The 144,179-nt window shown below is 46.6% G+C and overlaps 2 protein-coding genes and 3 long non-coding RNA genes across 7 annotated transcripts; 3 read left to right on the forward strand and 2 right to left on the reverse strand.

Annotated features, from left to right (window-relative positions):
* Window positions 1–337: 337 nt before the first annotated feature.
* On the forward strand, window positions 338–61,687 carry WNT10A (Wnt family member 10A). Of its 2 annotated transcripts, XM_053275233.1 has the most exons (4): window positions 338–1,156; window positions 15,293–15,555; window positions 43,470–43,846; window positions 60,513–61,687. In XM_053275233.1, exons 1-4 carry the CDS (start codon window positions 1,095–1,097, stop codon window positions 60,978–60,980), a joined length of 1,170 nt encoding a protein of 389 aa, XP_053131208.1. In that variant the 5' UTR covers window positions 338–1,094; the 3' UTR covers window positions 60,981–61,687. The 2 variants fall into 2 exon arrangements, with proteins under 2 accessions (XP_053131208.1, XP_053131218.1); XM_053275243.1 differs by lacking the exons at window positions 338–1,156; window positions 15,293–15,555 and adding an exon at window positions 33,064–33,182.
* Window positions 61,688–81,622: 19,935 nt separating this feature from the next.
* On the forward strand, window positions 81,623–83,866 carry LOC128336108 (uncharacterized). The gene is made up of 3 exons (XR_008311835.1): window positions 81,623–81,745; window positions 82,925–83,014; window positions 83,448–83,866. It is a non-coding gene; the product is annotated as an uncharacterized LOC128336108 (long non-coding RNA).
* Window positions 83,867–100,678: 16,812 nt separating this feature from the next.
* On the reverse strand, window positions 100,679–117,734 carry LOC128336101 (uncharacterized). The gene is made up of 2 exons (XR_008311834.1): window positions 117,317–117,734; window positions 100,679–100,942 (listed from the first exon to the last, which is right to left on the reverse strand). It is a non-coding gene; the product is annotated as an uncharacterized LOC128336101 (long non-coding RNA).
* On the reverse strand, window positions 108,617–110,889 carry LOC128336074 (A-kinase anchor protein 4-like). The gene has a single exon (XM_053275219.1). The coding sequence runs from the start codon at window positions 110,516–110,518 to the stop codon at window positions 108,902–108,904; it is 1,617 nt and encodes a 538-aa protein (XP_053131194.1). The 5' UTR covers window positions 110,519–110,889; the 3' UTR covers window positions 108,617–108,901.
* Window positions 117,735–118,366: 632 nt separating the features above from the next.
* On the forward strand, window positions 118,367–137,922 carry LOC128336092 (uncharacterized). Of its 2 annotated transcripts, none has more exons than XR_008311833.1 (4): window positions 118,367–119,695; window positions 120,055–120,134; window positions 123,615–123,688; window positions 133,485–137,922. It is a non-coding gene; the product is annotated as an uncharacterized LOC128336092 (long non-coding RNA). The 2 variants fall into 2 exon arrangements; XR_008311832.1 differs by lacking the exon at window positions 133,485–137,922 and adding an exon at window positions 124,227–124,457.
* Window positions 137,923–144,179: the final 6,257 nt, after the last annotated feature.

Here is a 144,179-nt window from a genome sequence, read left to right on the forward strand (position 1 = left end):
GTGGTTCTTCAACGGAGTGGGCGTGCATGGCCCCTCGTGGGACTAGAGTTGAGGGCGCAAAGTTGGATTGCACGAGGTGGGACAACAACCGTGCGTGGCTAGCTAGGTGTGCGTATGTGTGAGTGTGCATGTCTCTGGGTGTGCGGTTGGCACACGCTTCCCGGCCCGTCCTTTCCCCGCCTGCCTGCCTGCCTGCCCGAGGGCGCCTGCACGGGCGTGTCAGGACTCGGGCTTGGGGCGCTGGCTCGGCGGTTGTTCGCTGCGCGTGGAGAGCTTTTGCTAGGCTCCCGTCCCGTCTCAGCCTAGAAGCCGCCGCTGTAGTCGCCAGCAGCCGCTACAAGCAGCCTCGTGCAGCTCTGCTCTGCTCTGCGCGGCTCGATCGCCAGCTCTTCCGTTGGTAGGGCGGCCGCCGCCCCAAGAGCAGCCGCGACGCGTGGTGGGGCGGGCTGCGGGGCCCCCGCACGTGCCTGCTGGCTGCAGCTTGACCCCACTCTTGCCCCCTGAAGAAAGATTGCCCGGCTCGGAGAAGAGCCGCTGCCGCCGCGACTCCAGCCAGCCCGGCGGGTGGGATTCAAAAGTTGCACAGCCGGGAAAGAGGGTGTGTGCAGAGGGAGGGGGGACCTCTGCCAGCCAGCCAGCCAGCCAGCCTCCCTCTCTGACTTCCCTCCGCCCCGCGCCCTCAAATGGGGGGCGGGGGAGGAGAAGGACCTGTCCGCATGGAGCTCCGACGAGATTCCTGGAACCCATCGCTGCCTTCGCTAAATACACCTCGAAGCCTCTTCGCAAACCAGCTGCCCTGGTGAAGGGAGAGGGTGGGGAGGAGGGAGGGCAGGGCAGGCCCGAGGTGCTCGCTTCAGTTTGGGCTTGCAAATCTTTGGAGAGAGCTGTCCCCCTCCCCCCCGCCCCCAAGGCACCGCATAAAGCCCTCTCCAATCCAAGGCGATCAATGAGGTCCTAAAGGAGCAGAGGAAAGTGACAGGAGTAGAGAGCAAACCAACGACAGGAGCAGCAGAGAGGAGGCGACCCACCCTATCGCTCTCGAGCTTGCACTGAAGAGGAACCAACTGGTGGAGTCTAACCTGCCAACCACCACGATGGGGCAATCCCTGCTTCTCTGGCTCTGTCCCCTGCTTCTCCTCAGTCTCTGGGGCCAAAGGTAAGACCCTTTCCTTCCTCCTCTCGCCCACCCCGCACAGCTTCCCCCATTGCAAATCTCCTCTCTTGATTGTCCCCATTAGTGAGGCCTTTACCTCGCAGCCTAATTTGATCAACCTCGCTGCTCCATACCCCAGCATATGCCCCATACTAAAGGGAGCTGAATTACACACACACACCATGCAGCCCCTCAAAAAACCCCAAGGGCGTGGAGGGGATGTCACTTGGGAGCCGTTTCTATAATTATGACTCTCCCAGGAATGCAGCGTCAAGCAGATTTGTCTCTTTTATGAGTGGTTCTAGCCATCAAGATTATTTCTTCTCCTCCTCCCCCTTCCCCCAGCACATTGTAATCTGGGTTGTCATCTCTCTCTAAAGACCTATTCTTGCCCCATCCTTAATATATATTGAAATGCTCATCATTTCAATATATTTGAATTGCTACTCAGTGATATTTGCTTTAACGTGAAAGTATTTGGAGAAGAACCTCCAATAACCAGTGTGGTTCTCTGAGAATTCCCAGGGTTGAGGGTCTGGTTCCGAGGTGGTTTTGCTCTGATGGGCTACTAGCCATCTTTCCTGTCTCAGAACCTAAGAATTGTAGCTCCCAGATCCACATACAGAGCAGCTTCCTCACCTGATCTTGTCCTTTGCATTAGGGTGGCAGTAATCATGAGAACAACAACAGCCACAAAAGTGACTTCGAAGTAGTCACTCCTTTTGCTTCAGTCACTGCAGTCATTCATTGGAGAGACTTGCTGCTGTTTTCTCAGAGAAAACCTTATTCTCTTTCCAGCACGAGGTCTTTCTGGGGTCTAGGAGTTGATTTGAATGTTGGCATTCCCCAAAGCTGGTTGTACTTAACATAGTTTTTATCCCAAATAGAAGTCTCTGCTATGGCTCATTTAGGCTGCATTGTTCTGGATCATGGCAGGCTGTATTCTGTTGTATGGGCTAGTATGTTAGGAACTTTGCTCATTTTGATAAAGTAATCCATTATAGCGTAGAGGATCTTTCTCTAGCCCCAGGAGTTTGACTGGTTGATACGGAGTGTCATGCTTCATCCAACAGTTCTGTGTGAAAGTGCCAAAGAGCAAACACGCCTGATCTGATCATAGTTCAGACCATGGCCCCGCCACTAACAGAGATCTGGATCATGGCCCCACCACTTACAGAGATCCGATTGGCGGGGACTAGAGACAGGGCCTTCTTGGCTGTGGCCCCTCGGCTTTGGAATGCCCTCCCTGTAGAGCTTCGCCATGCTCCCTCCCTCAGTGTTTTTAAAAACTAACTAAAAACACATCTTTTAAAAGAGGCTTTTTGATGCTCCATCTTTGGTTATATCTGGTAGATTCTTTACTTCTTTAGTTTTTATAATTCTCAATTTTTAGCTTTTAAAATAACTTTTAATTTGAAACTTAATACTGTTTGTGGTTTTTAACCTGACTGTTAACTTGTTTACTTAATTTGGTTAATTTTATTACTTTTATCGTGGTGTAGTGGCTAGAGTGCTGGACTAGGACCAGGGAGACCCGAGTTCAAATCCCTATTCAGCCATGAAACTAGCTGGGTGACTCTGGGCCAGTCACTTCTCTCTCAGCCTAACCTACTTCACAGGGTTGTTGTGAAAGAGAAACTCAAGTATGTAGTACACCGCTCTGGGCTCCTTGGAGGAAGAGCGGGATAAAAAATGTATAATAATAATAATATTGTATCCATTTTATTGTTGTGAGCCGCCCCGAAAAGTAGTGTACTGGAGATGTGGGGTATAAATATTTTAAATAAATAATAAAACAATAGTTTATGGCAGATGATTGGAGTGCTGATTTTTCTGCATGGGAGAATTATGTTTAAAATCCCCTGCTCAGCCATGAAACTCTCTGTGTGGCTTTAAGACACTGTCCCAAATCATGTTCTCTCTCAGCATAATCTTTCTTATCGCCTTGTAGTGACAGTACAATGAGAGGAGATTGATTTGGGATTGGAAAGGAGTAAGTAAACCCAGGGCTTGTGGCATTAGAATTGAAAATGTGTCAGTCCCAAATGGGTATAATGTTATAAACATTGTCTGTTATAAACAGACAATAAACACCAGTACACAGAAAAGGAGGGAACTTTGAATGAGGATGTAGTCAGAGGTGCACCTAGGTAATTTTGGAGCCTGCATCTAAAAGCCTTTGGAGCGCCTCCCTCCACAAGTTAAGCATCATCCCCCCCCCACACAGTATTTTTTAACATGTGGGTTCTTGAGGGCACAAACAGCAACTGAACTCACAAGAATGTAATATACAACAGGTATATTTATGCAAAACATTTCAACACGTAACATATTTACACCCCACATATTTCTTTCTCCACTCCCCCCTCTGTCTCTAAAGCACCCGGCACAGTCACAAGTCACACTCGGCTGCCTGGCACAGTGCAGGCCAGTGGTGACCACACCACCCAAGACAGACTGAAGAGGATTTGGGGGCCCCCAGGGGGTTTGAAGGCCCTGGACTTTGGCCCCAAAGTCCCAGGGGTCAGGGTGCTACTGAATGTAGTCATGAGCTTCTATAACCGGCAGTAAGGAGAAGGTGATATTCCAAGCTTCAGGGCTAGATAATTATTGTTACAGTTTAGAAAGACAATATGGGGGTCCAGGGGAGAAATTGGATTGCTGTGATTGCTTTTGTATTATTCTGAGATTTGCAATCACTTCCTTCCCTCTCTGTGGGGTCTTACTGAAATGAATGACAGCAAATGCCTGTTGAAATCAATGCTTCCTTGCAAGGTCTATTGGAATGCATTGCATTTCAGAATGACCATTAAGTGCATGAAGCTTAGGGTGAGTGGCTAGTTTTTAGGGGCTGTCCACAAACGGCCAAAGGGGGGGGGAATAGCTTCAGAATAAAAAGCAATTATTAGGAACCAAACAATGCATTCTGAAAAGGCTTGTCATCAAAAATGACTATTCCAGTATATTGGGATGGGTTGGAAACTGCATCCTGGTTCAGGATAAAGCTGTAAAAATAATAAAGTTGTTTTGTTGGTAGCATTTAGTTGCCTGCTCCTGAGGTTTGTTTGTACATTTTAAAATACACGCATCTCTTTTCAGTTTGAAAAGGATCAGACCCTCTAAGTGGCACATAGGAAGGAAATAACACCTAAAAATCAATATAATTAAAAGTCAGTGAAACTTGAGTTAATAAGCTATTCAGAGAGCCAGCGTTGTGTAGTGGTTAGAGTGCTGGACTAGGACCGGGGAGACCTGAGTTCAAATCCCCATTCAGCCATAAAGCTAACTGGGTGACTCTGGGCCAGTCACTTTTCTCTCAGCCTAACCTACTTCACAGGGTTGTTGTGAAAGAGAAACTCAGGTATGTAGTACACCGCTCTGGGCTCCTTGGAGGAAGAGCAGGATATAAATGTAATAATAATAATAATAATAATAATTCAGTCTTAAGCAGCAGAGAAAAAAGAGCCTCTTTTATTTGTAAGTTTTAATGATTTCTTACGGCCTATGACTAGGACAGTAAAACTGGAACAGAACTGAATTGAAAACAGAACCATAAGGTTCAGAGAGTGGTGCTTTCCGTCAAACCATCAAGTGAGTTTCATGTAAAATGCATTAAAAAGGCCAGAGGATGATCTGTCTACAAAAGGTCTATAGGAATGCACGGAGAGAGATCTGAGCCCAAATACCTATTCAGTTCCAATGAAATGAGATTCATACAAAAAGCTAAAGCTGCAGTCTTCTGTACATTTACCTGGGAGTAAGCCCCACTGAATACATGGCCCAAGTGATACAGGCTCCAAAGACCCAGATATGCTAGCCCACACCAGTGTTCTCTCTAATTTTTTTCATCTGTGTGCACAATGAGTTTTGTTCTTGGTGGCAGTATCAAGGTGGTGTGCACGCACGTATATTCAGAGTGAGGCCTTCCTGATTCAACCTGAGCGGGTTCTAAAATTAACTGAGCGGACATTAAAAAATGTGTGAGCACACACACGCCTTAGAGGGAACACTGGCCCCCACCTACCCACACCTGTCTGTTATGTTGCCATGAATGCACCCTTTCACATTTATAAAGTGCTTTTTGCGGGTGTTCGGTTACATAAACTCCATAATCCTGACAACAGCCTTGTGAGGAAGGCTGCCAATGGCATTTTCTTGATCTCACAGACAGGTGACTGAGGATTGTTTATTTCTAAATGTACATGTTGCTTCGAGGACTCAGTCTTTTTTGAGGTTGAAAGGCAACATGCACATTTAGAAATACACTGGCATGGTCATTCTGAATGACAAGCCCTTTCAGAAGATGTTGGTTGATTCCTAATTAAATGCTTTTTATGCTGAGACTATTTTTTTGTTTGGCCAACCAGGCACCCTAGGTTTCATGTATCTGAATGGCCATTCTGCAATTCAGTGTTTTCCAAGGGAGAAGTAATGAATTTCCAAAGGAAGTAATGAATTTCTGTGACTCATTAATTTTAAAAAGAGGAGGGTGCTTAGTTTATGTTGCTCAAGGACCCAGTAGATTGGAAGTGTTTCATTTGGTTAATTTAAGAAAAGGCAGAGGATAAATTCATTAATGACTCAATCAGCATCATGTTTGGAAAAAGCATGGGGATGCTTGGATGAAAGGCATGCGCCATGGCATGCCAAGTGCTCTCATGAGGAAGAAACGCTGCGCTGTTCTGAGCTGCCTTGTTATGAAAGACGTACAACAACATCTTAATCGTTTTCTTCAGAGGGCAGGTCCTTCCTTGAGGGCTAGAGCCTGAGCAGTGCCAAGGAGCAGGCATGCCTCCCTTTGGAGTAGGGCCTTTGGGGCTCAGGGTGAGCTGGGCGTTTGACATGGATTCTGGCACTGCCTCCTGGGAGCCTTTGGGCCTGTCCCTTCCCTTTTGGGAAACATACAAAGTCACTGTCGCTCTGTCTTCTGTATGTGGATGCAAGAAATGATTCATCTCCTGGCATGAGTTGGGATGGGGAGTGGGAGCTTCCTGCTCCACACATCACCTGGCTGCACTTTAAGTATTGCAAACTCTGCTGCCTACAGAGAGTCAGGGAGTAGATCCCATATCTCTAGAACACTTGCGGTGATGGCAAATTTGAGGCGTTGCTAGAGGAAAGACTCCTGCTTTCTCTGGGAACTCTGAGTCCTCACCAAGAGACTATGGTTAAGATCACAGACTTGGATTAGAAATGGGATGTACTTAGCCGTGCAAACAACTGAAATTCTCAGAGTTTGTCTCCAAGCCCAGTTGGTATTGGTGAGAATACAATTGCCTCTCTCTTGTGGAGTGGATTGGTAGGAATAAATATATTGCTCCTTTTCTTTTAGCTTGAGTTCCCCCACATCTCTGCCACTGGGTGGTCACTCACATTGAGAAGGTGGGCGGGAAGCACTTTAGAGGCATAATCAAATAGGAGGGGATAATGGGTGGTACAAAACATACCTGGTCTGGGCCTCTGAAGTAGTTTGCAGGTATTCTATATGGTAAGTCTCCCCTAACCAGATCACAAGTGGATATTCTTTTAGACTTGCCAGATTGCCAGCATTTGGTCTGAGGTGTTTCTGGTCAGTGACAGAAATAAAAGATGATGGTGATGATGAGGATGATCTAAGGTGTTGGAAACTGTGTTGCCAATTTTTTCTTCTTCTGTTAGAAAACCTCCACCTTTACAGCTTTGTAAGGACAAGCAGACATTCCGGAGGGGAATCTTTGACATGGAGATGCTGTGATGGGAAAAGCTTCACCTGCTGAATTCCTGCTTGCCACATAGCTGTTAAAGATAGGCAGTGGCTGGCATCCAACCCTGCTAGCCATTACAGTCTGCAGGCCAGAGACAAGGATCAGGCAAGGAGTCAACAAGTGATGCAAATCTAGCTGCATTTCTAAAGATAAGAGTGGGAGCGGGGGCTGGAAGAGGACCTTTCTTGAAGGCCCTGGAGCTGTAGTATCCAAATGAAAGTCAATAGAGCTTGTGTGCATACAGTCAGGCAAGATGGTCTCAAACAAACTTTTGATCGTATATGATTTTCCAGTACATTTTCCAGTCATCCTAAATCTGGGGAGAGCAGTTTGCATAGAGGTCATCATCTATTCTAGGACATGAAGACTCCTCTTTTGTATCTTATCATTGTGGGCTCCCATCTGTCTCCTGATTGAAATCTCCCCCCACTACAAAATGCCCGTGCTGAGCCCAAGGAAGAGTTAATATCTTTTTCTTTTCCTCCCCTTCCCACCATTTTGCCTTGTGTTGTTTTCTAATAGTTCTGTTTCTGGGTTAGTTCTCTATCCACCACCCGCCTGCCCCCCACATAATTTACCACCGTTGGAACTTGTGTTAATTAAAGCAGCAACAACCACAGCCCGTGACCTGCGGGCCTTTCACCATGAAATCTCGTGTTTCAACTCATTTCGTAGTATGGAGTGGCGTAGTAGCACAGGACAGTTTTGGATCTGAAGAGTAAACATGGTAAGCTATCTCTCCAAGCAAATCTGTATCTTTCTTTTCCCAAAGTTTGTGGGTCTTTTTTCCTGGAGTATCCACTTACCTGTGCTTTTAGATTCAGATTGGAGCATAGACATGTGGCATGGAATGTGTGTGGGGAAAATGGAAGGTGGGTGATCAAGAGAGTCTTGCTTCTGCCCCAGGGGAGAATGATCTCCCTAGGGGAATGGTAGGGATGTTATTGTATGCGGGTTCTTCAGATGGTAGGATATGAGAGGAAAAGAAGGACACAAATTCTGATATTATTGGAATGTCATAGAAGACATGTCTGCAAAATGGGGTATGTGAAAAAAGGCCAGAGGTCCTTTCACAGGCTGACAGAGGTTTGCTTCTCCACAAACAAAAAGAGATGCTAAGGCAGTGCAGGGAAGGGAGTGATATTCGACCGGATTTCCAAATTGATCGAATCTTCACTTGGTTGCAATTAAGGGCTGTCAGGGCTTGGTTACAATTAAGAGCTGTAGAATAGTGTTCTCGCTATCCTAATTAGGTTGGGACAAACGTCCTACCCTAGTTCAGGAGCTGTCTCTATGCTTCTGTTTTCTGATCATCTGTGAGTAAAAAGCAAGGTTCGTCTGCTAAGCAACAGCTGGGTCAGAGGGCTCCATCCTACACAACATCTGTATCCCGGTCTTTAAAAAGGTAGGATGGAAAGCCTCTGACCCAGCCGCTGCCTAGCAAACGATCACTTCCTCCCCTTCCTACCTTGCTTTTTACTCACAGAGATTGGGAAACAGGAGCACATGGAGCTCCTGCACTAGAGTAGGATGTTGGTCCTACTCTAGTGATAAGCATGTGAGTCTTCCAGCTGACTGGGACAGGTTCCGTTCCGTGAGTATGACTGGAACAGTGTATCTGATAAGCTTCTCCATGTTCTAGTTGGGAAGGAAGAAGACCTGAAGCATTCTATCTGTGATTAATTTGCAAGTGTCTTGGGATATTATCCAGAATGTATGGTATCCAGGTTCAGAGCCATGCATGGGAAACCATAGTGTGTGCAAATGCATTGTATAAATTCTATCTATCTATGAATACAAATACGATGGATATTTATATACCGCTTTTTCAACAGAAGTCCCCAAAGCGGTTTACACAGATACAAGTAAATAAATAAAAGTGGCTCCCTGTCCCCAAAGGGCTATCTATCTATCTATCTATCTATCTATCTATCTATCTATCTATCTATCTATCTAATATGTTTATATACCACCTAAAACTTATGTCTGTGGGTGGTTTACAATAAAACAAATACTAATTAAAACATAACTAAAATGTTAAAACATTAAAATAATTTAAAATTTAACACAAAGTTAAAAAATGTAAGTCTAATTAATTAATTAAATGCATACGCACAACTTTGTGTATGCACTGTGTGTGCTACTGCTTACTGTTGGTTTTTGCAATTGTACAGATAGGGCAGATGGCATAATGGAGGTGCATGGAAAGAGCCTGCACCCTGTATGTTCATGAGTATGTGAGAGGAGTACGTGTGTAAGCAGTGCTGGACTGTGTCATGTTGTGAGTGTGAAAGGTAGCATGGAGAATTGAGCTCTTACTTTACCACTTTCATAGAAATATAAAACGGCAGTACCTATTTTTTCTACTTTATGGAGGGTTATGGGACAGAGAGTTTAGTGATGCCCAAGAGCATACACTGGATTCTTGGCAGGGTTGAACCTAAGTCCTCTAGATCCGAGTTCAGATTTCCATCCACTAAGACTCATTGCGTGAGCATTTTGCCACAGGGACATCCCTGGAGCAAAATGCTTAATTTCATTGAGTAACCTCCTCTGGGTTACGTGCTGCTCCAGTCCTTACAGTCTAATAAGTTTACCAATTTTTGAATTGACTTCTGCAGCTGTTCCTTTAACAGCAACTTGATTTACATACATTAGTAGGTTGCAGTGAGCAGGTATATTTCAGATTGCAGCCATAATGTGGATCAGTTACTGATTCATATATTAATCTCCCTAGTAATCTCTCTTGCTGTGCAAATTTCCACCATTTGCATGGCAAGAGAGTAGGGTTTCCTTCGCTTTAAATCCATTTTCATGGGTGAGGCAGGAATTCTAATCCGTGTTAGTGATTGTGTGAGTAGAGAATGAGAAGATGCTAGCTTTTCCCAGTTAGTTAAACAAGGGTGTGATCTTGTGTACATGGCGTCTGATGCCTGGTAATCAGATTTCAACACTTTATCTGGGTGTGTTTGGGTGACATATTGCAGTTTGCATTTCAACCATGAAAGTGGGACTTATTTTGTGTGTGGTCCCTGGAGAAGTATGAAACCAACCTTGTGTTTGTGTGTGTGTGTGTGTGTGTGGCAACTTGGCCTTGGGTCTCCTTAAACTGCAGTGCACTGGCTTGATTTATGTTGACTCTTGACTGTGGCAACGGACTGGATCTATGCCTGAAGAAACATCTTATAGGGCGCAGAAACTTGCATAGCTGTTAACTAAGACTTGCATACCAAAATGCATCATCTCTTCTGTGGGATCAACATATTTATGATCTGGAGCTTCATCCACATATTCAAAATAATGTTGAAAAATCAGTGAAGTCATGGGAAAGTGTGATCCTGTGCATGCTCAGTCCAAAGTCAGTCTGTTGAGTTAGGTGGTGCTTGCTCTCAAATTAGCATTGGTAGGATTTCAGCCTAAGTAGGCTAGTATAGTATAAGTATAGCATAAGGGGTGGGAGTATAGCTTCTGATAAATAAGCCCCTTCCCAGGAAGGGAGCATAGATTCGTTATATACAGGCAAATGTCTATCAACTTAAAGCCAAGCACTTGACAGTACTTCTCACAAACCCTAGAATTTCCAATGCTCCTCAGGGAAATTGTGAGATTTAGAATTATTTTAAAGTTAGTATCAAATGTTTACTGTAGTTGTGTTTGGCACCCCCCTCCCTCATATTTGCAATCTATATCTAACCAAGAGGGAGTTTCTTGGCCTGGGAAGCAGACCAGTTTACATCAGTCCCTGTGACCCAGCTGGAGAAGAGGGCCCAGTACTTCTCTCCTCCACCTTTGATCAAGCACTGTCATTAGTGAGTTACAACTACCTTTGCATCTCCCCTCAAATTGAGTCATTAGAGGCTCGGGAGTCCCTGTTTCTTAAAACCGCCAAAGGGAGCACTTTGCTGTGTAATTAAAGCCTTCTTGTCTATTAACCTGCGTGTCTCTCTCTTTCTCTCTCTCTCTCACTCTGTTCACCTGGACTGGTTATTTTCTAGGCTCTTTATGGATAGGGCTGGTTGTGGGAGTGCTGTGGGTATTTAGACACAGCAGCATGGTGAGCCTCTCCCTTTTATAACTTGTCAACAGAGCTCAGAATCAAGCTGCAAAACTTATAGAAGAGGAGAGAATGTTATTTATAATAAAGGGAGAGTATGGGCACGTGCAAATACCTATGCTACAGTCAATTTACAGTCCAGTATGCAGAGACTGTGGTCAACTGTAATGGGAAGTTGACAATTTATCACACATCTTGTGAACACCCAGGTTTATGACATTTTGTGAATGCCTGAAAATTCAAGGACAGACTGTAGAACATGGACAACTGCTCATTGGCCATTTCTTGCCAACAATACTCAGCGCTGGTGAATGCTGGCAATTATCATTAGGTGATTAATAATCTGAATAATTCAGGAACAGACTATTCAAGGTGGATAATCACTGATTATCCACATTGAAAAGTCTGTTCCTGAATTTTCAGACATTTACCAAATGTGTTTGTCAACATACCGTTATGATTTCCAATAGTCTCTGCCTTTTGTATGTTTGCTATAAGTTATATTAATTAACTTATAATTAACTTAATTAATTAAGTATTATGTATGTAAGCTGTCCATGTGCAGTTCACATAAGCTGAAGATCAAGAACAGAAGAGTTATAGGCTTTAGGGAAGTGCATTTTGGAATAACGTCTTCCTCAAACAGTCAGGGCAACATGTGTCTAAATAGAGCTATGTAAATTTCGAAGGGCATGGGATGGCAAGTTTTAGTCAGATACTGAGTAGAGGTCAGGGAAAGTTTTTTCTCTCTAATGGCCAAACTAGACAAGACTAAAATATGTTGTAAGCCTTTCTATTTTTTGTTAATGTGTATAAATGTTATGCTACAAGTGGGTCAGAAGTCCCTCCCCCAGCTTGTCACACACCCTCTCAGCCCCTCTCTTCATGCTTACTGTGGCATTTGAAGAGGTGAATGCTGTAAGCATGTCTGTGTCTGTTTCCTTGATCAGTAGACTTGGGTGCCCCAGTCTCCTGATGACAGAAACGGACACAATGATGCTTAGTCGCTTCAAACAAATGCCATGGTATGCAGCAGGGCTGGGACGGTGAATGATGGGGCAGGACTTCTGATTTGCTTGTAGCCCTGCCAGCGTGTTCAGCAGTGTTCTACTGAAAACCTGAATAGGGCTTTGGTGATCACCATATTTGGGACTTGGACCATAGCTGGGACTGGGACCTGACTGGATGTAAATAAAATGAAGAACTTATACTTCTCATGTTCTTCTCTCTCATGCTATACATTTTGTAAAGGTGACTGATGTGATATCCATCGTCATATTGGTAGTAGCAAGTAGTATTGTTAATATGTACAGAGATGAATTTAGAGTTATCACATCACATCAGTGACCATGATATCACATCATCAACTACATATATGCCCCCCACCCGGATTCAGCTGCCGCCCCCCCCACCGGCTGGATGTAAATAAAATGAGGTATCCAAATAAAATGTGATATCTAAATATATAAAGTGAGGTACCTATCTTGATTGTCTGTGTAGTCTTCTTTAGCCTGCGTTCCTCATGGAAAGTAGTCTTATGAGATCACCTTGCTGTCTGTGTATGTGTCTGTCGATGTGTGTCTCTACAACTTCGCTGGACTGATTTGGATTAAATTTGGTACAGTTGTAGTGCCACATAGGCATACCTTATTGGCATATTTTGTGCTGACATCATCCACCCCAGTTCAAGATGGCAGATGCTTGAACTTTTGAGCTGGAAGTCTACTAACCTGTGAACCGCTTAACTGATTTGCACCAAACTTGGTATACATGTTAAGATTATAGAGGACATTAAGGCTTCATATCCCGTAAATGAAGTCCAGAACCCATTTCAAGATGGTGGATGTGCATGTCTTCCTTCCCTAACAACTTTGCAATGCCTGGACAAATTTGGATCAAATTTAGTACAGTTGTAGTGCCCCATAGGGATATTTCAATGGCGTGTTTTATAATAACATCCTCTCATTGCCGTGCTCCATCTATGCATGGCACACTGGTGACTGCTGTTTTACTGTGCCCTGCGTATTGCTTTTTATTTAACAAAAAGTGTATGAATTTGAAAATGGTAATTATCAATTTAAATTATAGTGAAAGGAAAGTAGATGCGTTAGTTCTTACCAGAACTTCTTGTTTTCCCCCCAAGAGGCTGTTGAAAATTGTATGATGCTTGAATGGAAAATGGCAGAATAAAATTAACTGGGTGACTTGATGAGGGAAATTACCCGGAGTAGTCCTGTTGAAATTAAAAGGACACATTAGGCATGTCTAATGTGACATGCCTAACTGCTGTGCACAGGAGTAGGTGGCTTTCCATACAGTTGCCCTGAAACAAGGAAGAGGCTTCTTCAGTTGCTGTAGTCTCCTGATTTCCCCTTCGCTCTGCACCTTCCTTACCTGCACCCTCCTTCTTTTGAAGGGCTGGGCCACTGCACAGTCACATCTTGTTGCCAGTACACAGTACTTTGGCCATCTCCACTTCTGACAGGCAGAGCAATGCTATGTGGTCATCATAGCAGTGGGGCCAGTTGCCACTTGCCATATAGTGATGTGCCACTGGTATGCATTCATTGGTTGAAAAGCACCGGTCCAAGGTATGCCCTGTTGGGTGTATCATGGCATACTATGATCTCAATGTTATGAATAGTCTGGGTATTTAGGTACACTAGTATAGGATGTTGGCCTCTGTAGCCTCCGTATCCATTCCAGATTAGGTATCCTAAAGGTTGTATGGCCTTTTAGGATTAGGAGTTCATGAATTGGCTTTAGCCTTATCCAGCAAGGGCAATCTGTGTGTAGAAATGGTTTGTTTTGGGGTTTTTTTTGCAAATGGCTTGTTCTTCTACTGGACTCCTGTCTTGATAGGTTGTGCCAACTTTTAGGAGTGAGGAATGGGACAGGACAGTCTTATGCAACAACTCTCTGCTGTTCAAAAGCAGCTCCAGATTGGGGCTAGCTGCAATTCAAAGATTATGGAGTTAAGTGAATCCTTAGAAGAATAGGGCCCAATTCGCTGAAGCTTCTGGCTAGTGTGCGCTCCTTCTCCTCCAATATTTAGGTATATTACTAGAAGTACCATATGGTATATGAGGCAGGACATAACAGTCGCTGTCTGATCCATGCTGACCAAGCATTAGCTAGAGGATGCAGGCTAAGATGGGCCCCTTCTAAAACCTATGCCTCCAGATGACAGTGGTAAAGGTGGTGTTCTGACCCAGCATGATATGTTGAAAGCACTGGGAGTACTCTACTGGACCAAAGGGACAGAAGAACAGTCTTAAAAGAACTGAAGAGTCTTAAAAGCAGACTGTTTGTTAGGATGAATCAAAGCTGAATGCTTCTTGAAGGTCTTCAAGGGAAACAAAGAGGGTAACAATGTGATGTTAGAAGAAGGACAGGTTAAATTTTAGAAATCACCCAAGCTGCCATAAGCCTGTACATAGAACAAGCTATACTAAATCTGGAATTCTAATCAAGTCATCTCTTTCTCTCTCTCCCTCTCCCCGCCCCGCCCCCCGTACTGCATATGTTGATATCATAATGGCAAAAGGTCAAAATGAGGGGCAGTGTTTACAAAAGGACCACTGGTAGTTGGTAGTAGCGTCTGAAGGTAGTGGAATCAGTCGAAGGAGGTCTATGCAAGGCTTGTGGTGGTGTTCGTAAATGTGTTCACTTTACCTGTCCTCCACAAATACAGAAGTAATGTTCAAATGTATATTTAAACTCCCAGGGATGTGAAGGCCTAGATAGGACCTGAAACTGATGGGAAAGTGTATGCATCCCTTTCTGTTTTAATGAAGGGTACACCTGTGAACCATTGTCCCCCCTAATGAATATTATCTCAGAAGCACAGGAATGTGTGTGCAGATTGGCCAGGGTTTCTAAACACTGTTCTCAGTATTTAAACCTTTAAAAAGAGAAAGGCTTGTTCAGGGAAAGCAAACTCAGTATAACATTTCTCATTTCTTAACCTAAAGAACTATAGTAGGCAGTGTGGCAACTTTACAGCAAATATGGAATCAGTTTGACTTGCAAAATACAAATCAAGCACATATCTGTATCTTCACCACAATCTGGAATATTATTCCAGTTTGAACAGTCAAGAAATGGAAGCAGTTATCAAGAGAGTCTGCAAAGCTTCTATTGATGGAAACTTTTCTTTTTGCTCAGCAGGTTACAGATTGAGTTTGAACAATAGTCATAGCAGCAGATATCATACTTGATCTTGGCATTTGCCTCTAAGTCTGTTGGCTTTCTTTTATTTTGGAATGTGGGATGTGTTTAGAATTAGGTTAGCCTTGAGGATATGGCAATAATGGTGCTGTCTGTCTGTCTCCTTCTCAGCTCCTTCTCTAATGAGATCCTGGGTCTGAAGTTGCCACTGGAACCTGTGCTTAATGCCAACACAGTTTGCCGGAACTTGCCTGATCTGACACGGCGACAGCTGGAGGTGTGTGAGCGGAATCCTGATGTGGCGGCTTCTGCCATTCAAGGCATCCAGATTGCCATCCATGAATGCCAGCACCAGTTCCGTGATCAGCGCTGGAACTGCTCTAGCTTGGAGACCAAGAACAAGATGCCCTATGAAAGTATCATCTTTAGAAGAGGTGAGAGGCCCACCTATCTCACTGTCATGGTATCTGCAAAGTCTTTGGGGAAGGAAATGATGGCATTTTAGGAAGTGCTAGGCTTGCTAAAATAAATGAAGGGATGATTTTGAGGACGTTTGAATTGGTTAAGTATGATGCAATTTCTCAGGGTTTTGAGGCAAGCTCATAGTTATTGGAGGTCCCAGCCCTCCACAGATTGGTTAAGCTGGAAGGTGACCACTTAGATAAGGGGTAGGATGACATCAGTCTTAGGTGGTTCTATTCTGTTATTGTCAGAATCCCAGTGGCTCACTTTAAACATATTGGTAAATTTAAAACAATGTACAAAACAAGAGTGAAGTCTCAGGATCTCTTCACAGATGAAGTAAAACTAACCTGTATTGGTCTGCAGTATATTCTTCTCCTCAAGAATATAAATAGTGCCTTTGCTGGATTAGATTATTATCCACCTAGTCATTACACTTTGCAAGAATCCCAGCAAGCAGTAAGTGCTCAGTGATCCATTGGAAATGGGCTGAGGGTCCTTCAGTAGACCAGAGTCCTCTTACCCCAGAGACAGCAAGTAGGAGGACTCTGCTTGTGCCAGTTTCGAAGAGCAGCTGTCTGGCTCCAGCCGTTGAGTAGAGTCATGTAGATAGGAGCAGGCACATTGCAAGAGCCTTGAGGGGTGCCGTTCTGTATCTCTTTCCCAGATCCCTTGGCCTCAAGACATATCATGCAACATTTCCCAGTTGCACAGCAGAATGAGAGTTGTGTTGGGGAATATTGCTTAGCAGAAGACAGATGTAGACAGATCGTTATCAAATGGAAAACCCTAAGGAAATATTTTACTACTAATTGAAATAAGCAATTTCCACACAAACACTTTCATTAATGAGTAGAACTTGCCGCCACGGGGTATGGTCCAAAGCCTGAGAACTTAAAATTAAAAGGGATTGGATATCTCTGTGGATGACAAACCTATCAAATGTTCACACCCTGTTGCACTGCTTCCCCAATTCTGCTGACTGTTGTCTTTATTCTTTTGCTTGTAGGTTTAGTCTTAGGAGTGTTCATTGAACCTACAGCAAGCAGTTTTGTCACACAGATCTCAATGGGGAGCGCTAGTTGTTTTCCAAAGCCTTTTGACAATTGTCTCACGTTTCCTCTTTTCTCTGTGTGTACAGGGTAGTGTTGATAGTACTGTAGCTACAGCAAATCCCTTGTAGCTGCCAGCTGTTTCCAAGAGGCAAAGACATAGAGGCTGTTCTCATGGGCAGCCTAACCCAGGCTAGGCAGCCTAGCCTGGGCTAGGCTGCTCGTGTGGAGCGCCAGGATCTGCATGGATCCCAGCACTCCTGCTAGCCTGACCCCACTTCTAAACCTGGCACCTAGTCAAGCCTAAGCGAGTGCACCCTTAACCTGGCTGCTGGGATCATGTGTCTCCTTGGGCTACATGCAGCCCAAGGCGACACAGAGATGGGCACCTAGAGCACCTCTTTGGCGGGGGAATCCCCCAAGATGCCGCGCTTGTTGCACCGTGCTTGTGGGATACCCAGAGGCCGGGGAAACGAGTCCCAGCCTCTGTTGAGCCATGGTGTCAGGAGCAGCGTGGATTGTGTGAGCGCACGGATCGTGCACTGAAGATTATTGTCTGGGGAAAGGAAGGTTCAGCCCTGCCTCCCCCCTGCCCCTCCTCCCTACTTTGGTATTGGTTGTGTGAGCAACCTCATGCATTTGTTATTCAGTATCATTATTGCCTCTGAAGAAACTGGTTTTTGCTTTCCAGTTTCAAACTGCTTCATTGGGAGCCACATTGGGTGAGATCATGATGATCTCTGTTGGAATTGTATGTCTTCAAATTTTAGCAAATTTTAGCAATGGAAAAGGGACCTTTTCCCCTAAGGAGGCAAATAGCATCTTCAGAAGAGAAGCAATTTTCACTGGGAGAATGCATGGGAGAAAGGATTAAACCCCATCTCCTGAGCCAGTCCCAATCCAGATAGCACACTTTTCTCCCATAGGGCCAACATGGGAGAATTAAAATCCACTTTTAATTGTGGACCTTTATTGTCTTTTTTGGCCCTTCGTGTCTTTCCTCCATCTCTTGGCACAGGTGCTTTCCTGTGTTCGGTATAAAAGCAATTCAGACATTGGCTAGCAATGCTGACTGTAGTATCCAGTGTTCACATACTGGCTTTGAAATACACTATGGGTCACATTTTTTTTAAAAACCTGCATTGATTGATCGGTTAGACTTGTGTTGCACAACCAGTTGTCCCTGTTTATCACTGTTTGTGAAGAACAGTCCCTACTTTCTGGTATTTGTCCCTATTTTTGCCTCTTGAGGATGCCTTCAGGGGTTTTTTTTTGGTGGGGGTGGGTTTCATGTGAGTTGCTAGAGTTGCCTTTCTTCAGGACTCCGCTCCCTCCCCAGAGTCTCTAGAAATGAAATCTCCGAGTGGATGGGTGGATGCATCATATCTCTAGTGCACCTGCATGCCAATGGGGGCACAGCACTAAGGCACGGTGCAGTGCACAGCATGTAGCAGGTGGAATTCAGTCCTCAGCAATGTGTACTAGTGGGTGCAGGGCTTGGGCAGTAATCCTTGGTATGAGACTGGGTTGTTACAAATATATCCCTGTTCTCATCTCCAAAATGTTGTAGGGTATACGAGCTTGGTTTATCTGGTTTGGTAAACTGGAACAATGTGTTTGGCATGCACTTTATTACTAGGGGTACACACTGCCACCAAACCAGGTGGTTCGGTTCAAATTCATTAGAACCAGCTGGCGATTCAGTTACTGCACTTGAACTGGTTTGAACTGGTTTGGCCCGGTTTGACCCAGTTCGGGATGCTTGTAATGGGGAATCCAAACCGGGCCCCAGTTGGCCTGCATTGATGGGTTGGAGCGCCAGCAGGGCCTAAGGGAGCTGCCGCTGGCCCACCACTGCCGCCACTGAGGAGACCCACCATGGGTAAGGGACCCCCAATCTGCACCCCTATTCATATTCTTTTCAACCCTTGTTCATTTCCTAGGGATCTCCAATGCTTGCCGGGGGGGGGGGCAGTACAGTTCAAGGTTGAACCGGGTTCAATTCAAACTAGTTCCGCACATCCATATTTATTAACTCATTTCCATTTTTGATGTGCTTAAAGTCAGAACTCCAGGCCACACATCTCAGATTGTTTGCTCATGCCCCTAGACATTCACAGATATGTCTCTGTTTTCATTTGTGAAATGTTGGAGGAATACAGAATTCATTTTTGTAATGATGGCCAAGAGACCATCTGAGAAGCAGTTCAATATTTAGTGAGCCTGTTCTCACAACCACATGGTGGTGGTCTGGAGGGGAGGCACTTTCCTACCCTGTGCCTCCTAGTTGACTCAGGCGCCTGGCTGGGTTTGCTTACTCAACTCACTCATGCACTCCAGGAGGAAAGAAAAACCTGATCTAGGTCTGCCGGTAACTCACAATGCATTGCAGCCATGGAGCCAGCCAAACGGTGACCTGGGTCCATCCCGCTCAGTGGCCCCTTCCAGTTACGTGTGATGTCACGCGCATGGGGGCATGGTTTGGTCTCCAGAGGAGCCCAGAGCGAACACCCCCCTCCCGCCCTGGCTGCCAAGAGCCTGAGCGAACTCTCTGTTTGTTATTTTAGGCAGCGCCTAAAGGAGAAAACATCCTATCGGGCACCTGGCGCTGCCTGAAATGACAAGCTGAGAGCTTGCTCAGGCTCTCGGCAGCCCGGGTCATGCCCCTTTTATGCGTGACATCACATGCAAAGAGGGCGTGGCCTGGGCTGCTGAGAACCCACGTGAGCTCTCAGCTTGTCATTTCAGGCAGCGCCGTCTGCTCAATAGGATGTTTTCCTCTTTCTCTCCTTCTCTGGAGGGAGAGAAAGGGGAAAACATCCTATCGGACAGCCGGCACTGCCTGAAATAACAAACAGGGAGTTCGCTCAGGCTCTTGGCAGCCTGAGCGGGTGTGGGGAGTTGGTTCTGGATTTCTCTGGAGCCCGAGCCATGCCCCCCTGTGGGCTTCGGTGGGCCTTTTCATTGGTGGCCCGGGTTCTTTGAACTCGTTCGCACAGTGGTGGCTATGCCCCTGATGCATTGTTTGAGCAGTAGAGAGGCAGCCCAGTACAGCAATAGTTCTCCTCTGCCTGGCCCCACTTTCCACCTTACTCTATGATTAATATGGCCACCAGCAGCCCAGAAACAGTTTAAAATGTGCTGGTGCTGCAGACCACCAAAACAAAAGGTAGGACTGGCTTCGTTTTCATCCTATCTCACTTTTAACCTGAGCAGCAGATCTGGGTTACCCAAGTTTGGAACTGCTGAGTTTAGAGGACTCTTGCTGCCCCAGATGACCACAATCTCCTGGGTTAATCCTCTCCTACCCAGGAATCTGTGGTTGTGAGAACAGGCTCAGTGTGTTTCATTCCACAATCGCAAGCCTATACGAAAATAAATTCTAAAAGGTCATGAGGGATCTGTGCACTTATAACACTATCGTTCTTATGTTTCAGGGGGAAGACAGCTGGTCAAAAATCCAGTTTGCATTTTCTTTTATTAGCTATTAGTTACTATTCACACATCCATGATTCTTCCAAAGTGAATGTTTTGCCACACACCCCTCCCCCCATCCCTTGACCGAGGGCCTCAGGTATCAAGGGTGTCGAATGTGTTTCGGCCTTAGACTTTAAATTCTGCACTCCAAAGACAGCCCCAGCAATACCAGCCAAGGTCTGACAACTCAAAAGGGATAAATTTTGGCTGTGATTCTACACACAGTTGGAAGTAAGTGCTATTAAAATTACTGGCATATACTTCCATGTAAATAAGTTTTGATGGACATATTAAGCTCTTCACCTATATATCCCATAAAACATGTTGAAATCAGAAAACCTAGATGTTATATATATTGATTCTATACTGGCTTGACCGTCATGACTTCCCTCCCCCAAAAAATCCAGGAATTCAGATAATTCTTTCTTAGAGCTCCCTCAGTTTCCAGGTTTCCTTGGGGAGACTGAATGACTGTTAAACCCATTTTAAATCTATAATATATAATGGTAATTGGTACAAGAGCATCTGCAGGACTTTTGGGAGGGGGCGGCAAATACCCCCCTCCTTGGGAGTATGCCCCATTGAATTCAATGGGGACTGGCTCAATTTGGGGGGTGGAGGGGACTTCTCACTCTTGCCCCCGCTCCAGACGCCCATGCTTAGGCTGGCCTGCCCCACTATTCTTAAACCAAGCAACATCATCCATCCTGCCTCTCGCCCAGCATCTGACACCACAGCCCTCTAGAAAGATTCAGAGGCCATTCTTGCCTCTGAATCCTCGATCAGGACCAGACAGAGCATTCTGTGATGCCTGTGTTTCCCTTGAATGATGGATCAAGAGTATACCTATTTACAACTGTTAGAAAAACAAAACAATTCAAAGAGTGTCCATTAGAGCTTCCATAGCAGTGCCTAGACCTTGAGAGGTGTGTGTGTGTGCAGAAGTGATGGTGAGGGGAGGATAAACGAGTCCCTTGTAACAAAAGTTAATGTTGTTTCTGGGTGTGTGGAGGTGAATTGCATCTTGCTGTGTCTCACTTGGGAATTCACTGTGCTTACAAGGATGGTTCTTGGTAATCTAAAGTGACAGATCACTTAAATTTTTCATGCCTTTTCCCACTGCTGCCACCATCAGTTCAGCCGTGCGTGCTTCTCACTTTAAATAATTTGTAGATCACTCCTTTCTTCCCCTTACTAGCCCCTGATCTCTTTCACCTCATCATCTCTTCTTTAACCAAGTGAGAAAAAAACAGTCTCTCAAGACTTAGGAGCTGGAAAATCTCTTTCCATCTGGCTCAGCTAAGCAGGCTGAATAAATTAGATGGGCATCAAACTTCTGTTAGTAAGATCTAATTCAACACTTCTGTTAAAACCTGGAGAAGGTAGATGTGAAACAATTTTGTAGCGTGGTAATAATGAGGAAAGTGCGTGGTTGATATAAACTTTTGTTTCGTGTTGCGTCCAAGAAAAAAAGGGTGCAGCTAGACTGGCATTTTTTCTAGGCAATCCATTATAGAAAACCATGCCAAAAGCTGGTGCACTGCATGTTTTGGAAGGAATGAGCACACAATTTCTGTCATGGTTCATGCTTTGCTTTCTGCCCCACCCCCATTCTTTTTGTGCAAAATGCATTATTCTTAACAGAAGTCTCGTGCTGTCCCATTTCTTGGCATTCTCCCACCCCCTTGATTGTAAAATCAAGCACAAATCACCCACCCATTTGGAATCCTACGGTTGAGAGGAAGAGCCATTCTGCCTGTGTGATTTGGAGTGGAAGTGAGCTAACCTGTGGACTGTCTAACTGATTTGAATGAAATTAGGTACAGTTGTAGTGAGTGACACAAAGGGACACCTCAGTGGCATAGTTTGTGATGATGTCATCCACCCCAGTACAAGATGGTGGATGTGTAAACTTTTGAGGTGTAAGTGGGTTAACTTGTGAACCGCCTAACCTATTTGAACTAAATTTGTTACAGCTGTAGGAACACATAGGGATGCCCCAATAGCATAGTTTCTACCCCAATCTAAGATGGTGGCCGTGTGAATGTTTGAGGCACAAGAGGGCTAACTTGTGAACCAAATTTGCTACAGCTATAGGGATACCTCAATGGTGTATTCTGTGAGGATGTCATCCACCTTGATTCAAGATGGCAGACACATAAACGTTTGAGGGGCAAGGGGGTTAACTTGTGGACTGCCTAACTGATTTGAAATTTAGTCCAGTTGTAGGGATAGTGACCCCCCCGCCCAAGTCCTGCTATGTGGCCTCATTGTGGATGGGGGTGGGTGTTCCTGGGAAGGTTGAGCAAAGTACACCGGGAGGTATACTCCTAGTAGGGTCACCCAAGCGCGAAGGTCATCCCAGATGCCCAGGTAAAGCAAGCAGGCACCTATATTGGGCATCAGCGATATAGGAAGGTGCTGGAGGTGGATGATCACTTCAGTGACAATGACAAAGACATCATTTCATACTGCGCAGGAGAAGGCAATGGTAAACCACTCCTGTATTTTACCAAGAAAACCACATGGATAGACAAAATAGAAAATTGTCGATGTAGTGCCGGATGATGGGCCCTCAGGTTGGATGGTACTCAACATGCTGCTGAGGAAGACCTGAGGATCTCTCAGAGTACCGATGGTGTTTATGATGCAGTTAGACTAAAGCCTTTTGGATGTCTAGCAGCTGATGTTGCCATGCAGGAAAAGAAAATCTAAAGCTGCAAAGACAGAATTACAATGGGAGTGTGGAACGTAAGAAGCATGAATATGGGAAAGCTCAACACTGTGGAAGATGAAATAAATCGACTACAGATTGACATCTTGGACATCAGTGTATTAAAATGGAATGGAACTGGACACTTTCAGTCATACTCAGGACATGAAAACTAAAGAAGGAACGGTGTTGCTTTCATAGTCAGAAAGGATATAGCAATGACAGTACCTGGATACAATGTGGTCCGTGACTAACTAATATCAATTAGATTTCATGGACAACCCTTTAACATGACAGTTTTTTCAAGTCTATGCACCAAAGACTGATGCAGAAGAAGAGGAAGTTGATGAGTTTTATGCTCCAGTTAAGTCTGAAACTGACAGAACATGCATGCAAGATGTGATGCTGGTGGTTAGAGACTGGAATGCCAAAGCTGGGAAAGGTAAAGAGGAAAACACAGTTGGCCTATATGGCCTAGGAAACAGAAATGAAGCAGGAGAACTACTTATTAGTTTCTGCCAAGCCAATGATCTCTTCTTTGCTAACATATTCTTCAAACAACCAAAGTGGTGCCTATTCACATGGACATCGCCAGATAGAGTACACAGAAATCAAATTGATCACAGTATTGGTGCAAGGAGGTGGAAGAGCTCAGTTATAACAGCAAAAACGTGGCTGCGGGCCGATTGTGGAACAGATCACGAATTGCTCATGTACAAGTTCCAAGTCAAGCTAAAGTGGAAAAACAAAGCTATCCAGCTGCCATGATATCATCTTGAGAATGTACCCACCATTTTTAAGGAGAACATCAGGAACTGCTTTGAAGTTCTGAACCTCATTGATAGGGAACCAGAGGAACTGTGGAATGAAATCAAAGAAGTTGTTAAGGATGAATGTGAAAAGAGACTGACAAAGACCTAGAAACAGAAGAAAGCAAAATGGATTTCAGAACAGAAGGTGGAAATTGCCCAGAAGAGGAGAGAAGCCAAAGTCAAGCAAGATAAAGACATCAGGGAAGAACTTAATAGGGAATTTCAGAAAGCTGTTAGAAGAGACAAGGAGCAGTACTACAATGACATCTGTAAAGACTTTGAGGATAGAAATAGACATGGAAAAACAAGGAACGTTTTCCAAAAGACCTCTGAACTCAGAGGGGGGTTCCAACCTCGAATTGGTGTTGTTAAGGGATGCCAAAGGACAGAGAGTAACTAATTCAGAGAAGCTCAAACAGAGATGGAAGGAGTTTACTGAAAATTTGTACAGCAAGGACATCAATATCCAAGATACTCTAGAAGATATTCCCTACTTGCAAGAACCTTTAGTATGGGAAGATGAAGTTAGATCAGCACTCTGGTCATTACCAAGTCTGAAGACTACAGGAATTGATGAAATAGCTACAGAAATACGGCAGTCAACAGAAGAAGAATCAGTCCAATCATAGTCCAACCAGACTATGCCAGCAAATTTGGAGAATGACACAGTGGCCAACAGATTGGAAGAGGTCAGTCTACATACCCATACCAAATAAAGGAGACTTAACATATTGTGCAAACCATCACACAATATCCTTAATTTCACATGCCAGCAAAAAAAAATGCTCAGGATCATCCAATGCAGATTAGAGCCATACGTGGAAAGGGAACTGTCGGATGTTCAAGCTAGTTTCAGAAAAGGCCGAGGAACAAGAGACATCATTGCCAATGCATGCTGGATAATTAAGAAAGCCAAAGAATACCAAAAAGAAGTCAATATGTGCTTTATTGACTACAGAAAGGCCTTTGATTGCGTCGACCATGTCAAGTTGTGGAATATCCTTCGGAAAATGGGCATCCCAGAACATCTCATTGTTCTCAAGAGAAACCTATACACAGGGCAGGAAGCCATAGTCCAGACGGAACATGGTGAAACAGACTGGTTCCAGATCAGCAAAGGAGTAAGATAAGGCTGTATACTTTCTCCTTCTTTATTCAATTTATATGCTGAATATATACTGAGAGAAGCTGGACTGGAAGAAGATGAATGTGGTTTTAAAGTTGGAAGAAGAAACATCAATAACCTGTGCTACACTGATGACACTACTCTGATAGCTGATAATGCGGATGATCTACAAGCTCTAGTAATGAAAGTCAAGGAGCACAGTGAAATATGGGACTACAACTAAATGTAAAGAAGACTAAACTAATGAAAGCAGGTACAGCAACCAGCCTCAGAATTGACAATGAAGATATTGAAGTGGTGGATAGCTTCTGCCTTTTAGGATTGACCATCCATAGTAAAAGATCCAACAGTCAAGGAATGTGCCACAGACTAGCACAAAGTTAGTAGGGTTATAATTAAGGCCTTGGAAAGGACATTTAGATGCCGTGACGTGTCTACACCTACAAAGATTAGAATTGTTCAGACAATGGTTTTCCCCTTGACACTCTATGGATGTGACAGCGGGACTTTGAAGAAGCAAGATAGAAAAAGCATTGACACTTTTGAATTTTGGTGCTGGAGAAGACTTTTGGGGATACCATGGACAGCCAGGAAAACAAACAAATGGATTATAGAACAAATCAATCCAGAATTTTCACTCAAGGCACAAATGACCAGTCTCAAACTATCATACTTCAGACATATTATGCGAAGACTCAGATCCCTTGAGAAGTCCATAATGCTGGGGAAAGTTGAAGGAAAGAGAAGAACAGGACGACCAGCAGCAAGGTGGTTGGACTGGATTATGACAGCAATGAATGCACCACTGAGAGACCTAAGTTGAAGACAGATCATCCTGGAGAGAATCTACCTAAGTGGTTGCTAAGAGTCGAAACTGACTTGACAGCACTTAATCAATCAGTCAATCAATCAAGGGATAGTGAAAAGAAAGTAGGCAGATTAGTCCTTACTAGAACAACTTGTTTTTTTAAAAAAGTGGCATTGAGGCTCTGTTACATGCATTTGAACATGACTTGCCTCTTAGGCTCCAATTTATATTGCAGGCATGGGAGAGCAAAGTAAAGTTGCACCCTGACCTTGGATGCTGTGATCAGGAGGGGGACTGTGTGGTCCCAAAGAGATAAGGCTGAATTTCCCCAGCTGCAAGTGGGGCAGCTCAGAAGAAACTCTCTACAGATGTATACGAATGCTGCCTCTTTTAATGCACATCTCTGGCATGTGCTGCAAGGGGATGCTGAGAGGCCTTAACAAAGAGGTGGGGAACCTTGGCCCTCCAGCTGTTTTTGAACTACAACTCCCATCATCCCCAGCGACAACTTGTGGCTGGGGATGATGGGAGTTGTAGTTCAAAAACAGCTGGAGGGCCAAGGTTCCCCACCCCTGCCTTCGCAGGACAGGTTTAGCTGAGCCAGTGAAACCATGTGTTTCTAAATAGGTAGGTATAGAGGTTAGGCAGATCAGTTTATGTAGTACTTTATTTTCCTTCCTCCTATTCATGATAGGGATTTATCTCCAGTTATTCAACTGTGTGCGCATCCTGTGCATTTTTAGAAAGGATTTAGGGAGTGGACGACCTACATGTTCCTTTCTTGTTCTTCCTCAGCCTGCGGGAGCTTATCTCTATGATCAGTTCTCCTTCCCCCAACATTTCACCCCCACCCCCCCGGCCAATATAATTAACTAACCGCTTTCAGCTTTCAGTGTCTGTTTTTGCATCAAAAAGGCTTAATGCTTATATGTGGCTGAGGTGCTGTAAAATCATGATTATTAAATTCTGACTGAAGAGTGTGTTCAGTAACTGGTTCTTTGGGCCCTGGCCAGGGCCAGTTGAACCACTGCATCAGTTGTGCTACAGAGTAGGATACCAATCAACTAGAAGCCTTATGTGTGTAGTTGAGAATCTCTCCCAAATGCTGATGTGGTGTTTGCACTGGGCTGAACATATGAAGGCACCTCCGAACAGGCTACTCAGTCTGGGACTGTCACATCTTTTTCACTTGCTCTTTACAGGGATTCCCATGACATAGTCATCCATCTACTGTCCATTTGTATTTTCCCTGCGTTTACATTTGTCACATTTCTTAATGCAGAAAGTCTTTTTTTAAAAGAACAGTGGTATAGCACAGTGACTACATGTGCATACAGTTAGTGCTGCTTTCCATCTTTTTTCTTTCTTTATTTTTTGAGTGGCATAGTAAAAAGTGGTTGGTCAGACAACTGTGTTCCAGTAATGTTCCACTGTGCACTTCCAGTAATGTGGCTGGGAGAAAGCACAAAGCAAGTGTCCCCAAACAGCTGTATCTTCCATAGTTTGGAAGGAATTTTGTAATTCTGACGTTGACTGAAAAACATAGAAGGATGACAAATGGCTGGTGCTACAAGGAGCACATCTATGACTTCAGATCATTGGTCCATCTAGTTGTAAAGTGTTGTTGTTTTTTAAAAGTAGCTTAATTGGTTTTAAATGGTTTTAATTGTTTTTAATTATTTTTATATTGTTTTTAGCACCGTGTTTTGAATTGTGTGTTTTTATGTCTTTTAAAAAGTTGTTGCACACCTCCCAGAGCCTCGGGATGGGGCGGTTTATAAATTTAATAAATAATAATAAATAATAATAGTTCACTATTGTCAACAGCTGCTCAGTGTTTTAAGCAGGGGTCTTTCCCAGCCCTACCTAGAAATGCCAGGGATTGAAACTGGGACCTTCTGCAGGCAGAGCAGGTGCTCTACCCTTGATCTTACAACACTTGCACAAACTTTTTGGACTATCACATTAGTAATACTTGTGTTCATCTTTGTCAATGCTGTTAGGAGGGAGAGAGAGGGGGGGCCTTATTATGCTGAGATGTAGAGCTCTAGAATAGGGGTTCTCAACTTTGGGTCCCTAGATGTTGATGGACTTCAACTCTCATAACCCCAACCAAAGGCCATTGGGGCTGAGGATTATGGGAGCTGAAGTCTAATAACATCTGGGGACCAAGGTTGAGAATCCCTGATGGACTTCAACTCCCATAATCCTCAACCAAAAGCCATTGGTTTTTGCCTCCCTCCAGGAGGATGCCATCATGGCTAACAGGTAAAGTCAAGGAAGCCATAAAAGGGAAGAAGAGTTCCTTCCAAAATTAGAAGGCCTGTCCAAATGAAGAGAACAAAAAGGAACACAAACTATGGCAAAAGAAATGCAAGGTGACAATAACGGAGGCACAAAGAGAGTTTGAGGAACATTTAGCTAAAAGCATCAAGGGGAATAACAAAAACTTCTTTAAATATATCAGAAGCAGGAAACCTGCCAGGGAGGCGGTTGGACCATTAGACAATGAGGGAGTGAAAGGGATTATTAAGGAGGATATGGAGATTGCAGAGAAGTTAAATGAATTCTTTGCATCCATCTTCACAGCAGAGGATACAGAGCATATACCTGTTCCTGAACCAGGCTTTTCGGGGATGGAGGCTAAAGAACTGAGTCAGATAGAAGTGACAAGAGATGATGTTCTAAACTGTCTGGAAACACTGAAAACTAACAAATCACCGGGGCCAGATGGCATCCATCCAAGAGTCCTCAAAGAAATCAAATGTGAAATTGCCAACCTCCTTGCCAAAATATATCACTTAAAAAACAACAACATTTATATCCCGCTCTTCCTCCAAGGAGCCCAGAGCGGTGTACTACATACTTGAGTTTCTCTTTCACAACAACCCTGTGAAGTAGGTTAGGCTGAGAGAAGTGACTGGCCCAGAGTCACCCAGCTAGTTTCATGGCTGAATGGGGATTTGAACTCGGGTCTCCCTGGTCCTAGTCCAGCACTCTAACCACTACACCACGCTGGCTCTCTGTATCCCTACCATCTTATCTCTTATCCCTACAATCAGTCTCTGTGCTAGAGGACGGGAAAGTAGTAAATGTAACACCGATTTTCAAAAAGGGATCCAGGGGCGATCCAGGAAATTACAGGCCAGTTAGCTTAATGTCCGTTCCAGGCAAATTGATGGAAAACATCCTCAAGGATAAAATTGTAAAGCACACAGAAGAACAGGCCCTGCTGGGAGAGAACCAGCATGGCTTCTGCAAAGGTAAATCTTGCCTCACAAACTTTTTGGAGTTCTTTGAGAGTGTCAGCAAGTGTGTGGATAAAGGTGATCTAGTTGACATAGTGTACCTGAACTTCCAAAAAGCTTTAGACAAAGTTCCTCATTAATGTCTCCTGAAGAAACTTAGCGGTCATGGGATAAGGGGACAAGTAGATGTGTGGATTGCTAACTGGTTGAAAGACAGGAAACAGAGGGTAGGTATAAATTGAGAGTTTTCACAATGGAGGGAAGTAAGAAGTGGAGTCCCCCAGGGATCTGTACTGGGACCGGTGTTTTTTAATTTATTCATAAATGATCTAGAAGCAGGAGTAAGCAACCAGATTTGCAGATGATACCAAACTCTTTCAGGTAGTGAAATCCAAAATGGACTGTGAGGAGCTCCAAAATGATCTTTCCAAACTGGGTGAGTGGGCAACAAAATGGCAAATGTGGTTCAGTGTTGGCAAGTGTAAAGTGATGCACTTTGGGATGAAAAACCCCAACTTCAAGTTTATGTGGATGGGATCTGAGCTGTCAGTGACTGACCAGGAGAGGGATCTTTGGGTCGTGGTGGACAGCTCATTGAAAGTATCGATTCAATGTGCGGCAGCTGTGAAAAAGGCCAATTCCATGCTAGGGATCATTAGGAAGGGGATTGAAAATAAAACGGCTAATTGTATAATGCCCTTATACAAAACTATGGTGTGGCCACACTTTGAGTATTGTGTACAATTCTGGTCACCACATCTAAAAAAGGACATTGTAGAACTGGAAAAGGTGCAAAAGAGGGCAATCAAGATGATCAGGGGCCTAGAGCACCTTTCTTATGAGGCAAGGCTGCAACAGCTGGAGCTATTTAGTTTAGAAAAAAGATGAGTTTGGGGAGACGTGATAAGAGGTCTATAAAATCATACATGGTATGGAGAAAGTGGATAGAGAGAATTTCTTCTCCCTCTCACATAATACTAGAACCGGGGGTCATCCCATGAAGTTGATTGCCAGAAAATTTAGAACCAACAAATGGATGTACTTTTTCACACAACGCATAATCACCTTGTGGAATTCTCTGCCACAAGATGTGGTGACAGCCAACAACCTGGATGGCTTTAAGAGGGGTTTGGATAACTTCATGTAGGAGAGGTCTATCAATGGCTACAAGTTGGAGATCGATAGGCCACCTCCAGCCTCAAAGGCAGGATGCCTCTGAGTACCAGTTGCAGGGGAGTAACAGTAGGATAGAGGGCATGCGCTCAACTCCTGCCTGCTTGCTTCCAGTGGCATCTGTTGGGCCACTGTGTGAAACAGGATGCTGGACTAGATGGGCCTTGGGCCTGATCCAGCATGAACACCCTGTCTTGACAGTGAGGACAGTGGCTTTATTCAAGGATGGGCCCTACACGGAACCATATTCTAGAGCAGGGATTCTCAGCCTTGGGTCCCCAGATGTTATTGGGCTTCAGCTCATCCCAATAACATCTGAGGACCCAAGGCTGAGGATCCCTGCTCTAGAATATGGTTCCGTGTAGGGCCCATCCTTGAATAAAGCCACTGTCCTCACTGTCAAGACTATTCTAAGTCCTTTGCGGACCTGGAGGGTTCCAGTTTTTGCCCTTTCGAATTTAGATCCATTACGTGTCATTTTGCAAATGCCTATTTCTCTGCCTCACTTCCTCCTCTGTAAAATGGGACTCTTGGGATCCATATCTTGGGCTTGCTGTGATGAGAACCAAAGCAAAACTGCCTATTGGCTAATAACAGTGTTAAGTAAAAAGATTAGGATGGTATGGTTAACTGTGTCCTCTGGGAAATCCTGCAAAGAGCAGGCTGTCTTTGTCTCCGTAGTACAGCCCCCTGCAGTCAGAGTGAGCAAGGTCTTGGGGGCTGCTTTGGAAGATGGAAGGAGGCAAGTTACGATCCGTAGCAAAGAGCTGAAGATCTGGCACGTTGCCAGTCCCTGGCGGGTTCACCTGCAGTTTAATTAGGGAAAGAGGGAGGCGGGACAGAGGAGAGGGAATGGGAGACGTGTTGGAACTCGCTGGCTGTATAGCCCACAGAAGAATAGGGAAGGGGAAGCGTAGGCAACCACATATGGGGCAAGTCAGGCTCTCCCTTTGTCCTAGGAGGGGAATTACCCTGTCTCTTTTGACCCTACTAGATAAAGCCTCATGCTTATCAGTGATCACTCTAAAAGGACGCACCGCACTGTGGTGAGTTCTGGTAGCTGAAGGAATGCGTATTAGAGGCACGTGAAAGAATGGAATTAGCTGTGGAAAAACAGAAGATGCTGCTAACTCCCAACTGGCATGCTTGAAATGTTTTTATTGTATAATCAATGTTGGGTGTGTGGTTTTGTGTTTGTGAGTTTGTTTTTGTTTTGGTTGCAAGATTTCTGATAACATCGCTATGTATTCTTCTGTCTCTATTTCTGTGGGTCTGTGCAACCCTCCAGCAGTATCACTTTCTTTGGTATTTGTTAGAGGGAAGTAGGTGCGTGCCTCACACTAGCAAGGGATTCCTAGAGTGAATTTCCCTCGCTGACATGGTTTCCCTCATACCTCAGACTTGCAGAGCCCTCTGCTGCTCACCCTCTTCCAGCAGGCGACTCCCGTCCATGTTGCTGTTGAGCAAATGGCACCGCTCCTGGCTGGAGCAACTCCTTGGGACCAAGGATCTGTGCGAGATGAGATGAGAGATGCATTGCCATACCCTGTAGGATCTTTACGGGGTGTTCCTATACTTGAGTTAGGTCTGCTGGGTAGGGATAGGATCTCTACTAAGCCCCACTGCCTTGGCAGACTATGATGTTATGCCGGCATATTGGGTTCGTGCCGGTGTAGTGTTACCATGCAAGCAGCAGTACAAAACGTGGGTGTGACTGCCTTATTTTCAAGACACCACTTGGGCAGGGGCAAAAATGGGTGGAGCTCAGCTCACACGGCAAGGGAAGAGCAGAGCCTGTTCAAAATCTTATGTGCACATGGAGGTCAGTGCTAGACGTAATGTTTCTCCAGCACAACAGGTGGCATACAGGAATCTTGCCCACTGGAGTCAGGGTTGAGGCCAAGATGATCACCATGTGTGACTTCATCATCACCTCACAGGATAGGATTCTGACTAATCTGGGAACAGAGCAAGCATATCTCCAGCAGTTTATATGCCCCAGCATGGGAATGCAGCTTGTATATAAATAAGATATTATTATTAAGAATATGTATACCGCTTTTCAGTGAAAACAGTTCTCAAAGCGGTTTGCATGAGGGGTTGGGGGATTGTTTCCTGTTGCAGAAGGGCCCACTATCTAAAAAGAAACACAAGGTAGACACCAGCAACAGCCGCTGGGAAAATGCTGTGCTACGATTGAGTAGAGACAGTTGTTCCCCCCTCCTAAATAAGAGTCCCTACTCTAAAAGGTGCCTCTTTGCTCAGTTAGCAGGGGACATGGACACCAGAAGTCAAGCAGTTATGTGACTATATGTCTTTGACTTGGGAGAGAGAGAGAGTACATGCATTGCATGTTTTGCATGTACTCTGGTCCAATCCCATCTCCAGGAAGGGCTGGGAAAGACAGCTGTATGGAATCTTGTATGATTTTCTACCAGTCAGGGAAGACCACACTGTGTTAGATAGACGAAGGAAATATGCAGGATAAAGCCACGTCATATGTCCTAGAGCAGGGTTGTACAATGCTGCAACCATCCAGCTGTTGTTGAACTACAACTCTCCAGCTGTAGTGGCCAGTAGGAACATAGGCAGCTGCCATATACTGAGTCAGACCATTGGTCCATTTAGCTCAGTATTGTCTACACAGACTGGCAGTGGCTTCTCCAAGGTTGCAGGCAGGCATCTCCCTCAGTAGTCAGAGCTGATGGGAGTTATAGTCCAACATCTGCAGGAGGGCCAAAGTTGTGCAGTCCTGATCTAGAGGGACTCTGGGCACCCAAATAGGAGCAGTTTCTGGGGTGTGGGCACCATTTCCCCGGACTTGACATGGGTCCCTGAGGAGAGCAGTGGCAGGAACAGCAGCAAGCTTGTGAGAAACTTTAACACTGTGTCTCTCTTAGTTGTCCCACCACCACTTCTTGGTACTTAACAGTATAATCCATAGTAAACTGCCTTGGGGACTTTTTAGATGGAAAAGTTGGGGAATAAATCTTAAATCAGGTGATGAGGAACTTTAGTGGAAAGAGGGAGCACTTGGTTCCTTGTGCAAACAGCCAAGTGGCGGTCAGAGTTGGAAGGGAAGAGGAAGAACACTTGTCTTCTCTCAGAACCTTTGCAGGAACTCTGCTGCAGCAGGAATCCAGGCACAAACATTCAACTGGAGCTGCAAGAACAAGGGCACCCCACATGGGTAAGCAAAGGGCAAGTCTCACCTGAGAGGGAAGGAGCATCCCTCTGAATATGACTCCGGAATATCCCCCGTCCCTCCTCCTTGAGCACCCATGGCCACCCAAATGCCTTCCACTTCTACCCCTCCTGCTATGCAATATGGAGAAGCCATATACTGGCTTAACAACCCTCTCCCCACACTCAACAGGTTTTAGCAGTATCTTCTACATAGGATATACGGGGCAAGTAGGCACTGTTCAGATTGAAGAGCTATGTTTGCTATAAGCTGGTCTTGTGGTAGCAAGCATGACTTGTCCCCCGGTCTGCCCTGCCTGGTTGCGTATGAATGGGAGACGAGAAGTGTGGGCACTGTAAGATATTCCCCTTAGGGGGATGGAGCCACTCTGGGAAGAGCAGAAGGTTCCAAGTTCCCTCCCTGGCATCTCCAAGATAGGGCTGAGAGAGATTCCTGCCTGTAACACTGCCAGTCTGTGTAGACAATACTGAACTTGATGGACCAATGGTCTGACTCAGTATATGGCAGCTTCCTATGTTCCTAATGCAGGAGAGTTCCCACTGTGCACTGGGGAAGACCGTAAAGGGCACAACCACCATGGCTGGTGAATATTGAACACTCCACTCATTGGTACTGCTGGCCAAGTACTCAGGAATCCTTCTTCCTTGCAGGATCAGATTTGGGTATATGAGGCAGAGCAAGCAGAGGCTCTAATCAGAGGTAGTATTCTGTTGCAACGCCCTACGTTGGACGAGTGAGATTTCTCTCAGTGATAGCACCATCTTTCCCCAACAGAGGAATGAAATGTTAACATCTGAGGAACTACCTATGGGAAAAGATGGCAGTACCCTTTCTTAAGCACAAATTTGCCATTCCCACATGAGTATCGATTTGTATGACTAGTTTGTTGTGGCAACTGTTCCATTGTTAATTACTGTCCCCATGTCTCCCAACAGTTCATTCAGTAGTCAGTAAGGTAAGGATGTCCCCGCTCCCCACCAGTGCCACACAGACCAGGAGCAAAACCTGTAGCAGCAGCAAAAGCAGTAGTGTGACCAGAGGGAAATCAGCTGTTCCTGGGTGGGGTTGCCCCATTTTTCCTCCTTGGGCTCCTGTGTCTCTCAGAAGTGCCTGACAGAAGGGAATGTAACATGTGCAGGAAGACTTAGTGCCTGGGGAGGCTGGCCCTGTTGCTGTGCTGTCTGTTGTGTAGCTTTCAGAGGCACAGGGGTCTTACTAAAAGTAAATGTTTGGCTAAATCCATATTTCTGTGGTGCTGTCAGAATCCCACGAATAAAAGCAGTGACTGTTTCAGCTGTGTCTTTGTTCTCTGCATGGTTAGGTGATAGGGAACCCCTCCCCTCGACCCTCCATTATATACCTCATATATCTTCAGGATGGGCTCCACAATTGGAGAAGGTAGTGCATTCTCCCGCACAACACCCCACCAAGGCTTGTCTATGGCCTTGCCTCTGGAGCACCAGGAAGGATGGGATGAGGTGTCCAAGCAGCTCAGTGTCCACCTGACTTTTTCTCTCCTGGGCGCTTTCCATATCGACCCTGCAACGGGGTCACTTCGGATCTCGGAAGTGTGCTTCCACACTTCCTGTGTTGTGACACCACAGTCCCTACTGAGACAGCAGGGTGCCGTTCACATTAGCAATGCCTTGTCTCGAATTTAATCGCTGTGATATAGAGCTAGGACGTCGTATATCTGGCATAAGGAAGTTGCTGTTTTGGGGGGTTGTTAGTTGCTGTCAGACTTCTACCCCTGCTGTTTTCATTTTCAGTGCAATTTGGCTGAATGGAGGCATTTTGCTGCTCTTGAGCAGCTAGTCTGGAAAGCTCCCCAGTTGCTGCTGGTGTGATACTGATCCAAAAAGTGTTGCTGCTTTGTAGTGGAGGGGGGTGGTTAATGACAAGGCATGCTTAGGAAACCAGCAGACGCTGGCAATCTATCAAATGAACATGGGAGAAAGACATGGCTAGATGAGATGAAGAGAGCTGTGCAAAGTCAAATACATCATAGAGTTGCTTAAATGAGGCTACTGGTCTGTGTTCCAGCCACTCTGGATCTCTCACAAGTGTGTGTGTGTGTGTGTGTGTGTGTGTGTGTTTCCTCAGCCCTCTCTCCTAGAAGCACATGGGGAGGAGAAACCAGTAAGCTCTTTTGTGCTGAGCTTGTGCTTTCCCACTGAATTACAATTCCACGTCAGGCCCGTTCAGTACTGGGCTATGTGGCTGGGATCTCTGGGTGTGATGCAGGATGTTGGCAGGAGGGAAGAGGCTTTTGATGAACTTGGATCTGGGTCCCTCGGGCTGTTTTGAAGTTTTTGTTAGTGGGGTGTTGCTTTCTGGAGAGGGGAGGGGTTTTGTTGCCTGTTCCTTTTCCATCCAAATATGGTTACCAGCAAGTTGCCCCAAAGCAGGCTTTGGCTTGTGGATGCCATGTTTATGTCTCCCAGGACTGGGGCTCAAACCTCATTCTCCTTGTCCACATTGCATTGGTTTCCCTCCACTTTGCTGCCAGCCAGTTCACGGCATTGTCTGCAATGAACTTGCTGTTGGGTATAGTCTTCCTTGCCTGTGTCCCTCATTTCCCAACCCCCACTGCCACAACATCCTTGTTTTCCTTACTCTGTTGGAAGTTTAGACTGGGTTCTCATGGTATCCCTACCATTATATGGCAGCCCTACCATCAGCGAATGTTGATTGATGCCTTTCATGCAGAGCATGACAGTTGCGCAACATTGAGGTTGGTGCTGGCAGAGTTGCCAGGGACACTGGGGAAGTGTCTGTTGGTGTCGTTTTATCTTTGCTTCTATGGTAGTGTTTCATTTCTGCCTTTGCAGATGGGAGTGCATCCTTGTGATTCTGCATCACAATGTAGCCAAGGCATAGTGGCAGGTAGCATAATGGGACCATAGGATTGGCATCATTTTTAAAAAAAATCTGTAATTCCCCAAAGCTCAGAGCAAATTATATCTTTAAAACTGGCGGAACTATAGCAAACTTACATTTTACATTCTGAATCTTGGCCATCAAATGCCAGCCCAAATAAAAATGCTTTGATTTGGCTTCAGAAGTTGCTGTGTGTTTTGTACTTCAGGGAATTGACTTCCAGGGGAAAGGAATTCCATGATGTTCACCAAGAATACCTTTATATGTGCTCTTGGTATTGGGGCTTGGTGTTTGAATACTATTATGCATGGATTGTTCTTGATCTTAGTCTCTTAGGAGTGAGTCTCTTAGGATTCATAATGGGATGTAGGGAAGGGAGCCCGGCAATCTCTGTTTGAAGAGATTATATCTGAATGTAGCTATATCTGAACGTATATGACTGTTCTGGGATATGGTCTGTTTAGAATCTGAGTCAGAGGGTTTATTTAACTGAATGGCCAATAAAAAACCTCAGACAATAGCAGAGTAGGTGTGGAATGGAGGAGAACAGAGGGCCCCTTTACTGGATTGGGGAGCTGAGAAGGCAGGAACATGGGATTCAGATTGAGAAAATGGCATGTGGAAAAGACACACACACACACACACACACACACACACACACACACACACACACTGCTTTTAAACCTAAAAACATTACCACAGAAGATTTGATGATGGTGCTCTTCCAATGTGCCCTGAGATAAACTCTTTAAAGTTGCTTAGTCGAGTATAATAGCTGCTGTATCAATGTTCAGTAGCAAAATGTGTTGCGTGTTAAAAAACAAAAAACTAAATGCCTCCCAATAAATATTCCCCAAGAAGCTAATAAAGATCACAACCCTTCAGTTAACTTCCCCAAAGTTTCAACATAAGTTGTTTTCACCCCACCTTCACTGAGAATATACAGAACTTACCCCCTACACACACACACACACACACACACACACACACACACACACACTTTTATATTTCCTTGTGGTTTTGGAGAGAGAGAATGAATGAAAGAGAGAGAGAGAGAGATGTCTTCTTTGATCATCATTTGTGTAATACTGCCTGTGGTAGCCTCTGAACAACTTATTGAACATCTGCCATTCTCCTACAAGTCTTGTTCTCTGTCGTTTCTTTTCTTTACACCTATTAAAATGAAAAACCCATTAAGCAGTCAAATGATAATGTCATTATGTGGGCTTCTGGACTTGAGAGGTCTCAGCACACTGTTGGATGCTAAATTATTTATTTACTTTCACCCCGGGTACCATTTTCGTATGAATGGTACCCAGCTGCCAGAAGGCTTGTATTTTACAGGATTGTCCCTTACTCCAGAATGTTCTTGCTCAGCAAAGCATAATGAATATTCCTGATGTCAGAATTTGGTGTTTCAGTAGACTCCCAAGGGCGTGACTACCATTAGGCAAGGGGAGACAGTTGTCTTGGGGCCCCACTGCCTCGAGGGGCCCCCCAGAGGCACATCACATGACTCCCCACTTGCCCATGTTGCAGCCCCTTTGAATTATGTTGAGTCTCTTGGAGATCGGCAGTAGCAGAGAGTAAAAAAACTAGATTCAATGTGAACTAGATATTCACCGTATTCATAATGGGGATGTGAGTGTGAGTGCACTATATATTGTGAAGTGTGTTTGTGTGTGTATATCAGCGAGGGGCCCAATTTAAAATCTTGTCTCTGGGACCTCGCCAACCTTGCTACGCCCCTGTAGACTCCACAGGACAGATAATACAAATGCAGTGTGCCTTTTATTTTGATCTGATTAATAAGTCAGATACTTAGACCTAGTGTTCCCTGAGATGGTAAACCTGTGTTGGACTGTACTATATCAGACTGCAGATGTGGTCTCACGGGACCGAATGCTCTTCAGAACAAAAAGAATAGTTTGCTTAGAAAACTAAATGAGGAGAAGCCTGCTAAGACTGAGCAAAGTGGCATCACTTCGTTTTGGGGTTGGCCTTGGTTTGGAGAGGCCTTCGATTTGATGCTTTGGTGTGTGGGCAGTGAGTGGGTGGGCAGTCCACTTCAACACAGTTCAAAATGATTGCTTTGATTTGGACTGGAAATGGCCCATCCCTCTTCTTCCCCCACCACTTTCCTGACCTGTTAAAGTACTGATTGGATCAGGCAGGAGACAGGCTGGTGGACTCCCAGCAGGGAGAGATCAATTATTTGCTACTAGTCTCACTTTTAAAATATTCTGATTTGTGGAGTGGGGGAGAAGACCTCTTTCTTAATTGCTCTGGAGTCGTAGGAATGGCATTTGGCTCCTGGGAACTATGATATCTTTCAGGACTTCTTCAGTGACCAATAGCCCTTGAAAAGACTACAGGGCACCTGGGTCATTTTTAAGACTCTAGGGCAGGGATTCTCAGCATTGGGTCCTCAGATTTTATTGGACTTCAACTCCCATAATCTCTAGCCCCAGTGGCCTTTGTTTGGGGATTATGGAAGTCCAAAAACATCTGGGGACCCAACGTTGAGAATCCTTGCTCTAGGGGAATGAAGGGAAAAAAATAAAAACCTTCCAGCTTGCCTCCTGTCCAGTCCAGCAAGTATGTTTTAAGGGTATTGGGGAACAGCAAGGACCTGGTTTGGGCTGAACTTGATGGTTTGATTTGGGCCAAATCTCAATAGGCCATTGGTGGCCTGAATGCCTTAGCTAAAACCCTTCTCCCTATCAGCTAGTGTTTCATCAGAGATTTCTGTTTTAGTGTTGAAGAACATTCAATCATGTGAACTACCTCCTGTAGTCAGTAGTGATACAGACCAGGCAAAGGTTTTCCACCATGGAAACTGGGCCTCAGGGCTCACTACATGTTTCATGCATAATAATACTAACCTGGAAATTTCAGTCTTCAAAGAGTGAGCAGTGGGGGGGGGGGGGGTGGGGATTGTACATTTTTAATTTTCTCACTTTGCTTTATTGATTTTTAAAACAAATCAGAATATGTGTGTGTGATTGTGAGGGGGAAGAAGGGGGAAGTAAAGGTGGGGAGAGGATACCTAATTGCTATCTCACTTACAATTTCTCTTCTCAAGATCACCTCCCCAACTGCTACCCCCTGTAGGATTCAAAACATGCTGCAAAACAGCTGGCATCCATCACTTAAAATGGCCCACTCCTAAAATTGCTTTCCCCCCCGCCTTTAAATAGTGTTAGGTTGTTGTTATACCTATTGGTAGCCCTAGTCACATGTTCTATTCAATGCAGACATGGTCTATGTACAGTGTACAAATGTAGACATCTGTATGTCAGAACCTAGGAAGCTGCCTAAACAGACCGTTGATCCATCTAGCTGAGTATTGTCTGCATTGATTGGCAGAAGCTCTCCAGGATTTCAGGCAGGAGTCTCTCCCAGCCGTACCTGGAAATGCCAGGGATTGAACCTGGGACCTTTTGCATGCAATGCAGATGTTCTACCACTGAGCAACTACGACCCTACATCCCTGTATGCACGAGCAGTTATTCACACTATGCTCAATACAGTCGTATACTTCCTATCTGTACCCTCATTTGAGCAGGGACCGTACCCAGACTCACTTCTAACATGCAAATATGTAAAGCCATTCACACAAAAACACGGCCCCCAAAGCAGGCTTTGGCTTTGGCTTGTGGATGCCATGTTTACATCTCCCAGGAGTGGGGCTCAAACCTCGCTCTTTGTGTCCACATTACATTGGTCCCCCACCCCCCTTTGCTGGCAGCCAGTTCATGGCATTGTTGTCTGCAGTGAACTTGCTGTTGGGTAGAGTCTTCCTTGCCTGTGTCCCTCATTTCCCAATCCTTTTCCTTACTCTGTACTTATTTGCAACACAATGGGGCTATTCTCACGATAGGCAAAAATCAGGCTCGGAGAGCCTAGCCTGATTTTTGCTGATCGTGTAAACCACCGGGCTCCGCACCACGGCTACTTGTGAGTAGACCCCCAGAGGGGAGGCGAAAAGCCGCCTCCCGGCTCCAGGGGGTCTCCCCAGTATGCCCTGCGTACTCTCACAGGGCATACTGGAGCTTCCGAGGGCCGCGCGGCCCCCAAGCTCCCCAGCCCCCACCGGCTCCATCATGGAGCCGGCAATCATGTGGGCAGCCGATCTGGCCGCCCAGGGCTCCCACCATGATCATCTGTGGCAAAAGCGGGTCTCACTGATCGTGAGATCCACCTCAATGTCTGAATGATGTATAGGTAAAGGAGACATCATAACTTAAGGAGCCATGGGCTACGGGATCTGGAATAGCAACTAGTATCAGTCTGACCAGGGCTGCACAACTTTGTCCCTCCAGCTGTTGTTGGACTACAACTCTCATTATCCCCAGCCACAGTGGCCAATAGGCAAGACTGATGGGTGTTGTATTCCAACACCTGCAGGAGGGCCAGAGCTGTGCATTCTGCCTGCCTAAACTCCCTACAGAGTCATAGACATTTTCAGCATTCTCTTTCTCTGCCCCAAGTCTGTTCTTAGTAGCTTCTGAGAACCAACAGTGTCTTCTCCACCCTGTTAGCCCTTCCAGTCATTATTCAAGCACTGATCAGCAGTGCCACTGAATCTGGTGCTCTAGGCCATTCCCTGAGCCCCATATGCAGGGTCCATAGCTGGACTTAAACCTCTCATCTTTTCTAAGAACACTAGTTGCAAGTAGAGTTGAATTATTGTGCCTTGATCCTGGGATCATAAAGGTCTTGCTGATCCATGATTTTTGTTCATTGCTTGCTTGCTTGCTTGCATGCATGCATGTATGCATTAATTAGCATGTGTGGAAAGGAAAATTCCCAGGCTTGCATAGAGTCTTACCTAGACTGAAACAAACTGCTGCTTCGTATGGAAACTGCTTATTCTGATTTACCAGGTCAGATAGGATTGCTTGGTTGGCTTGTTCTAGAGCCAGTCCCAGAACCTTTGGCTGCACACACACACACACACACACACACACACACACACACACACACACCTGTTCAAGGAATACTTATTTGCATTCTCTATTTTTGTCACGAGATGTGAGTGTGTGTGCCTTACACAGGTAACCCGAAACGTTCCCTGGCAGCAGAGCTTTGAGGAGAGTGTGCCTTCCATCATTGATCAATGCCGTTCTGGAAATCCCCCTCTGTGCAGTGAAACAATTCTGAGTGATGGTGATTGCAGCCTGCAGCTTTGTCTGCTGTGGGAGCTCGCGTGACTCCAGTGTATCTCACAGAGTATAAACAAAGCCCCAAACAGAAATGTGCTCTAATTATAGCTGGCGAGCGTTGCGATGGGTGAGACTCAGAGGTGCCTAAGAGTTCCCTTCCCACTCTCACTCCCCTTTCAGACTGCTTGCAACTGTAATGCCTGAAGGAGTCTCAGAGGTCACCTAGTATAATCCTTGTGCCCAGGGCACCTTTGTTACCTGGAGTGGAGCACCAAATGCTTCTGCCCCCCACATCTGCTCCCCACTGCACACACAATTCCTCCTTCCTTTCTCTCCCCTTGGAAGAGAAAAAGGTAAAGCAGCACGGTGCCACTTCCCCTTCTGTCTGCCCACCACCCTCCACTGCAGGGCTGCCGCATCGGCTACCATACCACATCTGAGAAGGTGCCTGCAATCTGCTGCCTGCAGTGGCCCACTTCACTGTGCTCTATGGAGGCCTGGCCCTGCCAAGCAGAAACAAAGCCCGGAATGTGACATGAGGACAGAATTGAGCAAAGGCTTTACTGCTCTAAAGGTTGTTCTCACAACCAAAATGGCTGGGGCTGGGGAGGGCTGGGGGGAGGCAGGAGCCGACCTGCGTTCCCTCACACAGTTGGAGCCTGAACAGGACTCTGCCATCCATACACCCAGATGAGCGGCACGGTGGTGAGCAGAGTGGTAGTGGGCGGGGAGGAAACTGGGCCTCCAGGAATCCCACAATGCACCACGTGAGCAGCATAGTTCATTGGGAAAGTTCCTGCTGCCGGACCACTCCTTCTCTCCCCACACCCCTGGCTCTATGGCAAAGATGGCTGCTAGCAGCCCAGTCACCCACATGATCCAAGAGTGAGGTAGGAGGCGCACACTCATCCTCCTACCTCTGTTTTAGCCCTGGTAGAAAAGCAGGGCTACCCGGGGGAGGAGCGGTGGGATCTGGAACAGTTCTGGTACTTTTCACAACCAACCTTACCTATGCTAGCCCTGCCCTACCCAGGTAGGACTGGTTGCAAAAATGAGCTCTAAAGTTGCACTCCTGTCCACAGTCCCTTGGTGGTAAGGGCCACTTAACATAGTGGCTAAAATTCAGTGCACAGCTACAAAAGTGAAAGTAGCCCTGTGGAGACACAGAAAGACAAAAGTGGGAGTAGCCCGGCAGAAAAGCAAAAAGACTTGAGCTTAACAGCTCTATAGTCTTTCCTCTCAGCCCCAGCAGGTGCAGAGTGGGGGGTGGCTGCGATTCTTGCTGCTCTCTCCTCCCTCCAGATGGAATTTTTAACTCCAGGAATTTGTCCCTGAGGATCATGCAGCCCTCGGGGCAGATTCCGGAGTTAAACATACCAGCTGGAGGGAGGAGAGAGCAGTGAAAGTTGTTCCCTCTCCCGCACACCCACTGGGGTTGTGGGGAAAGACTACAGAGCATTTAAACTTGAGTCTTTTTGTATATCCGCCAGGCTACTTCTATTTTGTAGCCCTGTCCAGAATTTCAAAAAGTGAACTTTAGTTCGTAAACATGCATGGAATTGAGCTATGCATGGACAGGTGGGCTAGTAAACATTGCTTGGGGCTAATGTCTTCTGAAGACCTAACTGTAGCACAAGGGTGGCCCACTTGAGGCACTCAAGCTCTTGTTGGACTGCAACCCCCACCACCCCCAGCCACTGTTTATTGCTTCTGGAGATGCTGGGAGTTGTAGTCCTGCAGGAGCTGGAGAGCCACAGGTTGGTCACCCCTGCTCTTGCAAGGAGCATTTCAGATCAGGATTTGGGGGAAACAGCAACCCAGATCCAGCCTGGGTGTTCCTGAGGGCCAACCCCCCAAGTCAGTCAACTCTCCACACAAGTTGCAGCTCCACACCTTTCACCATTCAAGTCCATAAATATTTGTTGTTGCCTGCTTAGCCCCGGACGTTGACGAACTGTTGCATCCCAAATTGCACAGTTCCTCCTAAGCTAGTGCCGCCACTTCAGCCTCCTGAGCATGTTCAGACTGACATAACTCATCTAGCCAGACCTGCTGCTCTTCATTAGGCTCTCTCAAGCACGCAACCAGACCTTCACACAGCAAGCGGATGCATCAGGTGTTCATGTTGTGCAGGTGCAACAGGTGCGAGTGTGTCCATGTCGGTGATTTTGGTGAGCTTTGCGATGGCGACTGAGTGGTGTTCTTCATATGTTCGTTCTTGCAGGCTTCCGGGAAAGTGCTTTTGCCTATGCCATTGCTGCTGCAGGGGTGGTCCATGCGGTCTCCAATGCATGCTCCCTGGGCAAGCTGCAAGCATGTGGCTGTGACCAGAAGCGCAGAGGGGACGAGGAGGCCTTCCGCCACAAGCTGCACCGTCTCCAGCTGGAGGCCATGAACCGAGGCAAGGGGATGATGCATGGAGTGCACCTGGAGCACATGCCAGCGGAGGCTTCAGGCCTGCAAGACTCCTGGGAGTGGGGGGGCTGCAGCCCCGACGTGGAGTACGGGGTGAAATTTTCCAAGGACTTCCTAGATTCCCGGGAGACCTTCCGAGACATCCACACTCACATGAGGCTGCACAACAACCACGTTGGCCGGCAGGTGAGCTGAAAGAGCAGAGGTGGGGCTGGGTAGGAGGCAGGGCTGTTAGCTCAAAAAGGCCCTAACGTTTGTGGAAGGCAATAAGGATCCGAGACAGTCCCTGGTCTATTGGAAATACAGATAGAAAGATGCTGCAACTTCCAGCTCATCCACTCACCCAGCTGGTTGCCCCAGGATGGTTTGTACTGGGCTGGAATCCCTAAGGGATGCGGCCTGCCAGTGTCTTGTGGTTGCAACTCCTACATATTTTCATGAAGGTGGAGAGAGGGCAGGTAATGAGCCAACTCCTGATGCAATCTGATACAGACCTGCTGTTACCCACATACTGCACACGATACTTGTTTTCAGCCAGTGCTGGGTCCCTACCCAAAAAAGCCCACTGGGCTAGCATGTCAAGTGCTGTCTGTTTTTGTCAGCAGAGCTGATTTCACAATGAGGATTATTCTCCTGTGTCATATCAGCTCTTCTTCCCTGATGCACAACATCTCACACTCCCACAACAGGTGAAGCAGAAGTGTAGAAAGTGCGAGTGAATGCTGGTGCAGATGCACAATGGATCCAGTACAGTATTGGCTTTGTGAGGAATAGATTTGGGTACCTATGAAACATCCACAGACACAAAGTTCCACTCATGGAACCCCAGAACTACCTTTGAGCAATGACTCTGTTATTAATATGGGTATATTTCATGGTTATTGTGGTGGCATCTTAACAACTTCATCCACAGGTTTAAAAGCCCATCATTTTGTTTAATGAATGCTGATTCTGGGCTCACTTGAATCTGATTCTGGGCTCCAAATGGAGCCTCCATGATTAGAGGCAGTTCCCCTGAATGCTGAGACAAACACGACATGACTGTTATATAGAGATCCACAAATTTAGGCTTAGCTCACTAGCCAGCCATTATTTTTGGTTGCCACCAATTCTCTCTCTTCCTTCAGATCTTTTTCTGGCGCACAGGCAGAGGAGAGAAGTAGGTCTACTGTCATTCTCACTGGGATATGGAGATGGTAAGAAACAGTGGGAGCCCTCGCCTACTGCTCAAAAAGGATTCCTGCTGTTTCTTACCTTCTCAAAAATGGCAGTGTAAATGAGGCCTCAGAGGAGGAGATATGTATGGTGCTGGGTGTCCTGCTCTCCAGAGGGCTAGGGGCACTCACCTCTGGCAGGTAGATTTGTAGATGCCTGTTATTATACCATGCCCAGCCTGAGAACTTTCGATGGCATTTTTCTGGCTGCTGTTGGAGAGAGGATGCTGGATGGACCCTTGGTCTGGTCTGGGAAAGCAGTTCTTCTATTTTGTGCTGCTTGATGGATCTTTGTTGTACATAGGAATTATTGAGCATAGATGTTGACCCATAAATGCAGTATGATCCTGCCTGGGACAAGACTATGTCTTTGAAACTTGCATTTGTGATTCTTTCATGAGTAGCACAAAGGAGCAAATGTGTAAACTAACAACAGAAGGCCATGTTTGCCCTTCTGCTGGCTGATGCTGAAATCTATGCCCATCTGATCTGTGCAGTCTATAGCATGATCTCTTCCAGTGTTACATTTTCCTGGTAATATCTGCATTGTGAAATAGGGTCTGTAGCATCACAGCCATTATTGCTCCCAAGTGTGGCAGAGTTGCATGCATTTAAGATCCTATCCCTTTGAATGTATAAAAAACCTTCTCCTTGCACAAGCATAATTCATGATTAATCATGATTAAACTTATTGATCTGCGTTCACATCTCTTAAGATTTCACTGTATTGGAATATGTGTTGTTTATTATGCAGTGAAGAACTGTCACGGATTTGCAGGTAATATGTTGTTTGCAGATATTATACATGGAAAGTGGGCTGTGGCCCACAAAAACTCATGCCACAGTATAGGGTGCTCACCTTACCCAGCTGGGACAAGCTCCCCACCTCCAATCTTGCTTTTATCTAACACACGATCAGATATCAGGAGTGTGCACAGCTCCCGAATTAAGATAGGAGGCTTCTCCTGCCCTAGTTCCAATTGCGAGGAAATCCCTTATGTTTTTGATCCAAGGTGCCACGAGACACTGCTCAGTCATTGCTACCCTGCTGAATATGAATTCATATCTGCTGCAACCCTTTTTAGATCACATGTGAATGGGGCTAAGGGGATGTATGCATGGACTTGCCCACTCTTGCGAAGAGAACAGGGAAACCCTTTCAGGCAGATGAACTTTGTGTGTTCATTGAAGCTTCCACAAGATGTCGCTGGCTTGGGGCTACAGCCTTTGGCTGATCTTTTCTTAGGCCAGCTTTTGTGGGCCTGGTTATTGCATAGCAGCGTTCCCACAAATGGGGGCCTGATTCAGGTGGCAAAGCTAAATTCCTCATGACTTAAGCTCAAATTTAAGCACAGTTTGTTCAAAGCAATGGGAAGGAATGAGGGTTCCGCACCTCAGGTCAAGGTAAAGTGTGCCATCAAGTTGATTTTGACTCCTGTTGACCACAGAGCCCTGTGGTTTTCTTTTGGTAGAATACAGGAGGGGTTTACCATTGCCTCCTCCCATGCAGTGTGAGATTATGCCTTTCAACATCTTCCTTTATCACTGCTGCCCAATATAGTACCAGTGGGGATTCAAACCGGCAACCTTCTGCTTGTTAGTCAAGCATTTCCCCGCTGCGCCATTAGGGGCTCCAAATCAAGGGTTTGGTGCCATTAGCAGTCCTGTTATTTAAATAAAACCATGAAAGTTGGCAAACCTGTAGGGCTTAGGGATAAGATCTGAAAGCTTAGGAACCACTTTGTCCGGGCATCATTGCACCTTCTTCTGGTCATCCCTTTTATATTCTGAATCATTTTAGAGTGATAACCCTGTGGTTTAGCCAGACATCTAAGCACTGAACCAGGACACTTGAATTCACAGGCAAAATTGGGAGTAATTTATCAGAAGTTGTTTATTAGGAGATGAATGGTTAGACACACATATCATCATATAGAAAAGTTATAGTTGCAGAACATGGCGATAGATAGCCACCAACCTCATTATCATAAATAAAAGCCAACTTCTAATTCAAAGGTTGCTGGAACATAGCAATACATTGCATATGAGTGCAGTAGGATCTCCATTACAGGAGGTCTTTAAGAGGCAGCTGAACAAGCCTTTGAGTGGATAATTTTAGGCAGATCCAGATTGTGAAGCAAGAGTACGGAGTACGGAGTACCTCTGACAGTCATATAACCAATGATATCCATCACTGAGGGAGAGGTTCTATTCAGCAAAACTAGCCTTTGGCAGAATTCCTGCACTAGATAGGGAGTGGATTGCCCAGGAGTAGAACGGTATTTACAGTAGTCTCTGATCATTACCCTGTGCAAATGCAGAAATGGGCACTGGATACATCTCAGTATTCATTTTTTAAGTCAAAGCCAGCACCTTGAATTGTTCCTAGAAGCCAGTAGGAAGCCATGTGAATGTTCGACCATAGATACAACATGTTCTCTGTACTTTAGAGAGCAAGATTACTTAATGCAAATATTTTTTAGTAATGTATGGGAAATAACATTCTAATTACAATGTAGCACACCCCATGTCCTTAAAGGTAACTGCGAGTGAAACTGAGTAGTATTTAACATCACCAGTCAAATCATATAGAAACATGATTACAGACAAAACAGCTTGTTATTTTAAATGAACATTTCACCCAGCATGATCCCAATTCTCTCCAGCCCTTCAGTCTGGTTCCTAAAAAGAAACTCATTTAAAAAGATGTGCTTAAACATTACAATTCATCACACTGTGGAGCCTGGATGATGGTTTGCAGTGATCTTGGGTTCTTCCCAAGTTTCAGGCTATGGCTGCAGCTTGAGGGGGCCAGTTGCAGAATAGGCAGAAGGGCCCGAGGCAGCAGACATGGTCAAGACAGGCTGGGGCCGTGTGTCAGTGCAGGTCAGTGAGGATCAGAAGGGCCAGAGGCAGAAGGCATGAATGAGGGAGGACAGGCAGGTAGTCAGGCCGGGGTTGGTGTGAGAGACAAGTCTGTGCTGTTGCGCAGTCCAGTCATATTGCTGAGACGGAGAAACCAAGCCTGAAGGCAGCTGTTAAAGGGGGTTAACAGTTCATTCCTTGTGCTTCACATGCTAATTACCTAAAGTGGCCAAAATATGTGTATGGTTATACAGGCCATTTCTTCTGGATGAGTTGTTTTGCTTAATGCAAAGTCAGCTCCAGTGAACATCAATATTTGCTGTATAGAACACTAGGATACACGGAGGCCCATGGATTGGGTCCAGAGAAGCAGTTCTGCTGTTGCTTAAGTAACCTCAGAATAATCAGTACACAAGAGACAAGGGCCTGAAGCACACAGTGAGGCTGTTCCCATGAGCAGCCCAGGCTTGGGCAGCCCTACATGTGTAGGGCTGCTCATGTGAAGCGTCAGGACCGAGGCCAATCCTGGCACTGCCTCCCTGTGTAGCCTGGGAATTTACCCTGGGCTTTTACCCAGGTCCTTGGTCGTTTGAATGCTCAGGCTGCATTCAGTGCTTGCTCCACAATAAATTATTTATAATCACACAAATACCATTTAATACCGCACTTCAAACAGTAGTTAACAGTGAAGCTATATGTTGCAGACTGCTCTAATTATTCAAGAAACCAATGCAGCAACCTTTATTTGTTTAAAACAGGCTGTGTTCTCACAGCCATGGTGATCCTGGTGAAAGAGTTAACCAGGATATCTTCACCCCGTGGAACTGGTTGTGAGAACGCAGATTTCCCAGGCAATCCTGGTCAAACCGCTGTGGTCAACCCACTTTTGGCCAGGATAGATAACCAGGGCCCTGGTTATCCATCCTGGTTAAATGTGGTTGCCTGGGAAATCTGGTTCTGGCAACCAGCTCCATGGGGTTAAGCAATCCTGGTAAACTCTTTAACCAGGATCACTCTGATTGTGAGAATACAGCCACAGGACAGTTCAAACGGAGGCTGTTTTATGCTGTTGCTGCAGTTGCTTTAGCGCCAACTGCATGTCAGGTATTTTCCAGAAAACATAAGTGGTATGATTCCTGCCCCCAGAGAGCTTACAATTACACAAGATAGATGAAACAGGGATGTAAGTAGAGATCAGGGATTGGCAATGGCCAGTGGAATTGCAGCGTCACACAGTACCAGAAGTGACATTGAAAACATTAACAACAGCTTCAGCAGGTCTGAAAACTACTGCATGCAAATAGAGATTCTGCTGATGGTCATTTTAGCTTTTGGCAGCCTTAGAATGGTTCAGGTAGACTAATGAACGTCAATACTGAAAAAAGAATAATGGATGTGGAAACGGGAAAATAAGGTCCCATTGCATTATGTACTGAGACCAAAGTACACACAGCATTAAATGTGTCACTGGCTCTGATGGGCTTTAGTTTTCCTTGGTAAACAGCAGGTGGATTGAGGGGGCCTGAGGATCAGGACTGTCTGTAGCAGGAGGATGGGAGAGCTTTAACCTCACTCTCCCTGCCATGCTTCCAGTGTGCATTTTCCATCAGCAAATGGCACGTCTGTGTGTGTGTGTGTGTGAGAGAGAGAGAGATCTGGATTATGAGTAGGACTAGGACGGGGCAAAGGTTACCCTCTCCCCGCCTTGGTTCTCGTCCATGGAGGGGTCCAATTTAGCTGTTCTTTGCCAAGGAAAATTTAAAGCGCATCAGGGCCAGTGACATATTGAATGTTGTGTGTCGTTTGGCCCTTGGTGCTACTCTGTCTTTATGCATTTTTCATTTATGGTGCTAAATGACAGAATGCTGCATGCCCGCTCTTCTGAGTTCCAGCAGTCTTACTAGAGCTCCATAGCACTTGGATTAATACACGCACTGCTGTGTCAGTATTGTGTCTTCAAGACATAGGAGTGTGTCAGGGTCACATCATACCAGCTTAACTATTTGCCCTGGATCTTTGAGAGAGTTTTGTGGTGCGTTATACATTCCTCCTAGCTGAGCACAGGACTGCCTTGGGTGGTTCCTGCTGCTCCCATAACGCAGTATTGGTGGCAGACCCCTGGCTTCTCCAGTGAACTCCGGGAAAGCACCCTGTAGTTGTGAGACCAAAGTGTGCCTCAGGGCAAATATCCAGCCCCTTGATAGATCAGCCTTCTCAGCTGTGTTCCCAGGAGTTGCACTTTATGAGGCCATAATGGCGGCACTTACCTTTGGCAGATCAGAGGGATGCAGAGATGAAAGGGGACCCAGAACCACCCATTAGCTGCACAACAAAGGGCCTCCTGGGAGGGAGGGCGACAATAAAGCATTCTGGGTATATGAGTGACTTAAAGGAAGAACTTGAGCTGCTAGCCCTGAGTACTGGGCTCAGCTTCCAGGTCCCACTGCAGAGACACTTCTTGTCTTTGACTAGAAGAGATGACTGAATTTAGACCAGGCCTTAACAAGTTGTGGAAGCTGAAGCTCCATCCCCTACTTATTAATTGATTCACAAGAGGGCATTCCCCCTCTTTCATTTATATGGAAAGGAATGGTAAAACTAGCACTTTAAAAGCCCTTTCAGTGTTGCTGGAGAGGATCTAATCCAGGTTAATGACTGCTAATACAGGTTAAGCCTTCCTCCTGTAAACAAGCCTGCCCTGAGCCTGACCTCCTTGCTCCTTGACAAGGGGGAAGCAGCAGCTCACTACTGTCTGCCTAATCCATCAGAGTCAGACCACTCTGGCACTGCCCTATATCTGTGCCGTGGACATCATGGGGAACCTTTGTGCCACTTAATCCATTGCAGTTAGTACAAGAAGCAGTGCTTTTGAGATACAGGGAGACAGATCTAAGTTAAAGGTGAGGATACACTGCACAAGTTGTCCAGGAGGAAGATCATGGAATTTCCTTACTTGAAGTAACTCGAGTCTCCCCGGTCCTAGTCCAGCACTCTAACCACTACACCATGCTGGCAAATCCATTTCCCTGAATTCATAGGGAATGTCCAGATTTTGTGAGATCAGCTGTAGCAAATCAGAGGTAGTATTAAAACAAAACATGCATTTCAGAGACGTTGAGAGCCCGTGCTGTTGATACAATCGGATTCCCAGGTCCAGAACCCATGTGCGTAAAGCAGTTAGGAATCTGGTCTCCACAGTTTATAGAAGAACTGACATGGTCGCCTGAGCAGTATTCTCTCTAATTTTTTTCATCTGTGTGCAGAATGAGTTTTGTTCTGGTTGGCAGTATCAAGGCAGTGTGTGTGTGTGTGCATGTGCATTCAGAGTGGGACCCTTCCTGGTTAACCTGAGCGGGATCTAAAATCAACTGAGCGGATGTAAAAAAATGTGTGAGTGCACACAGACGCGCATGACTTAGAGGGAAGAATGCCCCTGAGCAAAAAGGCATCCTTTTAAAATGGGTGATTCTCTTTATTTAGCAGCGGGAGAGCAACTGGCCCTATCCATCCCTAGCACAGCATCCCTCCAGAGGCTGTTGCTGGTGTCTATCTTATGTTTCTTTTTTAGATTGTGAGTCCTTTGGGGACAGGGAGCCATTTTATTTATTTATATGTATGTAAACCGCTTTGGGACTTTTGTTGAAAAGTGGTATATAAATATTCGTCATATTCATATCCATATGACAACCCAGGGATAGGGAGCAGTGTTTATAACTGGTATGCATACATGCATGCCATACTTCCCTGTGACTATAAATACAAATCAGGCACCAGAAACATTAAGGAGCTTAACCAAAGGGACCTATGAAGATCAATCCTCCCGTTTTTCAGAGCAGGCCTTTTGTGAGGAAATGGAAAAGGGATGATTTACAAGTATTATAGGTCTGTACTGGATCCAGAGGAATTATGTTTGGGTGAGAGAGTTGTCCCCCATTCCTTCCCCATTCCTCTTCCCCTCCATTCCTCTTCCCCCTGCCCTTCAAATTCTTTTGGAAGATATCTATCTATCTATCTATCTATCTATCTATCTATCTATCTATCTATCTATCATATTTCATATCACCTGATATGTACATCTCTAGGTGGTTTACACAAGCTTCTGTATATTTATTTCTCTAAGACGTGCCCATGGCTAATCCCATGTGTGGCAGCTCTTGCGAGAGTTCGCAAGCAGCTGCCGATTAGCCATGGGGACAGGGGAGAAAATGGCGATGGTGGGCAGTGGAGAGGGTGGCACAACTTTCCTCTCTGGCCCACCTGCCAGCCAAAAGGCAGGAGCACTAGGGGGAATGGCGGTGGGCAGGTGGCGGAGAGGGTGGCTCAGCCTCCCTCTCCAGCTCACTTGCCGGCCAGAAAGCAGCAGCACCGCGGGTGGGGGGGGGCATGGCGGTTGAGAGGGCGGTGCAGCCTCCCTTTCCAGCCCGCCTCCTGGCCAAAATGCAGGAGCACCAGGGGGACATGGTGGCAGCGGAGAGGGACTTCCTGCCAGCCAAAAGGCAGGAGCTCCAGCAGCGGGTAGAAGATGGTGGCGATGGAGAGGGTCACTGAGGAAGCCAACCTCCCTCTCCGACCCACCTGCTGGCCACAAGGCAGGAGCACTGGGGGTAGGAGCACCAGGGTGGAGAACAACGGGGCGGGGAAATGGGGGAGAACTAGAGGCGCAAATGCTCTGCGCCCAGCCCAGCTAGTTTAAAATAATATTTAAAAGTCAACACAGATTTTGTACATTCCCCATCGCACGTTGAAGCCATCTGGAGAGGTCCGTCTCCAGTTACCACTGGTATGTCTGATGATGACTCAGAACCGGGCCTTTTCTGTAGCTGCTTCTGGCCTATGGAATGCACTCCCAGCAGATAGCCACAGTTTAGGCTCGCTGTCATTCTTTAAGAGACCCCAAAAACTTACTTGTTTGGTCTGGCCTTCCAAGGTTTTTAAATGGTTTTTAAAAATATTTTAATTGGTTTTAAATTGTTCTGAATTGTTTTTATATTGTTTTGAGTTCTGTGTTTTAAATGGTGTGTGTTTTTGTGTCTTTTTAAACTTGTTGTACACTGCCCAGAGCCTTCAGATTGGGCAGTTTATAAATGAAATACATACATACATACACAAGACACAATAAAAACAATAGTTTAAAACAGTTATTAAAATAAATTACTAAAATCATCAAAATTCAGTAGGAATTTTGACACCGCTATCACCTCCATTCTCTCTCTCAGGACACAGTCAATGGGGCCTAAAGGGCAGGATTAGGAAATGAAGAAACTAAGCTCTAAACTAAGCCTCCCAAGTTGACTCAAGGAGGCCCTCATTTGGGCTTCTGCTGCGAAATATCTTTTGGGGGCCGGTATTGCACACCAGCAGCTGTTTAATGTAGATATTTCACACACTTGCAGATACCACCGTGCCTTTCTGACAGAACGGCAGTAGATTCTTTGTCAGAGAAAAGATTCTTCTCTCTTCTCCTTCGCTAGGGCTGCAGCCCTACATATGCATTTCCTTGGAAGTATGTTTCCTTGAACTCTGTGGGATTTTCTTTGTGGTAGACATGCACAGGATTGCCCTGCACAGCTGTTCTTTGAGAGTAGGTGTCCTTTGAATAATTGTACACTAAAGCACAGTGTAATGGACTGAAGGGGGAGAAGAGGAGGGAGAGGGAGACGTGCCTTGCCTGGCTGCTGTGTGCTTGAGCTGTGTTCCCCTTCCACACTGTCGCAGTTTACGTTCCATGTCAGAGCCTCATGGTCTTGCTCTGACCTAGGAAAGGTGGTTCTGGGGCCCTTCTCGGGAGGTGAACAGCTCTGACTTGTTGCCCCCCCTTTGGGAAGCTCCTGTCTGGAAGCCTCTGCCTTTTGGCAGGCTGGGGCTTCTGCTCCCCGGCACCCTTTCCGGGCAGGCAGCCCCCTTAGAGCACACAGGAAATGGTTCCAAAACCACTAGGTGGGTTGCAAAGGGGATAATGGCTCCAGCCTATTAGTGCTCTGTAATTTGGTGCTAATTTCCTTTATTACAGTGTTCCCGCACTGCAGGGGAGGATGCTTGCTTGCAGCTGTGTGGGGTGTGTGCGGCTGATCCTGTCACAGAATCTGTGGAAGCAGCAGGGCCAGCACGGAGCAAAGAGGGGCACAGCTTGCTCTGCAGGGTCGAGGTCTGAGTCTGGTCCTTTTGCTGCCGCCGCCAAAGGCACAAAGGAGCTTGGCCAATGCAGCTCATGCTGCCGATATGCCAGGTCGGGGGATGCTCCTGGGAAGCTCGTGAAGATTATAGCCACCCCCTGGTCTTTGCTCCCTGTGTCTTGTGATCAGGGATGTACTGCCTCTGGACATGGGGCATGGGGACATTGTTTAGCTGTCATGGTTAAGAAATATGGATAGGCCTCCCCTTTGTGGTTTGCTTCATCAGTTTCCTAAAGCACTGATTTCTCAAGGGGTTTGGACACATGGTGGAGGTGGCATCCATCGTGTAAGGGTGTGTTGGCATGGCTGTTGCCCATGCTCCCAGCTCAACACAGTTTTATGCCATTAGAAGCACAGGTATCATGTATGGAAAACGTAAGCCTCTTCTCTCCTAGGCTTCCCTCCCAACATATTTTGAGGTCATTCACACAATCAAAAAAATGGTGTTCTACCCGGGTTTGGGAGCTGTGTGTGCTCCCAATTTTTGGTTGTGTGGAAGTAAGGTACCTGGGTAGAAGTGATTGTGGGTTGCTTTTCCTTCTACTTTGCTTCCACACAGTCACTTCTACCCAGGTTTTCCTCCCACCTTGCTTCCACACAACCGAAAATTGGGAGCACACACAGCTCCCAAACCCGAGTAGAACACAGTTCTTGATTGTGTGAATGACCGCATACAGTAGCACTGGGAAATGGACACTGTGCACCCTGCACAGCCCCACAGCATTTCCACACCTATGAGACTAAATGTGCAATTGTGCCCTAATACATGTGATTCTGCTAACCTGAATTAGCCACAGCAGGGTCTGTAGACATCCTGAAACCGATGCAAATGCATGCTGTGATAAAACAAGGCATCAGCAGTGGGAGGGCAGGCATAGTGATGGCACTGGTGGGCAGAGAACAATAACAAATATCTCAGCAGGGGAATCACCAGTGGTGACCTCATAGCCGGGGGCGGGGGATGTGTGATTATGTGTTTCGAGTTCATGTCAGAGGAAGGCACGAGAGCAAAGTCTTTAGGCCAATCCAAGCATGCCAGGATAGCCTGTGGTATTGTCCTTCCTAGGCACCACAAAAGGCTGTAAAAGTAGGGGATCACACCACTGAATGTTCCGCTATGTAAAAGCAACAAAGCTGACTCCTGAATATGGAAAGCTTGCCCATTATGGACAAGGCTAGGCTGAAATCCTTTCCCCTGACATGCTAATTTTCAATATGCGGGGAGATGTTGTGATTATTGGTTTTAACACGAGAGAACATTCAGTCTGCCAAGCTGTAGTCCAAAGTCATACAGTTCAGGAAAGGAAGTATGCACTATGTGTTATTCCTGCACAATTGAGTCCACTCATAATGAATGAGCAAGAAAGAAAGCGGACGGATTGGCACTTAGCAGGCAGTGGCTAACATGATGTGCAGTGCTGCAGCTCTGTACTGCTGTGCCCTGGGGGCTGCTGTGGACTTCCGAGGCAGTTCCCACGCTGTTCAGAAACAGCAGATTTCCACATGGTCGTGAATGGGGAAATCTGCAGGAGTGCTGCTTCTAAGGCAGTCCCAACGCTGTTCAGAAGTCCACGGCAGCCCCTGGGGTCACGGAGCCATAATGCTGCCCATTGTGTTAGCCACTTCCTGGCAAGTCCCAGAGTACACAGAGCTGTGTGCATCATGTTAACCAGTGCCTACAGAGGCCGAAAAGCCGGAGACAATTAACATGGATTCTATGCTAAATATGTGGGTATGAGATCAGAATTATTCAGTCTGGTATTAATGTTGTGCCCTTTGGAGTTTCCCATGGGAACATGGCTTTTGAGTACAGAAAGCAGAACTGCAGTCTGGTTACAGGCAACCCAACCAATAATGGGGTGACTATGCAAATGTTCATTTTCTCCCTCTATACATACATCTATCTGACATGCGCAATGACAGCACAATCATGCACCTTTGAACACAGGAGCTGCCTGCATATATGGAGCAGTTCTGCACACTTGTCACGCTCAACACAACCCATCATTGTGGACCAGCAGGAACTTGATATATTTCTTGGTCTTGCTGTCTGCCTGTAAAAAGAAGGCAGTTGTCTAGCATCTGGCAGGTTCAGAGGTACAGAACGGGGAGGCTGAATTCTGCTTGGTGGTCACAAGTTGTTCAGGCCTGATACGGAGCCTTAGGGTGGGAAAGGTCCTGACAGTTTTCAAATTCAATCTCCTTGCTCCGAAGGCAAGATCTGCAACACATTAAACACTCCCTCCCACATATTACCACTTCCCCCATATTAACACTCTTTGTTTGCAAACGGAGCAGAAAAGACTGGGTACAGACCGGCAATAAATACAACACAGAGAATGCTTTACAGTGCTTATCTAATTTGTCCTCACAGGCTCCTGTGGCCTAGGCTGAGAGATGGGCCATCCAGTGGGGGTTCGTAGCTGAGCAGAGATCTGCAGCTGGGTTTGTCCCAAGTTCAAGCTCACCACACTTACCCGTCGTTCCCATCACGGGTGCTATAGACGGTCTCTGTGTCCCCCCCCCCCCCAGAAAACACCCACTAAACGACAGACAGACATTCAGCAAGTGCCGCTGAATTTCTTTGTGTTTGGCAGCAGTTCAAGGCACAGACCCTGTGCCTTCTCTGGCTGGGTCCAAAGGCTGCAGGTATGCCCCTCAGTGTGGTGCCTGAGCTGGCTAGTATCACTTTACGTGGTTAGACCTGGTTCTCCTCCACCCATTCCCCTTTAGGAAGATGGGATTTCCCAGGCTGGAGGAAGCCACCTCTCCCCTGGTTGGAATGTGCCTGCCTACCTGCCTGACAGTTGGGGTGGTACAGGCACACACCACTGCTGCTCCAGGGCTTCAATGCTGGCAACAGGCAGGTGGGCAAAATCAGGCTTAGAGGCAGAGGGCATGGGCTGGGCTGGGCGAGCTACATTCAAGCAAGGACTGCTTGAGCTGCTCTCCGCACTGCTGAAAGGAGTGTGTGCACCTCCCTGTGTGTACAAGGAGGCAAGGCCAAGTGCTGTGTCTGTGAGAGGGGAGGGGGGCTGCAGAAGGATCAGTCCTTTCATTTCCCCACATCAAGCTCCCCACCGCCCTGTCACCATTCCCATCCTCACACAGGTCTTTCTTGGGCAGTAACTGCCTTACGCAGAGCAACATCTACCCGGGAAGAAATCCCCTAGAGAAGATTCTTCACAGCCCATCTAATCAACACCTACTGAGCAAGGATTAATCTAACCTAAATGATCCCAGACAGAGGTTTGTCCTATTCATTTAAAAAGATCCAAGGCAGGGGGTTATGCCCTGGGTTTGAGACAGAGTCAATATCTATTGTAAGAAATCATGTGTATTGGCCTGGTCCCCCTTGCTCCAAAGTTACTGGCCGACATTCTGCGCAGAGCAACACAGGCGGTTCTAGACTATTGGTGTCTAAAGCAAAATAACTGAAGCTGCATTTGCAAGTTTAAAGTGCCATAACTGGGGGGATGGGATGGGACCACAGCTCAGTGGTAGAGCAACTGCTTTGCATGCAGAAGGCCCCAGGTTCAGTCCCTGGCATCTCCAGGGCATAGGTTTTAAATAATTTATAGTTTTAAATAATTTTAATACTGGGTTTTAAATGTTTTTAATCTTTTAAATGATTTTAATTGTTAATTGATTTAATTTTTTAAATGATTTTAATTGTAAACCGCCCAGAGATGCAGGTTTTGGGCAGTATAGAAATATTTTAATTCAAATAAATAAATAAGAACATAAGAACAGCCTTATCAGGCCCAAGGCCCATCTAGTCCAGCATCCTGTTTCACACAGTGGCCCATCAGATGCCTGTGGGCATGCCCTCTCTCCAGCTGTTGCTCCCTGCAACTGGCATTCAGAGGCATCTTGCCTCTGAGACTGGAGGTGGCCTATAATCACCAGACTAGTAGCCATTGATAGACCTGTCCTCTAATTTGTCTAAACCCTTTTAAAGTCATCCAAGCTAGTGGCCATCACCAGATCCTGTGGCAGAGAATTCTATAAATTAGTTATGCGCTGTGTGAAAAAGTACTTCCTTTTGTTGTTCCTGAATTTCTCGGCCTCCAGTTTCATGGGATGAACCCTGGTTCTAGTGTTGTGTGTGAGAGAGAAACGTTTCTTTCTGTCCGCTCTCTCTACTCTACACATAATGTTATACACCTCTATCATGTCTCCCTGTAGTCGCCTCTTTTCCAAACTAAAAAGCCCCAGATGCTGTAGCCTAGCCTCATAAGGAAGGTGTTCCAGGTCCCTGATCATCTTGGTTGCCCTCCTCTGCACCTTTTCCAGTTCTACACTATCCTTAAGATACGGTGACCAGAACTATATGCAATACTCCAGATGTGGCCGCACCATAGATTTGTATAAGGGCATTATAACATTAGCATTTTTATTTTCAATCCCCTTCCTAATGATTCCTATCATGGAATTAGCCTTTTTCACAGCAGCCGTGCAGTGAGTTGACACTTTCAGTGAGCTGTCCACTACAACCCCAAGATCTCTTTCCTAGTCAGTCACTGGCAGCTCAGATCCCATCAGCGTATATGTGAAGTTGAGGGGTGGTGGGAGGGGTTGTCCCAATATGCATCACTTCACACCTGCTTACATTGAATCACATTTGCCATTTTGTCGGCCACTCCTCCAGTTTGGAGAGATCCTTTTGGAGCTCCTCACAGTCTGTTGTGGATTACAACACAGTGATAGAACTTGGGGTTCGTGGGCAACAAAATCAGGATTTCAAAACTTGTTTCTTCTCACAGGAGAAGAAGAAATCTGGAACCCCAAATTCAAAACAAAACAAAAAGTGGCCTGTGCTTATGGCCTGTGCTGATACAGTTGCTAAATGAGTACTGAGGCTGTTCTCACGAGCAGCAAAGACCCGCGGGGGGGGGGGAGGATCCCCACAATGCATTGTGCAATTTCCCCTGAACCTCCAAGCTGCCTGGGCAGCAGCTGCTGAATCATGTGCCCAGCAGCTCTTCTGGATCATCTGTGGGGAAGGTAAGCTACTGCAGCCTTCCCTGGCACCCGCCCTCAAGCCTGCTCATGGGATCGTGAGGTGTCTCATGCAGAAATGGTGGAAGTCTCAGCTTTGACATTGTTTGCCTTCATCATAACAGAAGCAAGTTGTGTGGCCTTAGTACAGCCTGGGTCTTGTAGCCAGACTCCACAATGAGGATGCAGGGTGGGGGGCAGCATGTTTTCATGCCAGCTTTAAAACCAAAACCCATGATTTAAAAATTTCTCTACACTGAGATGCTGTCTCATACGTTTGCAACGATAACAGTGTCCTTCTTCATTCTCACCCTGCAAACAACCACCAAAGCTGCTTGCAGCCATATAATCCCTGTCCACACGTTGCTGCATGTAATCAGGTACAACAGCTGCACCCATACAACAGTGCACAAACTCTCTCCACCCCACACCCCTCCACAAACACCCATAGCAACCAAGAGCAGTTTGGAAGCATTTGTGTTGAATTCTGGGAAGGGCAAATGCAACTCAGACCTACACCCCCTGTGCACGAGGAGCCCTCCTGTCGCTGTGAGAAGTGAGAGGATTAATTAACTTATTGAAATTCAGATGTCCTCCTCCTCCCTTGCCCATAGGCCATCTGTACACTGTCCTGGCTCAGCCCATCTCAGGGAGAACAAATGGTAACGCCTCGAATGGCTTTCCTGGGTATTTGTTCCAACCCAGATTGGAAGAGGGGATAAGAGCTCTTCCTTGAGCTGACAGTCTTTCATTCAAACACTAAGCAGAGAAAGATGGAATGCTGTAGTATTCCAGACAGGTGCTACCTGGCCTGGGCACTTTCCAGACTAGACCCCGCCACAGGGTCACGCCGTATCTCGGAAGTGTGCTTCCTGTGTTGTGACACCGAAGTCCCTACGCAGACAGCAGGGTGTCGTTCATATTTCCAAGGCCTTGTTTCGAATTTGATTGCTGTGATATAGAGCTAGGACGTTATATATCCGGAGTAAGGAAGTTGCTGTTTTGCGGGGTTGTTAGTTGCTGTGAGTCTGCTCCCCCTGCTGTTTCCATTCTGAATGCGACTTGCCTGAACAGAGGCATTTTGCTGCTGTTGAGCAGCTAGCTGGGAAGCGCCCTGGTGAAAGTTGCGTTGTGGGCTCTGGGACAAACATAGGAACCTAGGAAGCTACCTTATGCCGAGTCGGACCATGGATCCTTCTAGCTCAGAATTGCTTGCACCGATTGGCAGCCACTTCTCTAAGGTTTCAGGCAGAAGTCTTGCCCAACTCTACCTGGAGATGCCAGGGATTGAACCAGGGACCCTCTGCATGCAAAGCAGATGCTCTACCACTGAGCTACGGCCCCATTCCCTCTACTGCGGCTCTCTTGCCCAGCAAGATTACTGCCTAGAGATGTACATATCCAGCGGTATAGAAATATGATTGATAATAAATACCGCGAGCAGAGGTGGCAGAGTTGACTGGTCCACTGGCAGCCAGGTGCGCAAACCCAGCTAGAGAGACGTGCTGGGCCGTTTGCCTGCAGTATTTCTGCAGGAGCGGGGCCATATGAACGGTTAACTGGATCTAGTTCACTCGTCTGTGCTTGTCTCCCTGGCAGGTGGTGATGGACAACATGCGGAGGAAATGCAAGTGCCACGGCACCTCGGGGAGCTGCCAGCTGAAGACGTGCTGGCAGGTGACCCCCGAGTTCCGGCTGGTGGGCTCGTTGCTCAAGGACCGCTTCTCTGGGGCCGTCCTGATCCGGCCTCACAACAGGAACAGTGGGCAGATGGAGCTGGGCCACGCCCGCCAGCGCCGCCGGGCCGGCAATGGCAACCTGATCTACTTTGAAAAATCTCCCGACTTCTGCGAGAGGGAGCCCTCCCTGGACTCCATGGGCACGCAAGGGCGCCTGTGCAACAAGACCAGCCCAGGCATGGACAACTGTGAGAGCCTGTGCTGCGGGAGGGGACACAACATCCTGCGGCAGACGCGGAGCGAGCGCTGCAACTGCAAGTTCCACTGGTGCTGCTTTGTGGCTTGCGAGGAGTGCCGGCTGACCGAGTGGGTCAGCGTCTGCAAGTGACTGCGGGCCCGCCGGCCCCTTCCGCAGCTCTCTTTGACTTTGCAGCTTGGGGTGGTTCAACCCCAAGAAGTGTGCACCGTTTGGGTGGTCTGGCACATAAGTGGTTCGTGTCTCCTGGGCACTTCCACCCCTCCTCTCTGACTTGTGCATGAGCACTAGACTCCAAGGGGGTCCAGCTGCGGAGAGAGAGAGATGTGGGCCTGGCACCCCAGAGGCATAAAGGGCCTCATCTCAGTAGGCTGGGTGGCATTTTCTCTGACTTTAGCTCTGGTCTCCTCTGCTCTCTGACATCTTCAGCTGTGGTTCTCAGGGTCGGTGGGCCAGCCGTTTGAGATTCCTCCAGCAGAAGCTAACTCAGCCCACCCCAACCAAATCATAACTTTCAAATCCCACCTTGGAAGCATTCAGATGACAGACAGTTCTATAGACCAAGATACTGTGGTGGTTGAGTTTCCCCCCCTTCCTTTTAAAACCTGGATTGAAAACCTTTTAAAAACCTGGCCCTGTTCCATGTAGAACTCAGGACCCCTTGGGGCTCCCATGAGTACATGTGTTTGTTTAAGGATACGTTTCTAATGGGACTGAAAGGTGGAGGTGCAGAGGCCTTTTGCCTCGTGTCCCATAAAGGTGCCATACGCATGTAGGATGGTTTATGTGGTTGGTAAGTTATTTTATTATTGTGAGAATAAAAGTGAATCAGAGATGGCCGTGCATGTCTGAGGGTGTAATGCTGGAGACATGGGATTGGTTGGGTGAAGTGTGGGAAGTTTCCTTGCTTTGTACAGCATCGCACAATAGTTCCTGTGGGCATCTTGGTTTGTACAGAAGCTGCAGAACAGGTCACAGGGAGCGGGAGGTAGAGAGAGAATTGGCTCCATCACAAGAGTGGCAAGAGGTCTATCCATACTCTGTTTGGGCGATCCATAGCAGGATATTTGCAGCCTTCACAACATGGACATTATACATATGATTCCAACATGCATGGACATAGTGGGGAATGGGTTGCGCTGTAGGATATTGGTTACCAAGGCTGCAGTAGTATCCATTTCCCCCCAATGTTGCTTCACTTGCGATAGAGTAGAAGGGTGACACTGGGGAGAAACTAAACTAACACTTCCCTCTTAGGAAAAATCTAAGACAGAAATGACTCGAGGCTGGATCCTCCTACCGGCTGACTAAGAGTAGTCAGTCGCCCCTGCAGGCTGAGCAGCCTGGGGTCCCGAGATACAGATAGTGTGTGCGTGGGGTTCAGGCTTGGTATGTGGGCGAAGGTGGTGAAAAGCAAGCTGCTGGATCCTGAGCATCACTATGCCCTGCATGGGCTAGGTGCTGATGAATCATCCTATTGGTATCTTGCACTGTCTGATAAATCCACACCCTGCCTATAATTTTGGCCCCAAGGCTATGCAAAAGGAACACCAGACGGGAAGGAAAGAGTGGGCAGGGTGCGCAGGCCTCGTCAGGGAGGAGCTCCCTGCAACCTTGTTTCATAAGCTTCCAAGATGCAGCAGGCTGGTGGTGGTTGGTATCTTGGCGTTATCTGTACACGCTTTGGAGCCCTCATCTACTTTTTGGTTTTCAGTCAGCCAAGCACTGGGGGGAGTGTCATCACCCACAAGGTTGAGTTCCTCTATAGCCTTGTGAAGAATGGGATGGGGGGAAACCCCTGCCACCCACTTCAGCGTTGAAAGGTAATAAAGCTAGCAAGAAGGGGAACTCAAGCGCCTCTTGGAATGGAGTTCCCCGAGCAGTTGCTTAGGAAGTTCAGCTTTGCTATACTGAGGGTGTGAAGGAAATGGCACCGATGCAGAGGCAAGGTTGCTCTTCTTTCCTGACAGAAGTTCAGCACTTTCAACAGCAGTGTGGCAAGCTGTAATTCTGTAGGTGAACCTTCCTCAGTCACTGCGTCTCTATGCTGGAGGAAGCAGTGCCTGTTGAGTATCAGCCTGCCAGTTGGGTATTAAATGACACAGCCAAGGAAAAAAAGGCATCAAACTTAGCAATAGATTTTGCCTTCATCTTCTGGGTCTCATTGCCATGTTGTAACGAAGGAGCAACCCTTTCCTGCTCACATGCCTACCCCCTAATTATCATGGGTTAGTAATCTTTGTCCCCCCCTCCCCCATTCCTATGCACCAGGACTGCAGAACTTCAGTCCTCCTGCAGATGTTGGACTACAACACCCATAATCCCAGACTATGAGTCACTGTGGCTGGGGATGATGGGAACTGCAGTCTAACAAGAGCTGGTGGGCCAAAGTTATGGAGCCCTGCTGTACACTATAGAGTTTCTAGTATGCAGTGTAGGTTTTGCTTGACCTCTGTGAACCTGTTTGCTCTGGCATTCAGAAATCTCTGGCATGGTACTCCTTGTTTTCCTTCTCTCTGCTTATATAGTCTGATTTGAGACATGGGTCAACAAGGATTCTGTCAGTGCAGGGGGCTGTACCTTCAGGCCCCTTTTAGACCTGACTTTGTGAGACCTGTGGCAGATGCCCCACAGCGGATGCTGAGCTGATGGCAAAGGACGGATCCTTGGAGAAAATACTGATAACTGAGGTGGTGGTATGGCTTGGTTTTTAGTTGTGGGTTTGATACGGAGTGAAACTCTGAGGCCTCATTCTGTTTCTCTGTGATCCTGTCCCTTACGTGGTAGAAAGGGTGGGCGAGTCTATCCCTCTTCAGGAAGAGCCTGCTGTTTCAGAGCTGCAGAAGTGTGAGCACCAAGGTGGCTCTAGGGAGGGAGATTTCTCTGCACATATGCTGTGTATTCCCCTCTACAAACATGCTAGCTTATTGCTGCCTAGGGGTTGCCAAAAGATACTGGTGAGGCCTAAATTAATGATGGATCCTTGTCCCCAAAGGGCTCACAGTCTAAAAAGAAACAGGAGGTGGACACCAGCAGCAGCAGCAGCAGCAGCAGCAGCAGCAGCAGCAGCAGCAGCAGCCTCCTCCTCTCTCCTGCCCACCCCAGTTGGTCATGCTTTGTGGCCTTTATTGCCTTTATGCCCAGAGCCATCTTGGATCCATCAGCATTCTCTGCACTCAGCCATCCCTTCACAGGACGGGAGACGAGAGAGTGTGTATGCATCATGGGGGCTGGGGGGAAGAGAATTATCCCACACATCAATCACACCTCAACCCTTTGAACTTTGTGTCTGTTCACAAGCTCAAAGCCAGGGGGTTTGGCTGGAAGCGTGTGATCTCACTGGGCCACCGCAGAGGATAATGCACATTCCCAAAGCAGCCCTGCCCCACGCCAGCTATTAATCCTGCTGCACTTACTCCTTCACAACAGCTGCAGAGGGCTCACCTGTCCAGCAATGAACACATGCGCCTCTGCTTGATGTAGTTGTGAGGAGGGGCAATGGTAGAGACCACACTAATCTCCCCCCACCCCCGCCATGCTTACTCGTTCTCTCTACACACATCAATACTGTGCTATTTTTCTCTTTATGACATCACATCTTTTACAAAGAAAAAACTTCAATCAGGAGTATAAAACTGGATCAGATTGCCTGTCTGTTTGCATCCTGCCTCTTGGGTACAGAATATGGGTTGACTGCTTCCTACAAAGTTCTGCAACCTCTTTTTCAAGAAACAAAACTTGGTTTGCTGAGGGTGATAGGGCTGGTGGGAGACTTGCATTAGCAAGAGAAATGGGGAGTCTTCCCAATCCACAGGTTGGGGCACAATCCCTGTGGATTTCCATGTTCTGGTGTGGCATAATCTCATGGGAAATGACTCATGTTCTCCCTCCTCCCCAAGATCTAACAAAAGGTAGATTGCTCTGTCAAGGTTTATCCTGGATAGGGAACTGCTGAACTGGCCCACCCTGGAAGATGGGCAGTAGCAGAGCCCCTCTCTGTGAGCTCACAGGGGCTACCAGGACCTCATCCTTTCATAGACCCTTAAAGGTCATTTCAGGCAATGCCGCCCAGCCCTCAAAGGATCCTCTAGAAGATTGAAGCCATTCCTGGCAGAGTCTGATGTTATCTTTTCTTTAAGCATATTCTTTTTTCTTTAGACATTGTTTCTGCAGCTTCATTTCACTTTCCCAAATAGCTAACCTAAATTCTGCTTGGTTGCAACTGCCCTCCTTTCATTCCTCTTAACAATAGTTTTTGTTCCTCTTTAGGGAAGCCCTTTAGATGCCTGAAACCTGCTAGAATTCTTGCCTATGCCCTAAGATATATACAGCCTGTTCCTCATATTTTCTTCGTCCAGAACCCTCACTAGTTACTTGCAGTTGGGTCTGAGCAGTGGGCAGCAGAACAGAGAGAGGGAAGTGAGTGGGAGAATTAGGCTGCAGAAGCTGTGGCTACGGACCCCCATCCTCTTTTCATGTTTCTGGGGCCCGTTAAAGAGACGGGACAATTCTGTATAGCGCTGCCAGCTTACAGTGTGGAGAACCGCCCTTTAACAGTACAAATGCAGGCCGAGGAGCTGCTTCTATTGCACGGCCTTCCTGGTTCTCATGCCTCCCTTCCACTCTCATTTGCTAAAGCAAGTGGGACTCTTAATGTTGCTGCACTGTAGACTGGGGAGGAGGGCAAGGGGCAGGCTGGGGTTGTGCCACATGTCCAGGATTGGTCTGGACTCAGTCCAGGACTCAGACATCTTGTCCAGGATTTAGGAAAAGCATCATCTTGGTTATAAAATGTCCAGGAATTTGAGAAGATTGCTGTAACCAATTTTTCCCCTGGTGCTTCTTTACATGCATTGTAGCTACGTGGTGTCAGTGTCTTAAAGCTCCTTTTTCTTACCCTTTCTCTGACACCAGTGCTGCCCACTAGCTAAGTTGCTTGTCTATATATGGCTTAGTAAGGCCCTTTCCTTCATTTCTGGATCATCTCTAGAGTTAGCAAAGGTTTATTGAGGCAAAACGCTCCTAATCCTCTCCTGTGCAAAACCAAAAAATGCGATAAGGAAAAATTCCAACAAAAGAGCCACCAAGCTCCACTGTTGAGCACTCTTTCCATTAATCCAGGTCCAAAACATCGGGCTTTAAAATTGCACACGCAATTCCTGAACGTTGTGTCCAGGAATTCTCCCCAATAAATGTGGCAACACTAGACAGGCCGCAGGAAGGCTCTCCAGATTGCAACTGGCACCCATCAAGTAAATCCAATGGCAACATAGTTCCTTCTTGCTGTGGCAGAATAAAGCACTACATACCTCTGCTTCGGATTGTGTTTGAATAACTGCATTCCCACTATGGAAAGTAAGCCACTGCCCATTTGAATCTTTACCAAGAAGCCCAAGTTTGAACAAATGCAAGCCTATGGAAGCGAGTGGGCACATGCTCTTGGAGCTGAACTGATCACAAGCCAAATACAAATGTTGCTTCTGCCTTTCTCGAATAGCAGAATTAGTAGGCAAATTAGGGGCTTTATCATAGAGCGGCAATTAGGCCATCTTGCGTCAAACAGCATGGAGCAGTTGCGTGGCGTGGAAACCCAGTCCAAAGTGCTCCGAGAGCTGCCATCATCCTCACTCGGGCGAGCTCGGAAGCACCCACAGACTCAAAATAGCTGCAGTATGTGGGGACACCAGCCAGGCTTCTAGGAGCACACAAATGGTGCGGGCATCAAACTAGCCTCTTTTTTCTTTTATTTTCTTTTTTGCAGTTGTCCATGTCCCCATGGAGATGACAGGAGCACATGAGTGGACCAAGCCTCAGTTAACAATGCAGGAACTAAGGCTGAATTTAGCAGTTTGGCTGCTTTGAGTGGAGGATCTGGATCAGGGATTCTCAACGTTGAGTCCCCAGATGTTTTTGGACTTCAACTCCAATAATCCCCAACCAAAGGCCACTGGGGCTAGGGATTATGGGAGTTGAAGTCCAATAACATCTGGGGGGACCCAACGTTGAGAATCCCTGCTCTGGAGCACCACTTCTCTCTGCTGGGCCCATGGCAAGCATGCTCTCTTGTCCTCACCTGTAAAGGTTTGTAAGCTGCGGGCTGTCCATTGGTTGAAAACTAGGGATCTTGTCCCTTTGATCATCGTATAGAAAGGTGCATCTTGGCAGGGGCAGCTTCCCCCATTGTAGTGAAGCTGCAATCTGGAACTTCTCCTTTCTATAGAATGATAAAGCGTACAGGAGCACAGCAGAGTCCGGCAGCTCTAGATGGCCATTGCCATACTTCAGCCTGTTGCTGCAGGAGAGGGAAAGGGACCGTTTTGTAGCTGCCTAGCAATCGCCACCACAACCAATAGTGTTGCCACCCATACAGCAGCAGCATGACCAGCAGAAATTCCCCTTGTGCAGCTCTGCCTATTCAGTTTCCCCTCTCCGTCCCATACTATTCAGGGTTGGGAAGCATGTGTGCTACAGCAGGCTTCCCCAAACTGCGGCCCTCCAGATGTTGCTGAACTGCAACTCCCAGCATCCCTAGACACAATTTTTTGTGGCTGGGTATGCTGGAAGTTGTAGTTCAGCAACATCTGGAGGGCCGCAGTTTGGGGAAGCCTGTGCTACAGTGTGCTTCAGCCTCATACCAGTGGCGTGACAGGCATTCAACAGGTGTATCATTCATTCTTAGCATAAAAGTGCAGTCAGTGGTGGGGAAAGCGTCACCAATTGCAGTTTTGCCCTGCAAGTCTGTTTCTACAAAAGAAACAGAGATGCTAAGGCTGAAGTCTGCCTGAGAGCGGGGTGCCATCTGACTTCAGAAGCTTGCTCCTTAATCCTAACTGAGTGGAAGCAGGCTGTGGTTGCCCAACGGGCAGAGAGAAACACACTTTGCAGACGTTCTGAAGCATATTCATTTTTACTTCACATGATCCAGGTCTCAGAATCCAGGAAGTTAAACTCTGGCAGAAGTTAGGCTGCATTCCTTCCCAGTCAAGGGGGAAAGAGGGCCACCCATCCCCATTCCTGATGCACTGCTGGCAAAAGAGCCAGGGGCGTAACTATAACAGGGCAAGGGGAGACAGTTGTCTGGGGGCCCACTGCCTTGGGGGGCCCCCAGAGGCAAGTCACATGACTGACTCCCCCAGCCGCGCACCCGCCCGGGCTTCCTTCAGTTGTATTCATCCTCTGAAATTGATGGGAGTGTTAAGACCTGGAGCTACCAGATTTCTCTAGTACCATTATATGACTTGCATCGTCCACAATTTACAAAACATTTTAAAAAATAATTTAGGAATATATATATATACCCTATGCAGGGACACACACACACACACACACACACATTTTGTTACCACTATTCAGCCTAATTTAAGATCTCTTTACTTCATGAGCAGAGCTTCAGTGAGGGGGGCGGGCATTTTAAAATCTTGTCTCTGGGCCCACTCCAACCTTGCTACGCCCCTGAAAAGAACCACCCCAAAGATAAGGGATAGGGTGGGGACAGTGCAACTCATGAACCTACCTGGAGGTGCAGAAAACTCACGTCGGCCGTCAATTCTGAAATTTCATTGCTCTTACCACAAACCTCCCATAACGCTCTGGTGAGTCCACCACATAAAACTAATTTTTTAAAAAATAAAATAAAAAATCATTGTTTTAAAGTGGAGCCAGTTACTCTTTTATTGCCTTAATTAAAGATGGAACATTTTACACTTTTTAAAGATTCGTGTTGACTTCTCAAAGCTGAAAACTCAACTCTCGTGGGCCCATTTCCCCCCTGAACTCAGATTCCTTGAAGTTTTTGGAAACTTCCAGCACGGATCAGCAAATATTTTGCTACCCTGGGACTTTCCCTTAGTGGAGAGACAGAGCTGCATTTGCTGGAGGGAGGCAGAGAACGACTCCAAGCCGTCCGTGTGTGTGTGTGTGTGTGTGTGTGTGTGTGTGTGTGTGTGTGTGTGTGTGAGAGAGAGAGAGAGAGAGAGAGAGAGAGAGAGAGAGAGAGAGAGACTGAGTAAGGCTTTCGGTATGTCTTCCCAGCTCAGAACACCCATCAGCAGAGAGGTATTCCCCCAGGGGCACTGGCGATGCACAGGGAACGCCCAGCTGCAGACAGATTCCGCCGTTCATGCTGGGAAGGAAACCTAAGGAAGGTGGGCCCACAAGGGAAGCGATCACAGCAGAATCAATCATTCGAAACCACTCCTGCTCCCTTTGTTGGAGGGCAGACAGAGCTGGCACTGAGAACGGTCCCTCTCCCCCAGTTCTTCTCTTCCAGAATGCAGGGGGCTCACCTTTTGCCCATTGCCCGGATTGCCAAATCAGCACCTCCAAAACCAGGAATCTTTTGTAGTGGATTAGAACTGCCACTGTAGTTTCACACAAGGCTCTGATGCTCTAGAATGAATCTGACAGTGTCAAAACTGGATAGGACCGAGGTAAAAGGGGGACGGGTCTCTTTCTCTCTGAAGAGGAGGAGGCAATTTGTGAGATGGCCTGTGCCTGTAGAGGTGTGGATACAATCCAGATCTATATTTCTCTCCCAACTTCCCCATCCCACCCTATGCAGGGATTTTTAAAGGAACCCGATGAAAGGAGGCGTACTTTGAATGACTGGATAGGAATAAATGGAAGGGGAAAGCTGCTACTAGATCAGCATTTGACAAGCTTTGTATACAGAAGCAGGCAGATCTGATGAAAGCTTTGGGTTGGTGGCTTACATGATGCACAACCTTACGAAGATGTAGTGCTGTGCCCAGGGGCTGCTGCAGACTCAGAAGCAGCAGGTGCACAATGCTACTACGAGTCTCCCATTTGCCGCAATGGGGAGAACTCTGGCGGCTTGCACAGCCTCTGCTTCTGGACAGTGCTGAAGTTTCTGAACGGTGTTACGAGTCTGCAGCAACCCCCAGGATGGCACATGACATCTCTGTAGTGTTGCACAACATGAAGCCACGGTTATTTAATTTTGTCAGACCTTAAACATTCATAACATAGGGATTTTGTGCAACTGCGATTCATGCTTGCATTTCAGTTACCATTAACACAAGTCCCAATCATACAATGCACAGGTTAAGCAAGAATGCCAGTTCTTTTAACTCTCTTGTAAATGCTCACACCTTAAGACTTGCTCTTATGGCAAGTAAAGGCACAGAATGGAGTCTATGGCCCATGGGGCAGTGCAGCACCACAAACAAGGCCGCACGAGGAAGGGCCATAATCTGTGAAACAAAAAAAGTGGGAATTGGGAGGCCGGAAAGGAGTGGGTGTAAGGCCAAGGAGATTGAAAGGGACTAAAAGAAAGACCATCACAGCGCCACCAGTGTCCAAACAGGAGGATGTGGAAGACAGACTCTCAAGCCCAAACTATGTGCACCACAGGCGATGGGCAAAATGATTATCCATGTAAATGTTCTGTACATGCTCTGTTGTGTTTAAATGCACTTATCATCATGTGAGGTTGTGTATCACTGGCACATGAGTGGCATTCTTGCCTGGGCCACCAATTGTTGGCCTAGCAATGGTGTGTATGTATGTATGTATGTATGTATGTATGTATGTATGTTTGTTTGTTTGTTTGTTTGTTTGTTTGTTTGTTTAGACAAACACATTTTTATACCACCCCATACACAAGTCCCTGGGAGGTTCACAATCTAAAAACACAACAATTAAAACATTAACACAATTAAAAGAGTTTAAAATACAGATAAAAACCCTAAAACTTAAACTTTAAAACTATAAGCCTGACTAAACAGGTATGTTTTCAGGTCCTTCTTAAAAACATCCAGAGAAAGAGAGGCTCTAATTTCGCTGGGAGGTGTGTTCCGAAGTCCCGAGGCAGCCCTAGAAAAGGCCCGGTTTTGAGTCCCCACCAACCGAGCCAGCGGCAACTGCAACTGGACATCCCCAGATGATCTTAACAGGCAGCGGGGCTCATGAAGAAAAAGGCATTCTCTTAAATACCTTGGACCCAAGCCTATAGGGCTGCATAGGTAATGGCCAGCATTTGGTATTTCACCCGGAAAGTTATTGGCAGCCAGTGTAGCTCTTTTTAAATGGGTGTAATGTGATCTCTTCGGGTAACCACGGAGACCAACCTAGCTGCTGCATTCTATACCAACATACAAAGACAGCCCAACATAGAGCACATTGTAGTAGTCAAGTCTGGATGATACCAGCATATGCGCCACTGTTTTAAGTCATTTTTATCTCTATAAATGGATGTAGCTGACATATTTTCCAAAGCTGATAGAAAGCTTCGGAAAAGAAAGGTTTGGGTCCAGAAGTACTCCCAGATTATGTACCTGCTCTTTCGGGGATGGGGGCTGTAACCCCATCCAGAACACAGAAATCTAAGCCACTTCCTAGGTTCCAACCTCCCACACTGAGTACCTCCATCTTGCTTGGATTCAGCCTCAGTTTGTTCTCCCTCATCCAGCCCATTACTACCTCTAGACAAGCATTTATGGAAGTTAGACCATTCCAAGTCTGAACCTGATTAAGGTGACATGGAGAAACAGATTTGGGTGTCATCAGCATATTGATAACACCCTGCACCGAATTCCCTGATGATCTCTCCCAGCAGTTTCATGTAGATGTTAAAAAGCACTGGAAATAGAAAGGCACCCTGAGGGATCCATACCACTACTACTACTACTACTACTACTTCTACTACACCGCTTTTCAACAAAAGTTTGCAAAGCGATTTACATAGAAAAAGAAATAACAATCCTGTCCCAAAAGGCCTCACAATCTAAAAAGAAGCATACGGTAGATACCAACAACAGCCACTGAAGGGATGCTGTGCTGGGGTTGGAGAGGGCCAGTTGCTCCCCCCCGCTAAATAGAATCACCTCTTTGAAAGGTAACTTTTTGCTCAGTTAACAGGGGCCAATAGCTCTCTTTCTGAAGAGCAACATCACCTGGAACCTACCTGAGAGGTACTAGGAGCAGAACCACTGCAAAGCAGTGCCTCCCACTCTCAACCCCTTCAGGAGCTCCAGGAAGAAACCATGGTTGATGGTATCAAAAGCCACCAAGAGAGCCAAAAGGATCAACAGAGTCACACTCCCCCTGGAGATTACCCAGCAGGCCGACCAAGGCCATCTCAATCCCATAGCTTGCCCCAAAGACAGATTGAAACAGGTCCAGATAATCTGCTTCTTCCAAGACTGCCTGGAGCTAAGACAACAACTCTCTCTCAGTCACTTTGCTCAACTATGGGAGGTGGGAGACAGACCTATCATTGCCTAATTCTGAGGGATCCAATGCAGGTTTCTTCAACAGTGGTCTAATAATTGCCTCCCTGAGACAAGGAGGCATCCTGCCCTGACTCAGAGAAGCATTAATGATTGTAACAAGACCCTCTCCAATAACTTGTTTGCTAGACCGTGTAAGCCATGTCAGGCAAGGATCAAGAGAACAGGTAGTAAGGCAAAGTGGCCCAAGCAGCTTGTTCACATCTTTGGGAGTCACAAATTGAAACTGATCCAATGTAACCATACAAGAGGAGCAGCTGGACACTTCCACAGTAGGCTCTGCAGTAACTGTAGAGTCTTGTTCAGCTTAAACTCGAGAGATTTTATCTGGGAGGGGAAACGCATTAAAAATGTCACAATGGGTAACCGATGGATTCAAATTCTCATTCGAGGGAGGAAGGGCATGTACGAACTCTCTCACAACCCTAGACAACTCCGCTGGACATGGGCTTGCAGAAGCAATGTGGGCAGAAAAGAGCTGCTTCGTGGCTGTGCGCATTGCCAGGCACAGATCTTCACATGCGCTCTGTGTTGCAATCTGTCGGATTTGAGCTGAGTCTTTCTCCACTTGCACCCTTTCTGTCTACCTTGCTGCTTCAGCCCCTGTAGTTCTTCCGTGTGCCAAGGGGCTAATTTAGAAGCAGGTCGGAGAGGGCGTAGTAAATTCATTATTCCAAGTCTGAACCAGGGCATCGACAGAATCACTGGCAGAGGCAACCTTAAAGCCTTCCAAGGCTTCTTGGAATCCTATTGGATCCAATAGCCTTTTTTGGGTGGACTATCCAATAGATCCTTCACCCTGACAGAGGAGGTTTGTGGCTGTGAGTCCAACCTTAACCAGATGGTGGTCCTTACATAACAATGGGGAAATCACAGGAGTCCCCACCCACAAGACACCATTCTGATCAGAGAGAGAAAAAACCCAAACTGAGAGCGTGACCAGCAACTTGTGTTGGTCCTGAGACCACTTGGGATACGCTCATAGTTATCATAGCCACTATAAACTCCTGAGCTGATCCTGACAAGTTGGTTCCAAAGTGAATATGAAAGTCCCCCAGACCTATCAGTCTGTGAGACTCCAACGCCAAGGGGTGTGCATGGACCCAAAATAGTGGTTTGGTTTGAATTTGAATCAAATTCAAATTGAACTGCATGACACAGAACCAGTTTGGTTGAACTGGTTTAGTGGTTTGAGCGGCAATACTTGTAGAGGGGTGGGGGAATCAACTGAAGGGCAGCAGGGGAGCAGCGAGAAAAGTAGGATTCCAAGAAGCCATGCTTACCAGCCCAGCATGGCCCAGGCCAGCATGGCGGCCAGCACCGCTGCTCATCAGCCCCAGTGTAGCCGAAGCTCTTTAAGCAGGCTGCCCGTGTGCCAGCAACATGGTTCTGGCCACCGGCAGCTGCACCAGGCCAGACAACACCTTAGACTGCTTTTCTTGCTGCTCCCCTGCTGCCCTTTGATTTCGAACTGGTCCACTTGAACCGGACCTGTTTCAGTTTGACTGCAGACCGAACCAGCCCCAGTTCGGTTTGCAATCGAGCCACCGAACTGGCCTGGTTCAGTGCGAACTGGTTCGACATCAACAGTTGGTGCAGACTCTGATGGGCAGTAGGGGTGTGCACAAAACCAGCTCGCCCGGTTTGGCTCAAGTCTGAACCAGATCCGAACTAGACCAGGCCAGTTCAGTTCTGCACCCCCCTTGACTCCCCCATTCAGTTATATTTGGGGGGGTTCGTGATTTTTTTTTTAAGGAGCCCTCTCCCCCTGCCGGCCTCCATTATGCTCCAAATCACCTGGTTCGGGTGGTCTTTGGCAGTGGGGCTGGGAGGGGTAACAGCTATTAAATTTCTGATCTCCCTTTCCCAGTTACAGCCCATCAGCCTGCCAACGCCACATCTTCCTCTGTTCCCCCCCACCACTGGAATAGCCCCAGGGACAGTGACCACCCCTCCCCCCATCTCCAGATACACCAAAACACATACCTTGCATAGACCTAGTTAATAAAGAGAGAGGTTTTTAAACGTGATTTGCCCCAGCCCCCTCAGTCCCATCATCCCCAAAGGCTGGCCCCCTCTGGTGGCCGGTTTTGCCAGCTGCTTATAGGCAGCCTGCCGGATGGCTGCGCCTTTGGTACAGCGCTCGCCTTTATAGCTACAATGGCTGCTAGCTTCCAAGCAACAGACCTAACGGAAAGTTGTAACCATTAGCCAGAAGACAGATAGCCCACAAAGCAACAGCAAAAGAGGCTGTTCACATGTGCAGCAAAGATCGGGCTTGGCTACTGCATGTGTGAACCGTCGGGAGCTGTGCGGCTCCCAGCAGTGGCATGGGGGCAAACCGCTTCTGGAGCCCGCCTCCAAAATGAGGTTAAGGGAACACACGCTTTCTTAGCCCCCTTTTGTTGGGGTTAAGAGATATCGGGACTGGGAGACTGTGGGGCTCCCGGCAGATGTCAAGGGATCCCCATAATGCACTGCGCAGTTGTGTGGTGCATTATGGAATTTCTAGGGAGGCGGGATGCATCCTGGCCCTGACCCTTCACTGCTGCCGAGGAGAGCTGGAGTCCATGTGGACGCATGATCTGCGGGCCCAGCATGAACAGGGCAATCATCTGCAAGGAAGGGGAGGTTTTACAGCCTTCCTCCCCTTGCACCCCAAGCCCTTTCTCACAGATCGTGAGAAAGGGCTCAAGGGCTCTTTGCTGGCAGATCTTACAGTTGTCCTTGGCCATCCGCAGATGAGAAACCAATACAGATAAGCTGGCAAATGTGGCCTGCAACACTGCTGCCCTTTACTTCTCCTAGTGGTATATTTGAATAGGCTACCCTATGGGGAAATGCACTTAAATATGATAAGGCACACATGAAATGCTTACAGAGGCCAGCACTTTCTCTGTGACCCATGCATACATTGCGTCTCAGAGTCTGGGGATCAGCCTCAGCATTTCATGACCCAAGAGCAGTGCAGAGAAACTATGGCTGAGCTTGCAAAGGGGTGTGGGGCCTGCCCATGCATGTATACAAGTAGAGATAAAACAGGGCCACCCCAAGTCATCTCCCCAGCATTTGAAATGATGCCACATGCATGGCACTGCCCTCCTTGCACAATGTCTTGTTGCATCCGCTACCATTTGGGGGCACATGCTGCACGCACCACCTTCGCTTCTTCAATGATACTCTAGCACTCTCGCTCCTCCTCCACAGAGGGGAAGCAGTAAGTGGAAGATAAGAAGAGTGCCAGCCTCAAGCATCTCCCAGGAAGCACTCTAGGCAACCTCTCTACTCTTCTCCACACATTTCCCCTTCCAGTTAATTTGTTCCTCCCTGCATTTTAAAAATCCAGGCAGAAGTAGGAGGAGCAGTGACGAAGATCCGTAAGGGGGGGTGTTGGCGGTGGTGACTGGCTGGTGGAACTAGGCAGGGATGGCACACACACCCCCAATCTACTGCCGAAGGGGGCTGCCTCACGCTGCTTCATAGCGTGCGGCCCTCCTCTGTACTAATGTTTATCTTACCACTGAGGTGCCATGAATGATCATATTCATGTTGCCATGTAGCATATGCTTCCCTGAAAGGAGGTCAAGAGAGAGGGAACGCATGATACAGCTCTGCAGTCCTTAAGGTTACTTGCATCATTTTGATGAGGAAGGAGCCAAATGGCCGAACACTACATGATATTCCTGTTGCATTATGGTGGGCTGTGCGTTTTTCATTTTAAAATGCACATAGCCGCCATGTGGGGCTTAGATGGCATCTATGGGAGCTTTCTTCCCATGGCAGATAGCAACTGCAGGCGTGTGTATGTGTATGATCTAGATTGGGACCACAGCAGGAGCAAAGGATAAAAGCCATCCCTTATATTCCCAATTAGGTCCCAATCTGGATGGAGGCCCTACACAACTGCTATCTGCATTAAAGGGGAGGGGGAAACAAAGATGCTAAACCCAATCATACAATAGCTGTATGGTCTGTTTGACCCTTGTACTCCTTACAGGTTCATTTCCACCCACTCATCTGCACAGGGAGAGTGGACATCTCTTTCTTTCTCTACTGCTCTTATTGGAACCAAAGCAATTTAAATGCAAAGAGGGGAAATAGATTAAAATAATTTATTTACATCAAGCTCCCCATTGTGGAAATGCATATTTCCCAAACAAGTATACAAACTGGTTGCTATAGCAATTGAAACATAGTAGATCTGTTCACACAACCATCAATATCAGGGTAGGAGGCCTGTTCCCTGGTTTGCATGGTTGTGTGAACTCATGAAAATCACTTCAACCCAGGTTGCTCAAAGTAGGGTAGCCCAGCTTTTGTACTCTGCTCTTAACCAAGGTAGGAAGAAAGATAGATTCCTACTTTGCTTTTCTGGTCATGTGGCTCATTTCTAGCAGCTACTGGGAACTAGCAGGTCTGGAAGCAACAGAGAGCTGTGGCTATAGGGGCTGCCATCCATGAATGTAACGTTCTGCAAAGTACGCTCTATGATCCTATACTTGCAGCCACTTCAGCAGGGCTGGGCCCACAGCTTGCCTCTTTGTGGCCAATCAGAGGGCATGTAATGAGGCCTTTTAATCTACTGGCAGCACAAAACATGCTGGGAAGGCCTGTGAGGCCTTCGGAAGACTCTAGGCTTCCAGCTCCTGATTTCAGCAATGGACACCTCTCCTGACTTACCCATGTGTTTCCAGAGTTTGCCGATCCAAAGAGAGGTTCTGATTATCTGTTGCTACAAGGGTAAGAGCTCTCCAACCTCCTAACCACCCTCATATGGTTGTGTGAAAGACTCTATTGATTTGCAACTAAATAGAGTATTTATACAATCTGGGAGCGTGATTCAAAATCTTTGGTTATTATACAGCCTAAAAAAAAAATTGCACTGTGAAATATTTGTTTAGAGATGAGAATGATTTTTCCCTTGGCTCCCTCAATACATAGGCAGGGGTAATAAGCAAGCTTGCTTACTTGAAGAGTAGATGTCCAGAACTTTCCAGAGCTGGGAATAACTAGGCAAAATAGCCTTTACCCATGAGTGTGAAGGTGCAGTTTGATTGGTAGGTTCATAATTTGAAAGTGAACACAATGCAGAGCTCAGGTAGCTGAATGACATAAAACAAGTGCAATTTTAAAAAATGTTTTAAATGGATTTTTATTTTCTCTGCTCCTTAACCATCTATTTCACTACAGATGACTTCCTCAGTGTGTGTGTGTGTGTGTGTATGTGTGTGTGTGTGTGCATGCGCTCATGAGATGTTGTGCACTGCCCTGCGTGCTTTTTTTAAAGTAGAAAGGAAGTAGAACATTTAATAAAATCAAAGTACTGAAGCGCCTCTAGGCTCACTTGTATCACCCATGCAGAGGATAATCTTGATGTGATGCAGACTGGCATCTTCTGGATGGATCCTTGCTCTTCTGATGACTTGGGTCCAGAAGGAAGCTTATGATAATGAGTATAATAATGACTTTTTGTGCCACTATACTTACCGACTGTTTATTTAGAATACTTATTACTGCTTTTCAACAAGAAATGTTCCACAAAGTGGTTTATATAGCAAAAGGAATGAGAAGATAGGGACTCCAAAGGACTCACAATCTCAAAAGAAACACAGTGTAGATATTTGTTTAAACCAGATATTTTTTTCAAAGAGACACTATAGTTATTTGTAAGTTTTAAAAAATCTGATTTAATTAAATAAATCAGATTTCAAAACATTATTTCTGCTCTGTACTGCCCATCTTCCTCCTTCCTTATATTTGTGTTGGGTGTGCAAAGTGGTAAAGGACAAAAGAGCCAGTGATATCTAAAACATATGTGGATAAATATATTGCTGTTTAAACTAATGAAAAGTATACCTATTGTCAGAGTTGGGATGGGAAATGAACCCCAGATTGACATCCCAAGACCAGCCCCACACTGGAAAGGTTAGATGCTTACCCCTGGGCATGGTGCTTAATTTTTTTTTTTTAAGCATCATAAGCCTATCATCCCAGCTGTGTGTGGGCCAGCTGTGGGCAGCTCAGGAGGAAGCTTTCTCTCCAGCTGCGTAGCTCTAGCAAAGCCAGAAGCAAATCAAGGAGATTCTGGTTCGAGGGACTGACACCATCTCTTGGTACAAACTCCGGAGCTCAGCAGTAAATGCTGGCTGAAATCAAGCTCTGGGGCTGTACCTCTGCTGTTCTTGATGTGAAACTGCTCGGACCACCGAAGCCTAAATATATGGAGTGGCTTCCCTTTTTGCAGGGACTGATGCATGGATTCAGAGTGAGGCAAATTCTGTTCTCTCTTCCAGTGTGGCTGTCTGGCAGAGGAGTGCTGTCTGAAGAAGACACTGGCGGGGATCAAGAGACTACAGACGATCTGTCTTTAGCAGGAGAAAGCTGTGCAGATGGACTAATGCAGGGATGGCCAACTGGAGGCTCACCAGCTGTTGCTGGACTACAGACTCCATCATCCCCAGCCACGATTTATTGCAGCTACAAGGGGAAGGGAGCTGGTCTTGTAGTAGCAAACATAAATTGTCCCCTTTGCTAAGCAGGGACTGCTCTGGTTTGCATTTGAATGGGAGACTACATGTGTGAGCACTGCAAGATATTCCCCTCAGGGGATGCAGCCGCTCTGGGAAGAGCACTGCCTGCTTGCATGCAGAAGGTCCCAGGTTCCCTCCTTGGCATCTCCAAGATAGGTCTAAGAGAGATGCCTGCCTGCAACCTTGGTGGAGCCACTGCCAGTCTGTGCAGACGATACTTAGCTAGATGGACCAGTGGTCTGACTCAGTATATGGCAGCTTCCTATGGATAATGGGGTTTGTAGACCAACAGCAGCTGGAGAGCCCAGGCTGGCCGCCCCTGCATCAACAGCTCACTTCATGCACTCCTCCAGCCTCAAGGTTAAAGGTCAAACATGACCAGACGTGAAACAGGTCCTTGAATTCACCTCTTTTTCTTTTTCTTTTAAACTAACAGCAGCCATGTCCCCCCACTCCAGATCAGCCTCCTGTCTAGACCTGTTTTGGAAAGGAGGGGTTAGCTCTCCCCACTAGGAAGATTTCCTCACTGAAAATCCCCTACAAAACTGTCATTTGCCCCCGAAGCAGCTGAATTCGGGCACTGTGAATACCAGCCTGCTGCAGCGGACATGCGTCTCAGGCCCGGCCTAGCAGGCCAGTCCCGTGGTGAGGCCTATAAGCCTGATCGGGCAGCCAAGCCACTTCTGTGCCGTTGATCGTCATAGAGACGAGGGCTGAGGAGGGGCCGGTGTCCAAGTTATCCCCTCTGCCTGCTCTTGGTGATCAGTGTGCAGGAGATCAATGGGCTGGGTGGAGCCTTACCCTCTAATCCACACTCTCATGTGGGTGCCTGCAGCTGCCTGTGGTCGGCTCCTCCGTCCCCAGCCCCATGGCTTTTGGGTACCTGGGACTTTCCAGCTGTAGCTTAATTACAGCCCAAGGGATGGATTGTATGCAAAGGCAGGGCTGGGTGTTGGATAGGGACATGGGGGGGGGGATGCGCTCCACAGGGGCTTCTCAGCTTGCACGGCACAGAAATTGTTACACCACTGCCTATCTGTGAAAAAGGGTGACACTCACATCCATGCAGCCCAAGAGATGTCTGGATATTATATTTATTATTATTTCTTGTTTACACAGTCAGACAGGTGTTATTGACTGGTTTGTTTTATCCAGACATCGAGTCCTTCCCAAGGACCTGGGATGCCAGAATTTTATTGTCAATGTTGTTGCTGTTGTTATAGATATTGTCGCAGAATATAGGCTGTTCCCAGTAAAGCTGATTTTTGTAATTGGCTGATGGTGATTTCTGTGGCCCCTATGGTGTTGAGGTTCTCTTCAAGGTCTTTTGGGACTGCACCCAGGGCGCCAATGACCACTGGGATTATTTTGGTCTTTTTCTGCCACAGCCTTTCCATTTCAGTTTGTAGATCTTTGTATTTGGTGATTTTTTCTATTTCTTTTGCTTCTATTCTGCTATCCCCTGGTATTGCTATGTCGATTATTTTGACTTGTTTTTCTTTCTTCTCGACTACAGTTATATCTGGTGTATTGTGTGGCAGATGTTTGTCTGTTTGTAGTCAGAAGTCCCATAATATTTTTACATCTTCATTTTCTACAACTTTTTCAATTTTATGGTCCCACCAATTCTTGGCTACAGGTAGCTTGTATTTTTTGCAGATGTTCCAGTGTATCATCCCTGCTACCTTGTCATGCCTTTGTTTGTAGTCATTTTATTGTTGTTGTTGTTGTTATTATTTTCAGTTTTTATACCACCCTTCCAAAAATGGCTCAGGCAATCAGGCCATGGATATGGCCATCACTGAGCAAGAGCAAGCCTTGGACGCTCCAGTGGAGCTCCCAGACATCTCTTCAAACACTTCAGTCCTGACCGCAACCTTCCATTCCCAGAATAGGACCCTTTTAGCATATCTGGTGCCTGCCTGCCAGTCTAAGCCCATACGGGTTTTCAAACTGGGTTGCAGAGCATCCTGGGCTTCATCAGTGACAAGGTCAAGCATCCCTGAAGAGAGCTTACCCACCATCCTTGGACTGCTCCTGTGATAAGTCGGGTGCTTCCTGGGAGCAAGCTCTGTTCATGTCAGGTGGAGGGATGGTGAAGCCCATCAGGCCTGATTAGAACCATGAGTCCACTGAGCATGTGACCTGGAGCACCTCCCAGAATCCTCTTCCAAGTACAGGGGTCCCTTAGCAGACAAGTCAATGCAGAAAGGGTCTGTGCATGATGGAAGTTGTAGTCCCAACAAGGCTGGGGACACCTTTACTGTACTACAGGCCACAGTCCAAGCTATGGGTTACCACCTCACACAGGCCACCAAGAACCAGTGCTGTCTCTGTCCGTCTGATAGCTCAAAACATCATCGAGATTTCCCGGCTCGAAGACAGGAGGCTAATGCCCAGCTAGGGGGCCACATCATCAAGCATGACAAATATTCCGTCAGCTGAGCCTGAACAGTGCAGAAGAGTTTGCTCTCTCTTGTTTACGTACTAAGTACATGTACATGACAAACAGTATATTATTCTGCAGTTTATTCCTGCCTCCGCTTCCCTTCCCTTCCTCTGTTGGCCTTCTGGGCGCTTCCCAGATTACACACGACAACAGCGTCACTACTGCCTGCTAAGTGTGCTTCCGTCCTGCCCGTGTTTCAACATCGCAGCCCCTGCGCTGTCAGCAAGGTGTTGCTCACATTTCCGAGGTCTTCTTTCAAATCTGGTCCTTCTGTTTCAGTCCTACAATGTTGCGTGTGTGTCACAAATAAATAGCTGTATTTTCCTGTGGCAGGAGGGTTGCACAAGCTATTTACGTTTTCAAAACAATTCTGCCATGCCGAAGCATTTTACAGCTGAAAAATGTGTTATCTGGAAAGTGCCCTGGTGCTGATTTTAGATTGTGAGCAACCCCTTGGTGCACAGCCTTGTCTTCCCATTTTTCGTAAATATAAACACAAAGGGTGGTGGTGGTGGTGGTGGTGGTGGTGGTGATGATGATGATGATAAACAACTATTCTGGAAGCAGATTTCATCAAGATGCAGGCAACCTTGGAGAAGGAGAGCAGAGAGCTTGTCTGTTCCAGCTTTCCATGCAGTCTTTGCAAAGCAACAGCCCAGGACAGAAATGGTAAGCCTTCAAAAGACTGAGGTTATGATCCTCAAATAAGGCTCCTCCAACCCAGTTCCCATTCCCTGCTAGTCTTGCTGAGCTGATGCTGAGCTGAACTCTTCCTTCCACGCGATGCTTGCTTAAGGAGTCCCTTGTTCAGAGAGCAATGCAAACGTTTACATGCTCCAGAGCTCACTGTCCCATGAAAACTGCATCTAGCATCTGAACATGCTTTGCAATATGTTATCATTCCTGTTGGATAAGAAGAAGATTGGAATGGCTATGTCCATTTTACAAGAGGGTAATTGAAACTGGGCTTGGAATCAGGTCTCCTCCTCATCCAGCTGCCTTGTTTTTGAGAAGTTCCCTCTTCTGGAGTCAAAATTGTCTGTGTTGGATTTCCTCAGTAATTTCCCATTTGCCAATATGTTGAATTTGAAATTACTCACAATCACAGGGGAAAGGGTGGAAGTGCTGTTTGTGCTACTGCCCATTCTTACCAATGTCATTGCCCCAAGTAAGCACACACTCAGGACTTCTGCCTAAAAAGGCAGGCAGGCATACATGTGGCACTCTATGCTAAGGTCGCACAACTTGGGCCCTCCAGCTGTTTTTTGGACTGCGGCTCCCAGCATCCCTAGCCACAGTGACCAATTGTCAGGGATCGTGGGAGTCCAACATATATCTAACCTTCCCTTTTTGAGCAAGGTGATAGAGCGTGTGGTGGTATCCCTGCTGCAGAGGGTCTTAGATTATATGGATTATCTGGACCCTTTTCAATCTGGCTTCCACCCCGGATATGGGACCGAACTGCCTTGGTCGCTCTAGTGGATGACCTTCACCAGGAGCTAGACAGGGGGAGTGCGTCCCTGTGGTTCTGCTGGACCTCTTGGCGGCGTTAGATACCATCGACCATGGTATCCTTCTGGGCCACCTCTCGAGTATGGGAATCGGAGGTATGGTGTTGGAGTGGCTCCATTCCTTTCTTGGAGGGAGGGTCCAGAAGGTGGTGCTGGGGGACTACTGCTCGGCCCCAAGGCCATTGGCCTGTGGGGTCCTACAGGGTTCAGTTTTGTCCCCCATGCTGTTTAACATCTACATGAAGCCGCTGGGAGAGGTCATCCGGAGACTTGGACTGAGTTGTCAGCAATATGCAGGTGACACTCAGCTCTCTCTTTCCTTGTCACCTGATCCTAGGGAGGCGGTGGATGTCCTGAATCGGGGGCTGGGGCCGTGATGCGTTGGATGTGGGCTAATAAACTGAGACTGAATCCAGACAAGACGGAGGTAATGTTGGTCAGCAGAAGAGCCAATTGGGATTTTACCGGTTCTGGATGGGGTTGCACTCCCCTTGAAGGAGCAAGTACGCAGCTTGGGGGTACTACTGGACCCGGCTCTGCTTTTGGAAACTCAGGTGGAGGCGGTGGCCAGGGGTGCCTTTGCATGGCTTCGGCTAGTGCACCAGATGCGTCCCTTTCTCGAGAAGGCAGATCTGGCCACAGTTACTCATGCCTTAGTCACGTCACGGCTGGATTACTGTAATGTGCTCTCTGTGGGGCTGCCCTTGAAGAATATCCAGAAACTGCAGCTTGTACAAAATGTGGCAGCTAGGGTTCTATCTGGAGCTGCCCGGTGTGATCACATCACACCAATTTTGAAAGAGCTGCACTGGTTACCACTGAGTTTCCGGGTCCATTTTGACCTTTAATGCCCTTTACAGCTTGGGCCTGGGATACCTGAGGGACTGCCTGCTCCCAAGGGTTGCTGCCCGCTTGACGAGATCATCTGAGGGGGCTCTGCTCTGGATGTTGAGAATGAGGGAGGCTCGGTTGTCGTGCACGCGGGACAGGGCCTTCTCTGTTGCTGCCCCCAGGCTTTGGAATGCTCTCCCAGTGGCCATTCGCTCCTCGGACTCCATCACAGTTTTTAGAAAGCTGGTTAAATCTTGGCTTTTTATTTTTACATGATTGTTTTATTGCTGCTTCTGTGTGTTTTTATCCATGTATAGTTTTTATGCTTGTATATTATATATTTTAAATCAGATTTGTTTTCATATTTTTAGCTTAATTACTTTTAACTGGTATTTTTATTATATGTGTTTTAACTTTTGTGAACTGCCTTGGGATTGTTTTTAATGGAAGGTGGAATATAAATTTAACAATAAATAAATAAACATCTGCAAGAAGGCCGAAGTTGTGCAGCCCTGCCTATGCGGTACAATGTCCACATGCCTCAGCCGTGGGCCAAAGGGCCAAAGGTCTTACCTTGTCTCAGCTGTGAGCTCTCTAGGTGGCCTCCGATGAGCCATGAACCTCTCAGCCCCCGCCCCCCATCTGTGTTTATTTTTACAATTTATTCCCAGCCTTTCTGTATCAAGTACGCTGTATCAAGGTGGCATACATCAGTCACTAAAATAACACCAGGAAAAGAATAGCCGCTTAACACAATTTCAAAGAGGTGACATTCTGAAAAGCCTGCTGGAACCATATGGTCTTCAAAGTTTGTTAAAAATGAGTGGTGATGGGATCAGCCAATATGGGGCCTGGTGATATATGGGGATGATAATCATGCTGGCCTACCTTTCAGTGTTGTTGTACAAATGATGAGATAATGTCTAGGAGAAAGTTCTTCTTGAACATTCAAAACAGGGGCGTAGCAAGGTTGGAGTGGTCCCAGAGACAAGATTTTAAAATGCCCCCCCTCACCCCACTGAAGCTCAGCTCATGAAGTAAAGAAATCTTAAATGAGGCTATACACCTATTTGCCACAATAGAACATCACCCTAAATTAGTTTTTAAAAGGTTTTGTAAACTGTGGGCGATGCAAGTCATTTAATGGTACTAGGGAAAGACATGCTGTTCTGGTAGCTCCAGGTCTTAACACCCACATCAATTTCGGAGGATGAATACAACTGAAGGAAGCCCGGGCGGGTGTGTGGCTGGGGAAGTCAGTCATGTGACTTGCCTCTGGGGGGGCCCCCAAGGCAGTGGGCCCCCAGACAACTGTCTCCCCTTGCCCTATTATAGTTACGCCCCCTGATTCAAAAGTGATATATAAATGCTCAATTGTATGGTAACCTTGATTTCCTTGGGCTCTACGCCTGTGTAGATACTGTGTACTCTGTTTCTGGGATGTCCTGAAGGCAAGTGGATGATGTGAAAAAACAGAAGGTGGAAAACAAAGGTATTTAGCATCCACCTGCAGACTTTGGGGTGTTCTTCAGCACAATCCCCATTGCCCCCTGAAAGCACAATCAATGCAAATTTGGCCTCAAAATTACCGTGTGTGTCCTTACATACCCTGCCAATGGCAGAGGCCTACATTGCTTCCATTTGGCCCCTAGGACACCATCTGGGAATGCAGCGAGGGGCAAGAGCCAACAGGATGAGGCATGTGTGTGATGGCTGCATAACCATTCCACTCCTCCTTCAAGAGTGGCAGCAATATTTGACAGCTAGAGGGCCATTTGTTACTATGCTGCTGCTTCTTTCTTTCTTTGATTTTATTTTAACATTTATATCCCGCTCTTCCTCCAAGGAGCTTAGAGCGGAGTCCATGGTTATATTTATCCGCACAACAACCCTGTGAGGTAGGTTAGGCTAAGAGATACATGACGACTGGCCCAGAGTCACCCAGTGAGCTACTTAGCTGAATGGGGATTTGAACTCAGGTCTTCCCAGTCCTAGTCCAACACTCTAACCACTACACCATGCTAGCTCTATGGCATGTCTATAACAATAAAGGGGGACTGTGTCTTGAGGTGAAAAGGGCCCCATGGGCTTTCCATTCTATAACTTGAGAACTAAAGGGCACTCCAAACAGCTGCAGGTTGTCACCTGGAGCAGGTCTGGCCGTTGGAAGGGATGCCCTGCAGCAGTTTGGAGTGACAGCCACTGTCAGAGCAGGGCTTGAGAAGAGGGTGAGAGAGAGATCCACAGGGCGATAAGAATATCAACTTCTCTTTCCTGGTGACTAAAACTCAGAGCATGCCTATACTGGTTGCATATTGCAGTGCAGGGCTGATTTGAGGTGCCTATAAAGCACACCTGACCTGCCCTGTTTGTGTTTTATGTCTCTATTTATTTGTATTTATAGCCTGCCGGGCCCATGGTAGGTTAACAACAAGTGTATCTCAGGAGATGTAAAGCATCTGACCTGCATCTGAAAGGCGTTGTCTGCAGCATGGGCGCATAGTTAACGCATGGGACATTTTATTGTGTCGAAGAAGGGCACGTTTCTCTATGGCAAAAAAAAGGTATTTAGAAGGGAATTCCATGAACTGGCTGCTCCAGGTATCTTTTGTATCCTCCTCAGCCTCCCTCTCCTTAAAAAAGAAAAAGAGCTGGCAGGGATTTCTCCCCTGCCCAGTGATGATGCTGTGAAAATTCAGCCTCCATCATATCCATAATAAGGAATTAATAACCAAGCTATGTCCAAGTATTGTGGGTATCTACATTGTACCTAATGAGAGATTTGGCATGGTGAAACCTTCTGTCTGTGATTTGTCTGTGTGTAAGTCCTATATCGGGCAGCAGTGATATAGGAAAGATGCTGAAAGGCATAATATCATACTGAGTGGGAGGAGGTAATGGTAAACCCCTCCTGTATTCTGCCAAAGACAACCACAGGGCTCTATGGGCGCCAGGAGTCAAAGTTGACTTGATGGCACACCTTTACCTTTAGGTCCCTGCTTAGGTATGCCTTAAGTTTACTTTGAAAGTTCACAGGGCTAACAAGAGACAAAACAGATAAATCTCATTAGAAGTTTGGGTAGGTGAAAAATCAGGAGGTGAAAAGCCTGCCTCCTCCACCGCAGTGTAACAAGGAGTAACATAGTCTGGTGCTTGTGGGGAGCTCAGCAGACTTTTGTGAACAATTAGGGTTCCCAACTTTTTACTGGTCTTGGCTAGGTCAGTAACAGGAGTTTGCTTTGCAGACCTTAGAAAGTAACAATGCTTCTCTTTGTGCTGTGAAGAGCTTTGCTGCTGATTTCTGCAGATTCAAGAACAGGCCAGGTTGGGTTTTTTTCCTGGTCAGTTGGCAACCCTATGAAGCTGGGGTTGGAAGCACCCTATCATTGATTGTGTAGGTACACTTGTGCTAGGTAACCCTTGCTAGCTGGGCAAAGAGGCACCTTTGAAAGTTGTGGTTCTTATACTGTATTTAGCAAGAGGAGAGAAACTGTCCTTGTTTGTTCCAGCATATTGGGAATGCTGGAACAAAACAAACCACACCTCAAGGAAGGTTCAAGGCAAGCACACAAGTTCTGCCTTTGTCAATCTGGGATCCAGCAAAGCCAGGTACAGAGGCATAACTAGGGAAAACGACGCCCGGGGCAAGCACTGAAATGGCGCCCCCCGCACCCCCCCCCAACATACTACATTATACTTAGGTTTTTCCTCACAAGCCACCGCCAAGCCAGGCCACTGACTGGCCGCCAGGCGCCAGCAAAGCAATGGGGGGGGGGCGCGGGGGGCGCGGAAGGACCGCTCGTGGGGGAGGGGCCGCCGACGCGCTCCCTTGACTGCTGCAGCGCTGCTGCACTGAGCAGGAAACATTTGTATTAACAAAAAATTTTTAAAAAAATTTAAAAAAAATTTTTTGTCATCGACTCCCCTCTTAACAGTGACCAGAAAGGCCCCCCACGTGACCAGAAAAGATGGCGCCCGGGGCACGTGCCCCCCCTGCCCCCCCTATAGTTACGCCTCTGGCCAGGTAGTTATAGCATCAATAGCACAGGATATTACACTCAGTGCTAAGAAAAGAAAGCCACAAAATCAAATCTCCCTCCTTCCTGTCCTGATGTATCCTCTTTTTCAAGAGAGACACAGCATAAGGTTTTCTCTTTCTGCCTCCCAGCCCCTTTGAATACATTGTAAATTTGAAATTCCCTCCTTTTGTGTCCCCCTCCCTCCTCCTTGTCAATGGGGGGATCAGTTGCCCATGACAACGCTTGATTTGTATGACAACCAGCCAACTAAGAAGCAAGCAGATTGTAAGCCAATCAGAAGCCAGTGCCAGAAAACCAATCAGCAAGGGGGAAAACAAACCTCCAAAATGGCTCTCAGAACATCAAAACATTTTGATCAAAACAGGGGTGGTTAGGAACATAGGCAGCTGCCTTCTACCGAGTCAGACCATTGGTCCATCTTGCTCAGTATGGTCTACACAGACTGACAGCAGCTTCTCTAAGGTTACAGGCAGGAGTCTCTCCCAGCCCTTTATTGGAGATGTCAGAGAGGGAACTTGGAACCTTCTGCATGCAAGCATGCAGGTGCTCCTCCCATAGTGGCACCATCCCCCGAGAGGAAGATCTTACGGTGCTTATACATGCAGTCTCCCATTCAAATGCAAACCAGGGCAGACCCCGCTTAGCAGAGGGGACAATTCATGCTTTCTACCACAAGACCAGCTCTCCTCTCCGGGATGTTCTGCTCCAAGCTTGAAACAGGACCCTTATTTAAAGGATGTTCTGTTTTGAGCTTGAAACAGCCCATTTTTGAGTAGAAGTGTTCTGCCGGCAAAACATTCTGCACATGCAATAGATCAGGCCTGATTTAAAACATGTAACCAGATGGAGAGAACAATTCAATAAAGAAAAAAATCCAGACCCAAGCAGAGATCAAAATCCAGGCAAAGTGGTCCAAGGTGAACAAGCCACAGAAGCACAGAATACAGAGCCAAAGAGTGAGTCTACTGATCGACCAGCCTGTTCTGGTTCCTCAGACTGGGAGGGACCAGGCTAGATGGGAATCTATCATCTTCAGCACAGGTGAGACAGACGAGGATGTGGAGTTGACCCTGGCCAGGCGATACCCAGTGGCCCAGGTCTCCCAAGCGGACGCTGCTCCTTTATTGGTGTGGTCTACACTGCCCGTGTTCAGAAGATAATGGCCGACTCCCCTCTTAACAGTGCAGAGAGTGGTGGTTGTGGGTGCATTTGTTGATTTGGACTGTGTGGCTGGCAAGGATCAGCTGTGCAAAGTGACCCATGAAAACAGCCCCCTGCAGATACGTGCCTGGAAGAGGATGGAGCCAATGAACCCCTGTGCGGCACGACAAAGGATGCCAGTGACACGGCAATAGAAGCAAGACTCTGGCTCGCTAGAAGGGATTGAACTGGAATGGGACACACTGTCCCTCTTCTGTGGCTTATCTCAAGAGTAGCCCATCCCAGCCATGGCTGGAGATGGGATGCTGGCCTGGCTCAGCCATGGATCTGCCCCAGCGAGGCTGGCTCTCACCTGGCTCTGGTTGCTGAGGAGGTGAGCTGTGGTTTGATGATCCAGCACATTCCCAGCTGCTGCTTGGGCGAGGCCAGATGCCCAAGAACGATGCCATGTCTAGCCAGGCTGCAAACAACCAAACTCCAGCAGGCCATCACTCTGTAATTACTGCAGCATAGACAGTGGGGGGTGGGGTGGGGGGAGCGATTCAAACCTGTGTATATAAACACGGCTGTGCTATCTTCTCCTTGGCATCACCCTCCGGCTCAAAGAAAGCTCTAATTTCAGGGCTTAAGAGTGGGGGTGGTTGTTATTGAAAGGGCTGTGGCCAAGGGCTTTCATCTCAGCTCGCGGAGGAGGAGGAGGAGCACATGGGCTTCCCATATGGTGACTGGCAGCTGTGAGCCCTTCCCTGGGATGCCGGGTCCAGGCAGCTCAGGCTCGGGACGCTAGGAAACCTTGCCCTTTGGGACCTCACCTGTGTACTCTCAGGGCACTCCACACAGCCTAGCCTTGGAGCATCACACTGCTGGGCTATGTCGACCTTTCAATCAGGGGCTGCATCGGAGACTCAGACCCAACTGCTCTGGAAAGGAGGAGCCATAGCACAGTGGCTGAACAGCTGCTCTGCATGCAGAAGGCCCCAGGTTCAGCCCCTGGTGCCTCCAGGTAGGGCTGGGAACGACCCCTCTCTGAAACCCTGAAGGATGGCTTCCTTCCTTTCAGGGAGTTGAGTTAGATGAACCAGTGGTCTGACTCAAGGTACGGCCACTTCATGTGCCCATATATGTCCAAGGATGTCAGAGGTCACTGCAGGAAAATGATAGAACACTGGATACTCCCCAAGTGGTGTTTACATCTAAACAAACCCTGACAGATGCTCATCTGGTGTCCTATTAAGAAGCCTTCACAGGAGGAGATTCCTCTCCTTTCTGGGTGGAGTCCTCATTCCTGATCATGAATCACAACTCACTCTGCTCCAACTTGAAGCTATTGCTTCTTATCCCTCAATCGGTGAGCTTCATAAATATTTATTCTCCCTCTTATTTGTGCAGCCTTTTAGATTCTTGAAACCTGGTGCCATGTGGCTTTTAAACCTTCTATGTGCCGCATGGCTAGTTATTTCAGTTGTCCTTCCTTGACCCTTTCTTAAAAGATGGGTTCAAGACAGGTATTGAATCCAAAAAAGAAGAAAAACAGACATAGGGAGCTTCAGCTTCTCCAATCTAATCAGTCCTCCTGTCCGTGGGTGGTTGTTGTGTTAAGTGTTCACTAATCTCTCTGGAATGGTTTACAAATTGTGAGACCCATATTTTTTTTTTAGTGGTTGTTATCATTGTGACTCATATAAGTGGATTGTATCAAATTCTTCTATGATTTCCGAATGCTTTGTTTAAGATCTGGTAGACCTTTCTAAACAGCAGTAACGGGCGATAACCAAAAAGTATTATCTTGAACTTGTCAGCATCTGGTCGAGTGGGATTGCAATTTCAAGCATACTTAACTACAAATGTGTCCCATGGGAAGCAATGGATTTTACTTGCAAGTAACATGGTTAGGCTCATGCTGTTGGCAGTAGGACCAGGAGCCTATTAAGAGAAGTAGCCACAAGTTACTTTTTCCACTGAAGACAGCTGCATACTGTAGCATTAGTGAAATGTCCATAGATTCTGCTATGGCAAAATCTTTAGCACAACTCAGCAAATTGGTGTTTTTGAAAAATAAAATGATGAGTTCATAGAAAGAAACCATATTTAAATTTGAGAAAGTGGAGCAGAGTCTTTCTCCTCTTATCTCATTCTTGCCCTATGTCCTCTCCCCGCAACTCTGGCAAAATCTATGCTTCAGGAGCTGTTTGTATCCCCCGCCAGGCCTGCAATTAATGTGGTATCTTGTCTGTTCATTGCCAAGTGTATAACAATTACTTTTTGACGCAGCCAGCAATTAAACTGAAGGATGGAAAACACAGTGTGTGAGCATGCAAATCAACTACCAACCACTACCACCAGAGGGAGACATTGGGCACAAGCCTGGGTTGCAAATTTGTCTTTTCTACAAGACATGGCCCAGTGCCAGTTTCCTGCACACTTGTCTGAAAGTTTTACTTTCCCGCTTTGATATCACAAAGCTAATTGTGCAGATCGGGCGGTACATAATGGTACCCAACTAATCCAATCAAGTAAAGGAAATCTCAGAAGAGCTAGTACCACTTCTAAAGTCAGCTTGTTAGGAGCAGGTGGGGTCCCCCACAGAACCAACACCTCCATTTGTGTAAATCATTTCAAAACCTCTAGGCAGATATCTATATACTGGCAGGCTGAGCCTGTGTTTTGCAGGAGGTGTTATGATGAACAGAATCAAAACCAAAACCAAGAGACTGCCAGGACCAAAGGTGAGTAACAGCTTCTGTTCTGCCATCTCTATTCTATAGATCCATAACTGCTGTGGTTGAAAAATATAAATGTAAATCATCTTATCATCCAACAACTGCAAACCAAGAGCCCAGTCTTCCACTGTAGGACACTTCTAAGTACCTTGGTGCCCATCCTGGCTAAATTACTTTCTTTGCCTGGGTCCAAACCACAGGTAGATGAGTTACTAAGGTCGTTCACACAACTGTGGTTGGTGGGACTGGGAAGGGTGGGCGGGGCGAAAACAGGATCGGTTCTTCCTCTCCCCACCCCCCATGAGCTTGGTCTCCTTTCAGCCATGCCACTTGCCCACCCACACGATATGCGCTGTAGCAAGCGGCACGAACATCTGGAGATCAGGGAAATGGAGCCTGGCCTCCAGAATGTTGGAGATGGCGTTCCAGTGCATCGACCTTTTGCACCACAACCACTAGGGGCATTGGGAGTAGAGATAGTGAGTAAGGCTCTCCCTGTTCTACCTGTCTCTACCTATGACTCCTGATCTGACTCCTCCTGTGCTGAGTCACAATCCTTCCTTTCCTCTTAGAGATCAGATGGAAACATCTGTCTCCCTCCTTATTTATTCATTATGTAGTCCTTTAGATTTAGGCTTTAGGCTTTCCTATCCAAGTGTAAGATAAAGTGTCCCATCAAGTCGACTTTGACTCCTGGAGCCCACAGAGCCCTGTGGGGTTTTTTTTAGTAGAATACAGGAGGGGTTTACCATTGCCTCCTCCCATGCAGTATGAGTTGATGGCCTTTCAGCATCTTCCTATATCGCTGCTGCCCGATACAGTAGAAGCGGGGATTTGAACCGGCAACCTTCTGCTTGTTAGTCAAGCATTTCCCCGCTGCGCCGAATCTCCATGTGTTTTCTCTAAATAGCTGCAACCACTAAACCATCTTCTGCTACCTATTCTGTAACTGGAGTATGTGCTCATTCTTCAGTGCTCTGCTGTTTTATTATTTATTTGATTTCGATTTCAATATCATCCTTCCAAAAATGGCTCAGGGAAATTTACACAGAGAAATAACAAACAAACAAATCAGATGGCTCCCTGTCCCCAAAGGGCTCACAATCTAAAAAGAAACATAAGATAGACGCCAGCAACAGTCACTGGAGGTACTGTGCTGGGGGTGGATAGGGCCAGTTACTCTCCCCCTGCTAAACAAAGAGAATCACCACGTTAAGAGGTGGCTCTTTGCCAAGTTAGCAGGGGTTTCACCTACTGGAGGGTAGAAATTAGCAACCCTCAACACAGAAATCCCACAATGCTCCATGCCAGGAGCAGAGTGAATTGGGGGATATCCCCACTGCCGGGTGCTCTAACTGCCTGGCTCTATGAAGGCTCAGGCTGCAGGCAGTCCAGGCATTCATACAACCGGGGAAAGGGGGAGAGGGGCATGCTTGTGCCCTCCTACCTCACTATAAGCCTGGGTAAAAAACCTGAGCTCCCCCGGTGAAGAGAGTCGGGATCAGGACCAATCCCGGCATTCTGCACGAGCTGCCCTACCTGGGTAGGGCTGTGCAAGCCCTGGATGGCCTCATTGTCTCAGTCCAACTGGTCTGTAGCAATTCTGTTTGACTGTAGCCAAGGATCAGTAGGAAGGTGAGGGATAGGACGATTCCTGCATACCCTCCCAGCATGTGGCAGAAGACAAGGAGGAACTGGACATGGCTTTTACGTTAAGCAAGCAAGGTCTTCATAGTGGAGGAGTGAGGAAGCCATGTGACCTCGTCCCTTTCAAGGCGCTTCCAGCCAGTGTCTAGTTTTTCTCTCTGTCTACACCAGAGAGAAAAACTAAGTCAAACAAAGCACATCGTAAGGCTTCGTGTTTGCACATTTTCACTGCTGCATACTACTGGGCTCCCTAAATACCCACATTTTCAGAATATGAGTACTTCAGTGTTAATTTACGAGGTCCGTGTTTTAAGGAAGCAATATTGTGGTTTCTCATTTTGTATGATAGAGGCCTGTGAATCTAGGAAGCTTCACAGACCAAAGCGATCCATTTACAGAGTTTCCTTTTCTTTGGTCCTCACCCTTGATTTATACTCCAGAGTAACTAGGGATGAGTGGAAATCTTATTAAAAAATTTTACACTGTCCATGTTTCATCTATTTTAAAACATACAATTAAAATCCTCCTTGTGAACTCATCCTCCCTAAGCACATATGTACACTAAAAACATATATTGGTTTTATACCGTTACTATCATGTCTGCAAATAATTCTGGGAATTGAAGATTTTATTTTTATTTATTTATTTGTTTATTTGATTTGTATACTGCCCTGATGATACAATGTTTAGAATTAACTATTAGAGGATTCTAGCTCCATCTCCCATAGAGCTACAATTCCAAAGATTCCTTGGGAACAGCAAATGCCTATTAGACCAATCTATGAATGTGCCCTAAATGTTTGTACAAACAAAAGCCTTACAGTTTCCAAAGATGCTTGCACAAGGAGGAGTCTGGAAGTTCCAACACTGGGGAGACATTTCCAAGGGTACTTTTCTGCATGCTCATGTTAGTCTAATTCAGGGCTGCCCAGCTTCAGTCCACCAGCTGTTTTTGGACTACAGTGCCCATCATCCTTGGCCACAGTGGCCAATAGTCAGGGATAATTGCAGGGGATGAGTACCAGTTGCAGGGGAGTAACAGCAGGAGAGAGGGCATGCCCCCAACTCCTGCCTGTGGCTTCCAGTGATATCTGGTGGGCCACTGTGTGAAACAGGATGCTGGACTAGATGGGCCTTGGGCCTGATCCAGCAGGGCTGTTCTTATAATGGGAGCTGTAGTCCAACTTCTGAAGAAGGGCTGAAGTTATTCATCCCCGGTCTAATTTGTTGCATGGAGGCAACAAATCTTGGTTAATCTAAGAGTTCATTAAGGGACACAGGAGGAGGTGGCGGTCACTAGGTGGTATGTAGAACTTGGTGGACAGAAAACAGCACCTTGAAGGCTATATAGATGACAAGAAGTCAATGTAGACACAATGGTGTGATGTGCCCCGGAAGCTGGTCTTGTGATAGCAAGCATGAAATGTCTGCTTTTCTAAGCAGGGTCCATCCTGGTTTGCATATGAATGGGAGACTACATGTGAGCACTGGAAGACATCCCTCTTAGGGGATGGAGCTGCTCTGGGAAGAGCATCTAGGTTCCAGGTTCCCTCCCTGGCATCTCCAAGATAGGGCTGAGAGAGATCCCTGCCTGCCACCTTGGAGAAGCCGCTGCCAGTCTGTGAAGACAATACTGAGCTAGAGGGACCAATACTGAGCTAGATTACTTGGTAAAAGGCAGCTTCCTATGCTCCTAAGCTGCTCCTGTTGAGAGGTTCTGCACCAGCTAAGGTCTCCACACAGTTCTCTAGGGCAGTCCTGGATAGAGCCCCTGTTGATAGGCTAGTTTTGAGGTTATGAGCTGCTGAATAAGGGTCTCTAGTCCAGATCTGAAAGAAAAGGCTATACAGCCTTCTCGTCAGGTGTTGCCCTTCGATCATCCCCTGCTGGTACTTTGAAATGGGGCACAGCAGTCCGTCCCCCCCCAAGCTGTCCTCTGACAGACAGAACTCAGTTCAGCCTAGGTTGTCCGTTATGTGCTGGGGGGGAGTGCAAGTAAAGAGCAACAACCTTACTGCAACTTCCCTTGTAATCATAGGCCAGTGACCCTGCCAAGGCAGCAGGAATGCCCTTTCTTCTCGTGCCATTTTGCGGCTGCTTAAGTACAGGCTTGATCGCTAGCACAGGCCAGCTTGCGCTGTGTGGATTTGCCAGCACTGAGTGTGCCTTACACAGCTGGTTAGACGGCGGCAGCTGTGTGAAGCAGGGACATGTGGCACCCTCCCCACCATGACCCCAACCACACTCCCGCACATCTGGCTGAGATGAGGCAGGCCGAGGGGGAAACCGGCAGGAACATTTCCCCACTAGGCTGATGCCGATCTCTGGGGAGCAGCTCCAGAAAAGCAATGGGACTAAAAATAGCCAGCGCCGGGTGCCTCCCCTTGATCTGACCAGCCCAGCCAACTCTCCTCCCTCAAGTCAAGTGGACACAGGTCAAGTGCCAGAAGCCCTGTTCCTTGTCAAATGCAGTTGTTGCAAACCTTGCTGTATGCCAGAGTCACATCTTTGCATCTTGCTGGCATGCATCTGCAGGGAAGATCAAAGGTGCACCTCCATCTGCTCCTATCAATGGCAGCACTAGAGCAGGAGCTGTTCTTCAAGCGTCTGGCTCCGTGTCAGGTTCTGTGGGATGTGAGGTGAGAGACGAGCCCAGGAATCAAAGGCAAGGGCCAGATGGCTCAGAGCAGGCTCTCCCCTACTGCCAAGACAGAAGACTGGGGCAGAGTGTGATCAGGGGACCAGGAGGCTTTAGACACAGGGCTTCTGCCCCAAGTCTCCTTTGGGAGAGAGTGTGTGCTTTCTCACATACCAGCCAAACTAACCTTGAAGTCCCTTGGAGATTCTTGAACCCACTCCACACACAAACCGATCTTGGTGACGTGAATTCTAGCTTACCTAGACATACTTCCAGGTTTTTAAAATGCTGGTTTAAAGCTACTTTTTCTGAGCAAATGAGAGAGGCACTGCGTAGAATCATTAGCATGATAAGAGGCATGCTGTCTTCAGAAATGCAGATCTATCTCTGCAGGAGCTCTCTCTCTCTCTCCCCCTCCCATTGGCTAGAAAACCGAGAGCAGAGGGGAGGGGCTGCTTCCCTCAATGCCACAAGTGTACTTCGAAGTGGCTTCGCTCAATGTTTACCCCGAAGCCTGAAGCCATGTGCAAATAACTCCCAGGAGAGGCTCCTTCAACTGTTGGAGACCTGGGCAAGTGCTTCCAGGACCCAGGAGTCTGTGAGGCATCCTGTGAGGATGAAACCGGTCTGTTCTTCCTCCTATCCCTCTCCTTTAAGGACACTCCTGCCTCAATGGCTGGCAGCGGCTGATCCCAAACATGAATATCTTTAAATGCCTGAAGATGCCAGGGAAAATACTTGGCCTCCCCTCCCTGAATGCCTTCAAATACTCCTGTTACTACTACGAATATTTATATAGTGCTCCTCAACCAAAGTTCTCAAAGCAGTTTACACAGAAAAATAAATAATACGTCATTAAGATGGATCCTTGTCCCTAAAGGGCACACAATCTAAAATGAAACAGAAGGCAGACACCAGCAACGGTCACTGGAAGGATGCTGTGCTGGGGCTGGATAGGGCCAGTTGCTCTCCTCCTGCTAAATATAAGAGAACCACCACTTTAAAAGGTGTCTCTTTGCTCAGTTCGCAAGGGCATAAAAACCATTTTACTGTAGCTTCAGTCCCATTGGGCATACACAGTCAGCATGAGATCAGTGGTAATAATGACTATTGTGGTGCACCATATATACTGCAAAATAGCACCGATATTACACCACACTCCCTTAACTGCGGTTAAGGAAAACATCCACAAGCGATGTCTTTGGCAAGGCTGCACAACTTGTGACCCCCAACGCAAATGCAACCTACCAGCCATGTATTGTGGCCTGCCAGGTACTTGTCACCTCCCCCTTTTTCGCAGCCCCATGCGGGCAGCTAAAACATGAGGTCCAACAAGACCCTGATGGGCCACCATACAGGGCTGCCAGGCTGTGTTTGGTTTGGCAGGTCACAAGGTGTAGGGTATATTGCTGGCAGTGGTCTTCCTGCTGTGTCAGAGAGAGTTGCTTTCTCCTTTCGGCTTCCTGCTCTGGAAGTGGAGGCACATGGCCAGTGAAGACCACCCGCCCCAGATCTGTGGGCCTGGAAAAGGTAGCAACCCTTGCCATGGATGGTATTTGGTATGGTATCTTTCATTTTAAAGGTGAAAATCCCCCCTCCCCCAGCTGTGAACGGTGAGCACGCTGGTTCTTTGCCAACTGAGATTGCTGCCTGGCACATAGCTAGCTGACCAGCTAACTACGGGGGTGGTGTGGTCCATTCCTGCAGCCTTAAAAGCAGGCCTGCTCAACGTAGCCCCCCGCAGCTGCTTTTGAACTACAACTCCCATATTCCTCGGCCACAGTGGCCAATAGACAGGGATTCTGGAACGCCAACATCTGCAGGAGCTGAGCAGCCCTGCTGTAAAGCCTCTCTCGCCCCTGAGTATCTGGCACTGAGAGAAAGGTGGGTGGGTATAATAAATATGGTAACGCTTACGTTAATATAAATAAAATGGGGTGGGGGTGCCCCAACGGCAACCACCAGCCTAAGCAGCAGAATCCTCAAAGGCCTATTCCACGGCTGGTGGCTCACATCTGGCCCACAGGTGTTGGGAGCAAGCTGGACCAAGTGCGCCCTCTGGTGGCTTGAGAGCACAATGGCAGAAACAGAGACACTGATAGAAAGAACTAGATTTGGGGCCTTGGTTAAAAGCAACAACAACAACCCCCGCCAGCAACAAATTACTTCTTCCTCCCCCAAATATTAACTCTGTCATGGCATGCAGCTTCCTTGCTGAGTGCTCTAAGACGCATGAGCATGGGAGAGGTCAGAAGTGGTTCATTAGGCTCCTCATGGCGGCGGGATCCACTCCGCATTATGTGTGCCTGTGCCCGAAAGGGGAGAGAGAGGGCTGCAGGTCCTTTGTGGGGGAAACCTGCCAGAATGGATAACTGGCGAGGGGGAATGAACCCTTGTAAGGCCTAACCCCTGTTGGGCACCATCAGCACAGCACCTTCCACACATTAAGATCATTCTGTGTTGGGGTTTGTGATCATTTAGCAAAGCACCAAGGAAGTTACCACTCCAGTTACAGAGTGCAGAGCTCAGTTGTGGCAGCTATTTAAGGAACACACATGGAGATCACTGCAGGGTCTAAACTAAATAGGTTTATTGGTGAAGTACATTTGATATAGGAAAGACCTATCCAAGCAATCAGCTACATAATGAGGTGATTCTCACGATCGCCCAAAGGCAGGCTAAGGGAGCCTAGCCCTCTTCTGGGCAATCGTGAGCGGCAACGGGAGCCATGCTGCTAGCCGCCCTAAATACCCCTCCCCTAAGACGAGGTTAACGGAGTGAGCGCTCTGTTAACCTCATCTTTTTGCTCATGTGTTGCTGCGGCATGTGGTGACACACGAGCAGCCTCCCGGGCTCGGGGGTGTCTCCAGGAAGTCCTGCACACTTGTGCGGGGCATCCTGGAACTTCCGGGGGCCACGTGGCCCCCGATCCCTGCCGGCTCCGTGACGGAGCTGGTAGTTGTGTGGGCAGCCAATCTGGCCACCCAGGGCTGCAGTTTGATCGTCTGCAGGGAGAGCGGGCTAAGCCCACTCTCCCAAAGAAGCTCTTCTCACTGATCGTGAGAAGAGCTTCAATGAATAGGCAAGGAGAGAGAGAGAGAGAGATGTTTCCATCTTCTCTCTAGGAGGAAAGGAAGAGGACTGACTCAGCACAGGAAGTACCTGAGGAGTCAAGGCAGGGGTCACAGAGTAGAGGCAAGCAGGGACAGGTAAGGAGACCCTCACTAGTGACCTCAGCTCTCAATGCCCCTAGTGGTCATTAGGACCGTTTGTGCCAAAGGTCAATGCATTGGAACTCCATCCCCAACATTCTGCTTAATGATGTACCTCCCCTTGGCAAGGTGAGTCTGGCATGTGAAAGGGCAGGCAGAGTCCTCTCCCTTTACTACTGTGTGTCTGACTAAGTGCCCCACCCAGAATACGGGCCAGTCCTTCTGGGGTTTATTTCCCCTTTGCCTTTTATCCATGCCAGCACACTGAAGAAAATGTCGCTCTGTTCTTGTACAAGAGGACCCATGGATGTGATTATGACGTAGGCTTAAGCCAAACAATTCGGTTTAACATGTGTCAGCAAGAATAAAATGGATGCAAGGAGATACTACATTCACTAGCCACAAGGATAAAGGGCTCAGCAAAAGGTTTTATTCAAGAATATGTGGGGTGCCCATCTTTGGTGATGGCTCACTATGGCTTTCTAAAATGGCATTTTCTCACTCTGGCCACAGCACTATAATTTGGTCATGGTGCTAGATGCACCACAAGGAAGTCACACTGGTGTCCACCCCCACATCCCTTGATCACACGCATGTATATACTCATACTTGATTTTCCACCACTTGATTAACAACTTCTTGTGAATCTTAGCTAAATTATGAACTGACTCCATTGAAAGACATTGCATTTAAGGTGGCTATTGATCTCCGATGGTCTATTTACACACAGTTGATGCTCTGATGATGAACACACATGTAGAGTCAGCCGCACCATTTGGTAAGTACTCGAAATGTGGGATGCAGACTTCTCCTTTTCCTTAGCCCGTTGCTAATGTTTAGCCTGCCTCCATCCTTCCACATATGTCTGCTGCTTTCACAGAAAGACAATTAGTAAAACAGAAGACCCCAGGCACTTCCTGCAGGAGAACAATACTCCCGAAGTGAAAGAGATACTGGGGCCCACCACTTTTCCCCAGAGCTTCCCAGACATCTCATCTTCATCCAACAGGAAAACAACCTCTTTCTTAGTAAATACGGCCCCAAGCTTTAGCAACAGAGGACGCTGCCTTATTCTGACTGAAACAAACCCTTGCTCTCAGTATTCTCTGCTCTGGCTGGCAGTGACTCTCTAGGGCTGAAACCCAGGCTCTTTCCCCAGCCCTGCCTAGAGATACCACCAGGCACTGAACTTGAGACCTTCCAAGTGCAAAGCACATGTAATACCCACTGAGCTAAAACCCCATTTCAAAGCCTCTCCGGGGATGGAAAGGAACATCCTGTTAATTTTTTAGATCCACTCTCCCAACTCATATGCGACATAGATGCAACCTGAGCTGTGTGCTAGTATGTAATAATTGCAACAGATCACATTTAGAAGTGGCACAGTTCCTGACCAGAGGATTTTCAGTAAGTGGAAGAGACATCAGAGCTCAAGAAGGAACTTCCCTCCAATTGACCGGTGACTTAGTTTTGTTTTTCCTTTGTCTCCTCTGGCAGCATCTCTTGGCTTGCTTTTGCCCTGTAACCGTCTCTGGGGTTGTGCCAGCTGCCTGGCTTGCCTTGCAGCACACTGGAGGAAATCATATGGCTATATGGACAGCCCCCCCTTTGAGCAGAGAACCACACTCGGCGTCTAGTTTCACCTCCATGGTGATTCTGTGAGGAGAGGGACAGGGATGGACAATGGATACTGCGATGGGACAGGAAGAGCCGGTAAGATAAGGAGGTTTCATGCCTTAACCTACATCTACACTGTATGCCTTACACACTGCAGATTAAACCATATGTCATTCGGATCACAGATTCCTTCAGCAGAAAGCAAGAACAAGCAAGATGCAGCACTCCAGGCAAAACACAGCCGATGCATTTATTTATTTAGTTTTTAAAAGGCCATAGCCCCAAACAATAGACTCATAAAGCCACACATGAGACAGGATATGGGGACCCTCCTCAAGATCATTGGCTCAGCTGAGGTGGAGTAAAATCCCCGTCCATCTCCAAATAGGGTGATCAGAAAAGCCCTCTGCAGGAAGAAAATCCATCCACCAAATCTCTGCATCAGATCATTTTGCAGGACACATTTCCTTTCCCTCGTTATGACCATTTCTGATGGGAGAGAGAGAGAGAGAGAGGGAGGGAGAGGGAGAGAGAACTGAGGAATTCTTCTCAGTCTCAGTAAGTGTACAGTCAGGATGGGGTTGGTGGACACAAGAGCTAGTGTGGTATAGGGGTTAGACTGAAGTCCCCACAAAGCTCACTGGGTTACTGCCTCACAGGTTTGTGGTGAGGGGGAAAGTGTGTGTGTGTGTGTGTGTGTGTGTGTGTGTGTGTGTGTGTACTTCACTGAGCTACTTAGCAGAAGGGCAGGATGAACCTGTAATAAATAATGGGCCAGTTACTGTCTAGGTTAGTTTCCACCCACTCCCCCTCAGATTTTTATCCCACCTTTCCTTTAAAAAGTACCCAAGACAGCTAACATCCATAAAACCTTAAAACCAACAGCAACCACAAATACAACCATCAATAATCAACAAGCAGAAAAACAAACAAAACATGAGAAAGCTACTAACAAATCAAACAATAGATAGCTCCAAAGCTTGCCTAAATATATTCAAAAAGCAGCAAAATACAGCAAGTGAGAGGGCAAGGCGGATCTGGAGCAGGGAGTCCTAGGTTTGGCAACAGACATTCTAGGTACAGCAACAGAAAATGCCCTCTCACACATTCCTACCAATCATACCTCAAAAGGAGGTGGAACACACGAGCAGGGGTGCAGACCAAGGGAACGCTTCAGGAGCAACTCCTCATTTAAAACTGGAAGGGGGGACACTTTGGGGGAAGACAAGAGTTCTTGGTGGGGGGAATTTAGTAAAATGAGGGAGGAACTGCTCAGGTACCGGGGGGGCGGATCTGCACCCCTGCAGACAAGGCCACCTCAGCAGATGGCCTGTTTATATGGAGAGTAAGTCCTTAAGATAACCTGGACCCAAGTCCAGGTTTGAACTTTACAGGTGATAATCAGCACTTACAATTTTATTAGTTAAGGTTCCTGCTTCACAAAATGTGGGGAATAATAAAGTGATCTTACTGGAGTGCTTCGGAAATCGAGTTGTAATATGTGCTGGGGGTATTAAAGTGTGTGTGTGTGTGTGTGTGTGTGTGTGTGTGTGTGTGTGTACGCACATGTGTGCACACACAGCTTTCTCCACTGCTCTTGGATCAGCTTCTTTTACCAAACTGTATAAGGAAGTGGAATTATGAGGGTACCTACAAGTTCTCTCTTATTGTGGGCTGAAACCAGTGATTCCTCCCTTGCAGAAGGCATGGCTTCCTCTGACCATGAGGTCACTGGCTCGAAAACAGGTCAAGGACCAGCATGGGGCAAAGTCCCCAGTGCACATGGGCAGCTATTGCCAGGCAGTGTAGCCAATAGTGAGCTGAACCATCGTCCGGTTCACGACAAGGTCACTATACTATATGTCCGTGTCTGCTGATGAACAATGGTGTGAAGATGTGTGCCAGGCCAGGCCCACTTGCAGCTCAGCACTCACTTTTGCGCAACCACATTTCTATAGGGGGGCATTTGGAGGGCCGGTTTGGGAAACGGAAGAACGGACTAGACGGACCCTGGGCTGATCTAGCAAGGCCATTCGGAGCGCCTGCATTCATGTTTATCTGCTCCTGCATGCCGGCACCTCTTTGTCTTTTGCGGTGTGTGTAGATACATGTCTGGGTGGTTGCTGCTGCCTCCCCTGCTCTTTCCCCCGGAGTGTCACTCATGTCTCAAGGCCCAGCTCACTCTGCTGGAATCTCTAGCCGCCGGGTGCTGTTCTAGATGAATACACTTGAAAGCATTTTTTCTTCCTTAGCTACTAAATTTCCCTGCGAGAAGAAAAGAGTTGGCTCACTTTGTCTTCATTAGTGTCGGGGAGCCTCTTCTCCAGGCTGCTTTTGCTTGGGCGCTGCCCCTCCCAGCCTCTCGAGTGTAGTCCCTCCCTCCTGACTCACCAGGAGACGGGCAGAGCGCCAGGAAGAGGCAGCTTCCCTGCCCTGGACTGCCCCTGTGCTCTCCTGCCCAACTGAGAGAGGCCACCCATTTTAAACCACAAAAGGACCCCGGAGAATATTGGCTCGCTCTCTCGGTTTCCAGCCCTTGTTTTCACTTTTTCCTAGAGCTGACGGCGTTCCTTGTGGCAGATTATAACCAGGGTAGTTGAAGTCTCCTCTGCTGTGTGTGGCTGGCCACTCTGCCCACTCTGCAACCGTATTCTTTGGCGCAATGCTTTTTAATCCACCCACCCACCCCATGAGGCAAGACTACAACACCTGGGGCTTTTTAGTTTAGAAAAAAGACGTCTGCGGGGAGACATGATAGAGGTCTATAAAATCATGCATGGCATGGAGAAAGTGGAGAGAGAGAGATTCTTTTCCCTCTCACATAACACTAGAACCAGGGGTCACTCCATGAAATTGACTGCCAGGAGGTCTAGGACCAACAAACGGAAGTACTTTTTCACACAACGCGTGATCCACTTGTGGAACTCTCTGCCACAGGATGTGGTGACAGCCAACAACCTGGATGGCTTTAAGAGGGGTTTGGATGACTTCATGGAGGAGAGGTCTATCAATGGCTACTAAGAGGGCTGTGGGCCACCTCCAGCCTCAAGGGCAGGGTGCCTCTGAGTACCAGTTGCAGGGGAGTAATGGCAGGAGAGAGGGCACGCCCTCTACTCCTGTCTGTGGCTTCCAGTGATATCTGGTGGGCCACTGTGCGAAGCAGGATGCTGGACTAGATGGGCCTTGGGCCTGATCCAGCAGGGCTGTTCTTATGTTCTTATTATAGGAGTGAACAGCAGCTACACACTTGTGTGGGAGAGAGTAAAGGGATCCACTGTTGAGGCAAGAGTGATCCTAGGGGCTGGGCTCAAGGTCCAGTTTTGCTCCCTTTCAGCCATTTTCAGACTGTAGCCCATTTATCTTGTCCGATATAGCTCATGGGTGCCTTCCCCCCCACCCTTGTTAAACAGGTGCCAGTGGGAGGGGGGCCTGATCCAGATTGGGACTGTAGCAGGGGCAAAAGGATTTGGGTCTCCTTCCCAAGAACCACCACAGTTCTAATCTGGTCTCCCCCCACAACTGCTAGTGAAAGAGAAGCTGAGCCCATCAGCACTAGGACAGGCTTAACAAGATGGCCCTTGAGCCCCATAGGACTGCGGGCTCTTGGTTGGCACTTGCCGTCTACCACAGGGACCCCAGAGGTCTTCTAGCACATCTTTCTGCCCGCTGCTTCCATGTGGGACAAAATGCCGGACAGGAAATCGGCCCCTGGCAGAAGAACTGCAGGCTGTTTGTCTTGGTCTATGTGAGCCACAGTAACTCAAAGGGTACAGAAAATAGCTGTGGGAAAGCAGCTTGGGGAAAGGGATTTGTGTTGTCTGCACTCTGCCACAGCCCCGGAATACTGCAGCCCTGAAGGCTAGGCATACCACTGAAGTGTTTGTTCCTACTTAAGACAGGTTTATTTGAGAGAGGGAGAGGGAGAGGGAGAGGGAGAGACTTGTTGCTAAACTCATGAAACTCTTCAATATGTGTGAGGTAGAATGTGTGCCTTGTAAGCAGCACAGGGAGTGCTATTCTTGGGTGGGTGGGTGTATCTACGTACACAAACACCCACACACCTTAGAGTCAAACCATGCAATTAAAAAATAAAAGTACCTGGTCACACTTGCATTTTTTCTTCTGCTGGAAAGACCATTTAGATCCAGAAAATGGGGCAGAAGTGTAAGCACCCCTCCCCCACTACCACTGTTCTGATCCAAATCAGAGCTCGCCCTCCAGCTTTAAAGTGTGTTGTTGTTGTTGTTGTTTAATTGCCAGGAGATCCAGTCACAGATCTCTGGCCTCACCATGGCCCTTTGTTTTCCATTGTTTCCTTGCAGAGATGGACACCGCAAGCCCAGGATAATGACTGCCCCCTCCTGGATGGAAGTGGAATAGCAAAACCAGTGTGTAAAAGTCCCAACTGTCTAGCAGGGTACCTGCTGAAGCTTCGGTTAAGCTGCAAGAGCGGAATACACAGAGCCTGCATTTCCAAGTGTGTATTCTAGTGGACAGTGCTTATCCCTACAATCAGAATTCCCCTAGGATTCTAGAGTGGCTTAATGGCTTGACAGTTTAAGAAGCAGCCTGCTGCTTTTCATTTCAAGGGCGGATGGTTCAAGGGGCCAGGTCAGTCTCTTGCAGGTTTGAAGACCAGGTGCAAAGGAAAGCAGGGCTCCAATGCCTTGAATAATTGTCTGGAAAAAGGAATTGTGGCAGGCTGAGAAAAGCGGCATTTTCTGACTTGTGTACACAAGTATTAAAGGCACAGACATTTGGCCCCTCTTTGCATGTGATGGTCACCCTAGCTGTAAATAGGAGAGACCAAGAGTTGCTTTGGCTCCCTTCAGCTATTTCTATATTGTGCATTATAGTCCAGAAAATACAGCAGTTTAAAAGCTGCATGCAAGTGGAGTAGATGATCACTGAAGCACCATTAGGTCTATTACTCCATAGCATGGCTGCAAATGCGTGCAAGTTAGAGAGTAAGGCTGTGACTAAAATTGCCACCTCTTTTCTTCGCAGGGCTCATGAGCCTTTAACAGCTCCATGAAAGCCATAATTGCATAAAAGGACAGCTTTTCGTGGCATGGATTCAGTGACAGGGATTGGTTTACCCAGAGGTGCTCTGACCCCTGGACTTGGGGGGCCGAGCTCCAGGGCCTCCACAGCCCTTGGGGCCCCCTAAATCCTCTTTAGTCTGTTCCGGGTGGTGTAGTCACCTGGTGGAGCATGATGATGCTTAATTTGTGGGCGGGGGAGGTAGGCCTTGCGGTTCAGGCTCCAGAATTACCTAGGTGTACCTCTGGGTTTGCCTGTGGAATCTCTAGGCTGCCATGCAGCTGCTAAAGGCACAGGAGCCCTGCTAGGAGAAAAGATGGCACCCTTTAACTCATTGGTTGGCCATTATGCTTTCAGTTAATAATCCTTCTGCATTAGGCATAACTACTAACAACAACCCTCAAATGCCTACAGAACAAGATGTAATTTCACATTTGTCGTTTTATAAACCTAAATCTAACCATGACAAGACCCTGCCTGCAGGCTTGATCAGACAGATACATGTAGAAAAGGAAGCAAGAGGAGCTTCCAAGACCTACTGCAGTTAGCTGCTTTAGTGCTCACCTGAGGTTGACGTGCTCAGGGAGGACTCATCATGCTCTCCCATGTTGGAGAGGTGTTTTTGGTTTTTGGTCCGTTCCAAAGTAAAGTTGTGTACTCACCTAACAGCAGAAGGATGATGCAGTCCGGCACATAGCCAGGCTGCTTAAATTCCATTCCAAGGGCTTGCCTTTTGAGCAGCCTAGTAGCACAGCAGGGAAATGCTTGACTAACAAGCAGAAAGTTGCTGGTTCAAATCCCTGCTGGTACTATATCAGGCAGCAGCGATATAGGAAGATGCTGAAAGGCATCATCTCAGGAGGAGGCAATGGTAAACCCCTCCTGCATTCTACCGAAAGAAAACCACAGGACTCTGTGGGCACAGGCTGTAACAGCAGCAAGACCAATCGATAAAAGCCAGTCTATGATTTGGGTTACACTTTACTCCTTTATTAGAGTGGGTTTCCTCGGCTGTTCGTGTTGTTTTATGGTTAACCAGGAAACACCACAGAGAAGGGGCCAACACCTTGAGTAGTTGAGCTGCGGAAGCATGTTCTAGGGGGAGCAGCACAAGCTCTGAGAGGTGCTGTATCGGTCTTCTCTCCAGGTTGCAGTCTGGCAACCCTAATTCATTGTATTGTGTTCCAAAGGATGGCATGGATTGGTTTTGAGTTTTGGGGCTATAATCTTTGGCTTTTGCATTTAATCCTACTTTATTTCCCACAGCAGACACCTTCTTCACCAAGTCCACACATCAGAATTGTTGGCTATGCACACTTATGCTGCAATAAATCAGTTCACACCCAAGGAGGTGCAAAACAGTTGGCCTTTCTGCATGCTAGGATAATACTTTGCATTTGCGAAGCACTCCCAAGTGTACAAAGCACTTGACATGCATTATCTGACTGTAATCCTGACAACCATCGCCCTGTAAATTAAGGGTTATTATCGGCATACGGCAGAAGCTGAGAGGGAGTGCCTTGACCAAGGCCACCTAGTGCATTTAGGGCAAAGCTAAGATTCAAACAAAGGACTTGCCGATTTGTACCAGGCTCTCTTAGCCACTGTGATGCACCACCTCCTTCACACATCAGCACTGTGTGAGAGCCGTTTCTCTGTGCTGTGTGCCTCCCAGAAGGTTGCTGATCAAATGGGAAAGCCTCATGGCTATGAAATTCATGCCTACTGATAGTTTAATTCTTTTTTAAGTTGTTTTAAATTGGTATTTATATTTGTATCTCTGTTTTAATTGTTTTTAATGTTTTCTGTTTTAATTGTAAACCGCCCTGAGCCATTTTGGAAGGGCGGTATATAAATCAAATAAATACATACATACATACATACATACATATATACTGCAGCCACAGAATACAGCATCCGAGAAAAGGGGTGTGTGTATGTGTGTATCTATATATATTGAGAGAGGGGTGTGTGCAGGTGGGTTTTTCCACCTACCATTTATTCAGAGTTCCTGGATATCTGAAACTATAATGTAAAACAAAAAAACATTGACCAATTTGGGTTCTGGCAGGCTTGAGTCTCTGTAGAGTCCTTTCTCGCAATCACAGAGCAAGGGCTCCATGCTGGAGGGGAGGAAGCCTTAAAAATGTCGGCCTCCCCAGCAGGCCAATCCTGGTCTTCTTGCTGGGTGTGCGGATCACTCACCCAGACATTCACGGGCTGCTACAAGTTTGGGGGGCTGCCGAGAGACCCCTGGAATCCCCACAATACACCGTGAGAGTGCCCAGTGCATTAAGGGGGGCCTCTTGATGCCGGCCAGGAGCCCCGCAGCCTCTCGGCTTCGAATGGGAGCAACTGGGGCTGGCAGACGATCAGCAAAATGGGCTTAAGGGAGCGCTCACTCTCTTAATCCAGCTGAAGAGGGTGGCTGGCTTGGTGGGTTTGCTACTGAGGCACTGCTGGGATCAGGCACGCTCCCCCGGCGGTTCTCACCCGCGGGCAAGACCAGCCGTGGCTTCGTCTGCCCAGTTTTGCCTGCACGTGAGAAGAGTGTCGTACGGTGCTGCTCTTATTCTAGATAGTGACCTTCACTGTTTTTCAAGAAGGGGCCACTTGGGCAAAGGACCTTCAATGCGAGAGTCATTCCCCACGGTGCCGATCTCCGCACCGCACTTTTCTCAGTGCTGGAAGGACCCTTTAAGAGGACTGCAGCCCTCTCTTAGGTGCTCTGGGAGGAAGGCGCTGGGAAGGGCTACACTGCCCAGCCCTCTTGTGCACACCTTCCAGGATGGTGGAGGGGCTCAAGAGGGCTTTGCTTGCCACTGGCTGGGCAGCACCGTGAGAATGGCAGTCTCCACATGGTGCCGGGGAGACTGTGCAGAGCATTCAGCCTTACAATGAAGAGCACTGTTCCGGACAAAGCATAGGAAGGGCTCGCCAAAACTGAAATATGGATGCACTAAAACCTTACAGAGTGGGAAGGCCACACACAATTCAGCCCTGTCCCATCTGCTAGAAGCCCTCTCTCTGTCACTGCTGCTCCTTTGGTACAGTGATCTAGTTGGCAACCACCTGGTTATTTACTCAGTTCTGAGGAAGCAATTGACAACATAGCCCCTCTCCTCTTTTTACTTTTTAATGTTTGCTTTTAATGGATGATCTTGCCCAGCTATCATTTTGCTGAATTGCCTCCATTGCTACTTGCAATGGGGCTGGGATGATGTTATCTAATTAGCCAAACCCAGAGCAAATGCCTTTAGTCATGAATAGACAGGGATCATCTTCATCACAGATTCCACCAACTGGTCAATAGATTTGCTTGTTCATCCACTCCATTTTCTCATACAGATCTGGTGCTCCATTGGTCTGGTTTAATAAGGCCCTTCATGGCTAAGACCTATGTTTCTAGCCTCTATTTTTGTCACAATAGTTGTCTTCTAGATTCATCCCAGTCTCACACAAGATCTTCTGGATCACTGACAAGATGAGGTTTCCTTTCTCTTTTAGGCATTCTGATTGGTGCAAATCTGACCTTCCTTCAGGCGGCTTTGAAGTATGCCTTGCATTGTAACTCCCGACACGCCTGTCATAATTGGAATCACGGTGGCGGTACCCTACGGTATTGGAATCGCGGGGTACACAGTCCCTTTTCCTTTCTAACAGATGTTGCTGGATCTGCATTAAGGCTGTTAAAAGAAGCTCTTTGGCATACACATCCAGTGACCCTTTATCTATTCCTCTGTTTCCAGTGGAATGAGACTTCCTCGATCCACCTCCTTTGTCCTTTCCATGGCTAAATGCCTCGCTCTTCAGGGAGGCAAACTGCATGCCTTGGGCACGCTGGTTTGCCTGGCCTCCCGATTTAAATGCTGCAAATGCTAGGCTTTGAGACAAAGGCAGTTTGTCATCCCCTGAGAGAAGTTTGAACAAGCGTTTCACCATTACTTCCAAGACCTCTGTTGTTTTCTGGGTTCCCGCACGGAAAAGGTTCTTCTTCAGCCCGCAAACAAAGTCCGAGTCTGTCATGAGTGCCCCCGTGACGTTGTGCAGATTTTTCATAGAGGAATCAATTAAGTCGGATACAATTTCCCTGGTGTGCTTCAGGAGAACCTCTTTTAAAACTGCACAAGCGGGTGGAGAATGCTTCCCTTTTTGGACTTTCATAGTCTTCAAGAAGGACATCATCATGTCTGAAGCAACCTGATTTGCACAGACCATCATCCCTCTGCTTACAGAAGTGAAATCATCATGTCTCTTTACTTTGTCTGCATACCTTTCTTCCTGCTTGAAGTCATTCAGGCTAGTTGTTTCGCCTGTATATGGGTCCTCCAGCCTGACACACTTCTCCTTAGATATATTGCTTGCTTGGATACCCTCTGTGGAGGGAGGCTTGGCCCCTACACTGTGGGGACTAATAGTCTGACGGATGCACTTTCCGGAACTTTCCCATTTATCTTTGATCTCTTTACGTGTTATTTCAATAACTAAGTTGCAGAGCTTATGGGCGTAATAGGCAAGATCATCGGAGGTTGTTTTTTCACTACCAGGAGTGTTGGGAGCAGTGTTGTTGTTGTTCTGGGATATCTTCTCAGCAATTGACAAATCAAACACATTGGTTTTATGAGCAGTCTTCATGGGGGTCAGTGCATGCTGGAACCCAACCGCGTATTTCTGAAGATCATTGCTGAGCCAGCTGACCACATTGAATTCTTCGGAGGACCCTTGCTTGAAAAGGCAGACTGCTCCTTCAGTATTCGCCTGCTTGCTTTGCTCGTTGTCCTTGATTATGATGACTTCCTTCTCCTCCAGATTTACCAAGTCAAGTTCATTGGGAGGGTCAGAGATGTTGCCAGATTGGCCAGAATCTAAATTGGAAGGTGAATGTTTGTCCTTTGAGTTCAGATTGGAGACGTCGACAAAGCAAATGACTTTCCGTTCCTGATCTTTGTGTCCACTGGGGCTGTAGAGGTTTACCTTGCACATACCAGCCTGACTGCTTATCCAGTCAACCTCCTGAGCCATCTCTGTTGGTTAAATGTAGAAATGTTATCAAGAGCCGTACAGCTCTTCTTAGAGCTGAGCAGCTTGGATGACCCGGCCAGACTTGGGATGTTGCCTCCTCTTAGTCTTCCATGCTTTTCTTACCTGCAAATGGTATTTTCACTTATGTGGACACATAGCAGCAGTGACTTCACAAAGCCTCAGTATCCCCCACCAACCAGCAATGAGTTGCCAATACTTCAACAAAAAAGTGCTATTCTGGTTTTTTGGTTTGATGTAACCACAGCTGTAGGGTGTCTTCCTTTTCAGCTGAACAGCTTCGGTGACCCTACCAGACTCAAGATGTTGCCTCTCTCAGCTTTCCATGCTCTTCTGCCAGCAAAGGACATTTTCACTTGTTTGGACATGTGGCAGCAATGACATCACAAAGCATCAGAACTGCCCACTAACCAGTTGGCTGCCAAGGTTTCAGAGACAGTTTTCTTCTTTTAACTTGCAATCCATATATAAAGGATTAAGGCAGTTCCTTCAAGCAATCAGGTTGATGGTCGGAATAAGTGGCAACAGGATCCCTGAATAGGTAAGGGAGACACCTCAGAGGGCAGCCCCAGATCTTTGGTGGGTCCACATTTCATGCTTGCCTGCAACTACTTAGGCCGTTCTTATGTGACAGTAAATACATTTGCTTTTCATACAGCTGAAATCCAAACTTCTACACTGGCTGAAAGAACTTTCACTTTACAATTGGCTCACTTGCATTTTCTAGCCTGCATTAAGAGCACTGACAAGTGACACAGCCCAGACTAAAGAGTGTTCTTAGACTTACTAGGAAAACACATGTGCAGCCCAACCTTATGCATGTTTACTAAGAAGGAAGCATCACTGAGTTCAGTGGAAGTCTGAACCCAAACTATTCTTTCCTTTTTTGCAGTGCTGAAAAGTACCTCTTTCTTTCTTTCTTAGCAAAAATGCTGCTTATATATTTAAATTGCACTCACTTCACCATGATACCATCATGTGTTTTCACCATGACGATACCATCATTATTTACCAATGTCTGATTGAATATAATACTTATCCTTTGTGTAGTATTTTAGAGCATTCAGTGGATTCACATACCTTATCTTCTTGCAATGCTAATATCATCCCTGTAACGTAAGTCAGATAGTAATAGTAAATCTGTATGGTAGATGGAGTGTATTGAGGGGGGAGAAAACATTTCTTGCCCAAGGCCAGTTGGAGTTCATGTTTAGGTCATGACAAGGATGAGATTCAAACCAGTGTAGTGTTGTGGCATCATTCGGTTTGCTACATTTTATCATCACCAATTGGGTGGGATCACCCATGTGACTAATACAAGGTAGAAGCTGGCAAAGTTAGTAATGTTATCAAACAGGACTGGTGTGGAAAGGTGCTTCTGAAGGCAAAATTCTGCTCTAGCAAATTGGCTAATTGCAGCTTGAAAAGCGAAAAGGGCAAGCATTTAGCACGGCCCCTTAGTGAATGGGGTTTGCTCCTGGGGCTGTAGTCTCAGTTGTAATTCAGCAGCAACCCTGCTTTATTAAATCTGAACAGGCTGGTTACACACACTTTTTGTTTTGTGAAAACAGAGCTGTTATTGCTCAGTTAAACTGTAGATCTAGACTGGGTCCAGTTTCCTTCTGAGTCTATTCCCACCTGTCCTAGTCAGAGATTTATGAGAGCTGTGTATTTGAATTGTAATGAGATTTTAACGAGCATCCCATTAAGTGTTAAGAACATACAAGAACAACCCTGCTGGATCAGGCCCAAGGCCCATTCAGTCCAGCATCCTGTTTCACACAGCAACCCAGAAGAGGCCTCTGGAAAGCCCACAGGCAAGAGGCAAGGGCATGCCCTCTCTCCTGCTGTTGCTCCCCTGCAACTGGTATTTAGAGGCAGCTTGCCTCTGAGGCAGCTTGCCTCTGAGGCCTATAGCCACCAGACTAGTAGCCATTGATAGACCTGTCCTCTGTGAATTTGTCTAAGCCCCCTTTAAAGCCATCCAAGCTAGTAGCCATCGCCACATTCCATGGCAGAGAATTCCAGAGATTAATTACGTACTGTGCTTAATTATGCTTCCTTTTTTTGGTCCTAAAATTCCTGGCCTTCTGTTTCATGGGATGACCCCTGGTTCTAGTGTTGTGAGAGGTGCGGGAGAGGGGGGGATATATGTTCACTCTCCCTACTCCATGCATACACCTGTCATGTCTCCCCACAGCCACCTCTTTTCCAAACTAAAAAGCTCTAGATGCTATATAGTCTTGTCTCATAAGGAAGGTGCTCCAAGCCCCTGATCATCTTGTTTGCCCTCTTCTGCACCTTTTCCAGTTCTAAAATGTCCTTCTTAAGATACAGTGACCAGAACTGCACGCAGTACTCCAAATGTGGCTGCACCATAGATTTGTATAAGGGCATTATAATATTCGCATTTTTATTTTCAGTCCTCTTCCTAATGATCCTTAGCATGGAGCGAGCTGTCCACCACAACCCCAAGATCTCTCTCCTGGTCAGTCACTGACAGCTCAGACCTCATCAGTGTATATGTTCAATTTGAACAGACTAGAATTCCAAATAGTTTAAAATGAATTTATTACTTCCAAGTCACATGTAAGGAGGCAAGAGACTGCAGACAGTTGATGGGTCAAATGGAGATGAAACCACAGGAGATACATTACTGCCGATGGAGGGTGTTGGCTCTTGATCCATTAGGTGGTTTTACTAGCTAAATCGGGACCTTCCAAGTGAGTACTTACTAGAGAGAAGGCTTCATGGCAATACGTGCTAGAGATTGAAGTAAATGAGCAGGCAGGGCAGCTTAAACAGGACTAGTTGGCCAAGATAAGACCCTGTCAATCATTCCCTGGCACCTTGATTCTTGACTTTGGTTTTGATCAGGCTTTACTAGGTGATTTTTGCTCACATACACAAGTACACTTGAATTTAAGGCTCATACTAAGAGATTCTCCTAAAGATTATACAAACAGCTAAAAAAAGGCTATTCCAGCAATAACATGATTCTCTATTATTCATGTAATCTAAACCCCTGATCCCTCATGGCAACACATGAATATTCTATAATATGAGGAGCTTTCATCCTTGGATGCTCTAAGAAGGACACAAAATAGGTGTTGCATTTAGGATATAGCTGGGAGCCACCAAATCCACCCCCGCAAAAGGCAAGACCATCCTTCCACCAACATCATACAGACCACACTGTGCTATCCTGACTACATCAACTTATCTTGCTAGAGCAACTTTTGCTGGAGGAAGAATATGCAAGTTTCTTGGTTACACAGACCTTTTCTGTAGTCAGAATGAAGAGGCAACTAAACCTCTGCAAGTTGAACAAAATTTTAATTGCATCAAACAATGAAGTTTTACAAACACTTTTTGAATCAGTTGCAAACCTGTGTATGTACCAAGCTGGGAGATCTACCTATACTGAACGTATATACTGAGCTGCAGTTCCATTCTGTTTCATACCATTCAATGTTGTTCCGAATAAGCTTCCTATCAAAATTAGAGCCTCCCTTTCTCTAGATGTTTTTATGAAGAACCTGAAAACATACCTGTTTTGTCAGGCTTTTAGTTTATAGTTTGAAAGTTTAAAGTTTTAGAGTTTTTGTCTGTATTTTAAATGGTTTTAATTGTGTTAATGTTTTAATTGTTGTGTTTTTAGATTGTGAACTGCCCAGGGACTTACGTACAGGCTGGTATAAAAATGTATTACATAAGTAAATAAAATAAATATACTCTGCACCAGCTGTTAGGAACCAGGGTGCAGGTAGTCTTGTGTTGACAAAGACTAATGATATATTTCAGCAAGATCAAGGCCAGTGGTCTAACTCTCCAAATATACAACACTATGCTCCTTCCTAAAGCACAGAGTTGTGGAAAGGGAGATGAACCATTACAAATGTGGGTTCTGTTCTGATTCAGGGCCGTCAGTACGTTTTAACTCCAGTTCAGTTTTGGTTCAGACACTGACTTTAAAAAGTGGATGGAGAACCAGTTCAGAATGTCTGAACTGGTTTAGACAACTTTCATTCAGAATAATATCAAATCCATTATTTGATTTAAATCTGCAGTGGCATAACTGAAATATTGCTGTTTTTATGCTCCTTTTCCTTATGCTTAGGCAGGGCCAGTGTTGGCACACAGCAGCCTTAGGCAAATACTGGGGCTCCAGAGCACCAGAAGGCTCCGCATCCCTGATACTATGATATCATACGATGTATGATATTTAGTATACTACGATACAAAACCATCCCCTGCAATGCGATGTTGGGGGACAGACCATTGTGGGGAAAGTAAAATGAGAGCCAGCGTGGTGTAGTGGTTAGAGTACTGGACTAGGACCGGGGAGACCCGAGTTCAAATCCCCATTCAGCCATGATACTAGCTGGGTGACTCTGGGCCAGTCACTTCTCTCTCAGCCTAACCTACTTCACAGGGTTGTTGTGAAAGAGAAACTCAACTATGTAGTACACCACTCTTGGCTCCTTGGAGGAAGAGAGGGATATAATTTTTTTTTTTTTTAAAGACACCTCCAGCTGCACTGGCAGAGAGATAAGTGTCACCATTCCTTGCCACCAGTGCCAGATAACTAAGCCCACCTGGTAAATCCCCCATGTGGGAGGGCCCTGGCAGGCTTCCTGGGCAGTGGTGGTGGCAACAATGATGATGGTCAGCAGTGCTCCTATCAGTGCTGGTATTTAACGTTTCCCACAATACCCTTCTCCATGATGTTTGCTTCATCAGGGTCTGGGACAGCGAAGACTTCCAGCCATAGAGATGCTGACAGGAGTGCTACCGCCAACATGGCCACTGCTGAAGCCACAGGAGCAGCAGTTGCCAACACTGGCCATCTGGAAAGCCCACCAAGGCCTACCTGTCTACACAGGGGGCATGTCATAGGGGGGAAACCCAGAAAGACACTTTGCCCAAACCTGGATCCAGCCCTGCCTACACTCATACGACAGCACTGTAGTAGTATCATTGCACCATTATGATAGCTCTGCTGAAGCAAGTTAAGGAGCTGCGGTTCTTAATTATAGAATGTTTATATCTGGTACGCTACTCAACGTCAGCCCACCAGCTGTTTTTGGACTACAGTTCCCATAATCCCCAGCCACCGTGGCCATTCGCCAGGGATTATGGGAGTTGTAGGCCAACAACTGGAGGAGAGCCAAGGTTGAGCAGCCCAATCTAGTCCAAGCCCAGAAGTCCCAAACCTGAACATATGAACCAGGGAATTTTTTTTTAAAACCAACCCAAAAAACCAGACTCACGGTTCTCCCCCCCAAATTGAGCTTTATCACCTTCAGTTCTCCCTAAGGCCGCATTCAGACATTGCATAGAACCAGAGTTACAGGTTGCCAGCAAACCTGTAACTCCAGTTTCATGTGATGTCTGGATGTGTGCAGCCATGGCTTTGCAACCAAACCACAGGGTCTAGTTTACTTCCCAAACTAGAATTTGGACCTGGAATTACTCCTCAGTTTCACCACTCTAAACCTCTGTTAGAAGGGGCTGTTGTGTTGTCTGCATGCATCTCGCTGCTATAACTGTGGTTACAGGTTTAAGCAGCGGCTGTGACCAGTGAGAGGCCAGCTCAGAGCACCACCAACAGCAGTTACGCTCTAGGGATTACCCAGCACTCCATGGCGTGTTCCCTGACCGATTGCCCGCATACTCCCTACTTCCTCTGCCTGCCAACAACACACCAGGCACTGCTGCTCTTATAATTAAAGGGCCAGCAGCACTATCAGGAGGGGAGCAATGCTTGGAGTCTATAATCACAGCCAGTAATCACACCTCCTCTGAGCTCCTGGCCAATTGTGAGTGATTTCCTGGAGCTGTGAAGCCATGCCCACAGCCTGGTGACAACACGGCTATACAAGTGGGCAGAACCAAGCTTGGAGGACCAGAAAGAGGGAGGGAGAACTCTAACCTGCCTTGCTAGGGTTGCCAACTGTCTCTCATTACACATGTCACTCATTTCAGGGATGAAATGTTGGTCCTTATAGGGACAGCATTTGTCCCTCATTTATTCAATAGCCTATAATTCAATTACATATACATCAATGATACTCAGGCTCTCTTGATTACCACTGCATACACCTCCAAGCGCCCCCAGCCAGCCCAGCCCCAAACTTGTGTCCCTCATTCTGGCAATGAAATGTTGGCAACCCTACTTTCGAGTTTCCCAAACTGGGGATGGAGGATTGTCTGCGATGCAATCCACAATTTAGAATACAAATACAAGAATATTGATATAAGACTTTGTCCCCAAAGCACAGGTAAATAAATAAATAAATAAATAAATAAATTTAAACTGCAAACTGCAGTTCTTATGCTGCCTAAGTTTCATCTGCTCGGCCTTGGGTTTGCCTGTGCCCGCATTACAGACAAACACCAGCACACACAGTGTCACCTCTCTAAAACCACAGTTAGGGAAGGAAGCTCCTCCCTGGCTCCAGCTCCTATTGGCTGTGGAGTCCACCCTTCAGGAAGGAAGGAAGCCCTGCACAGCCAGCTCCCCTGCCTCTCTACAGTCTCACTGAGTGCAGAAAGAGTGCTCTCCTGAACATACAAACCTGTACAGGAGAGCAGGGGGAGGACTGTGTGGCATTGCGGGTCCACCAGACTTGTGGTTCCGTATGATCTGGGTCTCAGTCTCATAGCCTGCCTGCTCAAATATCTCCCCTATCCCCAGCAACTTGGGGCTCTTGTTTTTTGTTTTTTTTTTTAAGAAAAACTTCACTAAATCAGCAAGAAAAGAAAAGCAGAGCTTACCAGCTTAGGCTGAATGGCAGCAAGAAGGAACTGCTGTGTAACTGGGAAGCAATAGAAGTTTCCAGTCTCTGTTCAAGAATCCTTCTCCATGCTGAGGTCTTGTTCCTGGCCAACAGCCTATGGATGGGCAACCACACCCCTTCCTAGGCCCAGCCTACGAAGCTCTCTTGCTCCTCCTCACCTTCCCTTCAGAGGCCTCACTGGGAAATATAGTTCCCCCAGATCCAACTTCACTACCCTTTGGAAAAAACTGAGTTGCCAGGTAAATTATTTAATTGACTGGTCTTCAACCAGTTACCATGTTTTGTTTTTAGGGATTCAGTTCCAGTTCAGGTTCAAGGCAACCAAGAGATGTGAGGTTTGGGTTTGGTTCCATTCATGGGGCGGGGGACCTCTTTGAACTTGTCTGCAGGTTCAGTCCAACTTCCTGGCTGTGAGGCTAATGCAGCAGCATTCCTGGCTCATTAAGGCAGAGAGAAATAGCTCAGCTTGCCTCATGGCATTCTGGGAAAGAGCTGTGTGTGAAGACTATCCTCACTTTAAGGGCTGGGAAGGTGAGCCCAAAGACAGAGTCCTGCAATTCTCTTTCAGTCTGGGGGATGACTGAGCACTGGGATAGGAAGAGGAGACAGGTGGGTATAGACAGCTCTTGAGGTAGGGGGAGCTGTTTCTTGAGCTACTGTGCTACTAGGCCATTTAGGCTTTCGGGGTCAAAACCAGCACTTTAAACTGAGCCCAGAAACAAGCTGTGTTATCGGTGAACAGCAAAACTTGCAGGCACAAACATTGTGCCTGCATGATATAGCAATAGCAATAGCAATAGCACTTACATTTATATACCGCTCTATAGCTGGAAGCTCTCTAAATGGTTTACAATGATTTAGCATATTGCCCCAACATTCTGGGTACTCATTTTACCGACCTCGGAAGGATGGAAGGCTGAGTCAACCTTGAGCCCCTGGTCAGGATCAAACTTGTAACCTTTTGGTTATAGGGCGGCAGTTTTACCACTGCGCCACCAGGGGCTCTTTATATCCCCTCTGCAGCTAATAGCAGCTTGGGGGTGATCTAAGCCAGGGAACTGGTGTGGGGATTTAATCCCCTGTGCCCTCCACCCAGATTGAGCCTGTTTATGGCTGTATTTGGGGAAAGATCTGTGTTGTTTCAGTCAGGGAACTCCCATGCTATGTCTAGTTTGACTCTCTGCCTCCCATGTATTTGTTGAAGTCTACATTCTGGCTGGCAGTAATCCTTGCAAGCGAAGAAGCAACCCTCTCTAAGCAGGTAAAGTACAGAGAAGAGCAAATCTGCCTCCTAGTGGTAGCCTTAGGGTACTACCAGGATCAATGGTAAACTGCACTTTGGCATTCTTCCCTTGAAATAGGAATGCTGTTTTTGTTGTCCACCTGAAATTGATTAGGCTATCATGAGTTTTACCTTACTGGTGATATCTTATGAAAACTCCCCACAACTAAACTGGCCCGTGTCACTTTCCAAGAAAATAGCACTAATTTTAAATGTAGCATAAAAGAGGAGTGCTGACACTTGTCACCAGAGCCAGAGGAAGCACTGGAAGTGTGGTCCTTAATGTCTCGAAAGAGGGGTGCTGGGGGTTCAAGATCAATTCCCCTCCCATAACATGAGCTGTATCTAAATGGGTTGGGGATTATTCAGGGTCCAGGATGAGACAAAAACATTTTCAAAATGCTTTTAGGCATTCTGGTCTGTTTTGTGGGCACCAAAGTTCAGTTGGGGTAGTATTGCAACAAGTTCTGGGGTTGAGCCTTGACTCCAGTTAAGTTCATGGGACAGGGCCCAGGGAGCCCAAATTTAGTGTCTGGGGTTGGCAAGCTTAGAGGGCGGCACCCCAAAGGTCACACTATACTGGCACCCACAGACAGAAACTGGAAGAGGTCACCGGTCAGGCTTGATGAGGCAGTAAACTAAAAGGTATTGCTAAAATACTGTGGAGAGCTTTGGACTGGACGTAGCCCCCGTGGAGGATGCAGGTGTGTAGATGGTGCAGGGCAGTTCTCCCACTGACAGGAGAGGAGGCTTTGATGCCAGGGGCTGGGGGAGGAGGCGGGCCGCAGCCCAAGAAGCAGAGTTCCTTTCCCATGGCCTGCGGTAGCTTTCTTTACACACCCTCCATCTCTTCCCCTGACATATTTTGCATTTCTCTCTCTCTCTATCTTATCTTGTTCTTGCTCCCTCCCTTCACTCCTCTGTTCCCAGCTGGCCCCATTGTTTTCTGGTTCTCAGCCCTGGGCCTCAGCTGGTTCTCCACCTGCGCCCCCACCAGCCATCCTGCTGAAGGAGGAGATGGCAGGTCTCCTTGATAACAGGCAGACAAAACAAAGACCTTCTGTGCTGTGATGAGTAAGGAAAGGGTGAGGGGAACATCTTGGACACAGCAGACAGAGATGTGTGATCGGTGGATTTGTGCTTGTGTGTGTATATGTGTCTCTTTATTTACAAGTGGATTGCTAAAATACTATAGCTGTCACCTCTGGAGCTGCTTTAATGGGCTGAGACTCTTCTGGGTCCATCCACAGCTCTGCTCCTAGTGAGCCATGGCCTGTGTGCTCGAGTTTCCTTTCTGTAAAATGCGGGTGGGGGGGTTGAGGGGCTTGTCCTGTGCAGATAGCTGAATTACTTAAAATTACTACAGACTGAGAATGATCATCAATGATGTACCTGTTCTGTTATTGCATTGTATTTCTCTACTCTTCTTTGAGGGCAACTGGAACTGACCACTGTTGGAAACAGAATCCTGGGCTAAGGATAGTCACAGCCTAAAGTTACCATCAAAACAAAGGTATTTGGTAGGCAAATCCCAGTTCCCTCTTTCCAGAAATCAGCTTCACATAGTGAAGAGTATTTCTGAAGTAGGACAGAGTAGTCTTTGAACGAACCAAAATGAGGGCGGCGGCTTGGGTGATAATACCCTCCACCCCCTTCCCTTGCCATTTCTTCTTCTCCACACTGTTTAATATTATTTGCAATGACAGATTCCTCTCTCTATCCCCTCAGTATCCTGGCCAATTATTTAATCTCAGAACAAGTGACAATTATTTCCTGCCCAGGTGTCTGAAGGTAACAGCCTTGCTGCTGCTGCCAGCAAAACTCCTAGGACACCACAGACCCTTCCCACACAAGCCACGTTACTGGAGAAAGGCCTATCGCAGCTCCTGTAATATAATAACTGGGGCTGGTTCTAGTCTCTTTCAGGGCTTTCCCTCCTCCTTGGCCTGTCTGTCCCCCAGTATTATTAATCTCTTAACTCAGGCTCCGTAGTTCCACCTCTCCCTCTCGCCCCTTCTCCACCCTACTCCATGAAACAGCTGCCTCTAATAGAACTCACTAATGGAAGGTTTGGGGTGTGTGCCTGCAATCCAGCCCAATCCAGTTATTTTGCTGAGTCTGAAGAAAAGGAGAGTGGGAAGAAGCATGTTGTGGTTGCATAGCAACCACAGAATACTGACTACAATAACCAGCCATGGCAGGGTAAGGGGTGCCACTCAGAGGTAGCGAAGGCACACATCGCAGGGTTGCTGCTTCCTCCCGTCTTTCCAAACCAGTCAGGGACTGAGCTGGTGCTGTGCTCATGGAGTCAGCATTTCATGTCTTCCGTTGTTTGCTAAACATCTGCTTAAGTTTCAGGCCTAGTTTTGCTCACAAATGGCAGATGAGGTGATAAACCTGTGTCTGGATTCACACTTATACCGTTTACACAGTATAATAACAACAATCATATGTGAAGCATTTAAAAGTGAGACACTGCTCAAAGCACATAAAGATACAGGCCCTATTCAATGGTTCACAGTTCTATTAAATGCTCCTCCAAACCATAAATCAATCCTGGAAGCTACAAAACTAGATATCAAGAAAAAGGATTGTAGCCTAGTTTTCTCCCTGACATCTAGTTTTCTATGTGCAGGGATTAAAAAATGTGTTGTTCTAGTAAGAACTAATCTGCCTGTTTTCCTTTCACTACAACTTCCCTACAACTGGATTAAATTTGGTCCAGATCGGTTAAGCAGTTCACAAGTTAGCCCACTTGCACCTCAAACGTTCATGTATCTACCATCTTGAACTGGGGTGGATGACATAATCACAAACTATGCATTTGAGGTGTCCCTATGTGTCCACACAACTGTACCAAATTTGGTCCAAATCAGTTCCCACTTGTACCTCAAATACCATCTTTTCCACCATCTTGAATCCGGGAGGTGGATGATATCATTGCAAACTACACCCTTGAGCCACCCCTATGTGTCCCTACACCTGTAGCAAATTTGGTTCAAATCGGTTAGGCAGTTCACAAGTTAGCCCAATGGTGCCTCAAATGTTCTCACATCTGCCATCTTGAATGGGGGTGGATGACATCATTGCAAATCACGCCGTTGAGGTGTTCCTGTGTGTCCCTACAACTGTACCCAGTTTGGTTCATATTAGTCCAGACATTGCAAAGTTGGTAGTGGGGGATGGACACACACACAGGGAATGCCAGGTGATTTCATAAGCCTACTGGAAAGTAGGCTAAAAAAAGAAGAGGAGGAGTATTATTCTATCTGCAGTCTGAAGTGGTACAATCCAGAGGAACCAAGTGTACCATCTTAACTGCTATTTGTGCGAACTGGGCTCCAGTGTCCTGGATATCTAACTTTCCAGGATGGCTTGTCCTGGTTAACGCTGCTGTCATTCACATGATTTGCTGTCTCAGATTGATCCTATGGCACCAATAGCTGGCCCTGCCTTACCAGCATCAGAAAAAGCCATTGCCCCTTAAATAAAATGAAGAACAGATTAGGACTCCGATGAAGCCATTCCTGAGAGAGCAGTGCAAGAACCACTGCTTCCCACAGCTAAGGTAGTGTGGTGTCGTGGTTATAGAGTGTTGGACTAGGATTGGGGAGACCTGAGTTCAAATCCCCATTCAGCCATGAAACTCGGTGATTCTGGGCCAGTCACGTGTGTCTCAGCCTAACTTACCTCACAGGGTTGTTGTGAGGATAAAAATGACCATGTACACTGCTCTGAGGAAGAGCAGGATATACATGTAAAAAATAAAATAATAATATTTGATTCTCTATAGAAGATGTGTAGAATGTTGATGGTGGTGGTGCCAGATGTCCCCATCACTGCCCGTCACAAGGGGAGAATTGGCCCCTTCCAAAATCTTCTCCCTCTGCAGATGTCAATAACTCAATGAACACATCTGGTAGTTTTGTCCACCTGAGATTAGAACGCAGAAACAAAAAGTAGAGATCCACCTTAATGTTGCCCTCTGCTGGTAAGAGTTGGCTGGCTCAAAACTATTGTTTCTGAAACTTCTTATAGCTGAAGCATGTTTTTGTTTTTTTCGGGGGGGGGGGTTATGGAGCTAAAATCGGAGGCACATTTCATTTTTACGCTCCAAAAAGTTTGCTTTTAGAGTGTGCAAGAGTAAGGGCTAGTTACCTTATTCTTAAGATCTCACCCCTAGGTTTTTGCATCATGAATCACAGTGAAGTGAGCCTGAGAGCAGGTAACTCTGCATCACTGCACAATCGATGAAACCAAATGCAGAGATGCAGCAAGGTTACCAGCTGCTAGAGGGAAACAGATTAAAAGGTCCAGAGGCTAGTGCAGTGAATGCATGACACTTAGGGCCAAACTAGTACATGTGACATCAGACATTTATTTAAATGATGGGCTTAATGCGGAAGCAGACCACAGAAGTGGTTCTTTTATCATCACAAATTAGCTGCAGGTGGCCTAATCCAGATCACAAATGAGATGCAAGATGAGGAAGGGACTCCTGCATGATTTTCACTCTGAAAATCCTCCCAGAGTAGCTGTTTGCCTCTGAAGTGATGATTTGCTACAAGGTGTTAATCCCTTCTTTGCTGCCCCTTACAATCCTGGGCCAGATCAGGACCCACATTCCACACACAGCTAATTTCTGTAGACAAAAGGACAATTTCTGGTCTACTTCCTCATTACGTGCATCTTCTAAATATGTATTTAAGGTCATGTATGCATGACATTTATATTCCATTCTTCCTCTGAGGAGTTCAGGGTGGCATGCATGGTTCTTTACCCTCCCCCAATTTTATCCTCACAACAACCCTGTGAGGTAGGTTCAACTGTAAGATAGTGATTGACCCAAGATCAGCCAGTTAGCTTCCTGGCAATTTGAAAACAAGCTTCCCCATTCCTGATCTACCAGTCTAAATGAAATGTAGAGATGTAGCAGGCAGCATCTGTGGGCCTTTCATTGTCTAATGCCTTTCTTTCTCACCATTCCTAACAGTTCTCTCTGGAACACTAGCATTCCTAGGCACAATGTTTGGATGTCCCTGCTTTACACTTATGGAAGAAAATGTGGTAAGAATGTTAACTGATGTGTGTGTGTGTGTGTGTGTGTGTGTGTGTGTGTGTGTGTGTGTGTGTGACGGTGGGGGATATATGTATTGGGCTTCCCTCTTTCCAGCTGGTGCAAAGTTTAAGGGTATCTATGCATGTGTGCATTTATTTAAGCTTGCCCTTTCTCCAAGGAGCTCAGGGCAGCATGCATCTATTTTACCTGCATAACAATCCTGCAAGATAGCTTAGTGTGGGAGAGAGTGTGACCCCAAGGTTGCACCCCCAGTTTCAGAGAACTCCAGCTAGAAACTGTCAGCTGTCTCTGGCCCTGGCCCTCTCACTTAAAACTGCCAAGCACTTGTCTCTCTGGCCCCCATCCCTGCAGGTGAAATATTCATGCAGCAAACACCAACAGTCATTAAAGAGTCCTAACATTCTTTTGCCAGAGGTTCTGACTCCCACCAGGTGTCACTTTAGGTGGAGCCATAGTGAGAAACCCATCCATATTAATTGGACTGCAAACTCACAACCATAAACCTATATTTCTCTCCTTCTATAGATGTTGTTTGGTAGGCTTGGGGTGCTGTGTGTCCTCATTGCAGCATGGAGATGTCTTCAGAGTTACTGTTTGCATTACAGCATCCTGATCTCTCCTCTTTCATTTGCCCTGAAGAACCACTGGACAGGTGTGGTGGAAGAATCTGACTTCTTGTCAAGCTCTTTGCATTTCTCCCTAGAGACCTAGAGAGGGTTTGCTGCTGTAGAAACAAAGGCAGGGAGATGCCACAGAAGGCTGTTTCAATAAAGGCAGCTGCCTTACTTCATACATAATGGTGAGGATGCAGCGCCACCTGTTGGGCATACTGGATTTCACAAGCATGCCGCTACAGGAGTTTGAAGGGAGAGAGCTAGGTGGCATTCAGAGCTTTGGATAAGAGGTCTCTGCCCCAAGGGGCTAATAGCTGAGATATCAAGAGACACAACAGGGGAAGGGGAGGGAAATGGAGGCAAGATAAAGTGAGGAAGACTCTTTGATTATTGCACAGCACTGATATATAATTAGGGTTAGGAAATGTCATCTTAAATTTTTTTTACCCAACATTGAAGGAGAGGGAGCAAGTTTTGGATTGAGACTGTGGCATGAAGGAAGGGGGTATTTCATATTTCCCCCTCATGGTGTGGCCTCAGTTAAAACTGCCCCAAGCTACTATTAAGCCTCAGAAAAACTCCCACAGGCACCAATCAGCAGCTTTGGAGGGGTGCAATTTTCATCAGCATTGCAGTGTGAGGGGAAAGAGTTCCAAAATAAGAATATCTTTGTGTCGTGCTTTGGAGTGTAACCCAGATATTTTCACCAGATTTATTTATTTATTTATCTATCAAATCGCCCCAAACATTCATCTCTGGGCGGTTAACAATAGCATAAAACAAGTTAAAAACATATACAAAAACTTAAAACAATTTAAAAATTTAAAAATAAACCAGAGATTAAAACCTAAAAAATTGAGAAAGCTGAGAAAGCTTGGGCGAAAAGATGGGTTTTCAGGTGTTTTTTTAAAATTGCCAGAGATGGGGAGGATCGTATCTCAGCAGGGAGAGCATTCCACAATCTTGGGGCATTGACCGAGAAGGCCCGTCTCTGTGTAGCCACCAAATGAGTTGGCGGTAACTGGAGACGGACAACCTCAGATGACCTCAGTGGGCGGTGGGGCTCGTAGTGAAGAAGGTGCTCTCTTAAATACCCAGGGTCTAAGCCATTTAGGGCTTTATAAGTTATAATAACTAGCACTTTGTATTTTGTCAGGTAACTTATTGGCAGCCAGTGTAGCTCCATCAGTAAAAGGGTAATGTGGTCTCTCTGAGATGACCCAGAGACCAACCTGGCTGCTGCATTCCGAACCAACTGAAGTTTCCGGACTATGTACAAAGGCAGCCCCATGTAGAGCGCATTACAGAAGTCAAGTCTGGAGGTTACCAACAGCTGTACCTGTGTTTTGAGGTCATTGATCTCGAGAAATGGGCGCAGCTGGCGTGTCAGCCGGAGCTGATAGAAAGCACCCCTGGCCACCGCCTCAACCTGAGAAACCAGGGAGAGGTGTGAATCCAGAAGTACTCCCAGACTACAAACCTTTTCCTTTTGAGGAAGTGTGGCCCCATCTAGAACAGGTAGATCAAAATCCTCTCTAGAGTTCTGACCCCGCACAATAAGTACCTCCGTTGTATCTGGATTAAGCTTCAGTTTATTCTCCCTCATCCAGCCCATTACTGCTTCCAGGCAGGCATTTAGGGAGGATATGCCAGCTCCTGAAGAAGCTGACATGCAGAAGTAGATCTGGGTGTCATCAGCGTACTGATAACACCCAGCTCCAAATCCCCTGATGATCTCTTCCAGTGGTTTCATGTAGATGTTAAAAAATATTGGAGAAAGTATGGAACCTTGAGGGACATCATACTTAAGCTCAGATTTTGAAGAGCAACGGTCTCCAATCAACACCATCTGGAATCAGACAGATTCCAGATGGTGTCGATTGGAGACCGTTGCTCTTCAAAATCTGGTAGGAGCAGAACCACTGTAAAACAGTGCCTCCCACCCCCAACACCCTCAGACGTTCCAGAAGGATACTATGGTCGATAGTATCGAAAGCCACTGAGATATCCAAAAGGACCAACAGAGTCACACTTCCTCTGTCAATTCCCAATTGGAGATAATCCATCAGGCTGACCAAGGCAGTCTCCACCCCAAACCCTGCCCCAAAACCCATTTGAAATGGGTCTAGATAATCAGTTTCCTCCAAGGCTGCCTGGAGCTGAGAGTCCACCACCATTTCAGCTGATGAAAGAGCTTGCCTGAGGCCAGCTGCTCAGTTTGTGGCAGTGGACAGATTAGACATGGCAGTTTCCTGAGGTGTAGCTCTGTCTCCTACCCAGTGTTCCCTCTAACAGGGATTCCCAGATGTTGTTGACTACAACTCTTATAATCCCCAAGCAAAATCCATTGCAGCTGGGGATTCTGGGAATTGTAGTCAACAACATCTGGGAATCCCTCTTAGAGGAAACACTGCTTCTACCCATCCTCCCGCTAGGGCTGCTGTGGTCTCCTGCTTCTGCTGTTACAAAGAAGTAGTCATGCTGATAGTGCCTCTCTCTTGTGTCTTGTCTGGTTTGACCCTTGGCTCTTTATGGAATGGGGATTAAGGGGTTGTGCCACTGTTCTGTTGGCCAAGGGGGTTGGATTGAATGACCTGTGGCCCTTTTCAATTCTGAGTTTCTCTTATAAGTAATCACAGTTCAGGGATAGTTGTGGTGTAGAATCCAAGGGAAAGAGTTGTGGTATGCAAGGCCAAGGGAGTAGTGGAATCAGGAATATTGATAAATGAAATAGATCATATGTACAGAGAGGCACGTGCAGACTACTTTTTCAGTGTTCTTACTACTGACGGTGTGTTAGCCCCACATCTACTCCAGGACTGGAATACAAGTAACTAAAGCCCCATTCAGAAGCTGGCCTGGATCAAGGAATGGATTAACCAAAAACACCACAAGGGGCACTCCCACTCAGAGCTTGTCTACTCTCCCTGTTGGCTCCGTGCTGAAGAATCCTGGAAATGTGGCCTCTGTCTATGGATCTCCCTTTGCAGGGAGTGCAATAGGAATACAATCTGAGTCTCCCCTCCTGCCTTATATGGGAAGAAGGTTAGGCTGAGAGATATGTGACTGGCCCAGAGTCACTCGGGAGGGCCATGGCTCAATGGGAATTTGAACTTTAATAATAATAACAACAACATCAACAACAACAAACCCCCAGTGAGGCACTACCTTGGCGTGGTTGTGGGGCTTGTGTGCTCTGAGGAAGGTGAGAGCTATGCCAGAGGTCCAACCATACTGGACAGGTCTCACCAGAGGAGCCAGACAAAGAGTGCCTCTCCCATCAACAATATGGTGAGACGTAACTTTAATAAATCTATACCGGATCGGTCGTCGCCCGGGTCAACAAGGACCGCGCCAGGTGCTATAGTCCCTGGACATCTGGTGGCAAGTGGGCAACAGGACTCAGGATCTTCAGTTGAGCAACCAGGGCTGGAGACTGCAAAGTTACTGGAAGAAACGTCGCTTAACCGGGAAAAAATATACGAAGAATGCCAACAAGGAAATAATGATCTGCTATTACAAGTCTAGTCCAACTAGAAGAGGTTATTTAAAAAGAATGTACCAAATTTGGAAAGAGAAGCATCCAGATACAGAAATAACAGAACAAAGGCTAGCAGACCAGAGAAGATACATAATAAGAAACAAAGTATTCACAGGAGTTGAGCTGGAAGAACTGCAAAGAGCAACACAGGCTCAAGATGTGGAAGAAGAATTACCACCAGTTGAAGTAGTTGCTCAGGCGCAGGTGGAGGAGGTGTTGGAAATAGAGGATGCCACTGTTACTGAACTGTTTCAAAATCAAAACCAAGCAACTTTCCCTTTGCCTTCAACTCAAAAACCCGAATGCCGTTTAACAGAAAAGCAACAAGAACTAAAGCAAAAAATAACTGAGCACATGAACCAAACAACCACCAGGGTTCGACTTCCAGCTCTAAAAACAGTTGCCAAAAAACAACTTGCTCAGGCATTAAAAGATGTCAATGCTGCACTTGCAGAGATAACAACCAAGAATTTGCAAGAAACAAACCAACTCATGTACAGTGCAGCAACAATAACAACACAAGAGCTCGGATATAAGATCAGTGGACCTGTAAAAAAAGAAAGCAGTACATCACCTAAATGGAAGATTAGATTAGAAAATAAAATATCCAGGCTTAGATCAGACGCTAGTAAATTGAAAGATATGAAAGACAAGAAGCTGAAGAATGAAAACACCAAACAGTATCTGATCCAAAAATACCACCTAGATTCAAGGAGAATTAGAGAAGTCCTAGAAATAATAAAGCAGCAAATAAGAGCAGTGTCAAAGAAGATTAGCAGATATGAAGCCAGAATCACACAACACAGGCAGAATCTCCAATTCCAGTAGAATCAGAGACGTTTCTACCAAAGCATAGAAGGAGAAACTGCAAGAAACCTAGAAACACCAAATAAAAAAGAAACAGTGCAATTCTGGGGAAAATTCTGGGACAATCCAATAGATTATAATAAAAAAGCAGGCTGGATGAAAGAGGTCAAAAAATGTAACCAACAAATGCAAGATCTAATAATAACACTGGAATTAATAAGTGAAAGAGCAAAGAAAATTAAAAATTGAACTGCTCCAGGCGACGATGAACTGCATGGCTTTTGGCTTAAACACCTAACAAGCCTCCATAAACAACTATCAAAACAGTTCAATCACATTTTGCAAGGAGGTGATATTGAACAATGGCTAACAACTGGGAAAACTCATCTCATCATGAAAGACCCAGCAAAAGGTGCAGTTCCAAGTAATTATAGACCGATAACCTGTCTGCCAACCATGTTCAAATTATTAACTGGAATAATAGCAGATGAAGTGATGCAACACTTCTTAACTAACCAACAGCTTCCAGTTGAACAGAAAGGAAATTGCCCAAACACCAGAGGCACAAAAGACCAGCTGCTGATTGACAAAATGATTTTAGAAAATTGCAAGAGAAGAAAAACCAATCTAAGTGTTGCATGGATTGACTACAAGAAAGCCTTCGATTATTGCCTCACACATGGATACTAAAATGTTTAGAAACAACTGGTGTCAGCAAAAACATTCAGATATTTATTAAAAAAGCAATGAGCATGTGGAGTACACAGTTAACAATCAATGGTGAGACACTTGGACAGGTTAGCATTAGAAGAGGCATTTTCCAAGGGGACTCACTATCCCCTCTGTTGTTTGTAATTGCCATGACCCCACTTTCACAAATGCTAAACAAAACAGGCCCTGGATACCAAACATCTAAAACATCAAGTCAAATCAACCATCTGCTGTACATGGACGATCTGAAGTTGTATGGAAAGTCCCAGTCAGAAATCGAATCACTGCTAAACACTGTCCATATATTCAGTAGCGATATAGCAATGGAGTTTGGACTAGACAAGTGTGCTGCATTAATAATGAACAGGGAAAATAAGAAAAAACAGAAGGAACAGAACTGCCCAATGGAAGCAAGATCAAGAACCTGGAAGAGAAAGAACATTACAAATACTTGGGCATTCTCCAGGCTGATAACATCGCACACACTGAAGTTAAAAGAAAAATTGGAAGTGAATGCATCAGAAGAGTAAGAAAAATCCTAAAGTCCAAACTCAATGGCGGAAACACCATATAAGCCATAAACACCTGGACTATACCTGTTATTTATTTATTTATTTATTTATTTATTTATTTATTTATTTAATTTAATTTATATACCGCCCTTCCAAAATAGCTCAGGGTGGTTTACAATTAAAACAACTCATAAAACAATGAAAAGCTAAAACAAATTAAAAACAATAAAACAACTAACAATTTAAAAACATTTTAAAACAAAAATTAAACATTGTCCCCAGACCCCAGCTCAAGAAATCACGTAGACTTAGTATAGAAGAAAAGGGCCACAACTTTGTTAACTATTACACAAAGCATGGCAGAGTGGAACACCAGGTGATTAATCACCCTTAGAGAACAGTGCGGGCCAATAGAAGCAGGTCAGAACTCTGAAATCCTACCCAGCGCCCTACTGGGCGACACACCCTGGCTCGGGAATGGGCAGGTACACTCCACCCAATTCCTTCAAAGCCGACCCCCCCTTCTGTAAGAGAGGATCTGGATACTTCTAGGCATTCATCCACCCCGGACCGCACAGCCCAAAGGTTGGAGAAGTCCTGAAGCAGGGTTCATGGCAATCATTCTCCCCGTGCCGCACAGGCTACAAAGGAGCGATCAACCAATCACCCCTTTTAGATATCCAAGGGTGCTCACTGATGTTCTAACCCTCAAATTACCACCCCGCCCGCACTGTTCCTGCCATTGTGGCTGACCTAACTCTAACTACGCACCCAGGACACAGAACGGAGTAGGCGAAAAAAAACCCAACAGTGGCCAATGCGTTGGGAGCAAAAAATTCCTACTCGGCCCCTTCAGGCGGCCAGTCGCTAGACCCGCTCTGTACCGGGGGGGGGAGGGAGGGGAGAGCTCCTTCTCCTGTGGTTGCCTGGTCCCAACTGAAGAGAGAATGGAGAATGAATGGAGAATGGGGCGGGGATCGGCCAATCCTGGCCGAAAACCCCGCCTCTTGACCAAAAGGGTCAAACGGAACCCTTCCTGGTCTTCGTGCAGGACAGGCTGGGACAAACTCCCTCCCATCTGCACAAAGCCGGGGGTGGGGGGTGTTAAGTAATTAAAAACCCTAAATCAAATTAAAAATTAAAAATTAAAAAAAATAATTTATTTATTTTTAAAAGCCCTGAAGGGCCAGGCCAAACAAATGTGTTTTAAGGGCCCTCCTGAAGGCCAACAGATAACTCAAATTACGGATTTCCGCAGGGAGCGCATTCCACAGCCCCGGAGCAGCCACAGAGAAGGCCCGCCTCCAAGTCGCCACCAGACGAGCCGGTGGCAACTGGAGACGAACCTCCCCAGATGACCTTAATGTGCAGTGGGAATCGTGCAGAAGAAGGCGCTCTCCAAGGTAACTTGGACATAAGCCGTTCAGGGCTTTAAAGGTAATCACCAGCACTTTGTATTTTTCCCAGAAACATATCGGCAGCCAGTGTAATTGTTTCAAAATAGGCGTAATATGGTCTCTCCGGGTTACCCCAGAGACCAATCTGGCTGCCGCATTCTGAACTAATTGAAGTTTCCGAACTACTGTTATCAGATACACTGCAGGAATAATAGACTGGACCCAGGCAGAGATAGAGATGCTAGATCGTAAGTCCTGGAAAATAATGGCCATCAACCATGCTCTGCACCCCCGCAGTGATGTAGATAGGCTATACCTCCCTCGCAGCTTAGGTAGAAGAGGAATGCTGCAAGTCTATCAAACAGTAGAGGAGGAGAAAAGAGGCCTTGAAGAATATATCAAGGACAGTGAGGAAGATGCACTTAAAATGGTCAATAACGCAAAACTATTCAACACCAATTAAACAAAGCAGGCCTACAAGAAAGAACAAGTCAAGAACAGAGCAGAAAAATGGAAAAATAAGCCACTGCATGGTCAATATTTGCACAATATAACAGGAAAATCAGACATCACCAAGACCTGGCAATGGTGTAAGAATGGCAACTTGAAGAAAGAAACAGAGGGTTTATTACTGGCTGCACAAGAACAGGCACTAAGAACAAATGCAATAAGAGCAAAAGTAGAAAAGTCAGCAACAAACAGCAAGTGCCACGTTTGTAAGGAAGCAGATGAAAGAGTGGACCACCTAATCAGCTGTTGTAAAAAGATCGCACAGACTGACTACAAACAAAGGCATGACAAGGTAGCAGAGATGGTACACTGGAACATCTGCAAAAAATACAAGCTACCTGTTGCCAAAAATTGGTGGGACCATAAAATTGAAAAAGTTGTCGAAAATGAAGATGCAAAAATATTATGGGACTTCCGACTACAAACAGACAAACATCTGCCACACAATACACCAGATATAACTGTAGTCGAGAAGAAAGAAAAACAAGTTAAAATAATTGACATAGCAATACCAGGTGAAAGCAGAATAGAAGAAAAAGAAATAGAAAAAATCACCAAATACAAAGATCTACAAATTGAAATGGAAAGGCTGTGGCAGAAAAAGACCAAAGTAATCCCAGTGGTAATTGGCGCTCTAGGTGCAATTCCAAAACACCTTGAAGAGCACCTCAACACCATAGGGGCCATAGAAATCACCATCAGCCAATTACAAAAAGCAACTTTACTGGGAACAGCCTATATTCTGTGACGATATCTATAACAACAGCAACAACATTGATAATAAAATCCAGCCATCCCAGGTCCTTGGGAAGGACTCGATGTCTGTATAAAACAAACCAGTCAATAACACCTGTCTTACTATGTAAACAACAACAACAATAATAATATAATTATACATTTATATCCCGCTCTGCTTCTGAGGAAACCACAGTGGGTACATGGTTTTATGTTTATCCTCACAACAACCCTGTGAAGTAGTCTAGGCCAAGAAATAAGTGACTGACCCAGAGTCTCCCATCAAGTTTTATGGGTGAGTGGGAATTTGCACTCGGGTCTCCCCAGACCTAGTCCAATCCTCTAATCCCTACACCATGCTGGCTCTAACTGTGCATTTACTTTAAAGAAATGCCTTTTATGTCCATTAGTGGCTAACATCCAGCTGAATGAAGTACACATGCAGTAAAAGAAGCACATGTCCAGTTTGCTGCATTCCCGACTAAAACAGTGTAGGTGGGGGAGGGGGATTTTCATTGTTCTCCTCTTCCCTCTGAAGTGCTCTGTGTGCCACCCAAAAATATGTCCCTGAGGGCTGTGTGATCCTCAGGGACATATTTTTCAGGTGGCACCAAATGCTTCAGAGGGAAGGAGAGATCAGTGAAAATTGCCCCTTCATACTGTTTCAGTAAGGAAGCACATATGCTTTGTTATCTGAATGTCACTATCTCCTTACAGGCACACCCCAACCAACATTTATGTAATGAAAGATCATATCCCACCTTTCCAGAAAGTCCAAGGCAGCTAATAAACTATTTCAATATATGTGAAAGGAAAATATTTCTAGCATCCTTTCCCCCATTCTATAAAGTATATTTATAAAGTATTTGCTTTGACAATAATAATAATGACTTTCAGCCCTCTACGGCTTTGCCAAACTAATTAGTGTGACATTGCCCCTGCTCTGCTCCTCCTAGGTATGGATGCGTCATCACGAAGCAACTTCCTTCTGGTAGGGTCAGCCACTGTCTGGATTTCTATCCTCTCCCTCCGCTCCCTGCAAATGAAAGAACAGGATCTGCTGTTTACTGTCTTCCACAAATCCCCTCTTTTGGACAGAAACGCTACTGGTTACAAAATAGACTGGAAGGCTGCCAAGGACACGGAGTGCTAAGTTAAATGGCAGGCAAGGACAAGAGCTGGGCCAGGTCTGGTGCAGTGCTTGAGTGGAAAGGGGGGCCAGGGAGCATTCCAGTATGTTGGGGTCCCCTTAGGCACCCCAAAGTGTGCAGTGTGGCTTAGGCAGGTTGGGAATTGCTCTGATTTCTTGGGAACTTTGTCATATTGTATGTGAGACTTAAAGCGTTCCTGGGTGAAAGAGGTGAGGGGGAAGGCATCTGTATAGACTGTACTCCGCTCCCATTGCTCTATTGTTCTAAGAGCCTAGGTGGTATTCAAACATCTTTGTGTTTTTGAATGCCATATGCCTCCCTTGAAAATGCAAACACTTCCCAGAAATGTCAGTTCCATAATCTCTTCTGGATTTGTCTGTCTATCTCAGATAGATGGACAGAAGTTTGATAACAGATAATAGTCTCCATGGGACTGAAGCAACTTAATTGTGTAGCCTACCTCATCCTTGGTGAGGGGAGGATTACGAGATAAATTACACATAAAATAGCAAAGCCAAAATCATATTAGACAGAATGTACACTACAGCCTGATTTCCAATTAAAAGCTTAACCCTAGCCACCAAAACCTAACATTTAACTGCCAGAAAAGCTGGTCTTATCAGCTTCTGTATTTTGCGCTCTGCCCTATAGATGTATTGTGGAGCTGAAATCAACTTTTGCACAACTTCAAATTCAGTTTGCCTTTGGATGGTGACTATATGTAAGCACAGTAAGGTATTCCACTTAGAGGATGGGACCATAGCTCAGTAGAAGAGCAGAAGGTCCCAGGTTCACTCCCTAGCATCTCCAGGTAGGGCGGGGAGAGCCTCCTGCCTGAAACCTTGGAGAGCTGCTGCCAGTCAGTGTAGACAAGACTGAGCTAGATGGACCAATGGTCTGACTCATGTAAGATTCATTCCATTGTCCTGTCATTGCCATAAGAACCTATGAATTACCTTGTTAGATCATTCAGTCTACTCCAGCAGCATTCTGGTTCTGATAGTGAATTAGTCAGATCTCCATGGAAGCTCAGAGCATCTTATTTTTGGTTTAAAATATGTGTTCTTACTGTATGCATTATTATTATTATTATTATTTATTTATGTATTTATTGTTATTTCTTGTTTACACAGTCAGACAGGTGTTATTGACTGGTTTGTTTTATCCAGACATCGAGTCCTTCCCAAGGACCTGGGATGGCTGAATTTTATTATCAACATTGCTGTTGTTGTTGTTGTTATAGATATCGTCGCAGAATATAGGCTGTTCCCAGTAAAGCTGCTTTTTGTAATTGGCTGATGGTGATTTCTGTGGCCCCTATGGTGTTGAGGTGCTCTTCAAGGTGTTTTGGAATTGCACCTAGGGCGAAAATTACTACTGAGATTTTTTTAGTCTTCTTCTGCCACAGCCTTTCTATTTCAATTTGTAGATCTTTGTATTTTGTGATTTTTTTTCTGTTTCTTTTTCTTCTATTCTGCTATCCCCTGGTATTGCTATGTCGATTATTTTAACTTGTTTTTCTTTCTTCTCGACTACAGTTATATCTGGTGTATTGTGTGGCAGATGTTTGTCTGTCTGTAGTCGGAAGTCCCATAATATTTTTGCATCTTCATTTTCTACAACTTTTTCAATTTTATGGTCCCACCAATTTTTGGCTACAAGTAGCTTGTATTTTTTGCAGACGTTCCAGTGCATCATCCCTGCCTCCTTGTCATGCCTTTGTTTGTTGTCAGTCTGTGCAATCTTTTTACAACTGATTAGGTGTTCCCTTGTTTCATCTGCTTCTTTACAAAGGTGGCACTTGCTGTTTGTTGTGGATTTTTCGACTTTTGCTCTTATTGCATTTGTTCTTAGTGCCTATTCTTGCGCAGCCAGTATTAAACCCTCTGTTTCTTTCTTCAAGTAACCATTCTTAAGCCATTGCCAGGTCTTGGTGATGTCTGATTTTCCAGTTATATTGTGCAAATATTGACCATGCAGTGGCTTATTTTTCCATTTTTCTGCTCTGTTCTTGACTTGTTCTTTCCTGTAGGCCTGCTTTGTTTCATTGGTGTTGAATAGTTTTGCGTTATTGACCATTTTAAGTGCATCTTCCTCACTGTCCTTGATATATTCTTCAAGGCCTCTTTTCTCCTCCTCTACTGCTTGATAGACTTGCAGCATTCCTCTTCCACCTGAGCTGCGAGGGAGGTATAGCCTATCTACATCACTGTGGGGGTGCAGAGCATGGTTGATGGTCATTATTTTCCTGGTCTTACGATCTAACGTCTCTATCTCTGCCTGGGTCCAGTCTATTATTCCTGCAGTGTATCTGAAAACAGGTATAGCCCAGGTGTTTATGGCTTGTATGGTGTTCCCGCCATTGAGTTTGGACTTGAGGATTTTTCTAACTCTCCTGATGTATTCACTTCCCATTTTTCTTTTAACTTCAGTGTGTGTGATGGAGAATGCCCAAGTATTTGTAATGTTCTTTCTCTTCCAGGTTCTTGATCTTGCTTCCATTGGGCACGCAGTTCTATTCCTTCTGTTTTTCTTATTTTCCCTCTGTTCATTATTAATGCAGCACACTTGTCTAGTCCAAACTCCATTGCTATATCATTTCTGAATATACGGACAGTGTTTAGCAGTGATTCAGTTTCTGACTGGGACTTTCCATACAACTTCAGATCGTCCATGTACAGCAGATGGTTGATTTAACTTGATGTTTTAGATGTTTGGTATCCGAGGCCTGTTTTGTTTAGAATTTGTGAAAGTGGGGTCATGGCAATTACAAACAATAGAGGGGATAGTGAGTCCCCTTGGAAAATGCCTCTTCTAATGCTAACCTGTCCAAGTGTCTCGCCATTGATTGTTAACTGTGTACTCTACGTGCGCATTGCTTTTTTTCTAAATATCTGAATGTTTTTGTTGACACCAGTTGTTTCTAAACATTGTAGTAGTAGTAGTAGTAGTAGTAGTAGTAGTAGTAGTTTTATTATTTAAAATGTTTATCTGGCAAAATAACATAACTTGACTAAGGTACAAGAGGAAAAGGTACTGCTACATTGGACGTTGTAAAAAGAGCTTATGATTGTATTTGAAATATTCTTTTGACTGTAAGGAAGCCACAATAATTGGACTAGGTAATTATGATCCCTGCTAACTGAGCTAAGAGGCACTTCTATTTAAAAGTGATGATTATCTTTATTTAGCAGGAGGCAAGCAACTGGCCCTATCCATCCCCAGCACAGCATCCCTCCAGTGGTTGTTGCTGATGTCTGTTTTATGTTTCTTTTTTAGATTGTGAGCCCTTTGGGGACTGGCAGCCATTATTTATTTATTTATTTATTTAATATCTATGTCAACTGCTTTAGGAACTTTTTTTGAAAAGCGGTATATAAGTATTCATTGTATTGTATTATATTGCAATACTGGGGCAAAGCAAATCCAGGTCCACTCAGTCCTAGTGCAAAAGTGTGTGTATGGGGAGGGAGGGGAGCCTTCATTGTTGTTAATCACCAGGGGGCAGCATGAGCCCTCTGCATCTGAAAGGGGTGGAGCTACAGCCCAGTGGGAAAGGGTGGCCGGAGAAACACGGCGGCTGATGTAGAAGGCGGATTCTCAGGTAGATTTGGAACACTTGGTGCTTGTGGGCTGCAGAGAGAGAGAGTTGTAGAAAGCCGCAGAGTGGGCTCAGAGACACGGTGGAGAGTAGCCAACCTGCAGAAAGCAGTCAGCAACCTGAAATAGCAGGGGACTTCTGACACCACCATTCTTCTTCTGCGCATATATATAATAATGTCATAATTGCGGTTTGGTGGTGCAACATGGCAATTATATTGTGCAATATGCATACAAGAATGACGGGTGTAGGATGTGGAGCTCCAGTGGAGGCCTGACTTCGGGAGCAAGAGGCACCAGTTATGAAGCCATAACAGGCTGCAAGGTAAGAGACGTGCCTCTCTGTGTCAAGAGACAAAGCGGTTCTGGGGAAGTGCACAAAGTCATTTCACATCTTTGTGGAGAGTGCAAGTTTTAAAACAGAAAGCAGCATTTGGAAGTTCAAACCATAGACAAGCCAATGAGGGATTAGGCTTGGGGGACTTAACAGAGAGGGGGATCAAACTCTGGGATGGAATGCTGAGGGTGGGAGCAGATTCCCCGCACCCACCCCACCTATAAGAAGCCCTGGCACCCATTTGGCAAACACAGTGGAATGGACTTAACTGGGCAAAGTTATTTGTTAAATAAATAAATAAATAAACTACTGACCATCACGAGACTTGATCTAGTGATGACAAGAGGCTTAGGGTCAAGCCAGACAAAGTGACAAGTGACATTTTGGCCCTTATGAACATTTTCAAAAATGCAATTACTGGGGGGACACAATGAACTAGAGCAGGGGTTCCCAACCAGTGGTAGTCCAGATGTTGCTGAACTACTGGATAAATTGTACCTGGTGATGATGGCAGTTGTCGTTCAGCAACATCTGGAGTTCCACAGGTTGGGAACCCCTTGTCTAGACTGGGGGCTTAACCTCTTCTTCTTTACCATTTTCGTGATAAAAGTTACTCTCACCCCAGATGGCATTGCCCCGGGAGGAAACATTTGGACATAAGAGCAGTCCAGCTGGATCAGGCCCAAGGCCTATCTAGTCCAGCATCCTGTTTCACACAGGACCCGCCAGATACCTTGGGAAGCCACACAACCAGGAGATGAAGGCATGCTCCCTCCCGCCCTCTCTTGCCTCTGCTCATCTGCAACTGGCATTCTATTCCGAGGCCTCCTGCCTCTGAACATGAACAAAGTTTATAGCCATCAGGATTAGTAGCCACTAGACCTGGCCTCCCACTCTTACCCTAACAAGACGCATGTGCTATCTTGTGGGTAGTTTTGCGTGAAAGACAGAAGTGGAGGGAAAGAGGTGCAAGGGATTTGCATATCTTCTTTCTACACTTCTGGTGCTAAACACAAAGGGAGGTCTTTCACCCTGGATGATGTATAAGTTACACATCCACATGCATTGCCTTCCCCTGCAGGGAAGATGTGCAAATTCCCCTTTGCAGGAGACACTGGGCACTTGGAAAGAGGGTGCGTGATTTGCTCGGTGCATCCTCTCTCTCTAAGACAGGAGCAAAGAGGATCTGAGAAGTTACTCTCTTGGCAATTTAGGAGGAATTCCATTGCTGAGGAAGCAAAGGCTCTTTTAAAGCTAGATGGTTGATTGTCAGAAAGGCAAGGATACACTCCCCACCCCCCTTAGCATCATTAACCCATGATGCATGCTGGGAGTTTCAGCCCTGTCATAAGAGCCAATCCACCTCCCATTCCAGAAGAGCCAAGGCCCCATTTGCAAGTAATGCCAAGCTGGAGTTGATAGGGCAGAAATTGGAATTCGTGTAGGCAAAAGTGACCAGTGGTTTCCTTCACCAAACTCCAGTTTGAACCTTTGGTTTGTAGTGAGTTTTGCTGCTCCAATATCTGAGAATTGAAGGCTGCAGTGTTAGATCCCATTGCAGCTAGCCCGGCGGCGGGCTGTGTGTGGCTGCGGCAGGCGCCCCAATAGCCCCGCCCCCCGCGTCTGACTCCCGAACGGAGCCTTGAGGCTCCGTTCGGGAGTTCAGCAACAGCTTAACTGCTGAAGGGGCCGCGCGGCCCCTTCAGCAGTTAGACGAAGGCTGGCGCTGCATTCGCAGCGCAGCCCAGGAGCGGCTCTTAGAGCCGCTCCTGGGCTGCGTTGCGAACGCAGCGCCAGTCTTAGCTCCTGAAGGGGTCACGCGGCCCATTCAGGAGCTAGTTAGGCTGGTGCTGCATTTGCAGTGCCAGCCTTTGTTTAGCTCCCGAAGGGGCCACGTGGCCCCCGCTCGGGAGCTAAACTACCGCCCCCGTGTCTGACGTCAGACATGGGGGGCATGTCGGGGCCGCTCTTGCGGCCTCTGATTGGCCACCGGCCCGGGTTCTTTGAACCCGTTGGCCCAATGGTGGCTCCGCCCCTGCATTACAGATGTCACTATAACCACAGTTCCGTGCTGTATTTGGAACCGAAATCATAGAGAGGGTGACCCAGACCAGCCCAAAAACATGCCTGCCGCGCATCTTGCTGTCCGCCTCTCCGAGCACTTGCTGCCCGCCGTCTCTGCGCTTCTCAAGCTGTTGCCTGGCCACATGGATGCTGTGTTTTCCCATCCCAAGCTTCTCAGCCTATCAGAGGGGAAAGTCACATTGGGCGATGCCCTCTTTCCATTGTGTCTCGAGAGCCAGCGTAGTGTAGTGGTTAGAGTGCTGGACTAGGACCGGGGAGACCCGAGTTCAAATCCCCATTCAGCCATGAAACTAGCTGGGTGACTCTGGGCCAGTCACTTCTCTCTCAGCCTAACCTACTTCACAGGGTTGTTGTGAGGAGAAACTCAAGTATGTAGTAAACTGCTCTGGGCTCCTTGGAGGAAGAGTGGGATATAAATGTAATAATAATAATAATAATGATAATAATAATAGTTCCCCCCACTCTGGCAGTCAGAAGAGAAATGGATGGGGAGGCAAGATGGGCACTATGAGTTTTACCCTCCAAAAATGACTCGACAAAGAAGTGTGTTCACAATGCACATACACCCGATTAGATCGCTGCAAAGATAACGCATGGCAGAGCAACAATACCTGGAGTTGGGTTTAAAAGACAGCCCCACCCAGGAATTCTTGAATGGCAAGGCTCTATTTTTTATTTTTATTTTTTGGTATAATGAAGTTGGGCCCAGCCCCTTCCCCTTGAGGGCAAGCACACACTCTGTAGCATTACTCATGAGAAGAACCACCCAGCAGGAGCAGTATTGCCTCCAGTCAATGGAAAGATTCTTCCTGTGTGGTGAGGAGAGGGGCTGCTCCGGAGCGGACTGCTCTCTCATGAGAGTGAAAGGCCATGGAGACATGCATGTAGGCCAGATGGCAGCTGCTGTGCCCAGCCTAGTTGCTCAACACAAGCAAGCTGCAAGGGGGCGGGGGTACCCCAACAACACCTTTCCCTGTCTTGCCAACTGTTGCAGTGAAGCAGTCCAAGCAGTCCCTCTGCCAGTCTGATTGTCCACTGGCACATATCCATGTTAGTTTTTGCCTGATATGGCCACCCTACTTTCCTAGAATCACTGATAACCGGGGATCCCTTCTGTGATTCTCCATGCTGGCCAGTCTGCATATGCCATAATGCCAGTCCAAACCAGGGAAATTTGAATGAGAGAAATGATCTATCTCCGGTCTCGGCGTTTCCCTAGTCTGCCCACCTGGACACATGGAGCGGCCGCCGGCCACTACTCCTTGGGATTATGAAAGGGTTGCCTGGAGAGGAGGGGGTCGCGGTGTACAAGTTCTATTATTCACCAGAGAGAATGGGAGCCCCACACAAGTGGGGCCCCCTTGATTTGTATGGCCTACCTCATGAGAGAGCAGTCCAATAGAAGGCCAAAGCTCACTGAGCCTCTGGTCCTCCCTAATGGACTGGTCCTCTCAAGAGAGGGCTAATCCCTGGGTGGCAAGCCAACTGGGGGGCAGGAGTGTGCTTGAGTGTTCCTGGACTGCTTTGCCGGGTTCTGCCATCAGAAGAGCCTCCTTAGTCACAGTGGACCAGACCCCAGGATCCTTTATCCTCCCTCATATACATATTCCCTCCTAGGAAGTCGTCATGATCCCTTCCTGGGGTAACAGAAAAATCATGCCCCTTGGCATCCCCCACCCCCAGTGCCAGTAATTGTACGTGTGCAAGACTATTTCGCTGTGGGGCTCTTAACAAGGGTAGCAGTGCAACTGCTGTCGGGAGAAGGGCTTGCATGCCATTTCAAGGGATTTAAATGCCCTTTCCCTGCCGAGGGTGGGCGGGCCATTCATCCTGGAAAGGCACAGTTGTATTTGGCCTGCCTCTTGAAGATTGTGGCCAATGGCTGCCGCCCTGCAGATGTTCTGCTGCCTTGACCACAGTCTGGCAACGTGAGCGCTACGGAGCTTGCTGGGATGCAGCCTCGGCTGACCAGGAAGTGGGAGTGACTCTCCTGCCCTGAAACCAGAGGTTGCCGGGCAAACATGTTGGACAAACATCTGCCATGTGATTCATGGGTACAGATATTCACCTCAGGTTTGTCTATCCACGGTTTGCCATTAGGTGTGAATGAGGCCCGTGGTAATTTCCTTGCCTCCGACAGACCTGCACCCATGCTTCATGCTGGCTGCCACCCAGAGGAACAGAATGGTTGTCTTCTCTTCCCTCCACTCCCAACTCTGCAAGCCGCCCTTCCTGCACACAGGGGTGGCTTCTTCCAGCACCAGGACCCAGCTGAGCATACTGGGGAAAGCACAGAAATAGCTTCTCTCTAGGTCTGCAGTGCATCTGTCAGCTGCTTCTCTCTAGTCTGCAGGGCACAAGCCCCAGGCAGGAAAACAGCACCAGAGCATGCCTTCCTCGCCCCTCCACAGCCACCTGACTTCCACCCTGGCATATCCCCACTAATTACAGATTACTCTTCACCTCCCACCTCCAGTTTCTTGCCTGCCTGTGAGGATTGCAGTCAGGGATACTCTTGCCTTTCTGTACTGTGTCTGCAGCATTCTTTTAGAGGTACAGAAGCAGTGCCAATGGAGAAGAGAACCAGACCAAGTGCACCTGGATGGCAATCATATCTGCTTGCCAATGTCAGTCATGAGCCCTTCCCTCCCTCCCTCCTTCCCTGTGCTGTTTTCCTCCTTGTTGTTTTAGATTATAAGCTCCATGGGGCCAGGGACCTGTCTATTTTGTCCAGGGCTGCACTGGCTAAGGGCCCAGGGCCATCAAAGGGCTCCTGGTGGATGACCCCAGAGACCCTGATGGGGGAAAAATATATATATATGACAGCCATTAGCATGGCCACTGAGAAGCCCTCCAAATGTTTGAGCTGCACTATCATGCTACGGTGGAAGCTCAAAACCGTATCTCGCCTCTCCCTCTGCAGCCTTAATTCATGTCCTTAATCCACAGAACCTCCCTTTGCTATCCCAGGCACAGAATCTCCCCATAGTGTTGCCACCAGTTTTCTCGGCAGCTGAGTAATAGCAAGAAATTCAACAGGTGCAGCTTTTCTTGTCAAGAAATGGCAGTGGTTGGAGGAAAGCAGAACTTGGTGAAATTCTCATGAGTATGCAGGTCTTAAAGGAACAGAGACGTTTGTCAAGAAATAATATGGCAACCATGGAGTCTGCTAATGAAGTGGGCTGTAGTCCAAGAAAGCGTATGCCACAATAAATCTGTTAATTTTTAAGATACTACAAGACTCTCTTTATGTGAGTCTGATATAAGCTGTTGCTGATATCAGTTCAGTTAGAAAGGCAAATACACACTTGGTTTATCATATCCAGGTGTTAAAAAAAGACCACTTGTAAAAGTGCAAAAAGCATGTTTTACACATTACACAGAAGCAAATCAGTTTACCACCAAGCAACATGCAACTGTGGCCAGTGCTGACTCTCTGGTGACTGTACCTACATGATACACATGTGTTCAAGCACCTGTATGTCACATTCACACTTTACATTTTAACTGTACACTTTAAAAAATAGCATTAGGTGCCCTCCCAAAATATGTAATGGAGGAGGCCTTAAGATGGTTATGTTGTTATAGAAAGGAAAGATAGAAAAAAATAGCAGCACACAACTAGAACATCCCTCAGAAACATGTTCATAGTCTTTTACTTGTGTTTAAATACACAGTGCTTGTGTTCTTGATTCAAATCTCTGTGTATAAGCTTGTGTTTGGGGTGTGAGTAACTAGGCACCTATCTAATGCATGTTTACTTATGCATACATCCTGCTGATTTCAGTGGAACTTACTCCCAAGTCAACATGAACAGGATTGTATGTTCCACTCCTGCAAGAACTCCAGAAGAGGAGTGGGTGAATTAATTAGGGCTGGAGATTTTCTCATAAAAGAGTTATTCTGATGCTTCCAGAGAAGAGCAAGAAAATTCCCAAACCGGTATTCTGGTCTTCAGTCACTGAACCTGGCAGAGCCTTGGGTAAGCTTCCTGTATATATTCAGTGAGGCAAGATAGTCTACAGAATTAGGTCTAGTTCTTATAAATAGCAGAATAGGTGATAAACCTGTGATTGAACTGTACTTCTGCACCCTGCTGGTGTGGATTCACATGACCAAATACTTCACCATACCAAAATAAATAAAAGTATCTGCATATAGAAAACTAGATGTCAGAGGAAAGAGGTTTAGCTTTCTCTCTGACATGCTATTTTTTTGTTTTCTGGAATCTGGAGAGGGGGGAAGAGGAGGAGTCTGAAAGGGTACAACCCAGACAGGAGTCTACCACCTCTTCTGTGAAACTCGGAGAGGTGGCTCCTAGTTTCCTGGCTCACACAGCAAATAACCTGCTGTGTGAGCCAGGTTATTTGAGGCAATTGATTATGCATCGAGTAATATCTGTAATGTATGCAAATTGCTAGTTGAATCAAGAAGGCCATTTCTTGGTCATCTTGTGACGCTATGACCTCTCCTCATCC

This window comes from Hemicordylus capensis, chromosome 1, assembly GCF_027244095.1.
Source record: "Hemicordylus capensis ecotype Gifberg chromosome 1, rHemCap1.1.pri, whole genome shotgun sequence".
Classification (NCBI taxonomy): domain Eukaryota; kingdom Metazoa; phylum Chordata; class Lepidosauria; order Squamata; family Cordylidae; genus Hemicordylus; species Hemicordylus capensis.

Coding starts and splice junctions, on each gene's coding strand:
- WNT10A (XM_053275233.1), top strand. CDS start 1,095: ATGGGGCAATCCCTGCTTCTCTGGCTCTGTCCCCTGCTTCTCCTCAGT. Junction 15,556..43,469: donor AAGTATCATCTTTAGAAGAG/GTGAGAGGCCCA, acceptor TCGTTCTTGCAG/GCTTCCGGGAAAGTGCTTTT. Junction 43,847..60,512: donor ACAACCACGTTGGCCGGCAG/GTGAGCTGAAAG, acceptor TCTCCCTGGCAG/GTGGTGATGGACAACATGCG.
- LOC128336074 (XM_053275219.1), bottom strand. CDS start 110,518: ATGGCTCAGGAGGTTGACTGGATAAGCAGTCAGGCTGGTATGTGCAAG.